This window comes from Lepus europaeus, chromosome 1, assembly GCF_033115175.1.
Source record: "Lepus europaeus isolate LE1 chromosome 1, mLepTim1.pri, whole genome shotgun sequence".
Classification (NCBI taxonomy): Eukaryota; Metazoa; Chordata; class Mammalia; order Lagomorpha; family Leporidae; genus Lepus; species Lepus europaeus.
Window position 1 is genome coordinate 130,212,232 of NC_084827.1, and position 144,179 is coordinate 130,356,410.

Here is a 144,179-nt window from a genome sequence, read left to right on the forward strand (position 1 = left end):
AAATAGGAAGTGTAGCCCAGCTACACTGAGACAAAATGTAATTAATATTTTAAGATGTAGAAGGAAATTCCCACTCAGGCAGTCAAAAACCGGAGAGCCATAGTGGAACTTCCAGGTAAGCAACGATGGCTGGGATGCCGCAGAGCTTATCCGGTTAGGAGACCCTGGCTTTTCGACCCGTTGCTGCCACATTAAGCGTTGAGATGATCATAATCAACGTGTCCCCTTCTTTTCTACCTGGGGGTCTGGTGGGGGGCGGGGATTTTTTTCCCCACTTTCTGCACATTTTCCCGCTGCCTGAATAGCGGCGGGGAGGGGTGGGGGCAGGTCGGAAGGTTCTCCAGTCCCCCAGAACGGCTCTGCTTGCTTGTTCGGCCGGCCTCGGAGGCCCCCCGAGTCGCAGCGCCCCGACCCCGCCGCGCTCTCGGGCCAACCCGGCGGCGGCGGGCGGGCGGGCGGCGCGGGGTTGCGGGTGCCCGGCTCGCCCCGCCCCAGCCCGCGCGTCACGTGCGCAGGAGGCGAAGCCGCCGCGGCCGCCGCCTCCGCCGCCTCCCGCTCGGCGTGAGGCTGTGCGCGCAGACGGCGCGAGGGGGAGCGAGCGAGCGGGCGCCGCCGGGAGCCCGCAACCCTGGCGCCCGCCGCAGCCCGGAGCCCCGCAATATGCCGCCGCGGCCCTCTGGCTCTCGGCCATGGCGAGGCTCTGCCGGCGCGTCCCTTGCACCCTGCTCCTCGGCCTGGCCGCGGTGCTGCTGAAGGCGCGGCTGGTCCCCGCGGCCGCCAGAGCCGAGCTCAGCCGCTCCGACCTCAGTCTAATCCAGCAGCAGCAGCAGCAGCAGCAAAGGCAGCGGGAGGAGGCTGAGGAGGAGAGGCCAGGGGTGCCCGGGGCAGCCTCTACCTTGACTGTTCCAGGTAGGTCCCGGCAGCCCGGCCCTGCCTTTCCATCTCGGCCATCGATGTCATCCTTCGCGCTGGCTTCTTCCTCATCCAGGTTGCTTCCCCGCGTCGTCCCTTCGCATCCTCATCCCTCCGTCTCCCCTGCCTGCCTGCCTGCCGGGTGTTGGGTCCTTGGCGCTGGGATCGGGGATCTGCCCTCCGGGTAACGAGCTTTCTGGGAAGCGCCGGCGCTGCAGTGGGCTGGAGAGGGGTCGAAGGGTGGGGGAGGGCGACTGCCTCGGTTGATCTTTCTCTTCCCCCTTCCTTCTTCCTGATTGCCTCCCTTTGCCCTGGGAGTGAAAACACACACAACACACACACACCCTCAAATCCTCTTAGCATTTCTGTATTTTTGTTCTTTATCCTTCTCATTCCTAGACACGGAGGAATCTTGACATAGACACCCACACACCCCGTTTCAACGTTTCTCCCCGCCTACTATATTTAAATTTAGACCTGGAGAAAGAAATCTTGGTTTTACAAAACCTAAGCCCACTTAACAGAAAGCCAGGAAGGGTTTAAGGCAATTTGCACCCCCCCACCCCCAAATAAAAGACAAAACACAAAAATGCCTTCGATACAATAAGATGGAATGAGACAAAATGAAGCCGGAGTTTGTAATTGGAGGGAAGGGAAAGGGAGCGGCGAGGGACAGTTGAGTGCAGTCTGGAGGGAAGGTGGTACTGCAGAGCCTGCCCCAAGAGAGGGAGAGCACCCTGCTTGCTCGAGAACTTGAAGGAGGCAGAGCTCTACACTGTGCAGAACACACCTGTGTTATATGTGGCTAAACAGTCCCCCCGGTCCTGCGTATTGTGCACCCCAGCCCCGCCAAAGCTTCCCTGGTAAGCAGAAAGCTGGATAAGCTATTTAAATAATGTCTCCCCACCTCCCTACCCAGTTGCCTTTCTTGTTGTAGATGCTGCCTATTATTTGGGAAGGGAAAAAAACAAAACAAAACAAAACAAAAAAACAAACAAAAAAACTACACCCATCAGTTTTCTGGCAGGTGGGCTTAGGTTTTGCAAAACCAGGGCATACTCTATTGTAACATTTGTTGGTGTTTTAAAATCCTGCCTAGTAACATTATACAGGGGGCTGAAGATGAGATTCTGAAGACTGGAATCAGCATCTTGTTTTGTATTGCTTGCTCATCATCAAAGAGCAGTACTCAGGCATGCCAGCTGTGATTCATGACACAGCCAGGCTGATTTAATTTATCAGAGTGCTTTGAGCATGGGGTGAATCACCAAAGTGTGCAGGAAAGCATGTGTTTCTGATACCCTCTTAAACCAATTAATAGCACTCAAGTATGGCCAGAAGTCCTGAAAGGTATGCGATGTGCGCTGGTTTTCCTACAGCTTCTAATAACTTAAAGTGACAGCAGCGTGGTTTGGGTGAGGCTATGGGTGGACATGCTGCTCACTGAACTTAAGAAAACTGGAGATGCAGCGATTGTGTTCAAATATGCAACTGAAGTCTTGGAGAGTGTTGGTAGGTTTTATGCTTTGCAATAAATGATTATTCAATTTAGCTTTCAGAAATATTAAATTGGTTTTGACTACTATGGTGTATGTTGGAATGAGGATTGTGAATAACTTCAATGATATGAAACCTTTTGTATTTAGTATGCAAATTACAATATTTTCTGAGTTTTTTGAGGGATTCTTTGAAAAGTAAGATTGTTTGGAAATCAGCAATTTTTGTTTTATTTACCTATTAGGTTGATTACATGAAGGAACTACTAAAGCCTGAAAAGTACAAAGATTCTTATTTCTTAAAAACTAATCAGTCAAGCCAGTGGCAAACAAGAAGTTCAGCTGACTGGTATTTTAGTTATTCAATTATCAATCCATATAATATAATGAAACCAGCCTGTAAGCAGATAAAGTTAAAATATTCCTCTGCATGCACTGTGATTTGTTAACATTGAACCAGTCTTCCTGTCTCATCCTTTGTTCTCCTAGTGTCCTCACACATATAGTAATTTTTTTTTTAAGAGATTGATTGATATATTTGAGAGAGTTACACAGAGAGAGGAAGAGAAAGAGGGGGAGGGAGGGAGGAAGGGAAGAAGGGAGAGAAAGAGAGATAGATTGATTTTCCATCTGTTAGTTCACTTCCCAAATCGCAGCCATGGCCAGGCCAGGCTGAAGCCAGGAGCCAGGAGCTTCCTCTGGGTCTCCCACGTGGGTGCAGGGGCCCAAGGACTTGATCATCCTCTGCTGCTTTCCCAGGCACATTAGCAGGGAGCTAAATGGAAAGTGGAGCACCTTGATCTTGAACTGGTGCCCATAGAGGATGCTGGTGTTCAGGCAGCTGCTTTACCCTGCCTGGCCACAACACTGGACCCAGGCAGTCTTTCAATAAAATATTATACAGGATCAGTTCTGCTCAGTCCTCCAGTGGCTCCCCATCTCTCTCACACTGGATGCCCACATCCTGAAAATGGCCCATGAGGGTGTAAGTCATTTGTATCATGCCCCTCCCTTCCATCTTGGTCCTTACCCTAACTCTGCTGTAGCTGCACTGGTGTTTTTTTAAGTCTGAAGTGGGTTCAGGTGCTGGGCCTTTGCACTTGCCACTTTTGTGCCTGGGATTCTGGAACTCCAAAGGCTTCAGGTTTATTGAAATGTCACTGTGATTGAGGGACTTTTTCCTGAGCAAATGTATTAAGTAGCAGTATCCACAGCTTTCTACCCTTAACCTGATTCATTCTCCATGGTACTTCTTATTTTCAGCCCTTTTGGTCAGTCTGTCTCCTTGTACTGAAATGTAAGCTCTAAGAGGGCATTTTTGTTCATTGCCATTTCTTTAGCATCCACAAGAATATCTGGTATGAGTGGACACTAAACCAGTTGTTGGATGAATGAATGAATGCATGAATGAATATGCTAGCATCAAGGATCACTTCCACTTTCTGAGCATTTGCCATTTGATATCTTGTGCAGTTCTTCATTGGAACTTAGCAGGATATGTATACAAATTTTAGATAAAGATTTCTAAGTAGAGGTTATAAAGTGTAAATTTTAGATCTTTAATTTTAGTGTTTATCTTATGTTGACTATAGAGGACTTACAGAAATACTTGAGTGAACTTACTAGGTTCTGTCGAGAATATTTTTACCTAACTGCACTTAACAATCCTCTTACGAGCTGGAAGGCTATTAACAAATTATATCTTTAAATAGCTGTGATTGAGCCTGAGGTCATTCTTTGTCTCTATGTAGCTTCTGATTCTTTGGACTTATGAGAAGAAAAAAACTTAGAAAACAAAGGCATGTTTGTTCAGTGACTGGTATGTGACCTAGTCTTATCAGTACATAGTGGAGAAATTGCCACTGACACCTTGGTTAAAATACCTTGAATTTTATTATGAATGTTTGTTCCTTTATATTGCTGAGAAATAAGAGAGATTTAAAAAAAAACTTTGATTTAAAAATCAAGATTTTAGAAAAAGCACATTTTCATTTTTCTTATTAACTTCTAAAAACACTGTCTTCTGGGAGTAGTGAGAATGAAGACAGACTAAGGTTTGGCTCTGTCAAATCAGTTGCTTTCCGCAGTGGACAGATCAGCTCTGATTTCTCTATCTGCACTGGTATTTGCTAGAAATAAATATTTGAGGGTCCAGAGGAGAATCACTTTGGAGTCTGGTGGTAGTGGAGACAACCCCATATTATATTTACCCTGTTGGCCCATTAGATGGGAGGTATGCTGGGGTGGGGACAGGGCAGCTGGAGAAGATAATGAGCCCATTTAAAATCTGCAACATGAAGCACAGATACAGGATCTCTGTGGATCTTGCGGAACCTCTTTTGGGTCCAGAGAAAGCTGATTGAGAGGGATTTTTTATGGTACGAAACATTTTGATGGTATATTTCAATGATATACCATCAAATATTTCAATGATTTTGGAAAATGTCAGATACATGGAGAGCAAACATGATAATGTAATGACAACATGTGCTCCTCACGTAGCTTTAACAATTATAAAAATTCTGCCATTACTCTTTCTCCCATGCTTCCACTCGTCTCTGCTATGTGGAATTTCTCTGTTTTAGCTCTGATTTTGAAGTATACTGTACAGGAGATGGAAGTGTGCATCCCTTAACTGCACTCCCCTTGACAAATGGATACATCACCTGTATGAAACTATCACCTGTATCAAGATTCAGCACATTTACATCCAGAGAAGTTTCCCTTACTCCCCTTTCCCAGGCAACTCTCCCCTTCACCTAGAAATAGCTGCTGTTTTGATAGCTTTCATTATTGCATTTGTAGAACTTCACAAAGTAGAGTCATGTCGTATGTACTATTGTGTATGACTTCTTTAGTGTAGTGTAATTTTCATAGTTGTGTGTGTGTGGTGGCACGTTCAGTGCGTTTCTTTTTACAGCTAAGTAGTCTTCCATTGTATGTACTATTACATTGCAGTTTCTTGCGTCTCCTGTTGCTGTTTGGATTGTTTCTAGTTCTAGCTATGGTGAGTGAAGCTGCTACATTCATGTCCATATCTTTGTGTGGACATGTTTTCTTGTTTCTTGAATAAAGAAAGGGTGAAAGAGTGTAATTTCTGGGCCAGAAGATACACTAACAAAAAAATTAATAAAAAGATTTATTTGAAAAAGTTAGAGAATGGAGGGGTGCGCTTCCATCAGTTGGTTCATTTCTCAAATGGCTAGGCCAAAGCCGGGAGCATTATACGGGTCTCCCACATGGGTGGCAGGGGCCCAGACATTTGGTCCATCTTCTGCTGCTTTTCCCTGGGCTATTGCAGAGAACTGTATCAAAAGTAGAGCAATTAGGACTTGAAATGGTTCCCATATGGGATGCCAGTGTCACAGGCAGTGAGTGGCTTTACCTGCTATGCCACAGTGCCAGCCTCAAGACATACTTTTGGAATTAAAAAGTAGATTGTTTCCCCCATATTCTATGTTTCTGGTGCCTGCCTTATTTAAAAAAATATTACTTAAAAATTGTGTAATTTTATAAATTATTACTGTATATGTCTTCCAAATTTATTTAAACTTTTATTCAGTTTTAAAAACTGTAATACATGATGTTTTCATGTTGTAACTAGTGAAATGGATACTTATAGTCAAGCTAATTTAACATAGGCATCTTCTCCTGTAGTTACTCTTTTTGTGTATAATGAGAGCACCAAAACCTGTCCTAGCAAATTTCTAGTATATAGTGAACAATATTACAAAGGTATTCCTCAGCCCCTCTGTCCTATAGCAATTTCCTCTTGCCTCTGGTAACCACTGTTTTATTCTCTGTTTAAATCTGTCCTTCATGAAAGCTTTACTTATTTACTTTTGTTTAAGGAATTTGCAAATTAATAGGAAAAGTGTGATTAGAAATTAACTGTGCTATCTAAAAGTACTCATGCTTTAACGGCCGTATTCCCAGATGGGGTAATTATGATTTCTTTCCAGGATTTTAATAGCTCCAAAGGAGCTATTTCTTGGTGTTGATTACAGGTTGAAAAACACATGTGTTTGTGTCAAATCTGAATACAATATTTTTAGTGGTGGTTTTACAGTGTTCTTAATGTGACTGAACAGAAATTGTACCAAATATCTCCCTGAAACAAAATTCTTCCCCCAAGTATATAAATATTTAACTTGATTCCTTTTCAAAGGTCTGTCTGACTAGGTTAGCTGCAGTTTTGTTGTCATTAATTTACTTGGCTTAGTGTAATGTTTCTTAATTTCCTTTTGTCCAAATTGCCTTAGCTAGGAAATGGATACACTATTTTCCATCTGCTCTTGGTAAAATATGTGCTTTGGGATACTTACCTGGAAGACTCTCAAACTGTGGAGGCTATGTATAATAGTGAAATATAAGCTTAAGAAAACAACTTGTATTTGCTTTGAATATTTTATTTGGAAGATGCTTCTTTTTTTTAACAAAAAATTATTTATTTACAAGGGAGGGAGAGACAAGCAGATCGAGAGACAGAGACAGAGATCTTCCATCTGCTGGTTCATTTCCAGATGTCCATGACAACGAAGCTGGGCCAGGCTGAAACTAGAAGCTGGGAATTCCATCTAGGTCTCCCATATGAGTGGCAGGAACCCAAGCATTTGAGTCATTACTGCTGCATCCCAGTATGTGTATTAGCAAGAAGAGGGAATCAGAAGTAGAGCTGGGACCTGAATCTGGGCACTCCAGTTTTGGATATGGGCATCCCAAGCAATGTCTTAACTACAGCAAATGTCCACCCATGGAGATGCCTATTTAATTGGCCTTTTGTGTAAACACAGTCTATCCAAGATAAGGAAGATTCTGTGCTTTTTGAATTATTTTTAATGAATGCTCTTTTCATAGCATCTAGGTCATTTTCTTAAAAACTTGTTGATGATGTCTGGCAATAAAGGCCAAATTCACTTGGTTCTAAAATGACCAAATGACTCTGAGTGCAATTTCTTGTGGGATAGTTGGTGTAAATGAAATGAAAGTCATTTTCCATCATTACTAATGTGTCAGATGCACCTCAGCAAACCAGGGCTGCACAGTGCCCTAGTGATGTACTGTGGCTCTTCAGACCTTTACTTGATAATGCTGAACCTCCAAATTAAGGTTCTATGTCTTGCCTAGAAGTTAATATTTAAAATGAATTTCATTTATAAAGGGGGAAAATTTTGTTTATATTTAATGTAATATTTTTTTCCTGAAGCAAATTTCTATATTACAACAACTTAGGGAATAATTTAATATGTAAACACTTTGCAGGGTTATCAGTTATTATACTTAGTTCAGTTTTGTCCCTGTTCAGTAAAGAAACATTGTTTATAAGCCATGCATTTTTAAGTCACTTGTTAGCTCTGTTGACATTTAGAACCCTCACTTGGCTAAGCAAAAGCAATCATATCTAAACCCAAATACTAGTTGGGCTTTAAGTGGCCCAGTTAACCAGTTGGAACCTGGTGGTTTGGTTCCATTTAAATTCAGGGCTGATGTAAAGTCCCCAGCTTATATCTGGCCTAAGTGCTCCAGGAATGTTGTGAAATTCCATATCCTTTTATCTTTCCAAGATAAAACCAGCATTCATGGTTTTATCCCCATCTACCTGGTTCTTGGTTCTTTTATAATAGAAATACGATACAAACAGGGTAGATATGTGATTTTTTTTTTTCTACAGTGTTAACTACAGCCAGGAGTTGTGCAGAGACTGCAGCGTTTCTAGATTTTTTTTTTTTTTTGGACAGGCAGAGTGGATAGTGAGAGAGAGAGAGACAGAGAGAAAGGTCTTCCTTTTTGCCATTGGTTCACCCTTCAATGACCGCTGCAGCCGGTGCATTGCGCTGATCCGAAGCCAGGAGCCAGGTGCTTCTCCTGGTCTCCCATGGGGTGCAGGGCCCAAGCACTTGGGCCATCCTCCACTGCCTTCCCCGGCCATAGCAGAGAGCTGGCCTGGAAGAGGGGCAACCGGGACTAGAACCCTGTGTGCCGGCGCCGCAAGGTGGAGGATTAGCCTGTTGAGCCACGGCGCCGGCCAAATTTTGTGACTCTGGATTTTATGAACCATTCTACCCTTGTCTGCTTCCCTAGGTTCTGGGAGAGAGTAAAAAATAAGCTAGAAAAAGAAGAAAGAAATAAGAAAAATTAAGCTGTCTAAATATGTCTCAGAATAGTTAAATGGATTGTGGTTCTTTAAAACTTTTAACATACTGCTACTGACCATTCATATTGGCATGAGTAGGGATATTTATAAATGGGTGACTTAGACAAGAATACCAAAAGAAAAGCAATTAACTATAAACATGAAATAGAAGGAGACAGTACTTTTGTGAGGGGAAACATGTCACCAGGAATAATAAGTGTAGTGAAATTTCTTTAACAATTTGATTTTAAAGATTTATTTATTTGAAAGGCAGAGTTACAGAGAGGCAGAGGCAATGAGAGGGGGAGAGAGAGGGAGAGGGAGAGAGAGAGGGAGAGAGAGAGAGAGAGAGAAAGGTGTCTTCTGTCTGCTGGTTCACTCCCCAAATGGCCACAACAGCTGGAGCTGGGCTGATCAGAAGCCAGGTGCTTGGAGCTTCTTCCAGGTCCTCCATGTCGGTGCAGGGGCCCAAGCACTTGAGCCATATTCTACTGCTTTTCTCAGGTCATAGCAGAGAGCTGGATCGAAAGTGGAGCAGCTGGGACTCAATGGGATGCCAGCCACTGCAAGTGCCAGCCCCTTTAAAATTTAACTCAATAAAATAAACCATGCGTAGATCAATGATAAGAATGAGTCATGAAACAAGCATTATGATTAATTCAGTTTGTGTGCATGAATCTAAAAATACATCCACTTATTTGTATTCCCCCCCCCCCCCCCCCAAAATTTATATAATGAGTACAAATTTCTCAAGTACAACTTTAGGAATATAGTGATTCTTCCCATCATACCCATCCTTCATGTAGGATATTTTTTGCCACAGTGTCTTGGCTTTCCATGCCTAAATTGCTCTCATGTGCCCATCTCTTAACTGGTTTTTTGTTTTGTTGTGGAGTTTTTTATCTCTTTACATATTCTGATTATTAATCCTTTACCAGTTACATTGTTTGCAAACAATTTCTTTCTGTCTGTTGCCTCTTTACTTTCCCGAATGTTTCTTTTGCAGTACAGAAGCTTCTCAATTTGATGTAATCCCATTTGTTGATTTTGGCTTTGGTTGCCTGTGCCTCTGGGGTCTTTTCCATGAACTCTTTGCCTATGCCAATGTCTTGCAGGGTTTCCCCAATGTTCTCTAGTGATTTGATGGTATCGGTTCATAGATTTGGAACTTTAATCCATTTTGAGTGGATTTTTGTGTAAGGTTTAAGGTAGTGGTCCTGCTTCATACTCCTGCATGTATAAACCAAGTTTTCCCAGCGCCATTTATTTAATAGACTGTCCTTGCTCCAGGAATTGGTTTTAGCGCTTTGGTCAGATATAAACTGGTATTAGATGCTTGGATTGATTTCTGGTGTTTCTTACGTTCCATTGGTCTATCCATCTGGTTTTGTACCAGTACCAGGCTGATTTTTTTTTAAAAGATTTATTTATTTACTTGATAGGCCTTTACACAGAGAGGGAAGGAGGGGCATAAAGGGGGAGAGGGAGAGAGAGAGAGAGAGAGAGAGAGAGACAGAGACAGAGACAGACAGAGACAGGTCTTCTCTCTGCTGGTTCACTCCCCAGCTGGCTGCAACAGCCAGAGCTGTGCTGATCCAGAGCCAAAAGCCAGGAGTTTCCTCCAGGTCTCCATATGGGTGCAGGGGCCCAAGGACTTGGATCATCTTCTACTGCTTTCCGAGGCAGCAACAGAGAGCTGGATGGGAAGTGCAGCACTGGGACTCAAACCAGCATCCGTATAGGATGCTGGCACTGCAGGTGGTGGCTTCACCTGCCATGCCACAGTGCTGGCCCTCAAGTTGTTTTGATTATAACTGCCTTGTAGTATGTCTTGAAATCAGGTATTGTGGTGCCTCTAGCTTTGTTTTTATTGTATAAGATTGATTTAGTGGGGCCGGCGCTGTGGTTCAGTAGGTTAGTCCTCTGCCTGCGGTGCCGGCATCCCATATGGGCGCCAGTTCTAGTCCTGGCTGCTCGTCTTCCATTCTAGCTCTCTGCTGTGGCCTGGGAAAGCAGTTGAGCATGGCCCAAGTCCTTGGGCCCCTGCACCCAAGTGGGAGACCCAGAGGAAGCACCTGGCTCCTGGCTTCTGATCGGCGCAGCTCTGATGGTTGCGACCATTGAGGAGTGAACCAACAGATGGAAGACCTTTCTGTTTCTCCCTCTCACTGTCTGTAACTCTACCTCTCAAAAAAAAAAAAAAAATTGATTTAGCTATTTGAGGTCTCCTGTGTTTCCGTATGATTTTCAGCTCATTTGTTTCTAGATCTGAGAAGAATGTCTTTGATATTTTGATTGGTATTGTATTGTATTAAATCTTTAGATTGCTTTTGTAAGAATGGACATTTTGATGATGTTGATTTTTCCAATCCATGAACATGGGAGATTTTTCCATTTTTTGTCATCTTTCTTTAATGTTTTGTAATTCTCATCATAGAGATCTTTGACATCCTTGGTTAATTTATTCCATAGTATTTGATTTTTTTTGTAGCTATTATGAATGGGATTGATCTTATCAGTTCTTTCTCAGCCTTGGAATTGTCTGTGTATACAAAGGCTGTTGATTTTTGTGTATTGATTTTATATCCTTTACCAAACTCTTCTATGAGTTCCAATAGTCTCTTGGTGGAGTCTTTTGGATTCCCTATATATAGAATCATGTCATCTGCATAGAGGGATAGTTTGACTTCTTCTCCCAATTTGAATTCCTTTTAATTTCTTGTTCTTGCCTAATGGCTCTGGCTAAAACTTCCAGGACTATATTTCATAGCAATGGTGAGAGTGGGCATCCTTGTCTGGTTCTGGATCTCAGTGGAATGCTTTTAACTTTTCCTCATTCAGTAGGATGCTGGCCAAGGGTTTGTCTTAAATTGCCTTGATTGTGTTGAGGAGTGTTCTTTCTATACCCAGTTTGCTTAAAATTTCATCACGAAAGGGTGTTGTATTTTATCAAATGCCATCTCTGCATCTACTGAGATAATCATATGGTTTTTGTTTTTCAGTTTGTTAATGTGATGTATCACACTGATTTGTGAATATTGAAGCATCTCTGCATACCAGGATAAATCCCACTTGGTCTGGGTGAATGATCTTTTTGATATTTTGTTGGATTCGATTGGCCAGAATTTTATTGAGGATTTTTGTGTTCTGTTTATCAGGGAAGTTGGTCTGTAGTTCTCTTTCTCTGTTATATCTTTTTTGAGTTTAGGAATTAAGGTGGTGCTGGCTTCATAGAAATAATTTGTGAGGAGTCCCTCTTTTCAATTCTTTTGAATAACTTGAAAATAAGTTGAGTTAGTTCTTTAAATGTCTGGTAGAATTCAGTAGTGAAGTTATCTGGTCCTAGGCTTTTCTTTCTTGAGAGGGGGTTTATTACTGATTTAATTATTGTCTTGATAATGTGTCTATTTAGGTTTTCTGTTTCTTCATGGCTCAATTTAGGTAGGTTGCATGTGTCCAGGAATCTGTGTACTTCTAGGTTTCCCAGTTTGTTGGCACACAGTTCTTTGTAGTGATTTCTGATGATTCTTTTTATTTCTGTGTTGTCTGTTGTTACATTTTCTATTTCATCTCTAGTTTTATTGATTTTGATCTTCTCCTTCCTCTTTTTGGTTAGTTGGGCCAATGGTGTGTGAATTTTATTTTTTTAAAAACCAGTTCTTTGTTTTGCTGATCTTTTGTATTTTTTTTTGTTTCAATTTTTTGATTATTTCTCTAATATTAATTATTTCTTTTCTCCTCCTTGTTTTGGATTTGGTTTGCTGTAGTTTTTCTAGATCCTTAAGATGCATTTATAGCTCATTTATTTGGTGCCTTTACAATTTCTTGATGCAGGCACCTATTGATATAAACTTTTCTCTTAACACTGCTTTTGCTGTATCCCATACATTTTATATCTTGTATTGTTATCTTCATTTGTTTCCAGAAACTTTTTGATTTCTGTATGATACCCTGTTCATTCAGGAACATGTTGTTCAGTTTCCATGTGTTTGTATATGTTCTAGAGATTCTTGAGTTGCTGATTTCCAGCTTCATTGCATTGTGGTTCAAGAAGTTGCATGGTATGTTTAGATTTTTTTGAATTTGCTGAGACTTGTTTTATGGCCTAGCATGTGGACCATAAAACCATGTACAGGTGAGAAGAATGTGTATTCTACAACTGTAGCTTGAAAAGTCTGTAGATATCTGTTAGGTCCATTTGGTCTATAGTGTCCATTAACTCTGCTGTTTCCTTGCTGACTTTCTGTCTGGTTGATCTGTCCATTGCTGAAGGTGGGGTATTGAATTCCCCCTTAGTATTGTATTTGAGTCTATGTCTTCTTTTAGATCCCTTAACATTTCTTTTATATAGCCAGGTGCCCTGTAATTAATTGCATATTCGTCTATAAGAGTCACCACTTCCTGTTGAATTGATTCCTTAATCATTACATAGTGTCCTTCTTTGTCTCTTTTAATAGTTTTTGTGTTAAAGTCTATTTTGTCTGATATTAGTATGGCTACACCAGCTCTTTTTTGGTTTCTCTTAGCATGGATTCTTTTTCTGTCCTTTCACTTTCAGTCTGTGTGCATCTTTGTTGGTGACTTGTAGTTCTTGTAGGCAGCAAATAGATGGGTTTTGCTTTTTAATCCATTCAGCCAGTCTGTATCTTTTAACTGGAGAGTTAAAGCCATTTACATTCAAAATGACTATTGGTAAGTAACAACTTTACTCTGCCAGTTTCCATAAATATTCCTATTTTTTTTTACTTTGGATTTCCTTTGTACTTTTCTGGGAATTTTCCTTCCTTTACCTTCTTCTGTGTTGATGACCATATTTCTGTGTTTTTGTGTGCAGCACTTCCTTAAGCATCTTCTGTAGGGCTGGATGGGTGGTCACAAATTCTTTCAGTTTCTGTTTGTTATGAAAGGTCTTTATTTCACCTTCATTCACAAATGAGAGCTTTGCAGGGTATAATATTCTGGGATAACAGTTTTTTTTCTCTTAAGACTTAGACTATATCTTGCTGTTCTCTCCTAGTCTGTAGGGTTTCTGATGAGAAGTCCGCTGTGAGTGTAATTGGAGATCCTCTGGAAGTAATCTGACGTTTCTCCTGTGCACAGTTTAGAATCTTTTCTTTATATTTTACTTTTTTTTTTTTTTTTTTTGGACAGGCCGAGTTAGACAGTGAGAGAGAGAGAGAAAGGTCTTCCTTCTGTTGGTTCACCCCCCAAACGGCTGCTACGGCCAGTGTGCTGTGCCGATCTGAAGGCAGGAGCCAGGTGCTTCCCCCTGGTCTCCCATGTGGGTGCAGGGCCCAAGCACCTGGATCATCCTCCACTGCCTTCCTGGGCCACAGCAGAGAGCTGGACTGGAAGAGGAGCAACTGGGACAGAATCTGTGGCCCCAAATGGGACTAGAACCTGTTGTGCTGGCGTCACAGGTGGAGGATTAGCCTAGTGAGCCCTGGTGCCGGCTGCTATATTTTACTTTTTAGACTTTGCTTACAATGTGTCGTGGTGAATATCTTTTCTGGTCATGTCTATTAGGAGTTCTTGTTGCTTACTGTACTTGGATGTCCCTTTCTTTCTTCAAATTGGGGAAATTTTCCATTATTATTTCACTAAAAATGCCTTCTAATCCTTTCTCTTTTCCCACACCTTCAGGAACACCTAGAACCCATATGTTGGGTCATTTGATAGTATCCCATGGATTCCCAACAGTGTATTTTAGTTTTCTAATTTCTTCTTATTGTGTTTGGTCTGACTGTATAATTTCTTGTGCTTTGTTTTCTGTGTTGGATATTCTTTCTTTTGCTTTACTGATTCTGTTGTTAAGACTCTCCACTGTATTTTTTATTTGTTCTACTGAATTTCATTTTGATTTTTCTTTAAGATCTCAGTTTTGTGGGAGAAGTTCTTACATGTTATATATGGATGTCATTAGTTTGTACATTTGCTTCTCATTACTTCTTTTTTTAATTTTTTAATTTTTTATTTTTTGACAGGCAGAGTGGACAGTGAGAGAGAGAGAGACAGAGAGAAAGGTGTTCCTTTGCCGTTGGTTCACCCTCCAATGACTGCTGCGGCCGGCATGCTGCGGCTGGCGCACCACGCTGATCCGAAGGCAGGAGCCAGGTGCTTCTCCTGGTCTCCCATGCGGGTGCAGGGCCCAAGCACTTGGGCCATCCTCCACTGCATTCCCGGGCCACAGCAGAGAGCTGGCCTGGAAGAGGGGCAACTGGGACAGAATCTGGCGCCCCGACCAGGACTAGAACCTAGTGTGCTGGCGCCGCTAGGCAGAGGATTAGCCTGTTGAGCCACGGCGCCGGCCTCATTACTTCTAAGTAATCCTATGATCAATTTTTTGAATTCCATTTCTGGCATTTCTCCAATCTCATCATCTTCTCACAATCTAGTATTGATATGTTGTGTTCTTTTAGGTTGCCATATGCTTGTTTCTTGCATTGGCACGTTTGTTATTTAGCATTTGTGGGGATACGCATTGGTTTCCTTTTTGATTTTTCCCTGTGGTGGCTTTTATTTTTGGACTATGTATGATTGGATTAGTGGAGTGTCTGGTTTCAGGGAATACCTGGAGGCCTGTGGTGGGAATGGCCAGGGAGCTTTGTTCAGTGCTCTAGGGCAAAGGGTGTATCTGAGGTGATACATCCAGATTTGGCATGGTAAATCTCCCCTCCTTTTTTTTTTTTTTTTTTTTTTTAATCAAAGGGGAGGTTTCTTGTAGACTCAGCTGGGCTCCTCTCTTTGAAAGAAACCAGTTCCTGGGTGCTATCCCCAATGAGTATATTATTCATCCACTCTGCCACAAGGACTGCACAAAGGATCTATGCAGTTCTCAGTATTAGCTCAGATTCCCCAGCAATGTCTCTTGCCCAGTAACCAGGGAGCCCTGAGTCCTCCCACGCATCCTCAGTGTTTTCACAGTCCCAGCACACAAGCCTCCTACAGTCATGAGCACCCAGCTCCCTGTCCATTCTTCCCACCAGACTTGGGAGTCCCTGCTTGGCTGGTTGCTGGACACATACACGAGCTGGCACAGCTTCTATGTATGTCCAAAATGATGCCTTCTCTCTGTCACCTTATTACAGGACGACCTTGCAGGATGACTGGGGAGAGAGAAAATGTGTTCCTCCTCTGTTTTTTTTTTTTCTCCTCTCTGCTAGTTTGGCAGGTGCACTATCACCTACAGGGCTTCAGGCCAGATTCCCTCTAGTCTCTTCCTCCAGCTTTTTCGCCAGTGGCTTGGGCTGCTGCAGTCTGTTCTCACCTTGGTCTCCAGTGCTGGGGTGGAGGCTCTTGGCTGGTGAGGTCATAAGTTGTGTGCATCTTTGCCCTCCACGTAGGTCCCCTGCATTCCTCCAGTTTACATAGAGTTTCCTCTGCTGTTTCCTCCTGAACTCTTTCCTGAGACTGCACTCTTTCCAATTTTTTTAGACTATCTTCTCCTAGACTCCAGCAGCAAGCTCCCTCCTTACTCTGCCATTTTAATCCTGTTGATATTCCTACTTATTTGTATTTAAATGAACTTGTTTTTATAAAGTATTTTCATTTATGTATTTGCAAGTAACTTTCTTTATAAAATATTTCCTAAATCATATTTTATAATACATTTATGATATTAGATTCTGGAGGTTTAGCTAAAGATCTGTGAGTTAATATTTTGATAATTTCATATCTTCATATTAATCAGTTTGACTCTTACAGTCACATGCAAGGAAACTTTTTATGGTGGTGTATGTAACAACAGATCTGATCTAATGGTGTTTACAATGAAGCAATGTATGTATACTATTGATTAAGATCTATCACCCTATTTATAAGATCAGAAGCGTTCCCTTCACAGATTATATGAGGTTCTATGCTTTTTTAAAAAAATAAGCCTTCTTAGAAACTTCTCATAGGTGCTTGGAGAACTGGAAGAGGTAGAGATGATCTTTTTGTAAGTGTTTTGCCCTGGCAGTGTTTGAGAGGTTATGATACAAGCTAGAGCACATCCTTCCTAGGAACTGTGGTACCACTTGGCAGAGACCGTGTCTGATAAAACTGCTTATGGTAATTGGATGACAGAGTGGGCTTTTTCATAATCTGAAGCTTTTGCTACCACTGATTCAAATTTGTGAATCAGAGGAGCCAAAAGAAGGTATATTTTTAAATGCTTCTATACCCTGGATTCAATGTAGAAGAGAATTCTGGTGAGTCAGTAAAACTTGGTGAATGTCGGACACAGAGGGGTCAGAAGTGAAGGCTCTGGAGGTTCAGAGGAAGAACGAGGTAACTGATTGCACTGTGGCCAGGATGGTAGGTGAGCTGTGACTCAGGAGTCCCTGATGGAGGAAGAATGCTTTACCCCTGTTTGTACAAGGAACTCACTTTCCCTTACCCCTTATAATACAAAGGTTCTAGGGCATATGGGCATCATGAGAACCTTAAAATTAATTATACAATCGGGAATTTTGTAGTGTTCAGTTGATCTGTGAGATTTTCAAAGAAACTGCTGGCTCTCAAGGTTAAGAAAACCTGCCATGGTTAATTAAATCTTTTCAAATGGACTCAAGAAGAGAACAAAGGTACATTCAGGCTCAAATACTATTTTTGTGTTTTCTTAGCATCTGAGATTTTTCTGTTGTTGTGTAGATGGGGTGGGTGAAATTAGTACGCATGACAGCAATATAACCAATCCTGCCGGGTTTTAACCCTTAAAAAAAGTGATTGTTTACTGTGGTTGTGGTTGTACATTGGTCAGTTTTTCTGCCTTTGACTTCTCCAATCTATTTATAGAATGGGTACTAAAATCGCATGTTTTTACAAATTTTATACAGTTTATTTGTTTAAGAGGCAGAGAGACTGGGAGAAATCTTCCATTTGTGGTTTCATTCCCCAGATGTCAACAGCCAGGATGGAGCGAGGCTGAAGCTGGAAGTTGGGACATTCATGGGTGGCAGAGACCCAGTTACTAGAGATACCATCTGCCACCTCCCAGATTAGCAGGATGGTGGATTGGGAGTGGAATGCAAACCCAGACACTCCCAAATGTGATACCTTGTCCCAAGAGGTGTTTAACTGCGGCAGTGAACATCTGCACCAGTCACAAGCTTTTGAATTGTTGCATATCTAGATCTCATATTAAGCTGGCAGGACATCTTATACCCCAAGACACCCTCTGTTCAGAATTCTTTGGTAGGTAACCCATGAACTCTCTGTGTTTTGACTAATCCATCGAAGGACATTGTGGATGAGATTAAGTTAGTGATCTAAATGTGGCCTGTGATGGCTTTTCCAGCCCTCCCTTCAGGCCTGTTGGTAAAGTGCAGTCAGTTTTTGCAGATGAGAGCCTCCTGTATTAATGATTCCCAAAGGACACATCTGTAAAAACCTAGGTTTCCCATCTACTGGTAACAAGTACTAATCTTGGGTCTTCAAAGTTTTTGGAGATTGAAATAGAATTTCAGCCTACAGAGGTTTAAATCTGTTTTCATCACCAAGGCTGTTCAGGCTTTTGGAATTAATATCTAAACTCAGTGTAGCCCATATTTTTCTTATTTTTATGATTCACACTTTTCCTAGTTTCACAAATAGCTGATTACATTGGAAAAGCTGGATGCTGTGAAGGGTGAATAATGGAGTGAAGATTTTTTTGTTTTGTTTTTGAGAACTAGCTCTACCCTGAGGAATTTTTATTTCGTTTAAAAATCCAAATGGAGACATTTTGTATTTCAGTACATTCTGGTGATCCAAAGATTAATACTAGCATGTGTTGAGACTTGGAAAGCTACAGCTTCAGAGAACAGCATAGGGTATAGGTATGAAGATAAAAAGGAAAATAGGCAGCCCTGACAAATCCAAGTCCTTGTGTGGCCATTGTGCCTCTTGTATATAAGACCTGTCTCAGAGGTCAGGCCTGTGGTGGGACTGTCTGTAGGGCCCATCATGGATCCTGTAGGTTGAAGATAGGTTTGACAAAGGCAGATGAAAATGTGTTGATCCAATTTATTCCCTTTTATTCATTATCAATATGTATTATCAAGCATATAAAGTCTGTAACTCTTGAATAATTTGCTGATAATTAAAAAAATTTTAAATGTTAATATTACAACCATAAAATGTTTGGTAATGTAATAGGTCATTAAAATTTTTTTATATTTTAAAGCATAAAAATTGACAAAATTTTTCTATTTAATATTCTCTGACTTCTCTTTTTCCTCTCACAAGATGATCTCATCCACTCCAGTTGCTTTAAATGGCATCTATGAGGGGTCTTGGAAAAGTTCATGGAAAACATGCATTCTCTTTTGATTTCATTATTCCATGATTTAAAAAATTTTTAAATTATTTACTTATATGAAAGGCAGAGTTACAGAGAGAAAGAGAGGGAGAAAAGAGAGAGAGACAGACAGACAGACACCGATAGACCTTCCTACCCCAGATGGCCCCAACAGACAGAGCTGGGTCAGGCTGAAGCCAGGAGGTTCTTCTGGGTCTCCTACATGGGTGCAGGGGCCCAAGCACTTAGGCCAACCTCTCTTTGCTTTCCCGGGCGCATTAGCAGGGTGCTGGATTGGAAGTGGAGCAGAGGGGTTTGAACTGGCACCCATATAGATTGCCAGTGCTTCAGGTGATGGCTTAACTCGCTAAGCCACAGTGCCAGCCCCATTCCATGATTTTTTTGAACTATCCTTATATATGTTAAAATTCCCCAGAGTTCTTTCCTGGGGCAATTATTCTGACATCTTTATGTGTAGATACCACAGGTCTATCTGTTAAAACAGGTCTAAAATTGGAGTCTTTACCATCATACCATCAAGAACAATGCATTTTCCTTCTTTGTTGTTCTTACAAGCCAGTAGAGTGACCTGCTGGCCAATGTCCCTAGCATCTGGGCTGCCTTTCTCCCTTCAGGGATGGGGAACCATTTTTTTCTACCAAGGGTATAACATCAACCTAAAAATTAGCCTGTTATAGACTTACTGGATTTGGCAGGGTCAGACCAAATTTTGTGAGCCCTAAATGGCCCGTGGACTGAACGTTTCCCACCCCTGAATCAGTCACTAAATTCCACCGAGGAGTCTGTGTACTTCCTAAATATTCTCCATCTTCACTCTCTCTGCTTTTGTGCAGGGTTACTCATACTATAGTTCAGGTTAGCATATCAACTGGCCTGCTTGTTGGGCTCTAAAATCCATACTCCCCAAAGAAGGCATGAGGATAGTTCTCCCCTGCTCTCTCATAGTGATAACTTAAAAAAAAAAATTATTTGGGGCCGGTGCCGTGGCTTAACAGGCTAATCCTCCGCCTTGCCGGGTTCTAGTCCCGGTCGGGGCACCAATCCTGTCCCGGTTGCCCCTCTTCCAGTCCAGCTCTCTGCTGTGGCCAGGGAGTGCAGTGGAGGATGGCCCAAGTCCTTGGGCCCTGCACCCCATGGGAGACTAGGATAAGCACCTGGCTCCTGCCATCGGAACAGCGCGGTGCGCCGGCCGCAGCGCGCCTACCGCGGCGGCCATTGGAGGGTGAACCAACGGCAAAAGGAAGACCTTTCTCTCTGTCTCCCTCTACTGTCCACTCTGCCTGTCAAAAAAAAATTATTTGAAAATCAGGGTTACAGAGAATGAGGGCAAGACAGAGAGATATTCTATCTACTGGTTCACTCCCTAGGTGGCCACAATAGCTGGAGCTGGGCCAGGCTGAAGCCAGGAACTTCTTTCAGGTCTCCTACATGGGTGCAGGGGCCCAAACATTCAGGCCATTTTCTGCTGCTTTTCCCAGGTTGTAGCACAGATTGAATTGGAAGTGGAGCAGCCGGGACTTGAACCGGCACCCCTAAAGGATGCTGGCATTGCAAATAGTGACTTTACCCACTATATCACAATGCCAGCCCCAATTACTTTTACTTCAAGTAAAAATCTGACCAGGCTTCCCATTACATTGAAAACGAAGCGAGAAGTCCTGACAAGATTTGCCACTCCAGTTTCAGCTGCTGTTTCTCTCTTGTGTCCTCACTGCTCCAGCTCTCTGTGTCTTGAGAAGGACAGGTTTTTGCATCTCAGGGAACTTCACAGGTGGTTTCCTTGCTTGCAGCTCTTCCTCTGTCCAGCATACATCCTTGACCCCATCACCTGGCTCATTGGATTCAAAGTTCAGACACTAGCTTAAATATCACTTCCTTCATAAAGATTTTCTTTGACTTTCCAGGCTGAGTGAGTTATGTGCTTTCTGTTGTGTGCTTTCATGAATACCCCCTCCTTGTTCAAGGTGTAGAATTAATCTGTGGCTAGGCACCTGCTCCATACTCCATTTTTGTCTTTTCCTCCGGATTGTAACCTGCAGTTCCATTTCAAGATGGAGAAGCCTTCTGTCCCACCAGGCTCCGGGGGTGAAGTGGCCCCTGCGCTGGCTGATGAATGGTCTCTGCCTCCGTTCCTGCAAGAGGCCTGCTCATGCCCCCCAAGGGGTCTGTGCTCCCAGGGCCTCCTGGTCCTCCCCCAGGTGCCCCCACCTGCTGCAGGTGTCCATCCCCCTGCACTAGTGATCCACTCTCAACATCAAGGGTCCACCCTCCAACCTTGGGGGTCCACATCCCAGTACCCGGTATCCACCCATCAGCCCCTTCAGTTCACCTCTAGCCTCCTGGGATCTACCTACCAACCTCTGGGATCCATCCTCAAGCACCGGGGATCCACCCTCAGCCTCCTGAAGTTCATCCTGCACCTAGCTTCTCTTCTTAACCCTTCAGGGATCCTGAATTTCAGTTCCACCCCCCACTATAAGGCAGAGATTGACTGAAATTGTTAATGATTGCAGGTGCAGTATCTAAATGGAGAGTTTAAATATATAAACTGCACATATCATTTGCCTGGTTTTCTGCTGTGTAGAATGGTTCATGAAAATTACTGAATATCAGAAATTGTGTGTATTCAGGTTAGCTAGAGATGTACTCATAGCAAGAGGCCACTTAGCTGGAAAGTATCTGAGCAAAATAAATGGTATCACCATAACTTTAAACTGTATATACCTATGCATGTGTTTTTGAGAGTACAACAAAGTTTGCTCTTACCACTTAGTGCATCCTGTCATGCAGTTTCTGTACTTTTAAAATTCCTGAAATTCTGTAAATCTTTCAAGCTGGGGGCTCTGAGACACTGAACAGGTGGCTTAGCAGGCGAAGCATATGGGCTGACTGTGGCTGTTCTCCCTCAGGCTCCAGCCCAGGGTTCTCAGGCTGGTGTGTTGTCTTTCTGAGCATTTGAAGACTAAGGGGGAGATTATATCAGACAGAACCCATCAGTGTATGAACTGTACAAGGGGGCTTAAAAAATTCATGGATTCATGGGAATGGAATTGAAAGTAAACTTACTTTAGTACAGAACATTTTGAAATTGAAGCAAGGTTTTTTTCATAATTCAGTGAAAGACACTGTATAAACCCAACAGAACTCCTTTGGACCTTATTCATTTCTGCTTATTCATAACTGCTCTCTAGTTAACCAGCTTGGAGAAGCTGGATTCTTCTCTCTGTTCAATTTTTTCCCTTTCCTTAAAGGATCCCATCAACAGTGTGTTTAGTATTTCCTGGCTGTTTTTCATGGCCACTTTCCCTGTCCAGGCCCCGACTCCATCCATTTGTACGACTACTGTACTCTCCTGTTGGGTCTTCCCATATTTCTTCCCTCTTACTCAGTCTATACCCTTGCTGCATACATTTTCCTGTGACACTGCTTTCCTACTTTCTCTTCTGAATTTTCATTGTATATCCATTAAAAATTTGAAGTCTTCCATCAGGTTTCTACATATCTTCAACTGTTTACAATGAGTGCTTTGAAATATATTGAAAAATCAAAATTGACTGATAGATACTCATGTATCCTCCACCAGGATATAACAGTTGTTGAAATTTGGTCAATTTTTTTTTTAACCTTTATTACTGTCTCGTCTTTACACATACACACACACACACACACTCTCTCAAATATTTGCATGTGGAATTTCAGCATAAATTGCAGCTTAGTTCTAGATATCCTGAGTTTTATCCCTGAAAGTTTCACCATGCCTCTCTGAAAGTCTGGGTAACTTTATGGATGGTTCCTACTTTTTATTTTGAAATAGAAACTATCATTAGAAACATCTTAATAACCTCTATGAAAATTCAATGAGGAAAAAGTATAAAGCTTTAATTAGCACATAAAAGAATCTTAGACACTAATTGTATGTGACACATTCTTAAAAGATTCAGTGTGATTGGTGTGCTCTGTTTGCACAAAGTTTTCTGTCATATGTCAGCTACATTATGGTAAGACTGAATTTGTTATAGCATATTAGCTCCTCTATTGTCATTTTGTCTTTTTGTTATTATTTTTTAGCAATCTGGGCTTTAGTCATTCCCAGGACTGACTAGATAATTGTTGTTCTCATGGTTTACTTGTGTAGCCTTTCCTGTATTCCATGAGTTGACCAATTCCCATTTTGCCTTAGCAGATTCTGCTCGTATTTCTGTCCCTTTCAACCAGAAAGTCTTCACTAGCTTTGTATGTTATTTCCTACACGAACTCCTAACTTCAAACAAATTTAAATCTGCACACATTTCTGTCCCTCTGGCACTATTCTCTGTCCTATTCCTAACTGCAGAGGAATCAGCTTAGCAGTGTTTTCTCTCTAAAGCTTTTGCAGTCCATAATTATCTTTATCCATGAGATCACTTATAATCTCTATTTGGTGATTCAGTTCTAGATAATATGTTGTATAAATTACTCTCATTATTTCTGGAGTGTTTATTTTGTTTCTTTCTTAGCTATTAAATTCCTTCAGAACATACCTGTTTTTATTCATTCACTGTATATCCCAGACTGACAATTAGTAAATGTAACATAAAAGCATTTTGATTCATAATATGTTTATATATTAAAAGAAATATCTAAGGAATTATGTATTTTTGTTACTTATGTATTTACTCCTGGAATGTTCAGGGAAATTTAAGCAGTATTTATCTAGGGTCGCTCTAGTTTTAAAATATACCATGCAGTTATCTAAGTGCATCATTATGAGATATGAGCTCTCATTGTACCTTTTCCTTTATACCCAAAGTGTGTCCCAAAGTATGTTTAAATGGCATTAATTAATCATTGCCTCCTTGTCGGAGTAAGGTCTCTTCAGCCAGGTCCTCATGCCTCTCACAGTGCCAGACTCATACAGACTCATGCCAGATTCTTAACTGAAAAAGTTGTGCTCTCAGATTTATGAGTTTGAGGCAAACGAGTTGGAAGATGCTGAATTGAATATGAGATGCTTTGAAATTGATAACTGCCAGTCGTGATATTAACACACCAAAGAGCAGTTCTGAAACCTGAAGTGCTTTTTAGACTCATTTTCTTTCCTTGTTCTATATTTTTGTTTCTTCCATCTCCACCTTCCTGTTTCTGTCTCATTAGCACTTAGTTTTGTCACTTTTTGGTGCATGATAACCTCCTGCCTTCCCACTCCTGCCCCCTTCTTGTTCTCACCTTCCTTTCTAGCCTCCTTACATCACACTACTCATTTAAATGTCCTTAGGACTTTTCTCTTCCAAATTAGTAGTCTTTATTTTCTCCTCAAAATACTGCCAAGGGTCTCTTTCTTCTAACAACACATTTCCAAATCTACATTGCAAGCAAGTACATTTAACCACTCCTCAATAATTAGCAAATAAAAGTTCTCATTACCACAAAAAGCATAACAAATGAGGGCAGTCTTTAAATCTTCTTGGCACTTGAAAAAGACTGTGTTACTGGTCTAGTACCAGTTTCTGGTTGTCATGCTGGGCAGGAAAGACCTTGGTGAATCTGAGACCTGAAGAAGATGGTGTGGCTGCCCTGGACAGTGAGGGGCAGAGTCCTGGGCTGGGGTTGGAGAGGGAGGCAGGCTCAGGTGTGGTAAGGGTGGATTGCAAACTTTTGTGGTTGATATAACCAGCAGAGGATATATCACAGGGTGCTGTGTCTGTGGCTAGGGCATGACCTCTGTGTTTGGGTGACTAGAGTCCAAAATTTGTTCTGTCCCTGTTAGCTGGATCTTGGGCAAGCTAAACATTCCCTGAGGTGCAGATAATGATACTTTACTTTGCAGAATAGAAAGCATTAGAGATGATGTATGCAGAATACCCAGAACTCAACAAATTTGTCAGTTGCTTTTATTATTAGAGATGAGTTTTGGTGAAATCAGTATTTCAGAAGTATAAATATTTTATTACTGATTTATATTCTGTTATATGATGTTAGTAAGGGTTGAATAGGTAGAGGGATGAGATAACACACCTGTTTTACAACTTTGTAGTCAAGGAAGCTGGATTTGTTTTTTGCTGTTTCTTTGTACTTCCTGTAAATTCTCTCTAAAAGTGTATACATCTTTCTGTAATAAAATGTATTAAAGCATATTGTGGAATCAAATTGCTGTCTTTCTTTTAAAACAACTTAGGAACAGAATTATCTTTGGCACATTTCCTCAAATAAGCCAGCAAGAAAAATATATTTGAAAGGCAGAAGTCAGTATGGTATTCGTTTGTGAGCCTCAAGTTTTCACTGTTGTATTGATTCTTTTTGTTTGCACAGAAGATAAATTGGCTCCTTAGAAGGGCTAAATTCAAATAGTAGTTTTTCTTATGCTTTATATCTGTCCAGAAAATCTCAACAGGAGCTAGAATATACTCAGCGTACAAATAAGCCAGCTAATATTGGCTGTTGTCCTTTGGAAAACTGCCTATTGAAAAAATAGTGTTTCTTCTTCATGGCAAAATAAGAATGTTTTATAATTTTCTTTTTTTCTTTGCTAGCACTGGCATTATGTATCACTTGTCCATTAAAATGGTGTGTCTTCCAACAGCCTCTTTAGAAAATAATCTGCAAGGCAGATGGAATATTTTTTTAAGATATGTACCTCAAAGGAATAGTAAATTATGTTCTTATTGTGTGTTGCAATTACTGCCTCTCAACAGAGAAGAGCATTAACATCCTAATGGAGGCAACTGATTGATTAATATATTGATTAGACCTAGAAGATTATCTTCTGTGAAATTCTAGGCTGACCCAATTCTCAAATTGGTATGGCAGTTGGATATGAATACTTAATTTTTTTTCTAATGTTAACAGTATTCACTAGTTTTTGTTTTTTAATCCTAAGCAAGTCAGACAGGATAAAGGATGGCACATTTATTTATTTGACAGTTACACAGTGAGAGAATGAGAGGCAGAGAGAGGTCTTCTATCCATGGGTTCACTCCCCAAATAGTTGCAACAGCCAGAGCTGCACCAATCCGAAGCCAGGAGCCTGGAGCTTCTTCCAGGTCTCCCACGTGGGTGCAGGAGTCTAGGGACTTGGGCCATCTTCTACTGCTTTCTCTGGCCATAGCAGAGAGCTGGATTGGAAGTGGAGCAGCTGGGACTTGAACTGGCACCCATATGGGATGCCAGCACTGTACGTAGTGGTTTTACCCGCCACACCACAGTGCTGGCCCCAACAGTATTTGCTATTAAAACAACATCTCACTCAATTTTTATCAAAAGCTGAGAAGAAAGAATAGAAGAAAATTAGAAACTACACATTTAGACAAAAGTATGCAAAGATTATTTGCTATGTATTCTTTATAAGTAGGAATCAGGAGAAAGTCATGAAAAAATGAAGATTTTTAGTCATTTGAGTAGTCTCAAAATTAAAGTGATAAATCAGATGGATATAGAAAGTTGGTGAGACAAAACAAATCTGAGCATTACTTAGGATTCATTTGTAGTTCCCTCTATATGTAACTGAAAACAAGGAATTTAGCTGTGTTAAATTGATCTTGTTCTCTCTACTTCCAGAGCCTACCGCATAACAGGAAGACAGAATGAACCCTGGACTTGTGTTAGGTTCCCAGGAACGGCTTCCTGAATACTTAGAGCAATGCATAAATGTTTGCTTCTTAATTGGTTAGGTGGAATTGATGGACAAATGTGGCAAAAGCTAATAAGGTAGCTTTGTCTCAGTTGATGACTAGCAAATGAAAGATTTGAGTTCTGTTATTCAGTTTGTGTTATTTTCTTGGGCTTTTTCCAAAAAGAAGGAATCAGAAAAATGTACTTTAGTACTGGTGGTTTCTTAAAGACTATAAAGTCCAATAATTAAAAGTAGACATGATACATTGAATTGCTAAGATGGAAAATTATTCAAACAGTGAAATAGAGAGGGGCATAGTTTATACTCAAGTTCAGTACTGCAAGTGCAGGTGAACATTTACTTGCACAGAATTTCTTTGGCTGTTTGAAAGTACTCTGAAGAGCTAGTTCTTTGCTCTCAAGGTACTTTTACAAGTAGAAAGAGTTAAGCATAAACACAGGATAAGATGTCCTATGTTCTATTAGCATTTCCAAGTGCTGTGGGCACATGGTGGGAGGAGAGACAAACATTCCCTCTCTTTTTAAAAATTATTTATTCATGTATTTGAAAGACAGACAGAGGTGTTCTATCTGCTGGTTTCTCTTTAAATGTGTGCACCAGCCAGGGCTGGGCCAGGCCAAAGCCAGGAGACTGAAACTCAATCAAGTCTCCTATGTGGGACTCAGGCTGGCACTCCTATATGGGATACAGTGTCTTAAGAGCTGCACAAAGGCTCACCCAGAAGACAACTTTCAGTTATTAAGACTTGATTCCTCAACTGGTTACTGCTTACTTTCCTGGATTTTGATCATTTCAGTTTTCATGGTTTGAAAGGAATATGGAGAATTTTTTTGCTGTTTGTCTCTAAATGGAAGGCTATCTGGCAGAACTTGAAGCAGAAAATAGAAATACAATTTTGGTTTGTATTTTTATATTTATTCACATTCACCATAGTAATGAATTATCCAATATTCAAGAGGCAGAGAGGCAGAGAGAGGGAGTGCTCCTATATGTTAGATCACTCCTCAGTTGCCTCCCAGTGGTGAGGGCTAGACTGAGCTAAATCCAAGTTTCCCACATTGGTGGCAGAAACCCAACCACTTGAATCTCTTAGGGTCTATATTGACTAGAAGCTGGAGCCTGGAATTGAATCCAGGTACCTCAGTATGGGATGTGGGCATCCTAATTGGTTTCTTATCTGCTAGGCCAAACACCTGCCCCTAAAATTTGTCTTATGAAAGATTCTAGACATAGCGATACATAGTCTATATAGTGGATACCCTTGTACTCAGCATTGTGATAAACCAGATGTTAGGCTTCATTGTTATTTGCTTCACATTTTTCTCTATCCATTTTAAGATATAAAAATTAAAGATAGGATCAGCCCAGAATTAGTCATTTTCCTGAAATTTATGTTATCTTCTGTTTAAAAAAATAACTGTAAATGAAAAATAAAAAAATAAAGGGATCTGGCATTTGGCATAGCAGTTAAATTGTTACTTGTGACACCTGCATCCCATGTTAGAGTGCGTGGGTTCCAGTACTGGCTCTGCTCTTGATTTCGTCTTGTTGCTAATGTGCATGCAGGGAGGCAGCAGGTGATGCCTCAAGTAGTTGGGACCCTGTCACCATGTAGGAGACCTGGATTGAGTTCCTGGCTGTTGGGTTTGACCTTGCTCAGTCTCAGCTGTTGTGGGCATTTGGAGAGTGAATGGAAGATCTCTCTTTCTGTGTATCTCCATCTATCCACCTTTCAAATAATTAAAAAGTAAAAAGAAAAAAAAACTGGAATAGATGTAAATACATATTATACATATTCCTTTGCTATTTGATTTTTTTCCCTCAGCATCACATTTGAGAGACTTTTGTTATTGATACAGTCACATCTCAATTCATTTTTATGAAAAATTTTTGTATTTGATAAGAAGACACACATGCCCAGACACAACACCTACACAGAAGGGCGGCAATGTGGCAGGGGAGGGACAGAGATGTCTTCCATCAGCTGGTTATTCCCTAGGGGTAAGCTAAGTCAGAGCCAGGAGACAGGAGCTCTATCCTGGGCTGCCACATGTGTGGCAGAGACTTTGAACTGTCATTTGCTGCCTCCCAGGATGCACAAGCAGGAAGCTGCATTGGCAGTGGAGTAGCTGGCAGCTGAACAGGCATTCTGATAAGGGATGCAAGTGTAAGTGCCTTAACTCTGTGTACCACAGCACCCACCCCTCATTAATTCATCTTAATTACTGCATAATATTGCATTACATAACTGAGCCACACTGATAGACAATTAGAATTTAACCCTTGTTTTTCTATTATGCAGAGTACAATGTTCAAACTTATGTTTCCATTTAGGTGTGTTATGAGAATTTATTTAGGGTTCTTACAAAGTCTTGGAATTGCTGAGTTATATGATATATATATTTTCAGAATTTCTAAGTCTGTCCAAATAGCTCTCTGAAGTAGTTGTACAATTTGCCTCTTCCTGGTTGTAGCTAAGTGACCAATATCTTTCTCATGTTTTTCCTTTTCCATGTTTCTTTTCTGAGAAATTGTCTCTTTATATACATTGCCAAGAAAAAGAGCATTTTTTTCTTACTGATTTTGTGGTACTTTATAGCTTTTGAATAATTTTGATAGTTTATATTTTTTGTAGATTCTGTTGTCTGGCTTGCCTTCTAATATTGTATTTGGAGGCCGGCACCATGGCTCACTTGGCTATTCCTCCGCCTGCGGCGCCGGCACTCCAGGTTCTAGTCCTGGTCGGGGCTCTGAGTTCTAGTCCCAGTTGCTCCTCTTCCAGTCCAGCTCTCTGCTGTGGCCCGGGAGGGCAGTGGAGGATGGCCCAGGTGCTTGGGCCCTGCACCCGCATGGGAGACCAGGAGGAAGTACCTAGCTCCTGGCTTCGGATCGGCGCAGCACCGGCCATGGCGGCCATTTGGGGGGTGAACCAACAGAAGGAAGACCTTTCTCTGTGTCTCTCTCTCTCACTGTCTAGCTCTGCCTGTCAAAAAAATAAAAAATATTATATTTGGAATCTTGTGGTAAAATTCTTTTTCACATTTTAATTGAGCAAAATTTATTATCACATTTATTAGGAATCCTTCCCCTATTCTGAAGTAATAACAAAACACCTGCATCTGATTCTGAAAGTTTTCTTTCTTCATTTTTCAGTATTTGATCCATCTGGGACTTATTTTTGTATGATATATGAGGTAGAGCCTTAAAAGAAATAATTTGAATCTTTAAAAATGCTTCAAATGTTCATATATTACTTTTTAAATTCTCAATTAACCTTAAGAAATATTTAAAACTTAAAATTACCTATATTTTAAAAATATTTATTTATTTGTTTGAAAGGCAGAATTATAGAGAGAAGGAAAGGGAGAGGGATGGGATGTGGGTGGGAGAAGAGAGAGCATCCACCTCTTGTTCACTTCCCAGATGGCCAGGGTTGGACCAGGTTGAAGTCAGGAGCCAGGAACTCCATCTGCATCTCCCAAGTTCATGCAGAGTCCCAAGCACTCAGGCCATCTTCCTCTGCTTTCCCAGGCGTGATAGCAGAGAACTGTGTCAGAAGTGGAGCAGCCAGGGCTCAAACTGGTGCTTATATGGGATGCTGGCATCGCAGGTGACAGCTTAACTCACTGTGCCACAATGCTGGCCTCACACTCATACTCATTATTCTTAAGTATTTATAGTTATTTATATTGGATCCTTCATTGTTTTTATTTAATTCTGTAGTCTCTTAAATTATTTGTGAATTAATATTACTTTCAAAGCATTTAAAGTGAAAATGATCTATAAGACAAATGATGTTGTATCCTATACAATGTTGATGTGAAGGATACAGTAATAGACTTGGAATAATATTAGCAAAATTATTTACTAATGTGGAAAATATTGTGCTTATATCTGAAACAACATGCTTGTGTTAAAGGATGAGACCACCATTTGATTCCTAAAACAAAAAGCAGAACTCTGAATGCATTGCTTTTGTAAGGATTGAGAGTTATTTGGTCGGACAGTCTTCTCAGCAGAGCAGGACACTGGCTTTCCATGGGGGTTTTGGGTGGAAGCATTGAGTTCTGGGATTTGAGGAATGTGGCTGGTGATGGTCTGACATTGGCAGTAGAAGCTGCCTGCTCAGGTGAGATTTTGTTGTTTGTGCTGACACACATCAGCAGCCAGTGGACTGCATCCATTTCTGGATGGCTGATGCTTTAGAGTGTTGGTGTCTGCTTGGTCGAGTTACAGACATGCATTTAATAAAGCACCTTGTCAGTGATTGATTAAATTAGCACTGTGGTTATAAGGCAATAGAACTGTCATTGGGTAAGCATATCTAAAAACTCTTTCTGGCTACCTGTTACCATGGTTTCAGTACAATCTGTTTTAGGAGTGTGAGAATTTTTTTATTCTTGCACATATAATTTGTTTTCAGAATTGACTGCTTTATAAATTGGGTTTTTATATAGCTTCTTTGGAGCAACTTGTATGCAGATTTGGTGGAAAAAGGCAGTATTCTGGGTTCTGTAATTTGCCCATATACAGTTTTTGGTATGATTTGAGATGGGAAAACAATTATGTAGAAGTCCATCTAATGTTCTTGTGTCTTTCTAATGGATAGTGTCACATGATTTCATGTACCTTTTTTGCTACTTGGTAAAGAAGGAATATTTTAAAAATTGCTTATTTGAAAGGCAGAATGACAGAAAGAGAAAGAATGCATGAGAGCTTCTATCTGCTGGTTGATTCCCTAAATGGCTGTAATGGCCTGGGCTGGATCAGGTTGAAGCCAAGGACCGGGAGCACCATTCAGGTCTCCCTCATGGGTGGCACAGACCAAAGTGCTTGGGTCATCTGCTGTTTTCTGTCACATTAGCAGGAAGCAGAGTAGCCAGAACTCAAACTGGTACTCTGATATGGGATCCTGGCATTTCTTATAGCATTGAAACATTGAGAGGTTACTTTGAATCCTGTTTGTCATTTTCAAATCAGAAGAAGAAAACCAAAAATGATGGTGAGACTTGAAATGAGCTAATGTGTACAAGATGGAACACTGTGACTCAGTAGGCAAAAATATTATCTATCCCACTGTCAATATTTCTTCTTCAGTAAATGTTTGTTGAATACCTAAAATTTCTTATTAGACTTCCCTTTATGTACAATGTATTCAAGACAAATTAAGTGAATATTTAAATGTGTGGTTAATTCTCTTGCTTAATAGAAGTAATAAAAACAAATCAAGTGTTCTAGTAACTCCCAAATGTGGACCATTTAGCAAAATTTGCTCTAAGACTTTTTAGTAAATATCAATATTTCTGTTCCATTATACCATATGAATTATCTTTCGTGCAAAATTATTTTATTGAGTTTTTAGTTTAGTTTTATACAAATAAATAGCCTCCAATAAACTGATTTAAACAGGAAGAAAAATTTCCAGATGAGCCAAATTATGCACACTAAATGTAGACACCTTTTCCTGAGGAAGTCTTCATAAAGTTAGAGCTTCCCTTCAATATCAGAGCAGGTTTAAGTTCAGATGGTAAAGGAGTCTTTACAAGTATGAAATATTAACACCATACTCTGGTAGTACTCACTTCAGGAGAAGGCATTATTCTGAGTTTGTAATCTGATTATGTCTTCACATAATCCCTTGGAAATTCTATGAGGTGTGTATGTCAGCAAACGCTGTCATTGCGCTCATTTCCTAGGTGAAATTCAGGCAGACAGGCTGTGTAAATTACACGATGACATGAGTGTATACACGAGATGGAGCTGCAGTTGGCATTTGGCTATTTAATTCTTATTGTGTACAAGGATACTATAAAATGTTTGTGGCAAGTGGATTAAGAAATACATTTATTTTGATGTGAAAAATTGAAATGCATGCATACAAGGAGCCTTCAAAAGGTTCATGGAAATGCGTATTATGAAAAATCTATGTGGGGTTATGTAATTTTTCTTTGTACTGAAAGAAACTTATCCTTTAATTCCGTTTCCCCATACCCTTTTTAGAGTCGCCTCCTACAGTGTAGCCTCTGTGGGAGAGTACCTCATCCTTACCCATTATGTCAGAACACAGTTTTTTAAATTAGCAATGTCTAAAATGACCATTCTCTTTTTAAAAAACTGGAAACAGAGTACATAATTAGGTCCTTAGCAGCATTTCAGAGCTTAATTTATGGGAATTCTTGAGCCTCATGAAATTTCATCCAGAATCTATGTGTATTTATTAGTATAGGCTTTTCAAAATTTTTTTGGTTGGGGAGAGAGTAAGGAGAGATTTGTAGGCTAATCAGATTCTCAGAGGGATTAAAGAAGCACTGCTCTGATATTGAGGGGAGAGGTGTTGTAAAGGAGAGGTATATCATAGTATTACCAGCCTGGGCCAACTTCGCAAGCTCACTTTGCAAGGTGTGAGGGATCTTGCATGATGTTTGTTTCTAGAAGGACCCGAGTAGTGAGTCTTTTGCAGTGTCAGATGTTGCCTTTACCTCTGTTTCCTTCTTGCCTTCCCTCCCCGGCCCTAGGCAGGCTTTCCTGTGTGCTGTGGCTGCCTTCTGTGGTCTCAGGTCTCAGTATCTTTGCTCACTGCCTAGAATTCTCTCTGATCTGGATAGACGTTAAGGTGATGAGAGACTTTCTGCTGTCAGCTTTCACTTCCCTCAGGAGCCACTGGGGGTCCTTCAGACTGGCTTGTGCCCTGTCAGGTTTCCACTGCACTGACTCACAGCCTCACAGAAGCACTCTTCCACTCAGCTGAAACAGCCTATTGATGTGTTTGCAGCCTCCTGCTGGTCTTCCTGGTCCATGGAGTGGGACTATCCATGTTTTGTTGTTCGGCTGATGGTCAGTGCCCATCAGCTTGATAGACAATTATTAGGCACTCAGTAAATAGTTGTGAAATAAATGGATATTATTTTTCTTCTCCTGGTTGTTCAAACTTAAGAATCTTGGCATCATTTGAAATTCTGCCCAATCTCAGTATTATGTCAGTTGCCAGGTGCTAAATATTTTTGTGTCTGGTCTTTGTCATGTCTTTATGTCGGCTCTAATTTTGACTTTGTTGATTTGGTCCCAAACTATTTTCAGGAGCTCCCTCCATTTTCTCATGAATAAAGCTCCCAGAAAAAGAGGTGTTTTTATACTTAAAGGGTCTTGTCACACGTTGCTTAGTCTTCGCCACATTGGCAGTCAGAAGAAATTCAGTTATCTCCCGTTGTTCTCAGACTCATTTTTTTTTTTTCAAATTTATTTTGTTGCTGCACCTGTATTACCTTAACACTGCACTATTCAATATATGGTAAGTTTTGCTGCCCTTTCTCATGCTATTTCTTCTGCTAGATGGGGCCTCACCCCAACTCTAAATTGTAAAATGTATCTACTCTTTCAAGTTCAATCTCATTTAATTCTCACTTGGAGATATCTGACATTCCCTCATTTAGAGTTCATGTTTCTAATACTTTGCATAACTTTTATATGCCTTTAGCACTCATTTTGTAACTACTTTAGGTTTGAAATTGGGAGATATTAAATATACAAATACATAAAGTTTTAATGTAGTTACTGGCACAAATTGAATAAATGGAAGCTGTTTTGATGTAGTGGCACTTCAAATATTTTATGGCAACTGGAATTAAAAGATGTTTGGGGTGGGTAGATGGTGTAGTGGTAAAGACACTGCTTGGGACGCCTGCGTCGCATATCTGAGTTCTTTGGATTCAAGTCCCAGCTCCGCTCCAGCTTCTAGCTTCCTGGTAATGTGCACACTGGGAGGCAGCAGGTGATGACTTAAGTGTTTGGGTTGCTGCCATCCATGTGGAGAGATCTAGATTGAGATCTGGGCTTGCAGCTCTGGCCTGGCTCAGCCATGGCTATTGTGGGCTTTTTGGGGATGAACCAGCAGTTGGGAGATCTCTCTGTTCTCTGCCTCTCAGTTAAATAAATGAAAGTATAAGAAATTGAAATCCATTCAGTTTTTTCATAATGCACATTTTCCATGAACATTTTGAAACACCCTCATGTATATGCCCACCAGACTTAGCACTTTTTGCCCAGCAAGTATTCAGTAAATGTCTACTGAAACAAACTTATTGATATCCTAATTTTTGAACATATTAAGATGCTACTTTTGGAGTTTTCTTTCATACAAAATGTGTACTGCATATGCATTGTGTCATACCTGTTTTGTCTTTTTTAAAGACACATTTTATTTATTTGAAAAGCAGAGAGACTAGCATTGTGGTGTAGTGTGTTAAGCCTCCGCCTTCAGTGCTGGCATCCCATATGGGTATTGATCCGAGTGCTCCACTTCTGATCCAGCTCCGTGCAGATGCTCCTGGGAAAGCAGTGGAAGATGTTGTAAGTTGTTGGGACCCTGCCACCCATGTGGGAAATGCTGATGAAGCTCCTGGCTTCTGCCTTCAGATTGTCCTAGCCCCGGCTTTTGCGACCATTTGAGGAGTGAACCAGTGAATGGAAGACCTCTCTCTCTCTCTTACTCTCTTGCTCTCTCTCTGTCTCTCTCTTTCCCTCTCTTTCTCCTTCTCCCTCTCCCTCTCCTCCTCCCTGACTGTTCTCTTTCTCTTTGTCACTCTGCCTTTTTCAAATTAAATAAATCTTAAAAAAAAGGCAGAGTGACAGAGAAAAGGAGATAGGGAGTGTGTGTGTGTGTGTGTGTGTGTGAGTGTGAGAAAGAGAGACAGACAGCAAGAGCGAGAGAGCACTTCCATCCAGTGCTTCATTCCTCAAATGGCTGCACTGGCTAGGTCTGGGCCAAGGTGAAGCCAGGAGCCAGGAACTCCATCTGAGTCTCCCACATGGGTGGCAGGGGCCCAAGCATTTGGACCATCTTCCACTGCTTTCCCAGGTGCATTAGAAGGGTGTTGGATCAGATGTGGAGTAACTAGCACTCAACCTGGTGCTCTGCTATGAGATGCTGGTGTAGCAGGCAGCAGGTTAACCCATTGTGCCACAAAGCCCTGTGCTGTGTCTTTTAAACTCTTTCACTTTAATATTTTTCATTAAAAATTAATGATTATTTTGTTCAAAGTTTCCAGGCTCGTCAGCTTGCTAATACTGTAGACTGCATGCCATTCATGCTGTAGCTTTCAGGCCGTGCTAATGCTTTAGGCATTAGGTTCTCCATAGCACCTCAATTCTGTGTACTGGTCACTATTCCTATTAGATGTGCATTTACAGGAAAAATGCTACATTTACTCAGATGCCAGGGAAACATTAGAAGGAATTCTGGGACTCATTCTGTTTAACCAATCTCCCAGCACAGTGGGTCTCACCTGCTTAAATGAAATGCTGACAGTAGGTTCCAAATCCTTTCTAAAAGCTGATGCCTGTGTCTGGCACTTTCTAAGTAAGATCCATTTTCTCCTCATTAATTTCAACATACTTCGCATGTAGACAGAACAAGTGAACAGAGAGCTTTCTGTAAATGAGAAAATGGATGTTTTATTAAGTCTCTTCTACTGTAGTTTACTGTGAATAAAGTCTGAGAATTCACCAGTGGAATCCCCAAACAACAGAGTGTCTGCTGCACTCCAGTTACTCCTCATTAGGCTATTGTTGGTCTATTTAATTTTCCTCAACTTATTAGGAGGGTATTGTGAAGGAAAAAAAACTAACAATGTTTGGAATACAAGGTAAATTAAAAGAAAATTGAATGATTTCAAGCTTTACTGAATATTCTTTTAATGTTAAGTCCCTGGAGAGACAGGAGACGTCACTTCCATTGTCAGCTAGAGTAAAATCAAATAGTAACATTCTCCTGTTTGCCTGAATTGGTATCATATTCTGGAAAGCAGTTTAGCAGTGCATGTCAAGAAGCTTTGAACAGTTCATTCCCTTGAATGATTATTTCTCTTCCCCAGGAAATAATTGAAAATTCAGACAAATAAATGTGAAAAATTAGAAATGATGAAACATACAGTAATATGAAAACTTAAATAAAAACCTCTAGATTTTATCTAATAATGTAATTTTGAAAATATTTAATACCATGGGCATTTGTTTATAGTGCAGTCTTAACTGGGGAACATAGCATATATTCACTATTGTCATATTTTTTCCCCTTCCTACCTGTAATAAATGCTCACTGTTCTGAGTCAGATCATATACATTGTAGCAAGTTGCATGGTATCCCCTTCCCACAGGACCCAGTTGTAATAGTCAATATTAACAATTGGGTGAGGTCTTTTCATACCTTACCTCAAGGTTGTTCAAACATAGACATGACATAGACATGAGTTATCACATAAACACAAATCATCTTAATTCTTTTTTTTTTTTAGTATGTTTGGATAGAAAACATGTTACCTCTGAGTTGGGATTAGGGAGTATTTTCATTTTCTTCTGTATTTTTCTATATTTTCCAGATTTTTTTTATCTATTATAATTAAAAGTATTGAGTAAATTCAAACCCCAACTAAGCCTTGTAGTAACTAACAATGATTGTCAGTAGATAAAGCAGTTATCAAGTTCAACTTTCATTTTTGTCAGTATTTGCATCTCTGATTGGAGTGCTTATACCTTGAGGAAGCAAAGGCTAGCCATGGAATATAAACAAAATCAGTGATAAGCAATTTGAATTCTTACTGTAACATTAAAAGAGAACAATTAAAGATGAACTGAAGAGAATGCTTTGGATTCTGTTTCTGCCCTCTTGGGATTTATTTATCATTTTGGGTCAGTGCTTCTTAACGTAGGCTGTGTCCTACCATCATATGGGACCTTTTAAAAATGTGATTCTCTGGACCCCGTATGCAGTGATTCTGACTTAATTGGACTATAGCAGAGGCAGCTGGGGATATAGCAAAAGTTCCCTAGTTGAGTCTAATATGTAGCCAAATTTGAGAACTGCTTAGGTCTTAGGTCAAGAGTTAAATATTCTAGAGAAAGCTTAAAATAGTAACACATTATACAAATTGATAATCTTGAGGTTTTGTAAGATTTTCTTTCAATATTTCATTTATGTATAAAAACAGTCATGCATTCAGAAAATATTAAGTAGACTGTATTTACCATATATTAACTTTTTTTACATAAAAAGTACACTTTCCAGAATGTTCTTATTAAGATAATAAAGTGAAGAGGCATTATTTAGAAAGATGTATATTAACAGTTCATATATGACTGACTTCTTTTTAAACACTTTAGTATTTTTAAATGATACATAATTACATTTATGGGGTATAATGTGAGTTTTGTTATATACATATCTTGTATAATTGTCGAGTCAGGATAATTAGTATATCCGCCACTTCAAAATTTATTATTTGTGATAAAAAAAATCCTTTCTTCTGCCTATTTTGACTATAGCCAACCCCCAACTCTAAGAGCTTGACTTTTTTAGATTCCAGAAATGATTGAGATCATGCACTGTTTTTCTTTCTATGCCTGGCTTATTTCACTTAATGTGATATCCTCCAGGTCCATCTATATTGTGGCAGATGACAGGATTTCATCTTCATTATGGCTGAATAGTACTCCATTGTGCATATATAGCACATTTGCTTTATCCATGCACCCACTGATGGAGGTTCAAGTTGATGTTACATCTTGGTAATTGTGAATAATGCTGTGATGAACATGGAAGTATCTCTTCCACATAGAGATTGCTTTTTGGAGGGTATATGTCCAGCTGTGGGATTGGTGGGTTGTATGGTAGTTCTGTTTTTAATTTTTTGAGATCTCCATACTGTTTTCCACAATGGCTATACTAATTTACTTTACCACTAACCATGTATAAGAGTTCCGTTTTCTCCACATTCTCTCTAGCACTTAGTTTTTTTTTTGTTTGTTTGTTTGTTTTTTTTTTGTAATAGCCATCAAAACTGGAATGAGATGAAATCTTTATTATGGTTTTAATTTGCATTTCCCTGATGAGAAGTGATATTGAGAGTTTTTTGTAAATATACCTGTTGCCTGTTGTCCATTTTATGCCTTCTTTTGAGAAATGCATTTATGACTGATTTCTTTGTTAAATATTATTAACTAAAAAGATTTAGTTGTATGATTCTCTGAACACCCAGTTTATTTGTACTTTTCTTAATACTATCACTCCAACTTTTTCATATATGTATTTTTTTTAAGATTTCTTTATTTGAAAGGCAGAATTAGAGAGTGAGATCTTCCATCCTCTGGCTCATTCCCCAAATGGCCAAAACAGCTGGGGCTGGGCCCTACTAAAGCTAGGATTTTTCTAAACCTAGATCTTCTTCTGGTCTCCCACGTGGGCTCAGGGGCCCAGAGACTTGGGCCATCTTCCACTGCTTTCCAAAGTGCATTATCAGGAAGCTGGATAGGAAGTGGAGTAGCTGGGTCTTGAAATGGTGCGCGCATGGGATACTGGCATTGCAGGTAGAGCCTTAACCTGCTATGCCACAATGCTAGTCCCTCATGTATGTTTTTAATGACAACTAATTTGTTTGAATCTCTCTCAGTGACTTTTTTTTTCCTTCAAGATTTATTTATTTATTTGAATGTCAGAGTAACAGAGGAGAGGCGGAGAGGCAGAGAGAGAGAGAGAGAGATCGATCTTCTGTCCAATGGTTCACTCTCCAATTGGCTGCAACGGCTGGAGCTGCGCCGTTCCGGAGCCAGGAGCCAGGAGCTGTTTCTGGGTCTCCCACACAGGTGCGAGGGCCCAAGGACTTGGGCCATCTTCTGCTGCTTTCCCAGGCCATAGCAGAGAGCTGGATCGGAAGTGGAGCAGCCGGAACTTGAACCAGTGCCCATATGGGACACTGGCACTGCAGGTGGCGGCTTTAACCCGCTATACCACAGCACCAGCCACTAGTGTGATATTTCAAATATCAGCTGCTTAATAAAAGTGTGTAGCATAAAGAATGCATAAACAAAGTCTCTTAAACGTCCTTTATTTATAGTCTCCTTAGTGTCTCAGCGAGTTTTTTGTTGATCAAACAACTTGTGATAACTCAGCAGGCATTTGAAAAATAAAAACATATTTGTTAATTACTGCATGGGATGCCTGTGCCTATTACACACAGCACAACTTTGCCAATCTTGTAATAAAATTGAATACTGCCACCGTCATATCTTTCTCTTTTAAAAATTTTATTTTCATTTTATTTGAAAGGCAGAGAGAGAGGAAGAGAGGAGGAAGGGAGGGAGAGTCAAAGAGAGAGCGTCCATTGCGGATTCACTCCTCAAATACCCACAACAGCTGGGGCTGGGCCAGGCTGCAGTCAGGTACCAGGAACTCAATTCAGGTCTTCCATGTGAGTGGCGGGGACCCAAGGACTTGAGCCATCATGTGCCACCCAGGGTATATAATAGCAGGAAGCTGAAATTGGAAGTGGAGTTGAGACTTGAACTCAGGGACCCTGAAATGGAATGCAGGCATCCCAAGCAGTGTCTTAACCTCTGTACTGAATGCTTGCCTTGAGCCATCCTTATTACTTGGTCACAGTTAACTTTAATGCAGTGTTTCCTTTCTACCAGAGCAGTCGCTGAAAATGCAGCTTCCTAAAGATGTCATATCATTGAATTGAGTGTCCTATGTTCTGTTGAAAGAGAAACTCTCTTGCTTTTGTGGTATCCAGCAAATGCTCATATTGTTCTTGTATGAAATCTTAAAATATTTTCTGATACCTCTGAGTTTGTTCTGTCACCCTTTGTGGCTTCAAGTGTAGTTTGAGAACTGTGCCTCCAAATCTCAGGCTTTTGAAATATTTGTTTTAGATACCACACAGGATTTAGTTACTTAGCTTTTCAGTCATGTCATTCAGTTGCTAAGCCTATACCTATATTCTATGAGAGAAGGCTGGTGACACTATTTCTTTATGGTATTAAGATATGGAAACAGTGGAAATAGGTGGGTTTTTTTTCTTTTTTTTTTTTTTAGAGCTTAACTACATTCAATGCATTGTGCTTATATGTACTTTATTTATTCTTTGAGATCAACATTTAATATTTTTGAAATTTGAATGCACCCTATACCAGTGATAAAGAAAATACTGTGTTGCGGTATAGGAAATTCTGGGTTCTGTGGCTGCATAGGCGTTAGTAATGATGGCCTTGGGTGGCTCTGATAGTTCCCTCGGCAGGAGGTAGAGGCCCTGGCCATCTCCCTGGGTGTTCACAGTTAATCCTGTGTTAGAGCCCTTTCTGTTGAAAGGCATTCACCTGGACTCCAGAAATTGATAATGTCTTCACAGTTGTTGACTCTTTGGGGCTACTACATCCTTTTTAGAAACTGAGGGAAAATTTTGGGGGGGGATAATTTCCTGGGGACCTTGTCAGTTTTAGAAGATAAATTCTTTTCAGGACATTAATTTTATAAATAGTATTATATTTTAAAATTATAAATAGCATTATAATAATTTTATAAATAAAGGACTCTGGAGATGACATAGTCCTTTCTAGATTTCATCCATCGATTATACGGAATTGGGAATACTTATGGACACTCAGTAACTCGGGAAGGAAACCAGAGTATTCTGCATGCAATTCAAATAGTCCACATTTGATTTAACCCCAAGAGGATATTGTCCCTTCACTAACAAATCTAACCTGATTTTCATTGGTGTATTCATGGGAGGGAGCATTCAGTAATTGTTGATTCCCCTAGGGCTTTGTGTCTCTCCCACATAGTATCATCAGTATGCTTGAAACCTCCAGAGCACCAACATGTGCTATCCAAAGATTCCTACAGGATGACTCTTCAATAGCAATTTACTAAACAACCTAATTCTGTGTGACATACGTTTTATCACAAGTCTATATTCAAAATTGATTTTCCTAAATGGGATACTTTCTCATATAATAAGTAGCTTTTTGTTTCCATCTCTCTTACTTGTTCTCGTTTTTATTGCCAACTTCAATTTTGTTTCCAGTATTTTTCCAATTAATTATTTAAAGTTAAGTAACAGATAATTGATACAACTCAATAATTTTTTTTTAAAGATTGTGTTTATGGGGCCTGTGCTGTTTTGTAGAGGTTAAAGCCTCTGCCTGCAGTGTTGGCATCCCATATGGGCACCAGTTCGAGACCTGGCCATTTCACTTCCAATTTCACTCTCTGCTATGGCCTGGGAAAGCAGTAGATGGCTGCCCAAGTGCATGAGCCCCTGTACCCACTTGAGGGACCAGGAAGAAGCTCCTGGCTCCTGGCTTCGGGATAGGCCCAGCTCCAGTTGTTGTGGCTATTTGGGAAGTGAACCAGCAAATGGAAGACCTCTCTCTCTCTCTCTCTCTCTCTCTCTTTAACTCTGTGTTAAATAAATCTTTGAAAAAAAGATTTTTTTAAATCATTTTTTTCAAAGATTTGTTTATTTATTTGAAAGTTAGAGTTACACAGAGAAAGAAGGGGCAGAGAGAGAGAGGTCTTCCATCTGCTGGTTCACTTCCCAATTGGCTGCAATGGCTGAAGCTGTGCTGATCCAAATCAGGAGCCAGGAGCTTCATTGGGGTTTCCCATGTGGGTGCAAGAGCTCAAGGACTTGGGCTACCTTCCACTGCTTTCCCAGGCCATAGCAGAGAGCTGGATCGGAAGTGGAGCAGCTGGGACTCGAACTGGCACCCATATGGGATGCTGGCAACTGCAGGTGGCGGCTTTATCTGCTATGTCACAGCGCTGGCCACAATCAAATAAATAAATCTTTTAAAAGGCAAAGTGACAGAGAAGAAGATCTTTCTTCTACTGGTTCACTCCCCAGATGACCTCAATGGCCGGGGCTGGGCCAGGCTAGCCAGGAGCCTGGCACTCCATCTGGGTCTTCAAGGTGGGTGCCACAGGCCAAGTGGCCACCGGCCAAGGCCATTTTCCACAGCTTTTCCAAGCATAGTAGCAGGGAGTGGAGCAGCTGGATCTTAAAATAGCAATAGAACTGGCCAGTGTTAAAGATGGTGGCTTACCCTGCGGCACCGAAATGCCACCTTATCTACGTTTGTTTTGCTAAGGGAAAACAATAGTGGCTGCCCCAATCTTATCTTTTGAACACTGTGAGATTTTACATGTTTGTTGAAGTTGCTGAAGGAAGAAATAAAATGTTAAAGAATCAAAGCATTTGTATTTGGCTTGAAGCACATAACTTACGAATATTCTATAATGATTGTTTACCCATCTTTTCTTAATCCCACCGTCTAATTCCAGGCTTGGCTTGTCTACCTCATTTCATTTCAAGTGCAGTCCCCCCCCCCCCAAGATTTACTTATTTATTTGAAAGGCAGAGTTACAGAGTGAGAGGGAGAGACACACAGAGATAGACTTCCATCTGTGGGTTCGCTTCCCAGATAGCCGCAATGGCAGGACTGTGCCAGGCAAGGCCAGAAGCCAGCAGCTTTATCTGAATCTCTCATATGAGTGGCACATGGGTGGCAGGGGCCCAAACACTTGGGTCATCTTCCACTGCTTTTCCCAGGCTATTATAAGGAGCTGGGTCAGAAGTAGAGCAACTGGGGGAACGGCACTGTGGCGTAGCGGGTAAAGCTGCTGACTGCAAGTGCCGGCATCCCATAGGGGCTCTGGTTCAAGTCCTGGCTGCTCCACTTCTGGTCCAGCTCTCTGCTATGGCCTGGGAAAGCAGTAGAAGATGGCCCAAGTTCTTGGGTCCCTGCACCCATGTGGGAGACCCGGAAGATGCTCCTGGCTTTGGATCTGCGAAGCTCCAGCCATTGTGGCCATCTGGGGAGTGAACCCCCCCTCCCCCCGCCTCTGCCTCTCTGTAATTCTGCCTTTCAAATAAAATAAATAAATCTTAAAAAAAAAAAGTAGAGCAACTAGGACACCACCAGTGCCCATATGGGATGCCAGCTTTGCATCTGGAGGCTTCACTTATCACATCACAGTGCTGGCCCCTATAGAGTTGTCTGGAACCAGTGCTTCCATCAGTAGTACCAGAACCAGAGTCAAGAATTCATTAAATCAGTTACATATTCACTCAAAAATAAGTATTGGTGTTTGAGATTACAGTAGTAAATTAAATGAAAAAGCACTTGAACTCATACAATTAATGTTCTGTTTGAGGATACAGAATATGAACATTATGAGCAAATTACATACGTATTAAGGTAAGATAGGAAAAGATTGTGGAAAAAATAGATCAGGGTGGGAGAAAAGTATGTACATAGCAGGTCTAGTTGTTCAGTCCTTGTGTTTCACGAAGCCTGGAACCCTGGTTGCCTTTGTCGTGCCCCTGGGAATGTGGCCTTCCGAGTGTTCTTTCTGTTACTGATTGGTAGTGATGTTTATATGCCTGGAGCAATGGGGCATGTTGTTCCAGCTTGTCATGGCTCCCCAGGACTGTTCCACAAGTTCATGATGTGTGCCTGTATTTATGCTATGGTCCTGTGTGTCTGCTACCATGGCTCGTTACGTTACAGAAGCGTGTCCGCGTGGCAGGTGCCTCTGTGACAGCCTTGGACTCTAAGACTCGAGTCACTTTCTCTGTGCAGAGACTTTTGGCATGTGTCCCTCAGCTCACAGAATCCGCGATCTGTGCAATTCCAGAAGGGGAAGGGCCCGGAATCCTGGGCTGACTTCTCTGGAGTTGGCCATTCGTATGTTTTTTCGTGGTTTTACTCTTAAGCCTTGGCTGAGAGTACAACCTGGCTTTGAGTCCTGTGAGTTTCGGGGAATTACTGAACTTGAGGGTGGTCTCAGGATGCCTGAAACACACACCAGGTAAGGGGGATTTGGAGGATAGGAGGCAGGAGAAGTGCCATTTGGACAAGGACCTGGATTATCTGCAAGAGAATTCTGGGAAGAAGGAAGAGCGTGTGCGAAGCTGGAGGTGGAAGCGTGCAGTGTAGTGAGGCTGCTGTGGACCCGAGAGGGAGGATGAGGGAGGGGATTGGAGCTCATAGGTGCAGTGAGCACGTGATCGGACAGGGGCGTCCCCGAGGGTCCAGGATGACGTCAGTGAGCAGGTGCCTGCTCGGTGAGCTGGTGAATTTCCGACTTTGCTCTAAGGAAGAATACCTGCTTCTCCCGTTGGCTCAGCTCAGTCACTTCTGTTTGTGACAGCATTCACGTGTTCTTCCCACATTCTCTGTTGTTTCCTCTTAATTTTTTGCTGACTTGCCTCAGAAGAAAAAAAGTCTCACTTTGTTCTCAGTCTCCTTTTCATGTGGGGTGCCAAACAGAACACCTATGTCAGGAGATCATGGTGTTTCAGCTGACTCCATCAGTTCAGAGGCAGGGGGACACCGCTTCTCCCAGCCCCGACCACCCCCATGGCCCTGTGGAAGTGATGGCTGGCTGAGCTGGGTCCTAGGGTTAAGTAAGGATCCCTGATTGAATTCCTGCAATGCTGCTTGCCCCTCCTTCACACCCTTTGTTCAAAACTCATTTGCTGTTTTGTCTCCAGGAAGGAGCCCTCTCCCACACTTTATTCTGACTAAGGTGCAGGACTGCCAAGGCAACAGTGACCAGTGCTTTTTGAGACACTGAAAGGAACAAATGACCTTCGCTTGTCCTCGTTGAGCTCCAGGCTCTTCTGTGGCTGCAGGTCTAGTGCCTTCACTAATAAATGCTTCCTGAATGCATTTGTGAGTGGGTGAATGAAGGAGTGGTTGTAAGTGATGCCAAGGCAGGATGAAAAATTGGAAATAAAAAACACCAGGACGATAAATGTCTGTGGTGTGAGCTTGAACAGCATTTTAGGAGCTTGAGTCAGATTTATTTACTTCCATGGAGGAATGGGGCCCTGTGGGTGGGCAAGAAGGATCTGAAACAAATACTAATGTCTCTGCCCTGCCATTTGCCGCCCTCTGAGTTGCCTGTTACGTGCTATTCTTGAGTTATAGAGGTGGTTCTTATGTTATCTGTTTCGTTAGTTTTGGTGAACCACACTCATTTAAGCCTTCAGTCCTCATGGAGAAAATGTGTATTTTCTTTGCTTCATAACCTTTTTCACCTTTGGAGATAAAATCCTCATTTTATCTCCTTAATGTCTTCTTAGCTGTGACATTTTCTTTGTAATGAATATTGGTTTACAGGTAATAAATTTGTGCTTCTAGCGTGCACTTTTTTTTCCTTTTGCTTTTAAATTTCAAAGCCAACAAACACTTTGGATCTGATGTGGGGCTTACCTAATGAAAAGGAGAATTTCTATTTTACTGAGTTTTTGTTTTTTTTTGTTTTTTTCCCCTTTATTTGGTGCCCTGTGTTCCTTCAAAAGGAGGCTGTGTGTCTGTATTTGAAATGCTGTAAAGATTAGACTGTTGAAGTTTTTTCCACTCTGCTTCACAGAATGGATAATAATACGGTCCTTTCTCTTCATAAGTGTCAGTGCTGTTCTGGGCTGTTTTCTAAAGGTTCAGCTTTCATTCCCACTAAGTTGGGAATTAAATTATATTAAATTGAAAAAGAAATTCTGCTAGCAGCCTGAGAGAAAGACTTGTCAAACCACTTTGTTGGTATTATTTTGTAATAGCAAAACTAAAAGTTTTAATTTAATCTTTGTGATATATTTGCCTTGTATTCATTTAGGAAGCATTTGATATGTATTCTTTAGTTAGAATTCCCAAGTTAAGTATTTTTATGAGCAAGAGGGAAAAGTTGTATTACTTCCCACAAGAAAGGGGATCTTAATGAATTTATTTGTTGTGTTTATTGTAGCAATGCAAAGCAGTTTTCACTGGCAACTGTGGTGCCAACTTCAAAACTTTTACATCTAATGGTTGGCTAGAAACCTGGCTATAATGAAAGCTGGCCTCTGCTGAAATCCTATAATCATTCATTCTCCAGGGCTTGGCCACTTCTGATCTCTATCCTCTCTCTTCAGTCCTCTGCCTCTCCTACTTCCTTTCTTCCCTCTCTTTCTCCTTACCCATCCTCTCTATTCAGCAAATATCTACCAGGCAGTGGGTCAGAGTTGGCCTGTAAGTTATTAAGCTCTAGTAAGATACAAGGCTGGGCTCGAAACAATATTGGCTGTCAAGACGCCTATTCATGCAAGAAGAAAAATACACGGAAAAGTAAAACACACACCTTGATATGTTATGTGCCATTAGACCCATCAGAACAGAAGTTGGGCTAAGAGCAAATTTGTTTGAATATAAAGGGCATTCAAAGTAAACTTTGAAGGATGGATTAGGATTTTGACTGGTAGAGATGGAAAAAAAGCATTTCAGATGAAAGCAAGAAACGAAAACTGATGTAGTAGCAAATTGGGTTGGTCTTGGATCATTATCAGTGATCCATTTATGTGACAGTTTATGATAGGATTCTTCAGGCTTTTTCTATGAAGTGTCACATAGTAAATATTTTAGTCTTTGTAGGCCGTATGACCTCTGACACAACCATCAACTTTTCTATTGTAGCAAAAGTGGGCATAGAAAACACATAAATGAATGGGCATGGTTGTGTTTCAGTGAAACTTTACAGAGTCAGGCAGTGGGTCAGGGTTGGCCTATAAGTTATGATCGCCAGTCTCTGATAGAAGAGTATGGTATGATTAGGGGGAAAGAGGGCTGGAGAGGGAGTTGTCATCAGATTTCAGAGGGTTTTGAATACCTGGCTGAAGAGTTGGGAATTAACTGGTACTCTCCTTAATGAAACTATGATTGTCATATCTCTGTGACTGAAAATTGTGTATAAAAATGGTATGTTGAATTTTTCTGTAATAGCATAGCCAAAATAAGAGCTTAAATTATAATTTCATAGCTAGATTTACTTCGCCATCAGCGAAGTAAACAGTAAGTAGAAAAAACCTCCCTTTCAGACCAAAGGGAAAGAAAGTTTTAAAGTGAATATAATTTTCCTCATGGGCATTGTCTACCTTAGAAAAACTACTACAGAACATGCCTGTGACTATAGACTTGTAGTTCAGGCCACCGAAGATTAGAGATGGGACTTGGGCACTTCCTTGACTTGCATCCTCTGGTCTGCTTTAACACAAACCAGGAGGAAAAGAAAGCTAGGCATCAGAAGCAATGGGTGGCAGGCCTATTAATGGCTGATCTGTACAGTGATCTGCCCTCAAGGAGACCCAACAGGCCAGTCCACTGCAGTGGCTTTCAATGTGGTAAGCCTGGGCTTCAGCAGAAGTCAACTTGTAAAGAGCCCTGGCAGCTCTGCCAAGAGTTGGATCACTGGAAATGGACCTGCCCTGGAGTCGAAGGATGCCCAGGTCAGAGCCACAGATCTTATTGGCTCTAAGCTGAAAAGCCCTTCACTCAGCCCAACTTCCAAAGTGACCACAGCAGCTGAAGGGGACGGCAAATTAGGATCAGCAACATTGCAGGCAGAACTATAAATTTCTTGTTAGAGAAGCCACCTGCCTTGACCTGGCCAGCTCTCCTCCCAGGCCAGCCAAGTAATGAAAGTCAACAGAGTGCCTTCCCCTAGGAGGTTGACACCTCCCTTAGGATGTACCCCATGTGAAGAGGTAGATAGGTCTGGGCCTCTTAACTTACAAGGCCTAAAGCCCACCAGATTATTATCAAGCCCCTTCTGTCAGGTTCTATTTGCCTCTCAATCAGAAAACTTAATTGTAGCTTAGACAGCACCTTTCTTAGCTCCTCTAAGAATGACTCTGTCCTTTGTTGTAGGCCCTGTCTAGCGCACTTGGGCCTCCTTTCTTTGTGATCATAGCCTCTACTCTACCACCAATGGCTCTACTCCCAACCTGTGTGTACTGATGGTCCTCTTCCCCACTTAATGCTGTATAATTGTTCAAAAGTTCTCTACAGACAAACCCCTCTACCTACAAAAGATGAGTGACTTTTCTCCCAGTCTTGGCTGGAATCAGCTTTCCGGTCTGTTGGGTGTTCCCCAATAAACCCTTTCCCTTAAAAAAAAAAAAAAAAGAAAAAGAGGGAGGTGCCTTTCTCTGAAGGGAGGAGAGAACTTCTACTTTGGCTATGACCTTGTCTAAATATGATCGGAGTCGGCGAACTCGGAAGGCTTCCATAGCCTTGGCAACTCATGACGGGAGCCTAGGGTGGTTACTGGTGCCATAAACTAGAGTGTCAATTTGTTGGGTCAACAACAGGAGTCACTATGCACTTGCTCCTTATGTGGGATCTCTGTCCTTCATGTGCTATACATTGTGATTTAATGCTATAACTAGTACTCAAACAGTATGTTTCACTTTGTGTTTCTGTGTGGGTGCAAACTGTTAAAATCTTTACTTAATATATACTAAACTTATCTTCTGTATATAAAGAGAATTGAAAATGAATCTTGATGTGAATGGAAGGGGAGAGGGAGCGGGAGAGGGGAGGGTTGCGGGTGGGAAGGAAGTTATGGGGGGGGAAAGCCATTGTAATCCATAAGCTGTACTTTGGAAATTTATATTCATTAAATAAAAGTTTAAAAAACATGGTATGTTGAGAGCAAACTAGATCTCTTAGAGTCCCTAGTAAAACCTGATTTAGATCATAAGCAGAAATTAGAAAGTCTCCAGAGAATGGACCAAAAAGTCAGATCATGGAAAACAGGAGCTTGTGCATGAACTGGCCCTTAGGATATCTGAACCAAAAATGTCAATGTTCATTCTGCTCAAAAAATGATAGTGTGAACCAACTCCAAAGTAGGTATTATATACATATTTTGGATACTAATGTGAATAGTTATTTTATTGAAAGCTCAGTCCAGGTCCCCAGTGCTAAGTCAGAAAGATGAGGATAGGTTTGAGGGTAAAGGAAAAAAAGCCAAGTTTAGTCTGCTGACAGATGCGGGAGCAGTAGACCTCCAAGTCTCAAGAAATATCCCTCAGCTGAATGCTTTGTGGTTTTTAAGGAGACTAAATGAAAGGGGGAGCTGGTCTGGCAGAATGATGGAGGAGCCACAAAATATAGCCTGACCAGGTTGTCTTTCTCTGTTTGCAAAAGAAGTTGAGGTTAGGAACAAGACAGTGTATGACTTAGGACATCGATGAGCAGGAAACCAGCAATCCAGCTCCGAAGTAAGAACAAACTGCTCTGCATAAGCTGCCTGCACAGTGTCACCTGGTTGGTTTGATGGCCACGTGGGCTTCAGTAAGCTTGTGGGCTATAGAAAGTGGTAGTTACTTCCTGGCCTAAACCAGACCCCTTGAGACAATACTGGCCAGTAAGGTGTTACCTACTGGAGAAGCAAATGACCTCACCAGTTTCATGATTAGAAACTTGTAGGGCCAATTGTACCACTACCCTAATTCAATGAGTTAACCCAAGGGAGCATGGGCCTGATGGTATCTAGCATCTGTATTCAACGCACTGTTTGAGGGCCCTGTTTCAGTTATTCATGTTCTAAATTATTTTCTGTATCCCTTCATGGATTATGTTAGATATTATAGAAAGTTTTTTTGTCTATTAGTTTTTCATTTGTATTTCGTTTATGGTAGAACCAAATTTTGCAAGACGTTTTTTCATGTTTCCCCTCAGAATAAACTTCCTCAAGGCAAGACTGTGTTCTATTAATGCTTATATCCCCAAATACCTATCTAGTGCAGCTCTGACAAAGCAGTCAGTAAGTCATTCAATGAATTGAAGTGGACATTTCTAATTGTTCCCATTTTATTCCACTGTGTTTTTGTCCTCTTCATTTCTTTGTGGTTCTCATTAGAGTACATTAATCTCAACCAAATATTTTAAATTCATTTCATTAAAATATTTAAAATAACAACCTATGATTTATTTATAAAAGGTTATATTTTGGCATTATGATCCTATATAGGAAACAAAGTTATAGTGCATTAAATAAAAATGTTGTAGCTGGCCCCAACATAATGGAAAAGAAATAGGCTATTTTTTTTGGCAGTGGAAAAATGTGCAAATAAGGTGGTTTTCCCATATGCATAATTGGTAATGTAATGGTGATAACATTAAAGGATAGTATCAGAAAAGAAGTGGGATTGTGATTTTATTAGCCCACTCCATGCATCTCATTAGCAGTATTTTTAGTCCCTTCTGGGCTTTGATTTACTTATCAGTATGCGCTGGCAAAACCATAATATAATGTTTATTCTAATATGTCTTTTGACATATATCTCTTAATATATATATATTTATTAATCTGAGATGTAATGATTCTAAGTACTTAATAGTGCTTCTGCTAATCATGTGATAGATAACAACCAGCCACCTCAGGACCTTGCTCATTGATATGTATTTTATTTTTACTTGTTTTTTCTCAACATTTAAATTACATGTTTTCTGAGGGTGCAGTTGAAATCATTTGGTCCATTTTAAACTCATGGTGACATCGTGAAAAGATGATTATGTGAACGAGACATAATAGTTATAATTAAGTGACAGAAAATAATACGTTCATAGAAAGCTGAAAAATACAACAGAGAAAGTAAGTAGATTATGTAGACAACTTTATGGTTGAAAACCACATATTTAATCATGGAATCTGCCCAGTCTAAATGCCAGAGTGTTTTTGTTGTAGGCAAGGACTGTGCATTGCTGTGGGTGTACTTTGCTTTGGGCTGCCAGTGCAGTTTGCTTGATCACAAGTAAACACCACAGAAGACAGAGGCATCCTGTCATGAGCAGATAATGCTCTGTAACTTTCCCTCCCCTGTGGGGGAAAAAAAGAGTTATTCATGGATCTTTAATTGCTTCGACCAGGCTTTCAGCCAGACCTATTCTTTTTTTTTTTTTTTTTTTTTAATGCTGTTTTTACTGTGCCTTGGGCCGGGGTGAGAGACAACACACGTTCACAGATGTGAGAGGGAGGCACAGAGAGTCAGCAAATGAGCATTTTCTTCTCAGCAATTGTTGGGAGCAAAAAAAAAGTCTGCTAGGAAGTGATGAAAGCAAATCCCTGAAACTTTTCAGTGCAAAGAGCATGGAATAAAGAGTGTGGGACTTAAGGAGCTTATTAGATATGAAACTATTTTTTAAAAAGATTTATTTATTTAAAAGGTAGAGTTACAAAGAGAAATCTTCCATCCGCTGGTTCACTCTCCAGATGGCTGCTATGTCCAGAGCTGGGCTAATCCAAAGCCAGAGCTTCTTCTGGGTCACGCACATGGGCACAGGGGCCCAAGGACTTGGGCCATCTTCTACTGCTTTCCCAGGCCATAGCAGAGAGCTGGATCGGAAGAGGAGCAGCTGAGACTTGAACTGGTGCCTTTTTGGGATGCCAGCACTGCAGGCAGCTCCAGCCCCTCCCTGTGAAATTTTAACCTCAGTTTCCTTACCTTAAATTTGGGTAATGTCTTGTATGTTTGTTAGGATACAATTGGACAATGTGTGTTAAGTTTCCAGCACTGAAATATTACACAAATTAATGTATATTATATATGTTTCATGGTGTCAGTTTTCACAGAATGGGATTGAAAAGAAAGCAGTTACAACAGTCTGTTAGTTTTTTTCAAATTGAGCTGGATTGGACCCTGCTTATCAAGTTTCCTTATATACTAAGTTTACTAAGTGATTTAAGGTATAGATATAGTGGATCTCATCAGAAAGGGAGACTTTGATTTTGATAGCCCAGATGTGGCCTGTGCAAACAGTTTTTTCTAATTGTGTTACTCATTTGCTCATCAAATTTGTATTACATGTGACAAAAATAAACATGTCCATTTTGGATTATAAGATGTCTTAGATATTTTGTGAATCAAACCCAGTTTCAGAATGTCAAGAGACTTTAGAATGAAGAGTTTAGACTCCAGAATTTCAAGAGTGTCTTACTTTGGCAAGTGTACTTTTACGAAGATGAAACAGATGGAATGTGTAGGTGTCTGTGCGTGTGTGTGTATGAATTTAGCTTAAGATCTTGTCACACATTGAGATTTGTCTATAAATCCAACAGCTCTGAGAATTTCTGAAACTGATATTTGGAGCAGATGAATTGACAAAAATTATCTATTGAATATACTGTTTATTACTGAATATGCTGTTGGAAGAGCCATGGCAGGTACATTTAGTTTCAGTAAGACCAAAGATCAAATTGTACTAGGGAATCCTAATTCCCTTTTCTTTTGGTTCTTTCCAGTCTCTTATGTGGTTGATGATGTCTTAACACATTTTTGGCACTTAACCTTTATTGTTCCTTCCTTCACTTCCTCTTATAAATGATACAGTGCCCTATTAAATAAAATAGCCTATATTTATAGTGGTACCCTATGTCATTTAAGGTACTTGGTTTAGGACTAAGCAATAGAAACTGACTCTGGCTCCGAGAAATAAAGGGATTTTGTAGGAAGGATTATGATGTGGTTTGCATTAGCAGAGGAGCTGCACTGCCCAGCTTTGGGAAGGAGAGGAATCAGGGAGGTGTTCGAAAGCACAGTGGGTAGCTGTAGCAGCCGTGGGCTTCTGTGTATCTTTAGGCACATTCTGAAGTCCTGATAAAATCTTTGTGGCCCGCTTTATGCCCGTGGCTCAGTCCATTTTGACCATTTGATGAGGGGCTGGGTGGCTGGGGGACTTTTTCTTTGAATTGAACAGCAGCTACTTGTTCTCTACATCTTTAAATAGCTTTTTGTATTAGATGGACCTGTTCAAGTACCTTTGGTTTAGAAGCTCATCATGTTCTATAGGTTACAATCTTTTATTTTTTTTATCCAAGTGTTAGATTTCCCATTTGAGTTTGAGACCATCCTTTAATGAGCCTCTTTGTCTACCCATAAACGTGCATTTCCTAACTTACAACAGTTTTCTATTGTTATTCAGATGTGCTGAATGATATCCTAAAGTGTAGTGACCCATAGATTCTGGGATCTAACACGCTGATCTTTCTGGCTTTTTTCACTTTCAGTGTCCATGTTTATGCTGAAAGTTCAAGTGAATGACATCATCAGTCGTCAGTACCTGAGTCAAGCAGTTGTAGAAGTATTTGTAAACTACACGAAGACAAATTCTACTGTAACTAAAAACAATGGAGCAGTGTTGATAAAAGTACCCTATAAATTAGGACTCAGCTTAACCATTATTGCTTACAAAGATGGTTACGTGTTGACGTCTCTGCCTTGGAAGACTGGAAGAATGCCAAGTAAGCACTTAAATGGGTTTTGCAGCCCCTAAATGTAAATGATTATTTTTTTCTCTGTTTATGATGCCTAAATGATGTGTTCAGAAGGACGTTAGCAGAACATGCCATTTTTAAGAAATCATTATCTTAATCTGGGCTTCTCAGACTGCCATAAACTCGGTAGCTTATAAACAACAGAAATTTATTTTTCATAGTTCTGGAGGCTGAGAAATGCAAGATCTAAGTACCAACAGATTCGCTGTCTGGTGAGAGCCTAATTTGTGGTTTCTAGATTACACCTTCTTCCTGGGGCTTTAATCCATGATAGAAGGGGCCAAGGAGTTCTCTGAAGCCTATTTATAAGGGCACTAATCCCATTCATGAGTGCTCTGCTCTCTTGACATAATCACTGCCCCAAAAGGCCCCACCTCTTGATACTATACCTTGGAAGTAAGGATTTCGATGTAAGGATTTTGGGGAAGAAACAAACCTTCTGACCATAGCAATCATGAAGGCATTTTTCCTTTGTAAAATTATTTATTTTCATCTTATTTTAGAAGCAGAGAGACAGATTTTTTGTCTACTAATTCATTTCTCAAATGTCCATAACAGCTGGGGGCTGGGCCAAGCCAAACCTAAGAGCCAGACCTGAATCTGAGTTTCCTATGGTGTGCATTAGCCGGCATACTGGAATTGGGAGTGAAGCCAGGACTCAAACCTAGGAGCTATGGATGCTAGTGTCCCAGCTGGCATCTTATTTGCTGCACCAAATGCCTGCCCAGGCCTTTTTCCTTCAAAAGAGACTGTTCTTCACTGCCTCTTAAAGAGTTCTGCTCTGGACAAAGCTTGTCTGCAGGTGGTGCTGCAGGGGCTGGGAACAAGGAATAGTGAGAGGCAGGGTGGGCCAGATGATGAAAGGGCATTCTTAGAAGGTTAAACCAACAGTTTAGATTGCTGTGCTAAATAATAAGGCAGTTATTATACATTGTTGAGCACAATGAGTGTAGGTTATATGGAAACTGGATTTGCTCAGTACGGTGTAATGAATAAGCCAGCAGCAGAGCTAAAGTGAGAACCTGAGTAGCGAACTATGGCAGTGCTCTTATCCAGTGACTTCAGCCTGAACCCAGAAAGGGAATGAGAAGGACAGGGTGAGTGTGAGAGACCTACTGAAGAAAGAATTGGTAGAACTTAGTGCAGCTCATTGGATATTGGGAAGGATACCAGAACACAAATTTGACTGGAATTATGATACTTTAGGTATTCAGTCTTTTAAAAAACTATGCTGGTTCTTATTAGGATTTAGATATTTTGTTTGCTTTCACACTGGAGACACTTGAATTCTTAAATAGTTATTTAAATTTAGAATGAGAAATAAGATGAAAAATAAAAACATTTACACAAAACTTTTAAGTCATAACTGGAAAAATCACAATAGGATTGCTTGAGGTGAATTCATAACTACTCATTCAATAAAGTTAGAAAAATAAAGAAGAAACCAAGTAAAATGGTAAAAAAAAAAGAGATAGGTAATAAAGATTAAACTGGATTGACATACATTGGAAAATACTAAGATAATTGAAAAAAGTCTTTTTTTTTAAAGATTAATTTATTTGAAAGGCAGTTACACATACACACACACACACAGAGAGAGAGAGAGAGAGAGAGAGAGATCTTCCATCCAATTGTTCACTCCCCAATTGGCCACAACGGCTGGTGCTGCACCTATCCAAAGCCAGGAGCCAGGAGCTTCTTCCGGTCTCCTGCGCAGGTTTGGGGGCCCAAGGACTTGGGCCATCTTCTACAGCTTTCACAGGCCATAGCAGAGAACTGGATTGGAAGTGGAGCAGCTGGGACTCGAACTGGCACTGATATGGGATGCCTGCACTGCAGGCAGCAGCCTTATCCACTACACCACAGTGCCGGCCCCAAGTCTAGTTTTGTGATATAAAAAAGTATACATACATTGGCTAATATAAATTAAGATGAGGGGAATAAGACAACAAACAGAAATACATAAAAACTTTTTAAAAAGTGAAAACTGGTCTACACCAGCGGCTGATGTTGTGGCATGACTAATTAAGCTGCTGCTTGTGACACTGGCATGATGTATCAGATCTATGGTTTGAGTCCAGGCTGCTCTGCTTCCAGTCCAGCTTCCTGCTAATGTACTTGGAAAAGCAGCAGAAGATGGCCCAAGTACTTGGGCCCGTGCTACCAATGTGAGAGCCCAGGATAGAGTTCCACGCTCGTGGCTTCAGGCCCTCCCAGAACTGGCAGTTGCATCCATTTGGGGAATGAACCAATGGATGGAAAATTCTGTGTGTGTGTGTGTGTGTGTGTGGCGCCAAATCTGATGGCAGTAATCTTAAAATGTTCACTAAAATGAATAGTTTTTTGATATATAAAAGACCTTTGATTTCAGATGACCTAGACCTATAACTGTTGGCTAGAATGTTCTAGGTACAAAAACTTGATTAAATGTTATAAAGAAGTACTACAAATCTAGTGTAGCCTTGATTTTATATTATATTAGTAGAACAAATTACAACTGTTATGTAATAATAATTGTCCGAAAGGCATTTTATAAACTCACTATTCAAGCCTGATTAAGAAAAAACTCTAACACTTGAGGTCAACAAAAACATCTCTGACATGGTAAGTATCTTACAATCATAATACTTTATTATAAAATGGTAAAGGTGATATTAAAACAAGCTAAACTCAAGTGTCATTATTTTACATTGTAAATGATTCCAACAGAGCAAAAAATATTAATAGACAAAACAGGGGATTGCTATTTGAAAGGAAGATCAAAATGGTTAATTTGTGATATATCTTACCCCTGGAAAACTACAGAGAATCAATCTTAAAATTCTTAAACAGGTTTTCAGCAGAGTTACTGGTTCAGAGTTAGCATTGGTATAAATCAGTGCGTGTTCTAACATGCCAGCGGTAGTAACCAGTTAGGAAAAATAATGAAAATAAATTGATCTCAGAGCAGTAAGAACAAACAAAAAAATTAGGAAAAATCTACCAAAAATAAAAAAAACAATTCTGTGTGTGGTGAAATTAAAAATACCAAATATTACTAATAGATTTTAAAAAACCAAATAAACTAAAATCCTGTATAACTAGAAAGTTATTTTTACTATGCCTGAATTTTCTGAAGAATTAAATTCTTTCCAAATTATTTATAGATTTAATTCACGTTTTAAAGACATTTTATTAATTTGAAAGGCAGAGTGACAGAGCGAGGTCTTCCACCCAATGTTTTATTTCCAAAAGGGCTATGATGTTTAGAGCTGGTCTAGGTGGAAGCCAGGAACCTAGAACTCCATCCAGGTCTCCCACAGTGGAGGCAGAACCCCAAATATGTGGACCCTCATCTGCTGCTTTCCCAGGAGCAATTGCAGGGAGCCTGATCAGAAATGGAACAGCCTGGAATTGAACTAATGCTCTGCTATGGAATGCTGGGTGTTTTGGGTGGTATGTTAACATGTTATACCATAGCCCTGGCCTCTAATTCACTTTTTTTTATAAGTTGGCAAGATAATCTATCTGATCTTTGAATTACGATGGTATGTTTAAACATTAAAGCAATAAGGTATGTTATAAAAGATAGATATGACCATTTAAAAAACTCCCAGGGGCCAGCATTGTGGCATACCTGCTGCCTTCAGTCCCAGCATCCCATACAGGCACTGGTTCAGCTCCCTCCTAACATGCCTGGGAATGCAATGGAAGATGGTCAAAGTCCCTGGGCCCCTGCAATCTTGTAGACCTGGATGAAGCTCCTGGCTCCTGGCTTTGGCCTGGCCCAGCCCTGGCCATTGCAGCCATCTGTGGGGAGTGAACCAGCAGATGGAAGATCTCTTTCCCTCTCTCTCTCTGTTACTCTATCTTTCAAATAAAATAAATACATATTTTTAAAAAAAATTTTTGACAGGCAGAGTTAGACAGTGAGAAAGAGACAGAAAGATCTTCCTTCCGTTGGTTCACCCCCAAATTGGCCACTATGGCCGTGCTGTGCCGATCCGAAGCCAGGAGCCAGGTGCTTCCTGCTGGTCTCCCATGCGGGTGCAGGGCCCAAGCACCTGGGCCATCCTCCACTGCCTTCCTGGGCCACAGCAGAGAGCTGGACTGGAAGAGGAGCAACCGGGACAGAATCCGGTGCCCCAATTGGGACTAGAACCCAGGGTGCCAGCACTGCAGGTGGAGGATTAGCCAAGTGAGCCACGGCGCCGGCCATAAATACATCTTAAAAAAAAAAAACAAAAAACAAACAAACAAAAAGACCAACACCTGTAGCTCAAAAGAGCAACTGAGGATGGAGAAAAATAACAAGTGGTATCTTCAATATAAAAAGAATTCATACAAATTAGTAAGAAAATTCCAATGTTCTACCTAAATAAGGTAAATGATCAAAATCATGACTTGTGAATTTTTGTTAAAGGAAATGCAAATAATTAGGAAATGTGACTTTTTTAGATTTAATTATTTATTTGAAAGGCAGAATTACTGAGAGAGAAAGAGAGAGACAGATTTTCCATCCGCTGGTTCACTCCCCAAATGGCCACAGTGGCCGGAGCTGGGCAAACCTGGAAGGAGCTTCTCCCAGGTCTCCCACATGGGTGCCCAAGAATTTGGGCCATCTTCTGCTGCTTTTCCAGGCCATTAGCAGGGAGGTGGGTTGAAAGTGGAGCAGCTGGGTCTCCAACCAGTGCCCATATGGGATGCTGGCACTGTAGATGGTAGCTTACCACACTGTGCACAGCGCCAATCCCACATGACATATTGTATCTCCCTAGTAATCCAATATTTATATACAGAAGAAATATACACACTGAAGAAATATACACTTAGGTTTTCACCTTTAAAATGTTTGATAAGGGATTGTCTTCAATATTGATAAGTTGGGGCCAGCATTGTGTCACAGCAGGTTAAGCTGTAGTCTGGCGTTGACATCCCATATGAGCACTGGTTGGAGTCCTGGCTGCTCCACTTCTGATCTAGCTGCTGCAATAGTGCCTGGAAAATGGCTTAAGTGGTTGGGCCTTGGCCTGGCCTGCCCCAGCTCCTGCAGCCATTTGGGGAGTAAACCAGTGGATGCAAGAATTCTCTGTTTCTTCTTCGGTCTGTAACTCTGCCTTCATTCTCAAACATTGATAGGAGTTCAAATTGGCAAAACTATCTGGGTAACAATTGAAATACGTGTGTCCAAGTCTTCAACTTCTTCATAAATGTTAACCCCAGCATCCGCTAATAGTAATCTGTTTAAAAGACAAACATACAAATAAAGTGAATCGACATTTGTGCACCTGGATGTTGATCCCATATTTTTTTTAAGTATGAAATGGTAATAGTCTAAATCTATAATATTATGGTACTGCTTAAGTAAATCTTGCTACTTTATTTTTAAAAAGATAGATTTATTTATTTGAAATAGTGAAAGAGAGGGAAGGGGAGAGAGAAAGAGATCTTCCATCTGCTGTTTCACTCTCCAGATGGCTACAATGACCTGATCTGGGCTAGGACAAAGCCAGGAGCTAGGAGCCTCTTCTGGGTCTCCCATGTGGGTGGCAGGGGCCCAAGTATATGGGTCATCTTCCGTTGCCAGGCCATTAGTTTGGAGCTGGATCAGAAGTGGAGCAGCTGGGACATGAACCAGGGCCTGTAAGGAATGTGGCATCACAGTCAATGGCTTTACTTGATATGCCACAGTGTTGGCCCCAAATGAAATATGTGTCCTTAAAATGTTATGAAGAGTTTCTAATGAGAAGCATATTTTTAAAAATGTAAAAATCACTATACAGTCATACTCTGTGTTTTTAAAAATCATTGGCTATTTAAATTAAAATATTAATGGTTGGTGATATTGTGAAAATCATTTTTTTATTCTTTTCTGTATCTCAGCTTTTTCCAAGTTAACATTGTATCTTTTCTATAATTAGAAAAAATGCTAAGTAATAAGAAATCTGAATGTTTTATTGAGGTTCCAAAAGATTTTCCTAGGTTTTAATTGTCTGATAAAGCTATCTGGCTGTTGTTGAAAGTCCAAATATGAAATAATGCCCTACTTGTAATCATCCTGAGGTCCATGCTAAGATCCCACCACTGTCTCTCCAATTGAATATATTAATTAGTCTAAATGTTAATGTATTCTGAAAGTGAAATTACATTTTAATTTGGTAATTATTTTTTCCCTTGGAAACAAGAAGTATGCTTTACTTCCAGTCATTGCATGCTTTTTGTATGTACTCTTTCTCCTATTTTCTTTAAAGGTCTTTGAAATATCTCAAATTATTAAAGATATTTCCATGCAAATGTGCTTTTTTTCCCCCATAAGAGGTTTGAAGATACTATGCTATTTCTGTTCAGTTTAAATATTTACATATCATAGAGGAGAAATATGAGAACTCATGCTTTAGGCAACTCCCCAAAATTATTTTTCTTTTGTAGGATTGGTAAATTGATTTGATTAGTTCCTCAGTTATAAAACCATCTTTTTCCTAGCTTCTTGATTAGGATCTTGAAATGATTAGCCATCTTTCAAATGATCTGTTCTTATTCTACCAGTTATTTTATGTGCCTGTTCTTGTTGACAGGTTCAGCCTCACTCTGTGTCACTACTAAAGGTTGTGGTGCATTGCTCTTTGTGGTATACTCTTTCTTCCTCTGCCAGCTCTGAGTCCACTTGGGAAATCACGTCATGTGTAGAAGGGCACTGTGCTCTTATATAGGAAATTAAAAAGTGAAGAGTGGATGTAGTTCATCTAGATAACCTTGGATCGTAGAGCTGAGAAACTTAAACTTCAGAAGTGAATAACAAGTAACAATTAAGTAAAGAATGAGCAGAAGTTTATTCAAGCATTTAACTTAATATTTATATCTGGGGTTAGTAATGGAACATAATTAGTCATGTTGGTACAAACTACCATTTGAAGTAGAAAATATTAATCTTTCTTTCCATATTTTTATGTGGTGTCTTCAAACAGAATGGAAATGCATTTTATGAGAAAACTATGCATACATTTCAAAATTTTTGCATCAAAATATTTATTCTGATTGAGAAATCTTGAAGTCCCTTCATGATCATTATTCTCTTGTTTTGAATGATTTTTGCCATCAAGTTTTCCACTTCTCAGGATTTGCTGTGAAAGAACTGTATTTGTCCTATTTATTTCCTTGTATTGCATATACTAATTGTGCTATGTTTCACAGTATATTCATCAGTTACACTTTCACTGTTCCCGCAAAGTCAAGCAAATATATGGCTATTTGAAGACACTGTTTTAATTACTGGAAAATTAGCAGGTAAGTGCAGTATTTCTTACTCGGTAAATAACTGCTACTTGTCCTAATGATCTTGGATAGATCCTTATGAGCTGCAAGTAGGTGTGCGAAAGTGTTGTCACTTGACAGAGCTTGCATCTCTCTTTACCTTTTTTCTATGTTACTGTACTTTTTCACTAAGGAACTAATGTTGATTATGAGCTGGGAGATACCTAAATTTATCATTATTAGTATTGACTACAAGTTGATCAGAACCACTTTTTATCTTACTATCAAGCGAAGAATTTATATGTAGTGGGAATTATTTTCTCCTTTGCTCTTTTTGTCCCTCACATAGGAGTTTTAAAATGCTTTTATTTGAAATGTGGAGAGAGGGAGATCTTCCATTTGCTGGTTCACATCCTAAATGCCTGCAACAGCCAGGGCTGGGCCAGATCAAGCCAGGAGCCTAGAACTTGAACTGGACCTCCCACATGTGTGGCAGGGACCCAAGCACTTGAGCCATCACCTGCAGCCTCCCAGGGTGCACACTGGGAAGAAGCTGAGATTGGAAGTGGAGTCAGGACTCAAACCCAGCACTTGATACGAGATGTGGGCATCACAGCTGCAGTTTACCTGCTGAGCCCGATGTCCATGAACCACCCTCTCTCCCCACCCGCCAAGCAGGAAATTCCGACTGTGGAAAGTACTGGAAAAACTTCTGTCTGTCCTTCCAACATCTGAGCTGTCACTGGGGCTTCAGTGGTTGGTGAAATTGGGAAAAGGACAACATAGATTGCTTAGAACCTTGGGGTTCTTTAATTGCATGTCTTTCCCTGGTTACTTGTTACATTAATCTCACTGCCTGTGTGGGAGAGGCCCGAGATTTTGCTGGGTAAGGATCTGCTTGTGGGACATGCTTTTCCCTGATTGCATACACTTCCTAAGGAACTTAGCGCAGAAAGCCTTGTTCTGGGTGTTGGTTCAAGCTGGGTCTTCCAGTGTCATGTTACCAACCATGAAGATGGTAATTGCATTTCTAACTCACCTATACCCACACCATAATTTGTGCCTAGGAGGAACACCAGTATTCTGTGACTCCTTAAGATTTAGTGACAACAGTTTACTTTTGTTTGTTTTACATTGGTAAATTTTGTTAGATTTAAATCAATGCAAATGACTGGTAAAAGGAAATCCTCAAGATAGTCTAGTAAGACGGGCATAGTAAAAAGAACAGTTTATGAGAATTCTTTTCAATTTTATAAGCTGTTCTATTTGTTCCTAAAATATTGAAACAAAAAACTTTAATGCATGGCCCTTGTGGCCCATCATATTAATGTGGATTAATCAGGATGTTTGCATCCCCTACCAGAGTACTGGTTTGAGACCAGTTGCTCCGCTTCTGATCCAGTTCCCTGCTGATGCACCTGGGAAGCATCCGATGATGGCTAAAGTACCTGAGTTCCTGGTTCCAGGCTATCTCCTAGACCAGCCCTAGCTGTTGTGGCTATTTGGGGAGTGACCCCTTGGATAGAAGATTCTCATTCATTCATATTCTCATTCTCTCTTCTCTCTCTCAAATAAATTAAAGAAAATTACCTATGGCTTGATTAATCTTACAGTAATCTACTGAGTGAAGCTGTAGAATGTCTTACTCTGAAATGCCTTGGTAAAATTCGAGGCACTTCTTTTGCTTATCTGTGGCAAAATGGCGGATATGCAATAGTGTGTAGAAGAATGTGAAATGCTAGGAACCACATGTCTGCAGAGAGAGACACATTTGATGTTGCTGGGGCTTTAATGAAATTAGATTTTTCCACTGCTCTTCTTTAGTTTTTTATTTGTTCTGACACATCCGTATCGCTGACCAGCCTCTTCAAACCCCACAGAAAATCCTAGTTTCTGCTTAAATGCATGCATGGGTCAGTGTGAACATGCCCTGGACCACTCCTTTGCCATTGTACCAAGCAGTGGTGAGTGCACATTGGGCTAGACAGTACTGACCATGCCTTGGGATGTCCCCGTGAGAATCCTGAGTCCTCCTGACTTTTCAGGACATTTGTACTGCATTGTTTCTCTCTGCGGTGACTCTCTGGTAAGGCCATGTGGGTGAAGATGACATATCTGATGATGAGGAATCTTTCCACAGAAGGGTACATCCTCACTTCCACAAAATATTTGATTAAAAGAAACTCAGTTTGTACAGTGAAAATGTGTTAGGCCTGGGTGTGGACGTATTTGTGATCATAGTAGTAGAGGAAACTGGAAATGTTAGGAATGTGTAAGCCCATACAGAAGTTCACACAGAAGTTCAGCTAGCAAATAAACTCTGGCAGAATTAAGCAGTCTTCAGTACAAAGGTGCCTTGTGTGATCTAAAGGAAGGGAACTTTCTTATTTAGTTATGAATTTAAAATATTATATGAGGAAATGTTTGTCATTTGGAAATTTTTAAAATAATTATAACTGCTTGCTTTTGCTTAGTATGCATTTGTTTTGTCAGTTTGCTAATGTGGTTTCCTTTTTTCAGATGCCAAATCTCAACCAAGTGTTCAGTTTTCAAAAGCCTTAATTAAACTTCCTGATAACCATCATATTAGCAATGTTACTGGCTATCTTACAGTTCTACAGCAGTTTCTAAAAGTGGATAATTTTCTGTACTCAACTGGAATTACTCTCAGTAAACCAGGTATCATCTAATTTTACATAATCTAATCAAATTTGTAAGCAGTAGTATATAAATCTTTAGATGGGTAGTTATTTAAGTTTTGGAGAATAAATGCCACTTTTGAAATACAAATCTGGTTATTAAGAGTTTATAAGCAAGTCCTCCTTGTGTAGTGATACATTATTTTAAAGTAATGGAAATTTCATTTTACTTAAATTAATAAATCCCCTTTGATCCAAAGCAGGTAAGCATGGTATAGAAAACGTTGGTTAAATAAAATTTCCATATATAAAGGTAAAGAAGCTTATATACTTTAATAATCTGAGTTATTGATTCTTATAAGTGGCAATGATTGAGATAAAAATTATTAATTTTATAGATTTGGATAAAATACTATGTTATCTTTTTTAAAATGATTTATTTGAGTTGCACAGAGTGAGAAGGAGAGGCAGAGAGAGAGGTCTTCCATCCGCTGGTTCATTTCCCAATTGGCCACAACAGCGCCAATCTGAAGCCAGGTCCGGTCTCCCACATGGGTGCAGGGGCCCAAGGACTTGGGCTTTACCACTATGCCACAGTGCTGGCCCCATGTTTTTATTTTGATATATAGTTGATATTTTCTGAGTAAAAACTTAATATATCTTTCATAATCAACAGCTCTAATATGTTTATATAAAACTCATTACTTAGAAGTTAAGGGAATGAAGGGACTTTGCATTTATTCAAGAGTACACGTAGAATAAAAATGTCCTATGTTCACTTAGTACATCTACAGTTGCTTCACCATTTCTACCACTTGTTACAGTATAACTAAAGTTACACTATTTAAAAATCGCCTTGGACAATGTATAATTTTATAATGTATAATTTTGATAGTTTCAGTTGTGTCTAATTTTTTATTCATTTTATTTGCAGAATAGCCAGAAATGAGAGTAGTAAATATATATTTGGTAAGATACTGTTTTTTTTTTTTTTTTGACAGGCAGTGTTAGAGAGACAGAGAGAAAAGTCTTCCTTTTTCTGTTGGTTGACCCCCCCAAGTGGCTGCTATGGCCAGCGCGCTGCGCCGATCTGAAGCCAGGAGCTAGGTGCTTCCTCCTGGTCTCCCGTGCAGGTGCAGGGCCCAAGGACCTGGGGCATCCTCCACTGCACTCCCGGGCCACAGCAGAGAGCCGGACTGGAAGAGGAGTGACCAGGACAGAATCCTGCGTCACAACCGGGACTAGAACCTGGTGTGGCGGCGCCGCAGGCGGAGGAGTAGCCTAGTGAACCATGGTGCCGGCCTAGATACTGTTTTTTAACCTGCAGTGGCTGATGCTGTCAGCCATATGGTCCTTGTTCTTTTGTTAGAAACAGGTGTTTCCTACTGCTCACATCTTTGACTGCCTGAGGGCATTCCCTGGTAGGTTTGGCTCTTACATGGTACAAGCCTTCGTCCAGTAACAGTCAAGGTTGGTCCATAGATTCCTTTCTTTGGCTTCAAACCTGAGCCAGCTTCTCTCCTCCATGGCACTGGATTGGAGTTGCTACAGTGAATCCCTTAGTAGAAATTGCTTCCTGAGCTTGCCTCCCAAATAACATGTACTCTAATTCTCTCAGAGTCTGCTTCTTGAGGGAGCTAATCTAGAATGCCTACTAGGATCTTCCAGATATAACTTACAGGATGTTCAAAACAGAAACAAAAGAATGGTGCTAATGTTTGCATTCATAAATGAAGCACATGTTACGCTGCAGGACGTTCATGGATAAGACTTGTTAGATTGAGTGGGAATGGGTCACAAGAAGCTCTGTCCTTTCCCCAACATTCTACAAACCACACAGCTTTGAGACTGTTCATTAAAATTTTTGATTATCCAGAGAATGCTACTATCTTTTAACAAGTTCTAGAGCAGTACTGCCAAATGGGAATGTTCTGTCCAGTATGCTATCCACTAGCCACATGGGATCCTGGAGCTCTTGAAATATGACTGGTACATTGAGGAGCTTGATGAAAGCTAAATTTTAATAGCCACATGCAGCTTGTGGCCTTTCTGTTGGATTTCATATTTCATAGTCCTGGAGTTGTGTGAGAGTGTTTTTTTAGGAACATTTTCCCATCCTCCTCATTGTATTGGCCATTTCTTTTTCTCCTTCTTTGTGCTTTATCTAAAATGATGGGTTATCAGTCTGCAGTTTGTGAAGCCATAAACTTCCTAGAGCTGAGGGGGGAGATGGAAGGAGGCACTTGGGGAAGCTAGATGCTGGGCTTTACCAAATAGTTTGATATATCGTAGGTATTTAGCAGACTATGTAAAAATTTGTGCTTACACTGGATTACTTACTGGTGTATTTGTCTACAAAATATGACATTAATCTGTTCATTTGATATTAGTATCTAAGGAGTTTCCCAGCTGGTTCTCAAAGTGGACATTGTCTGTTAGCCAGTAGTTGCCCAGATAACTGAAAACATATGCCGAATGACAGTGCTAGTGATAACAGGAACTCCTTTTCTACACTGCCACCTCCCTGCCTCTCTGCATCTGCCAGGATCACTCCTTCCCTTCCCTCCTTTCTCTTTCCTGCATTCCTTTATTTATTTGAAAGTCAGAGTTAGAGGGGGAGAGAGAGGTATCTTCCATCTGCTTATTCACTCCTCAGATTTTTATGAGGGCTGAGCCAGGCCAAAGCCAGGAGCTTTTTCTGGTCTCCTGCTTGAGTGGTTCAGGCACTTGAGCCATCTTCACTGTTTTCTCAGGCCATTAGCAGGGAGCTGGATTGGAGGTGGAACAGCCAGGACATGAACTGGTGCCCATAAGGGATTCCGACATTGCAGGCCATGGGTGGCTTTACCTGCTACATCACAATGCCAGCCTCCCAGGATCACTCTTGATGTGGGGTCTTTGAACTTATTCTCCCATCTGGAAAGTTCTTTTGAGGTCTTTGCACAGATGGTTCCTTTGCATTTGGCTGCAGCTCAAATGTTCCTTTCTCCAAGAGGAGGCCTTCTTTGTTTTTCTAGATTATCAATACCTACACACACCCTCTCCACCTGAATGTAAGTACATGGCAATGTGTAAAGAAATGGGGGGAAGGGCTAAGGAGTTAGGATTTTTGAGAATCAGTGAGGACTACAGAAAAAAATACTGCAGACAATATAAGAGATCATGTACTTATTGTATTTTAGGAGCCTATATGATTACATTGGGTCAGTTAGGACTTTAAAATATGTTAAATGATTGACTAGCACTATAGCTTTGAGGACAAAAGCTTCAAGATTTGGACAAGAAGCAAATTATGTATACAAAGTATACTTTCTCCAACTGTAATATGTTAGTAAATTACTCTTAAAATCTAAAACTATGAAATTACTCCTAGAAATCAATATTATAATTTAAATATCTATAGCTACATTTTATTGTAAATATTCTGGTACATATAACTTTGCTTGGAATTGATAATATTTCAAAAATAAGAAAAGCATCTACTGTTTTTTTAAATAACAAATCTCTAACTCCTGATATTTAAGGAAGCAAAATATAAATTATATGATCAAATCTTTAAAATCTTAGGCAAAACAGTATAATTTTTTCTAGTAATCTTTTCTCCTATTTTTCAAGCTTTGAAGTCTAATATAGTGATATTAATATTTGAAGTCTTTTTTTCAATTATATTGTGTTTATCAAATAATGATATTACATAATGATTTTATTTCATTTAATTGCCAAGCCTATATGTTAAACTGTACTGGTGATAATGATACCAATTAAGAAGCAGGTCTTCTATAACAAGTACCTGGGTTCAATACCTGGCTTCAGTTCCTGGATCCAGTTCCCTGCTGATGCAGATCCTTAGAGGCAGCAGTGATGGCTCAAGTGATTGGGTCCCTGCCAGGCACCTGAGAGAACTTGAGTTCCTGTTTTACAGTGCAGTTCGGCCCATCTTGATTAATGTAGGCATTTGGGGAGTGACTGAGTGGTAGCCCTGTATGATAAACCATTTCTTTTAAATTGCACTTTGATTTGGAATGCTTCTTACAGAAGACATACAGCTAGTGTTGGTTCCAGCACTCATTGAAGTGAGTGATCTTGGGTGAAAGAGGGCCAGATGTAGCAGATCTGTGTCTGCATTGATATGATACTACTGAGATATGGGTTTTTTTTGATTGTTGGTTTTTAGATTTTTAAACATTGAATTAAATTCTGGTGCTCTTAAGACTGACAGCATTAGATAAATTATGCTCAAATTTATTTGTCGATGTTTCATAGTAGAGCTCATAATTAAGAAACACTTAATATGGGGCCAGTGCTGCCGTGTAGTGAGTAAAGCCAGTGCCTGTAGTGCCAGCTTCCTATATGGGTGCTATTTCAAGACCTGGCTGCTCCACTTACAATCCATCTCTCTGCTCTGACCTGAGGAAGCAGTAGAGGATGGTACAAGTGCTTGGGCCCCTGCACCCAAGTGGGAGATATGGAAGAAGCTCCTGGATTTTGGCCATTGCAGCCATTTGGGAAGTGAACCAGTGGATAGAGGATCTCTCTCTGCCTCTCTGTAACTCTGCCTTTCAAATAAATAAAGCTTTAAAGGTTTTTTTTTTAAAAAAATACTTAATATGGATCCAGTAACTACTTGATATTAAAATGGATAACCATAGGTTAAATACTTGTAGAACTAGATATTGCAAACCCATTATTATGAAATTATAATCTTGGTTTACATTTTATAATAAACTGACCTCTTTATTAGGTTTTGAAAACATTGAATTGACTCCTCTTGCTGCGATATGTGTGAAAATATATTCTGGAGGAAAAGAATTAAAGGTGGATGGCTCTATTCAGATTTCTCTTCCACTTCTACATACAAATGATATAAGTGTGGGGGATCGCATACCTGCTTGGACATTGGATATGAACACAGGTAAGTTAAATAGGTGAAAGTGTTTTGTTTGAATGTTTGGATATTTGATCTAAGAGTATGTTGCAGCTACAGTTTTTCAGTAATGTTAAAATATTATGTATTTTGTTAGTGACAAAATTGTGTTCATTTTGATGAATACAACTATGGAGAAAAATTAATACCAATTCATATGTTTTTTTAAAAGTAGCACTTGAGCCAGGGCCGGCATTGTGGGTAAAGCTGATACCTGCAATGCTGGCATCCCATATGGGTGCCACTTTCTGTCCTGACTGTTCCATTTCCTATCCAGCTCCCTGCTAATGGCCTGGGAAAAGTAGCAGCAGATGTCCCAAGTGCCTGGGTCCTTGCTGCCCATCCTGGCTCTTGGCTTTGACCTGACCCAGCCATCTGGGAAGTGAACAAGTGGATGGAAGATCTCTGTGTCTCTTCTTCCCTCTTTGTAACTCTAACTTTCAAATAAATAAATAGATCTTTTTTAGAAAGATAATATCACTGCTACTTATTGGCAAGGGAATGCAATCTAATATTATTGCTGTTGTAAATCATTAGATTAAGAGCATGGTCTGTTTACAGAAGTAAGGTTTTGAGCAAGTTGTTTAAATTACCTGGACTTCAGCTTCCCAATTTGTTGAATGACAGAGATTTTTCACAGCATTTTAAGGAGAATAGCTGCTGTTTTGAGTTCTGGTTTCTGATTGTTCCTCCTGGCAAGCACCTTTGAATGTAACTTTCAGTGATAATATTTTTGAATTGGCTTATCACATTTACAGTATTTTAATTTTAAAGTGACTGTACTCACACATTGTTTAACAGTGGAGGTTCAGTCTGAACACATCATTAGGTAACTTTGTCATTGTGTACATTTAACGTAAAGTAAGTAACTATGATGTAAGCAGGTGATATAATCCAAGGGGAGCACAGTTGTAAATGTGGTCTGTGTTTGACCAAAATGTTGTATGGCACATTTAAAAGCAGTAGAGTGAATTATTACCATCATGTCAAATTCTCCACCTTACTAAAAATACTGTTTTACATATTGTAGATAATTGACCATTACAAATCAATAAGCCAGAATACAAACATATACAATAAGGCTGTGAGCAGCTTTGTTATGCTATTTATACATAAAATTTCATATATGGTATGGGTTTTACTGAATAATTCTTTCCATAGATGGAAAAATTTTATTGGTTTAGATAGCATTTTCTGAAAGTTTAAAAATATTTAGGCCCAAAACAACTATACCAATAGTACTAGAGTAGTGTTTGACAAATAAAAAAAAAATTAATAAGATTTTTAAATATGATTATAAAACATACTGTGAGAGTTTAATCAAAATCTCAGAACAACCAGTATGAGTTGGGATTTTACTACTTACACCCTTAAATGTTTATACATGGAGCCTGCACTGTGATATAGTCTGCCTGTGATGCCAGAATCCCATATAGGGACCAGTTCATGTCCTGGTTGCTCCTTTTCTAATCCAGCTCCCTACTGTGGCCTGAAAAAGCAGAGGAAGATGGCCCAAGTGCTTAGGCCCCTGCACCCACATAGGAGACCTGGAAAAAGCTCTTGGCTTCGGATTGGCCGCTCTCCAGCCGTCACAAGCCATTTGGGAAGTGAACCAGAGGGTGGAAAACCTCTTTGTAACTCTACCTCTCAAACAAATAAAAAGAAGATGTTTAAATAATTTAAACTTTATTTCCTTTGGTCATAAATAATTATCCTATTTTTTTATCTTATATATATATTTGTATAATATATCATATTTGTCAGGGGGCTTCCAATTGAACATTTTGAAGCATCCTTATTTATTATCCCATGATAATGTGTTGCCATGGTTTTTGTAGTTGGAAAAAAGTCCTGTAAAGTATTCTTCATAAGACTATAAGCAAAATCCTATAAGTGATAAAGATATAATAGCTAGTTTTGTTTTTTTTTTTTTTTAACTTACATTCCTTTTTAGGTGCTTGGGTAAATCATGGCCGGGGGATGGTCAAAGAACATAACAATCATTTAGTTTGGACATATGACGCACCACATTTGGGCTACTGGATAGCAGCTCCACTTCCTGGATCTAGAGGTATTATAAATATAAAACAAATTAGTTTTTAAAAAGTTAAGTAGACTGGAATTAATATTAGCAGACCTGAGTTTTAATCTAAGTGCTTTTACTTACCTGCTATGGAAAAGCATTTAATCTTTCGATCTCTACTTTTTTTGTTTTTCATGTGTATATGAAAAAGTTAAGCTTCATGAACTCTGAGTTCTCTTAGGTATAAGAGATGCATCTGTGAAGAATGAAGTTTGTTCAGATCAAACATTTTCTTTACTCTTTCACTAATAAATTCTACACAGATCAGGTAGAGTTGCAAGCAATAGCAATAGGAATAGATTTTGGATAATTGAAAAACATTTTTTGGAAGGATCTGGGAAAAAGGCAGGAATGCCTGCAGTGCCAGAAGACCCAGTGAGCAGCCAGGTTGCTGCTGTGTGGTGGCTGGCTCCACCTTTTGCAGTCCTTTCATCACACTGTTCCTGATGACCTTGTGGGTAGAGAATATGACCCACCCTTGGGTCATATGCATACCCCTTGTAGTGAAGAGGGGAGAAGAGGATGGACTCTTGTTTCCAAGAGAAGACAGGTGATATTCTAAATGGAAATTGACCTGACATTTTGAACAGAAGGTGGATGGGGGCTTGTGCCAAGAAACCAAGAATAGTCCACTAGGAATGATGTACGTGTGTTCTAGGAGAGGTGAATCTTTCATTTTCTTGGATTTAAGTGTCAGATAATCTAGATGATTGGTACCAAAGGAAACACCACCTTCATCTCACAATATTCAAATATTGTATATCTTAACCTTTAACTTTTCTAGAAAAAAAGAAAACAGTCCTGTAACTGCTGTAGTCTAGATCAGTTGTACTGTTGACTTGTTACCACTTTCTGGGTCTTTGGAGTGTTTGCTGGCATAAACTGAGTTGCTTCTTGGCTTTCCCTGCTGCCAGCTTTGCTCAGTCAGTTCTGGCCTCCAGCATTTTTGTTGCTGTTGCCTGTTATCTTGGTTTCATTGGTCCTTGTAGGTTTATGAATGTACAGAATTGAAACAAGGCAGAACTTTTCGTGTTATTTCAGTGAGGATTTGGTAGTGGAGTTTCATGCAGTATTGCGTCTCACCCTCAGTCATGTGTCAGGGATGATTGTTTGGGTTTATCAAGTGTTGGGCTCCCGGCTGAGAGGCAGCTGCTTCCTGGCTATTTCATGCTGGTCAAGAATCATCCCGATACACACCCTGATCCAGGATGTGAACGATATTTTACACACATTTCTCTGTAGTATGCCATCATCTAGCTTTACACAGGTTCTTCAAAAAGTTCATAGAATTCTGTATTATGAAAAAAACTGCATGGATTTCAAAAATTTTTTTTGCACCAAAATAAACTCAGTTTTAAGCTCCTTTGTATTATAACTATTATTTTGAAGGCTCTCAGTTTTTCCTGAACTTTTATTTTAGTTATTTTAGTGCAGTTTGGGCTTTATGTTCATTTTGTGTTGACAGCATTTGGACTTGAAGCCTGAAAGATAAGACTTTCTTCAGTGAAGCCAAAATTTATTGTTCTAATAGATAAACATGAGCCTTTATTGCCATATGTGATCAAGAGGGAATTTTTTTTGTTTCTATTTGAAGTTAGTGTGTATGAGATTATTTATTAAAAAACCAGAGGGTGGTTGTTTTTGTTCTTTATGATGCAAAAATATCATGCAGTCTTGCCAGCTGTCTGGCCTTATCCCATTTTTAGATTTGCAACTGTAATGAAATACTGATAAAAAGAACAATTAATAATTTACTACTTCAACTAAATCCAGATTATTTCATTGTTTAACAAAAACAACATAAGGAGCATTTGTATTTTGTTGGAAAATGTACTTATGCTAAAAACATACGTGAAACAACCAATTTACATAAGGTAGCTTTATGAATTATAAAAACCAAGATCGTTGTCTAAAATAAGTGGAATTTCTGTTATAGATCAGAGGACTGAAATAGAAACATCGGATTCTTGTTTAATTTGATTTAGATACTGCCTACTGATGCTTTGAAAAAAATCTATTCTGCAAGCATATTAAAGTTAAAGGAACAAGATATTACTACTGTATGGATAACTTGTGTCCCAGCTGCTCCACTTCCAATCCAGCTCCCTACCTAGGAAAAGCAGTGGAAGATGGCCCAACTATTTGGGCCTCTGCCACTCATATGGGAACGCCAGGATGAAGGTCCTGGCCCAGCCATGGCCATTGCGGCCAGCTGGGGAGTGAATCATCAGATGGGAGATCTCTAAGTCTCAAATAAATAAATCTTCTTTAAAAAGTGATGTTGAAGATAAGCATACATCTCTATCAATCTTAATAGCCTCTGCTGATCATCTTAGTGTGTCAGCTTTTACAGCAGTAAAGCATATCACAGCAGCATTTGTATGTAAGGACACTTCAAAGAGTTCATGGGAAAATAGAATTGGAAAATAAGTTTATTTTTGTGCAAAAATTTTAAGGCCATGCATAATTCTTCATAAAATGAATCTTCCATAAATTTGATTACCCCTCATATGCATGGGTTTCAAAACCTGTCTTTGAATTCATTTTTCCATGAATGTTTTAAAGTCCTCTCATAACAGGAGGTAATGGGCCAGCTGTGCCTAGAGCTCAGGTGGAAGCAGTCACAACTTTTAATCCTTCAAGTCCCAGCATTTTTAGATTGTTACTTTTCTTTATAGCTCTGCTTGCTTGCTTTGCAGATTCTTTCCTTGGAATTTAAAGTTTCTTTTAAAATCAAATGCAGCTGATAAATCAACACTCATTACCAGCATTCTGTCTCAAAACTTCTTTACAAATTAGTCAAATATTTTCTCCTGGTTTATTTTACCAAATGTTCTGCTGCTATATGGTTTGGGTCACAATTTCTGCTACCAGCTAAAACAGTTTCCTCCTCATTTGTTTCCTGGTCTCTCCAGAAGCCACCATCATGTATTGTTGGTTTTAGTTATAGCAGCCTCTCAGCAGCATCTGCATGGCAATTTCCCCAGCTGTTGGCCACTGCTGCAGTAACAAACAAAGCTGTGGTCTCAGGGCTCACAATAGTAAGCATCTACTCGCTACTTAGATTTCATGGGTGTTTTGGGTTGGGCTTGCTTCAGTACGATGTGTTCTCTCATTCTAGATCCTGGAGGGAAGGAGTAGTGATACTCTGGGATATGCTCTTCATATCCGAGTATTAGGATGCCCTAGTGATTGGCCAGAGCTAGAACGTGCAACCTCAGTTAAACTGCACACATCTAATGAGAAGGTGTACATCTTTTACAGAGAAGTCTGCCATGGGGGTGGGCTGGGGTCAGAGCAAACAGAAGTGTGTACACATTTTCAGTCTGTCTTACCTAAGATGTGACATAGTTAAAATTTTGATCTAAAATATATTCTCTTTATCTTGAACCATGTAGGCTCAGGTGCAAATGAAGATTCCAAGGACATAACTGCCTACCACACAGTGTTTCTTACAGCCATATTAGGAGGAACAATAGTCATTGTCATTGGATTTTTTGTTGTGCTGCTTTGTTATTGCAGGTGAGAACATTAATGAATATAAACACAGACCCATCAAAATATCATTTTAGTATATTCTGTATATTCCAAATTATATTTGTAGGAATAACGTATTTGACCTTCAAAATACATAATTAAAAATAAAGTTATATTATACAGTAGCATTGCTTATGTGATACCCATAGAGCAGGGTGATTTTTAAGAATGAACTTTTTTGATCATAACTTTTAAATATTTTTTTGCCTTCTCTCTAGGGGTAAGTGTGGTACTCCACAGAAGAGGGAAAGAAATATCACTAAACTTGAGGTCCTCAAGAGAGACCAGACAACTTCAACAACACACATAAATCACATCAGTTCTGTCAAAGTTGCATTAAAAGCTGAGGAAAAGTCACAGCTATTCAATGCCCAAACCTCCACATATAGCCCTCAAAAGAAGGAGCCAGCAAATGCAGACCCAGAAGAAAGAGTTTCAATGGTGAAAACTCGGGACAATTTTAAAATCTACAACGAAGATGTTTCGTTTCTGTCAGTCAATCAGAACACTTACTCACGAAACCCAACACAGTCTTTGGAGCCCAAGGTAGGGTCCAGACAGCCTAACCACATTAACAACAATGTGTCTTCGTCATTAGGTGATGCTCAAGAGGAAAAGAGGTACCTCACAGGTAATGAGGGGGTACACGGGCGTTCCCACATTCCTGAACAGCTTATGCATATCTATAGCCAGCCCATTGCCATCCTTCAGACATCCGACCTTTTCTCTACTCCAGAGCAGTTACACGCTGCCAAGTCAGCTACTTTGCCAAGAAAGGGACAGCTAGTCTATGGCCAACGGATGGAACCAGTACACAGAGAGAACTTTACCCAGACATTGCCCAAAATGCCGATGCATACTCACGCACAGCCTCCAGATGCCAGAGAAGAGGACATGGTACTCGAAGGCCAACAGAGCTTGCCGTCCCAGGCTTCAGATTGGAGCCGATACTCCAGCAGCTTACTGGAATCAGTCTCTGTTCCTGGGACACTAAACGAAACTGTTGTAATGACTCCGTTTTCATCAGAGCTTCAAGGTATTTCAGAACAGACCCTCCTGGAGCTGTCCAAAGGAAAGCCCTCGCCCCATCCCAGAGCCTGGTTTGTGTCTCTTGATGGAAAGCCAGTCGCACAAGTGAGACACTCCTTCATAGACCTGAAAAAGGGCAAGAGAGCTCAGAGCAATGACACGAGCCTGGACTCTGGGGTGGATATGAATGAGCTTCACTCAAGTCGAAAGCTGGAGAGGGAGAAAACATTTATCAAAAGCATGCATCAGCCCAAGATCCTTTACTTAGAAGACTTAGACCTCAGCAGCAGTGAGAGTGGAACCACCGTCTGCTCCCCCGAGGACCCAGCTTTAAGGCACATCCTGGATGGAGGGGGTGGAGTCATCATGGAGCACCCTGGGGAAGAATCCCTAGGAAGAAAAAGTACTGTTGAAGATTTTGAAGCCAATACGTCCCCCACTAGAAAAAGGGGCAGACCGCCGCTAGCCAAAAGAGACAGCAAGACCAATATCTGGAAGAAACGAGAGGAACGCCCACTGATTCCCATCAATTAATTCCAATAGTGGTTGTGTTTCTGCTGTCTTGTGCTGTTCTTGCTTCTTGTTGTCAGTTACAGTATGAACTAAGAAGTGAGACTGAGCAATCTTAGGGTCCATTGGCAGTCTCAAGCAGAGTAGATAGTAAAATGGTAATTCAGTAATCCGAGAGAAAGATACTGAGGAATGCTTTTTCTGGCCTATTTCTTTCATTTATTTTGGGTATTAATTTGAAATATCCAAGTTTTCAAAATGTAAAGTAGCGTAAGGTGTTAGTTATCTGAAAACATTACTTAGCCAGATGGGCCTTGATTCTTTAGAATAACAATGAAATGAGTACTCCTAAAGTTGCTTCCAAAAATAGAAATGAAACTGTCTTCTTCAGGCTTCGAATTCCTGCCTACACTTGAAAATAGCTAGATAAATGTTCTGGATTGATGTCATTCTAGAGTTAAAGAGCAAACAACATTTTTTAATTGATAGAAACAGCATGCATATTGTATCATCCCGAAACTGGTTGTCAGGGAGAGAGATACCCAATAAGATCTTAGTTAGAAATTTGAGAGATCCAAGTTTTATTTTCATTTTTTTTCCCTCTCTCAAAAATAAATGAGCTTAATTGTCCAGGAAAACTTTTTCCAAACTGAAAAAAAAAAAAAGTTTAAGGCTCACTGATACATGTTACCAATTTAAATGTATTTCTTCTATTCTAAAACAAACTTAGTCACTTAAATGGCTATCAAACTTGTTTTAAAAAAATCAATGACGTAGAAGTTTCTTATGAACATCAAAACATTAAAATATGTGAGATAAAGGATATAGACATTTCACCCTTTTTTCTGAAATGTTAATGAACAGGAAAAAAAGGCCATTTTCCAGAGGCTCAAAAACAATTTCAGGGATCAGCATTGTGGCTCATCAAGTTACGCCCCCACTTAGATTGCCAGCATCCCATATCAGAGCACCAGTGCCAGTCCCAGCTGCTGCTCTTCTGATTCAGCTTCCTGCTAATGTGCCTGGGAAGGCAGTGGAAGATGGCCCAGGTGCTTGGGCCTCTGTCATCCGTATGGGATACCTGATGGAGTTCTTGGCTGCAGCTTGGTCCAGCCTGGCCATATGGGGAGTGAACTAGTGGATGGAAGATCTGTCTCTCCTTCTAACTCTTTCAAATAAGTAAATCTTAAAAAAATAACTTCAGAATAGTATCTGGGTATTTAGATGGTGGCATTCATGAAACATGTTTGAAGAAAACACTTTCCATTTCAGGAGAAAAGTAAAAGTTTTTGTTTAATCATTTATGGTCCAACATTTTTTGGAAATAATTTAGTACAGAATTCAGTGTGAACACATTCAAGAGCTGTTTTTAATTATGTTTTTAACTCTGAATAATAATTCAGGTGTTCTGAAAATAAAAAGTCTTTGTTAATTAAAGTCAACCCACCCCATTTTTTTTTTCTGAAAATTTCCATGAAGGCAAATGTGTGAAGCACCTCTCCTTTTCCTTTTAAGGGATAAATAAAACTAAAACTGCTTTAATTCTCATCCTTGGACATTCAACATGGGAGCAACTTAGATACCTAAGCAACATAAACAAGTTGAAAGAACCAAAATAGTCACATTAGCTTTAGTAAGACTGTAGATACATGTACAATGAACTACAACGTTTTAGATTCAGCCATTTTTTTTTTTCTGTAACCACTTCTAAAACATTTGTCCTTTCAGGTAAATCACCTACCTTTATGTATTAACCCAAAGAATGTAAAGACCCTGGCAAATGTTTGTGATAGATTACCCCAATCCATGGAAAAGATAAATGTTTTGGGTAGTACCTTGTTTTTTTTTTTTTTTTTTTTTTTTTTTGAGTAGCGATACGGCTCATATTTGGAGGAGGCTTCTTATTGGTCTTACACAGAAAGATAAAAGCAGCATGAATGAAAATAATTTGGAAAGGGTTAATGGATAGTGCTCTGCTGAAGTGCCTTTGATATAGAACTGCATTATTAGAAGGATATAACATCTTTTGTAATTGTACATTTTCTGTTAGCCAAGTTAAACAGATGTGCAGTTTTTTATTAATTTAAAAAACATAGACCTAGTGTTTCATGTTGGAACAATGAACTTTGCATGTAAGTAACATTTATCTCCTCCTTTTGTGGGTTTAATTTTTTTTAAACTAGTATATATTGATAAATGTTTATGTTGGAGTGAATTTAGAAACTGTATAGCAAAATGTTGCATTTCCTCAACATTTTAAGTATTTTTCTCACCTTCAAGTAAAAATATTTCATCTCCACTTGGTAATAGAATACATATAATGTTATAAGGTTGCACCATTCAGTTATGTCACTTTGTTTTTGTGGAAGGGAAATGAAACTGTATTCTAAGGGCTTTTCTAGAACTACTTACTTGGTTTATGCTTTTTTACACTGCACATGCTGTTTTCAATTGGGAATTTGAGGCAATTTATCTTTTTCTAATGATCAGAAGAGTGTGGCTCCTTATTTGTGAGTAGTTCAAAGATTTCCTGTTAAAAATCGAAGCCATCTACTTTTTCTTAACCCAAGTGACAGTAAACCAACAATATTCATTACTTTCTTAAATTTTTAAATTGAAAGCCAACAGGTTTTCTGCAAATGTAAGCCTAGATAATTTTGGCCATAAATTGTTAACATTTGTGGATCCTTTTTACATACTTCGGATATATCTTGAAGGCAAAACTTCCCTCAATTAACTGATGGGTTCATTTACTAAAAAGCACAGCTATATGAAACTTTTGAATACATAATGATCTTTTGAGAATTTATAAAAATCAATTTTTATGACTTTATGCAGTTGTATAGGGATTATGCCCTTTTATAGTAGTATACCACAAAGATCACAAATGTTGAGGAATGAAAGCACTTCTTTGCTTTGGCAATCGTTTTCAGATTACTTGCTGTGTTTGAATTCTCTGGTATCAATGCATATTATAGGTTTTTAGAGATCTGTATGTCAAATGATGTCCCTCCAAACTTCACAAAGAGGTGAAGCTCAAGGTAACACATTGATTTGTAAAATAGGAGTTCCTTATTTCCCCATGCACCAGCATCATGAGGGATTTGTCTGTATTAATTTCCATTTCAGATCTAGAATTGACATTTGGCCTTCTTGTTTCCAACTGTTTTTATGTTTTGTATTCTTTTCAGAGAAATCTCACAATTAGTGTATTTATTGCCATTACTACCACATTTACTGCTGAAAACTGTAATAATCTGAAGATTTGTAAAATGTTAAACAGTTCATTAAACATAAAATAAACCTAAAATTTTATTTGGTGCATTGTTTAATTCTAGGTAAACTATGAAGCACACTCATTTAATCAATAAACATTCAGTTGATTTTACTTTTTGTTCATTACACTCCCTACAGTAAAATCAACCCTTGGTTTATATAATGAACTTGATATCTCTTTATACTTCATGTCTCCAAAGTTCACATTTAAAGACAGATTTCATATAGTCAGAATATTTAATCTGATAGAATATAAAATAAATTACAGTCTACAAAACAGCAGTGAGGAAATGATTCAATATCCCTTTCACCTTTTAAAATATTTCTTGGACTTTCAACTTCAGAGTAAATGATAACAAAGAATCTAAACAATGTTAGATCCCCAACAGCCCTTCTGCTTAGCCAACGATATTAAGTTTAAGAGGTTTGTATTTGGGAACTGTACAATACTTTTGAAAATCCTGGCAGCCATGTTTTTAGACATTTCATTATATATATATATATATATATATATATATATGTATATATACATATACATATACATATACACACACATAAATACCTTTGGTTACTTCGGGAACTGGGCTCTAAATCCATTCATAAAAAACAAGGTACCTGGGGCTGGCCTTGTAGCACAGTGCATAAAGCCACTCCCAATCCAGCTCCCTGCCAATGCACTTGGAGAGGCAGTGGAAGAGAGCCCAAGTGCATGGGCCCCTGCTACCGACGTGGGAGACCTGGAGGAAGTTTCTGGCTGTTGGGGCCATCTGGGGAGTAAACCAACAGGTAGAAGATTATTTCTCTGACATTCAAATAAATATATCTTTAAAAAAGAAAACATGATACCACAGAGCCTATGACCCTTAACACTAGCATTGTGTTAAAGACTTCAGTTGGAGCCCTCCAAGTGCCAGCTAGGCTGTGGCTACCTTTATTCCAAGGCCTGATCTCTATGTGATCTTAGAGACTTATCAGAAATGATGCAAACCCTGGAGGAGTCATGGAGGATCCAAACTACACAGAATCGGTTTATAATCAAAAACATTTCTTAGATCCTAATCATGTGATTTCTGAAATCACTGTTCATGAACTGGTCATAATATTGTCTTCTCAGGAAAAAAAAACTAGTGAGACTGAAAAATAAGAACTGTAGGAAAGGATGTTGAATGGAGGTCATAGATTTTTAAATCAGTTAAAAGTTTTTTACCTCTTAGTACTTAATAATTGTGATAGTCAAGAGCACGTCCCTTGAATCACGTGTTGGGAAAATGTTAAACACCACAATATTTAGGATCTAAAATTCACTTTTTGATCTTGTATAGATTTGTTTTTCATGATACGTGGTGAGAGCTTAATTCTATGAATTAGTTCTCTGAATCAGATTGGGGGTTAATTTCTGAGGTAACTACCTCATTGCTTTAGATTTGGATTTGTTTGTTCCATCAAGGAAATTTACCGTGTTTTCTTTATTTTAAGCCTCAGTTTAGGTTGGTACTGTAGAATTCTGTTAAGATTTTTTAATACTTTTAAGAAGTGGCGTTCTTTTGCAACAGATTAAACTGTCATTTGTGACAACCACATCCCACATACTGAGTACAGGTTTGCGTCCCAGCTACTCTGCCTCCAATCCATCTTCCTGCTAAAGTGCCTGGGCCCTGCCACCTAGGTGGGAGACCCGGATGTAGTTCATAGGTTTTGGCCTTGGCCTTGCCAGGCGACAGCTTTTTAGTCATTTGGAGTGACCAGCACATGGAAAATCTCTCAAATGAATATTTAGAAAAATAAAAATGTACATTCAGACAGCATCTAAGAAAAACACTAAAAATCAGCCATGGGGCCAGTACTGTGGTGTATAGGGTTAACTGATGCCTGTAATGCTGGTATCCCATTTGGGTGCTGGTTGGTGTCCTGGCTGCTCTACTTCTGACCAGATCCCTGCTAACAGGCTAGGCAAAGAAGCAAAAGATGGCCAAAGTTGTTTGGGCCCCTGCCAGCCACATGAAGACCCAGATGAAGCCCCTGGCTCAACCCTGCCATTGTAGCAATTTGAGTAATAAACCAGTGGATGAAAGATCTTTTTATCTCACCTCCTCTCTCTTTCAAGTAAGTAAATCTAAAAAAAACGTCAATTTATAGCGTTAGGGGCACAAGATGTTATAAACTAAAAAAATGGTAAAATGTTTTCATTTTAAGGAAAAAACCCAATCACACTTTACTCAGTCTGTTAGCTATAGATGAACACCTTCCTATTTCTGTTGGGAAAGTTCACATGTTGAAAAGCATATGCTATTTTTTCCTTAGGTGACAAACCATTCTTAGTTTTACTGTGTATGTCCTGGTTTTCAGTCATACACTTGATATAGCTGTGAATAATATTCCACAGTGTTGTAGGAATACCCCGATTTCCCACATGACTTGGTCTTTTTCTTCTATTCTCCAAGTTGACTAGAGGTTTCATAATTTATCTGTTGACTGGTTCTAATCCTTGTAGACCTTATTAAAACCCTAGACTTAACTGCAGACAGTGTGATTCAAAACAAACCAGATAATTACATTCCCAAGAGACTTTGGGCCTATTACACATGAACAACTTAGATAAAAACCTTTCCTAAATGATATTATAAAAAGCACAATTGTGGCTAGTAAGTGTTATGGAATAAATATCTTGAAATGATTTTATCGAATATATTTCTACATTTTAGTCCAGAAAATATAATACTATTTTACATACAAAGTAGTTCCTAAAGTGTTTCAATTTAAATTTATGTCCAATAGGCAGAATTTTATAAGTACTATTTTGAAACTGATTTGTAATTTAGATAACTTATGCAAGACTTTTGTCCATTAAAAAGTAGAATAGTTTAATATGTATTTTTCTATTTTCTCATTGTTACTATTTTTTACATTTAGTGTTTATGATTTAAAAAATGAATTACTTCTGGCTGGCACCGTGGCTCAATAGGCTAATCCTCCGCCTTGCAGCACCGTCACCCCGGGTTCTAGTCCCAGTCGGGGCGCCGGATTCTGTTCTGGTTGCCACTCTTCCAGGCCAGCTCTCTGCTGTGGCCAGGGAGTGCAGTGGAGGATGGCCCAAGTCCTTGTGCCCTGCACCCCATGGGAGACCAGGAGAAGCACCTGGCTCCTGCCTTCAGATCAGCGTGGTTCGCCTACCGCGGCGGCCATTGGAGGGTGAACCATCGGAAAAGGAAGACCTTTCTCTCTCTCTCTCTCTCTCTGTCTCTCTCACTGTCCACTCTGCCTGTCAAAAATAAATGAATTACTTCTTATTCTATGGATTATTTAACAAAAACATTATTGATCTGATATTGGTCATTAAAGAGGATGTTAATGACAAGTAGATGAGGTTTATAATTCGAGTTTATCAGCTGTTTCTATAGAGTGCTTAATATTTATAAAATAAAAGGGAAAAGAAACCAGAATAATTACTTCTCTGGCAGATGATTCTGCTTTTCTTAATGTATAGATTAAATGGAAAAAAAGGACCATGAAGATGAATTTATGTTAAAGGCCTTTAGCACGTGCTAGTTTTCTGAAAGCCTGGTTTCTCAAAAAGTCATTCTAATGGTCTATCATTTACTTTTTCCATGATGCAACATAAGCTATAATGAATTAGCTAACAAGAGAATTGTACTTTTTTTCCTTTGTATTGGGACTTGTATATTCCTGCTTCATCTAGAAGTCAAGATGAAATTTGACACTATTAAATGTAGCCTTAGTAAAGCAATTTGAATCTGAATCAGAAAATTTCTAAAATTACGTCTGCCACTGGATGGACTCTTCAATTCAGTTCTAAAAATATAAAATTTGTTGATTATGTAAGGATTGCCTTATGACATGTACTAAATTTTTATATTGAATGGTATTTATATCATTTATTTTTGTCTCCTTAGATCGTTAGATTCTATGGGAGGGAGTATGCTTTATAATTCACCTGAGTCCCAACAATATGTTTAAATAGTATACATGCAGTAAATATTAAGAAGTTACATATTGAATGGATAATGGATTTTTTTCAATGGAGAAGGAAGGAGAGTGAAGTCACCAAGATGGTAGGAAAAAAAACTCCCATATCTGTATTCCTGTATTAACCATAATTTAGCAGTTATCCACAGACAAAAGCACCTTTGTGGGAGATGTGGGATCCAGATAGGAGATTGTGAAGCCCTGATAGTGTCCAAGGCCTAGGAGTGCTATTTTGAGAAGGTATTACCATGCTCAGTAAGCAGGATGGTAGACTGTTGTCCATAGTCTATAACTAGAAAAGGCCCTGACCTCAAGGAATTCAACTAGCCCTGTTTGGCTTGGGTGTTGCTACCAGAACCATCCACCAAGGATCTAAGAGGAGCTAAACCCACTTATGCCTGATGTGAAAGGTCTGCTGATCTTTTTCTTGGCTGTAGATCCCCAAGTGACCCAGAGACTCTGCTCCAGTCCCTTTTAGCTGAAGGGTAAAAGAAGACCTACTCCCAGTGAGATACCTGGTGGTGGTGCTGATAGTGTTATGTTTGAGTCCCCAGGGACAGACCCAAAGAACTTGATTTTGGGGCCAGCGCTGTGGTACAGTGGGTTAACGCCCTGGCCTGAAGCACTGGCATCCCATATGGACACCGGTTCTAGTCCCGGCTGCTCCTCTTCTGATCCAGCTCTTTGCTATGGCCTGGGATAGCAGTAGAAGATGGCCCAAGTCCTTGGGCCCCTGCATCCTTGTGGGAGACCCAGAGGAAGTTCCTGGCTCCTGGCTTCAGATCAGCACAGCTACTGGAGGGATCAACAGTCGTCCCAGGCTTGGACCAATTAAAGCAAGTTACCAGGAATATACACAGCTTTGTCACTCCCCACCTCTGGAACATAGGCTGTAGCAGTTGGCTGTCATTTTGAGAGAGGTGTCACTGTCAGAATCTATCCTGCCCTAAGGAACATATCCTCCATATCCCCATCACTGGGGCCCCACAGACATTCTATCACACTAGCAAAAAACAAAACAAAAAAAACAAACAAACAAACAAAAAAAAAAACCAAAAACTGCATCCTCAAGTCGACCTCACAAAGTAAACCAAGTCATACTTGCCCATACAGCACTCTGTATCACAAGAAAAAGGGAATTCAAAAATAGATGGGGAATTCTGTTTCAAAGTCTCTGCAAGAAAAGGCTGTTTCCTCTTGAGACTTGGGACCCTACTCCCTGCTCTACCACATTTGCCTTCTACCTGGGGGCAGTGCTTGCCACCACTGGGATCAACAACATGCACCAGGATTGCCAACAAAAGATCTCCAACATCTGCCCCAGTCCTGATGGCTGCTGATGGGACTGTATATCCACCCAAATATTTTTTTTGACAGGCAGAGTGGACACTGAGAGAGACAGAGAGAAAGGTCTTCCTTTTGCCATTGGTTCACCCTCCAATGGCCGCCGCGGTTGGCGTGCTGCGGTCGGCGCACCGCGCTGATCCGATGGCAGGAGCCAGGTGCTTATCCTGGTGTCCCATGGGGTGCAGGACCCAAGCACTTGGGCCATCCTCCACTGCACTCCCTGGCCACAGCAGAGAGCTGGCCTGGAAGAGGGGCAACCGGGACAGAATCCGGAGCCCCGACTGGGACTAGAACCTGGTGTGCCGGCGCCGCAAGGCGGAGGATTAACCTAGTGAGCCGTGGCGCCGGCCTCCACCCAAATAATTTGACAGTAGAGTTTCCTGACCCTGCAACCATTGTATCTGGCCATGAAAAGGACATAGTGACTCATCATTGAGGTGTGTTGGTGCTCCCTTGACCAAGCACATATTTGGTGAATGGGTGAATGATAGGACTGGAAAGCACATCGGGACCTAGGACCTAGCTCCATAAATGCAGGTCACTGCCTAGACTTACATGACATTACCAGGATTATGGGCCTGTGCACCCCTGTCCCTAACTCTGCCACAATCTGCAGGACATAGGCAACCCCAAAAGGATTTAGGAGCATTCCCCCCAACCCCTGCCACTGCTGCCATTGATTATAACAGCAGGTACAAGACTACAATAATGTGTACAAATGTAACTAAAGTGAAAGTAGCCTACTACACTGACAGTTGAAGATACATTTTTGGAAAAAGTCTTTTAGTACAAACCCCACTAGGCCGGCGCTACGGCTCACTTGGCTAATCCTCCGCCTGCAGTGCCAGCACCCTGGGTTCTAGTCCCGGTTGGGGCACCGGGTTCTAGTCCCAGCTGCTCCTCTTCCAGTCCAGCTCTCTGCCGTGGCCTTGGAAGGCAGTGGAGGATGGCCCAAGTGCTTGGGCCCTGCACCCACATGGGAGACCAGGAGGAAGCACCTGGCTCCTGGCTTCGGATCAACATAGCGTGCCGGCCATAGCGGCCATTTTGGGGGTGAACCAACAGAAAGGAAGACCTTTCTCTGTCTCTCTCTAACTCTGCCTGTAAAAAAAAAAAAGTGAAAGAGACAACTGATATGCCACTTGCATTTATATCAACATAGAAACTCAAGAAGTATGAAAAAGCAAAGCAATAAGAAACCTTAGAGAACACAACAACACATTAGTACAGACTCAAACACAAAGGACAATGATAAAATGCCTAATAAAGGACTCAAAAGAATGAGAATGAAGATATTCAAAGAGATACAAGAGAATTCAGACAGAATAAGGAAAACAGTGCATAATAGAAATGAAAAATTCAGCAAAGAGATGGAGATATTGAAAAAGAACAAACTGAAAATTTTAGAAATGAAAAACAAAATAAGTCAAATAAAATACAGCTGTAAGACTCAACAACAGAGTAGATCAAGCAGAAGAAAGAAAATCTGAGGCGGAAAGCACTGGTATTGGTGCAGCAATTGTTACGACACTGCTTGGTAGTTTGTACCCCATCTCAGGGTGCCTGGGTTTGAGTTCCAGCTCTGCTTCTGATTCTAGTGTCCTGGGAGGCAACATATGATGGCCAAGTGCTTAGGTCCCTGCCATCCATGTGAGATTTTTAAAAATGAAGGCAAACTTTGAGATCTTTTGGACACCATCAAACCATAAACAACCTGAATATTGGGGAAACCTGAAGGATGAGAAATAAAGGCATATAAATAATTTCAAGAAATCAATATTTAAAAAAATCTCCAAATATTGACAAAGATTTGCATAGTCAAGCACAGGAGGCCCATATGAGCCCAAATGTATGCAAACAGAAAAGATCACCACTGTGACAGATTATAAACTCCCAATACAACTGAAAGAAAATTCTAAAATCTGCAAGAGAAAAGTACCAGTTCACACTGAAGAGGATTCCCATTAAACTAAGGCTTTTCAGCAGAAATTCTACAAGCCAGGAAGGAATAGAATATGTATTCTGGGTTCTGAAAAATAAAAATAAAAAAGTTCCCATAGACTATATATGGAATATATATATATATATTAATAGAATATATACATTATACTTCTTATACATACTATATATATGTAATATATATATTCCATAGAATATACCCAGCAAAGCTATCTTTCATAAATGAAAGAGAAATAAAGATGTTCCAAAAAACTTAAGGAACTTACCACCCCCCGATTTGTCTTACAAAAGATACTTAGAGGGGTCCTACATAAAGAAACAAAAGGATAATTACTACTGTGAAATCATGTTGAGGTACAAAGCTCACCAGAAAAGCAGATATGTGAAATGGAAATAGAAATAAGAAAATATTATCAACAGAGTAAATTGCCACACTCAAAAGAAGAACAAGAAAAGAGGAAGAACAGAAGATATTCAAAATAAGAATAAGGGAAATTTACAGTAAGAGATATTCCAAGATGGAGAATAGGGAGGAAGTTTATTTCTTTAGTCTAGGAGAAGATAGTTTAAAAAAACTCCTCAGTTAAAAGGCTCATACTGGCCGAATGGATTAAAAAACAAAACCCATCTATTTGCTGCATACCTTTCCAACAAAGGTGTATGCAGATTAAAAGTCAAAGATTGGATAAAAGATATTCCATGCTAACAGAAACCAAAAAAAGAGCTGGCATAGCCATCTTAATATCAAACAAAATAGACTTTAACACACAAACTGTTAAAAGAGACAAAGAAAGTCACTATATAATGATTAAGGGATCAATTCAACAGGAAGATTAACTATTATAAACATATATGTACCTAATTACAAGGCACCTGGCTATTTAAAACAAATGTTAAGGGATTTAAAGGGAGACTTAGACACCAATACAATACTATTGGGAGACTTCAATACTCCACTCTCAGCAATGGACAGATCAACCAGACAGAAAATCAACAAGGAAACAGCAGATATAATCAATACTATAGGCCAAAAATACCTATATAACTTTTCATCCTACAGTTTCAGAATACATATTCTTCTCACCTGTGCATGGAACTTTCTCTAGAATTGACCATATTGACTGGGCCATAAAGCAAGTCTCAGCAAATTCAAAAAAATCAAATTATACCATACATCTTCTCAGATCACAATGCAATGAAGCCAGAAATCAGCAATTCAGGAATCTCTGGAAATATATGCAAATATGTAGAGACTGAACAGCATGCTCCTGAATGAACAGTGGGTCATAGAAGAAATCAAAAGAGAAATCAAAAACTTTCTGGAAACAAATGAAGATAACAACACAACATATAAAAACTTATGGGATACAGTAAAAGCAGTGTTAAGAGGAAAGTATAGCAATAGGTGCCTACATCAAGAAATTGAAAAGGCACCAAGTAAATGATCAATGCTTCTCAAGGATCTAGAAAAACTACAGTAAACCAACCCCAAAACAAGTAGGAGAAGAGAAATAATTAAAATTAGAGAAGAAATCAACAAAGTTGAATCCAAAAGAACATTACAAAAGATCAGCAAAATGAAGAGCTGGATTTTGAAAAAATAAACAAAATCGACACACCATTGGTCCAACTAACAAAAAAAAAAAAAAGATGACTCAAATCAATAAAATTAGACATGAAATAGGAAGTATAGCAACAGGTAGCACAGAAATAAAAAAAATTGTCAGAAATTATAATGAAGAGTTGTATGTTAACAAATAGGGAAACCTATAAGAAGTATATAGATTCCTGGATGCGTACAACCTACCTAAAATGAACTATGAAGACATAGAAAACCTAAACAGACCAATGATGAAAACAGAAATTGAATCAGTAATAAAGACCCTCCCAACAAAGGAAAGCTCAGGACTGGATGGCTTCACTGCTGAATTCTACCAGACATAGAAAAAACCAGGGTGCTGGGTTCTAGTCACGTTTGCTCCTCTTCAAGTCCAGCTCTCTGCTGTGGCCCGGGAAGACAGTGGAGGATGGCCCAAGTGCTTGGGCCCCTGCACCTGCATGGGAGACCAGGAGGAAGCTCCTGGATCCTGGCTTCAGATTGGCTCAGTACTGGCCGTAGCAGCCATTTGGGGGTGAACCAACGGAAGGAAGACCTTTCTCTCTGTTTCTCTCTCTCACTAACTCTATCTGTCAAATAAATAATAAAAAAACTAACTCCAATTCTTCTCAAGCTATTCAAAACAATTGAAAGTGAGGAGATCCTCCCAAACCCCTTCTATGAAGCCATTTTAAACTTAATTCCCAAACCTGAAAAAGAGACAACAGAGAAAGAGAACTACAGACTAATTTTCCTGATGAATATAGGTGCATAAATCCTCAACAAAATGCTAGCTAATCAAATCCAGCAACATCATAAAGATCATTTATCTGGACCAAGTGGGATTAATCCTTGGTATGCAGGGATGCTTCAATACTCACAAATCAATATGGTGCTTCACATAAACAAACTGAATAAAAACCATATGATTATCTCAATAGATGTAGAGAAAGTATTTGATAAAATATAACATTCTTTCATGATGAAAACTTTAAGCAAACTGGATATGGAAGAATATTCCTTTACACAATAAAAACAATTTATGACAAACTGACAGACACATCCTATTGAAGGGGGGAAAAGTTGGAAGCATTCCCACTAAGATCCAGAACCAGACAAGAATGCCCACTTTCACCATTGCTATTGAATACAGACCTAGAAGTTTTAGGCAGAGCCATTAGGCAAGAAAAAGAAATCAAAGGGATACAAATTGGGAAGGAGGAAGTCAAACTATCCTTATTTGCACATGACATAATTCTATATACAGGGGATCCAAAAGACTACACTAAGAGACTATTGTAACTCATAAAAGAGTTTGATAACAGGGCAGAATATAAAATCAACACCCAAAAATCAATAGCCTTTGTATATACAGACAATGCCATGGCTGAGAAAGAACTTTTAAGATCAATCCTATTCACAACAAAAAAAAATTGAATACCTTGGAATAAGTTTAACCAACGTCAATGTTCTCTGAGAATTGCAAAACATTCCAGAAAGAAATAGAAGATATCAAAAAATGGAAAAATCTTCCATATTCATGGACTGGAAGAATCTATAGCAAAATACTACTGAAATCCACTTATAGATCCGATGTGATTCCATGATACCAATCAAAACATCAAGGACATCCTTCTCAGATCTAGAAAAAATGATGCTGAAATACATATGGAATCACAGGAGATCCTGAATAGCTAAAGTAATCTTATACAACAAAAACAAAGCTAGAGGCATCATAATACTAGATTTCAAGACATGCTACAGGGTAGTTATAATCAAAACAGCCTAGTACTGGTACAAAAACAGAGTGTGTAGAGCAATGGAACAGAATAGATACACCAGAAATCAATACAACCACCTACAACCAACTTATATTTGATGAAGGAGCTAAAACTAATTCCTGGATTAAGGACTGTCTCTATAACAAAGGTTGCTGGGGAACCTGGATCTCCTTGTGCAGAAGTATGAAACTAGATCCCTACCTTACACAAAAATCCACTCAAAATGGATTAAAGATCTAAATCTATGACCTGATATCATCAAATTACTAGAGAACATTGGGGAAACCCTGCAAGACATTGGCACAAAGTGTTCTTTGAAAAGACCCCAGGGCCCCAGGCAATCAAAGCCAAGATCAACAAATGAGATTACATCAAATTGAGAAGCTTCTATATTGCAAAAGAAACACTCAGTAAAGTGAAGAGGCAACCAACTGAATGGGGGAAATTTACAAACTATGCAACTGATAAAAGATTAATTTCCAGAATATACTAAGAGCTCAAGAAACTCAACAAGAAAATAAACAATTTGTAAAGAAATGGGCAAAGAACTTAGCAACTTTTCAAAAGAGGAAATACAAATGGCCAATGGACACATGGAAAAATGCTTGGGATCACTAGCCATTAGAGAAATGCAAATCAAAATCACAATGAGGTTTCACCTCACCCCAGTTAGAATGGCTTTCATACAGAAATCAACATACAACAAATGCTGGTGAGGATTTTGGGGAAAAAGGTAACCTAATCCACTGTTAGTGGGAATGTAAACTGGGATAGCCACTGTGGAAGACAGTACAGAGATAGAAATCTGAATATAGACCTACAATATGACCCAGTAATCATGCTCCTGGGAATTTACCCAAGGGAAATTAAATCAGCATGTGAAGGATACATTTGTACCGCCCCATGTTTGTTGCAGCTCAATTTACAATAGCTAAGACATGGAATCAACCCAAATATCTATCAACTGAAGACTGGATAATGAAATTATGGGATGTGTACATCATGGAATACTGCACAGCATTAAAAATCAAAATAAATCCTGTCATTTGCAACAAAATGGATGCAACTAGAAAGCATTATACTTAGTTAAATAAGCCAGTCAAAATGGAGAAGTATCATATATTTGTGTTAAAATTTCTTTTTCTATTTATTTCTGGTTTTCTTCTATTATTTTCCAAACACATACATGATATAATTCTCATTTTTTATTGTTGAGATTTGTTTTGTGATCTAATATATAGTCAGAGAATTTTTCAAATGCTGATCAAAAGAATATATATATATATATTCTTATGCTGTTATTGAGCAGAATGTTCTGCAGGATCATTTTGTTTTATATAGTTTAACTCTGAGGTTTGTTGATTTTTGTGGGACACTGGATGACCTGTCCATTGATGAAACTGAGGTGTTGAAGTCTCCTGCAATTATTGTATTGTAGCTTCTCCCTCTTTTTAGATCTAATAATGTTGGTTTTATAAAATTTGATGGTGCTGCATTAGCTTCATTATTAATTTAAAATAAATATATCTTCTTGGTAAATTGATCCCTTGATCATTATGCTTGGATATTCTTTGTGTCTTTTAAAAATTTTTGCCTGGAATAATTTTCATAACAAGAATAGTTATTGTTACTTATTTTTAATTTCTATTAGTGTAGAACATCCTTTTCTATTCTTTTACTTTCAATCTGCACGTGATTTCACTGGTGAAGCAATTTCTTGCAGCCAAAATATTGTTGAGCCTTGTTTTTTAAATCTTTTCATCCAATTTGTATCTTTTAATTGGGAGATTTAGTGCATTTAAATTGAAAGCAATTATTGATAAATAATGACTTTTTCTTGTCATTTAAAATTTTCCTTATTCTTTTGTTTTATATATTTAAATATTAATAGTCATGCATATTTTTCTAAGTGGTTGTATAAATTTACATTCCTTTCAGCAGTGTATAAGAGTTCCTGCTTCCTGCTGGTTCCCATCCTTATCAACACTTGGTATTGTCAGGCTTTTTATTTTTGCTAAATATAGTAAATTCCATTTGTTCTTTTTTTAACCTTTTATTTATGGTATACAAGCTTCATAGATTTCATAAATACAAATTCAGGAACATAGTGATTCTTCCCACCCTCCCCCTGCACTCCAACCCTTCTTCCTCCTCCCTCTCCTATCCCCATTCTTATTTTTTACTAAGATCTACTTTCAAATAACTATTTTAAGAAGTTTTTATTTATTTGAGAGGTAGAGTTATAAACAGTGAGAGGGAGAGACAGAGAAAGGTCTTCCTTCCGTTTGTTCACTCCCCAAATGGCTACAATGTCCAGAGCTGTGCTGAACTGAAGCCAGGAGCTTCTTCCTAGTTTTCCATGTGGGTGCAGGGGCCTAAGCATTTGGGCCATCTTCTACTGCTTTCCCAGGCCACAACAGAGAGCTGGATTGAAAGAATAGCAGCTGGACTCGAACTGGTGCCCATATGCTCTTTGTTCTAGAATATTAGTGGGGGCAAGATACCCACCTAACTCTGTGAATAGAGATCACATTGCCTGCTTCCCATACTCCCAACAAGGGCTTCCACAGACAACCAGGAAGGAGGCACCATTTTGATAAATGAGTAGAGGTAGCTGAGTTCCTGTGCTTGCAAATAGGGGATTTTATCTGAGGGATACATCTGTGGTCCCTACTGACATTGAGTCTTGCCTGGAGGGTTGGCAGATGGCAGGGGCCCACTTAAGCCTGTGAGGAAAAATCCTCCCCAATTCCAAGAAGGAACACTGACAGCAGCTCTAGGAATGCCTTGGCTGTCTCCACGGATGGAGCAGTCTCATGAGACTTAGAGTGGAGTCCCTGCTCCCTATGGCTCTGGGAGCCCTGCATACTTTGACTGTGGGAATTCTATGACTGCACAATACGGTGTGGGTTGTAACTGGGTCTCTGGGCAATCACTGTGTTTGGCTTCAGAGGCTCAGAATTCTCTGAGTGCTTGTGGTAGGTCATTGCAGAGGTTTCTGTGCACACACTGAGGACTACATGGATCTCTTGTGTGGTTCATGTGCATGTATGAGTGGGGTGTGAGGCCACTGTGTGTTTCATGCAGGTGTTGATCATCTTGGCAGAGAGAAGTTGAGGCAGTGATCACACCAGCTGATGTTATTATATCATCCACTGCTGCTGACATTAGAGGAGACCTACCAAATATTCAGAGGGCCATAGACCCCAGATTCATGGCACTCAAAGAATATCAAGCAACATTGAGCCAAAGAAGAACAGTCATATTACAATTGAATTGTCAAAATTTAAAGACAAAGGAGGAATATTGAGAGCTGCAAGAGTAACTTGTCACATGTCGAGAAATGAAGGAAAATATTACTGGAATTTCCAATGCAAGTCTAGCAAGACAGGATGGAATGGGATGACATATTCAAGCTGCTAAAAAAAAAAAACCTATCAGAAATGAATCTATACCAAGAAAATCTGTCTCTTCAGGAATAAAGGACAGGTACATTCTCAGACAAAAGCTGAGAGAGTTCAGCCACTAGATATGCCTAACAAGAAATAGAAAAGGTAGACCTACAAGTTGAAACAAAAGGCCAACAATAAGCTGAAACATCACAACATGTCAATATGTAATATGTAAATGTCAATATGTAAATCTAGAATAAATACTATATTGATGTGACTCACAGAGTGGCTGGGACTTTGAGCAGTCTCAGTGGGAGACTCCGGAAGCTTGAGGGTTCCTGGTTACCTGGTAGAGACATTTCTGGGGAATCTGAACTTACACTGAGGCATAGATTCTTTGTGTGGTCCTTCAGACAGAAGAGATGAACATTATACCCACTGGGACTAGTGCTCAGGCACTGATTTCCATTGAGGAGAGGAGCTCAGCTGAGCAGAATAAACCTCTCTTCTGATAAAAAAAAAAAAGAGAAGATTTACCATGCCAAACCTGGGTGTGTCACCTTAGGCATGCCCTTAACCCTGGAGAACTGAACAGCTCTCTGGCCACACCCACTACAAACCGCTACGGCTTCACTGAAACACATTCTACCTATCTACAGAGCCATAGCACAACGATAAAAGCCACCACAGCAAAAACAGACAAACAACCAAAAAAAAAAACCAAACAAACAAACAAACAAAAAACCAATGAGCATCTTCACAAATGCCGAACAACAAACGTGACAATCCAAGAAACAAGAATAAGGAAGACAACATGATGCCCCCTAAATAACATGGCACTTCAGTACTAGATTGTTAAGACGATGAGATAGAAGAAATTCAAGAAATGGAACTCAAAAAATTTATCATAAGATTACATAGATGTAATCAAAAGCAGGAGAGCTGGCCAGGTAAAGGCAGGTGGCATCTCTAACAAGAAATTTACAGTTCTGCCTGCAATGTTGCTGACCCTACTTGACCTCACCCTCAGCTGCAGTGGTCACTTTGGAAGTTGGGCTAAGTGAAGGGCTTTTCAGCTTAGAGCCAATAAGATCTGTGGCTCTGACCTGGGCATCCTTCGACTCCAGGGCAGGTCCATTTCCAGTGATCCAACTCTTGGCAGAGCTGCCAGGGCTCTTCACAAGCTGACTTCTGCTGAAGCCCAGGCTTACCTCATTGAAAGCCACTGCAGTGGACTGGCCGGTTGGGTCTCCTTGAGGGCAGATCACTGTACAGATCAGCCATTAATAGGCCTGCCACCCATTGCTTCTGATGCCTAGCTTTCTTTTCCTCCTGGTTTGTGTTAAAGCAGACCAGAGGATGCAAGTCAACGGAGTGCCCGTGTCCCATCTCTAATCTTCGGTGGCCTGAACTACAAGTCTATAGTCACAGGCATGTTCTGTAGTAGTTTTTCTAAGGTAGACAATGCCCATGAGGAAAATTCTCACTTTAAAACTTTCTTTCCCTTTGGTCTGAAAGGGAGGAATGGGAAAGAAAGAGAAGGGATAGTGGGGGAGTATGGGCAGGAGGGAGGGTAGAGTGGGAATTATCACAATGCTTCTAAATCTGTATATATAAACTATATGAAATTTGTTCACCTTTAAAAAATAATAATTTAAGAAGAATTTTTAAAAACCAGATCATGCCATCTGCAAACAAACAAAAACAAAGTCAGGCATTATTATCCCCTTGTCAAAATTAAGACAGCTAAAGTTGAGAGAAATTTAAAAACCCAAATAAAGACACTGAGTAAGTAGAGAGACCAGACTGTTTATCTCCTAACAGTGCAATGCTACAAACATGAAATCTATAGATTTTAGGGCTGGTATTGTAGTGCAGGGGATAAAGCTGCCACCTGTGATTCAGGAATCCCTTATGAGCACTAATTTGAGTCCTGGATGCTCCACTTCAGATCCAGCTCCCTGCTAATGGCCTGGGAAAGCAGCAGAGGATGGCCAAGTGCTTGGGCCCCTGAACCCACATAGGAGACCTGGAAGAAGCTCCTGGCTCCGGGTTGGAGCCCTGGCCATTGCGACCATTTGGGAAGTGAACCAGCTTGTGGAAGACTATGGAAGACTATCTCTCCCTGTCTCTCTGTGTGTGTATACACACACACATATGTACACACACACACATATATATATAAAAGCAAATGCACAAACTACTGAAATCCGTTCAGGACATGAAAGAAAAATTCTCCCATGAAATTGAGATCTTAAAGAGAAACTAAAATGAAATAAAGAATTCAATAGAATAAAATGCCTTAACAACAGAATTGGTAAAACAGAAGAAAGAGTTTTGGACTTAGAAGACAACGCACAGGAAAGTATACAGTCAAACCAAGGACAAGAAGAGGAAATTAGAAAACTAAAAAACACTATTGGGAATCTACAGGATACTATTTAAAAAAACCCAACATTTGGATTATAGGAGTTCCTGAATGCATAGAGAAAGAGAAAGAGAAAGGATTAGAAGGCCTTTTTGGTGAAATAATAGCATAAAACTTCCATTGTTTGGAGAAAGAAAAAGATGTCCAAGTACAGGAAGCACATAGAACTCCCAAAAGACATGAACAAAAAAGATCCTTGCCAAGATACACTGTAATCAAATTCACCACAGTAAAACAAAGAGAAGATTCTAAAATGTGCATGAGAAAAACGTTAGATTACTTTCAAAGGATCTCCAATTAGACTCACAGCAGACCTCTCATCAGAAACCCTACAGTCTAGGAGAGAATTGTGACAGATAGTCCAAGTCTTAAGAAAAAAAACTGTCAATCCAGATTATACCCTGCAAAGCTCTGATTTGAGAATGAAGGTGAAATAAAGACCTTCCATAACAAAGAGAAACTGAAAAAATTTGTCACCATCCGTCCAGCCCTACAAAAGATGCTTAAGAATGCATTGCACACTGAAACCTGTTCATTACTATGAAAGAAGGTAAAGAAAGAAAATCTCTCAGTAAAAGATCAAAGGAAGTTCAAAGTATAAATTAGGAATATCTTTGGAAAAATGGCAAGGCAGAGTCATTATTTATTAACAGTGACCTTGAATATAAATGGCCTCAACCCCCCAGTTAAAAGACAAAGACTGGCTGAATGAATTAAAAAACAAACAAACATGTATTTGCTGCCTACAAAAAACATAACTCACCAAAAAAGATGCACATAGACTGAAAGTGAAAGAATGGAAAAAGCTATCTCATGCCAACAGAAACCAAAAAAGGGCTTATGTAGCCTTCATAATATCAGACAAAATAGACTAACACAAAAACTGAAAAAGAGACAAAGAAGGGCACTATATAATGATTAAAGGATCAATTCAATAGGAAGATGTAACTATTATAAACATATATGTACCTAATTACAGAGGACATGGCTATTTAAAACAAATGTTAAAGGATTTAAAAGGAGACTTAGATTCCAATACAGTAGTATTGGGGGACTTCTATACTCCACTTTCAGCAATGGACAGAACAACCAGACAGAAAATCAATAAGGAAACAGCAGATTTAATCAACACTATAGACCAAATGGAACTAACAGATCTACCGAGCCTTAAACCCTACAGTTGCAGAATAAAAAGTTCTTCTCACCTGTGCATAAAACTTTCTTTAGGATTGACCACATACAAGGCCATAAAGCAAGTCTAGCAATTTTTAAAAAATCAAAATCATACCATGCATCTTCTCAAACCATAATGCAATGAAGCTGGAAAAATCAGCAACCCAGGAATCACCATAACATACACAAGCACAAAGAGGCTGAACAATATGCTCCTGAATGAACAGGGAGTCACAAAAGAAATCAAAAGAAATAAAAAAAAAAAAACAAATGAAAGAAAAACAAATGAAGAAAATACAACATACCAAAACTTATGGGATACAGCAAAGGCAGTGCTAAGAGGAAAGTTTATGGCAATTGGTGCCTACTTCAAGAAACTGGAAAGGCGCCAAATAAATGAACTAACAATGCACATCAAGGAACAGAAAAACAACAAACCAAACTCAAAACTAGTAGGAGAAAAGAAATAATTAAAATTAGGGAAGAAATCAATAAAATTTAATGCAAATCAACATAAAAGATCAGCAAAATGAAGAGCTGGTTTTTGAAAAAATAAACAAAATTGACACATCATTGGCCCAACTAACCAAAAAAAGAGAAGACCTAAATCAATAAAATTAGAGATGAAAAAGGAAATGTAACAACAGACACCATGAAATAAAAAGAATCATCAGAAATTATGCCAGCAAACTGGGAAACCTAGAAGAAATGGATAGATTCCTGGATACATACAACCTACCTAAATTGAGCCGTGAAGACAAAGAAAACCTAAATAGACCCATAACCAAGGCAGAAATTGAATAATTTATAAAGGCTCTCCCAAGGAAGAAAATCCTAGGAAAAGATGGCTTCACTGCTGAATTCTACTAGAAATTTAAAGAAGAAATATAACCAATTCTTCTCAAGTTGTTTATTATTCAAAATAATTGAAAGAGAGGGAATTCTCCCAAATTCTAAGAAGCCAGCATCACCTTAATTGCTAACCCTGAAAAAGATGCAACAAAGAGAATTATAAAACAATTTCCCTGATGAAAATAGATGCAAAAATCCTCAACAAAATCCTAGCCATGAGAAACATCATCCACCCAGACCAAACGGGATTTATCCTTGGTATGCAGGGATGCTTAATTATTCACCAATCAATGTGATACATCACATTAACAAACTGCTGAACAAAAACCATATGATTATCACATTATATGAGGAGACAATACCCTTTCATGATGAAACTCTAAGCAAACTGGGTATGGAAAAAACATTCCTCAACACAATGAAGGCAATTTATGACAAACCCACAGCCAGCATCATATAGAATGGGGAAAAGTTGGAAGCATACCCACTGTGATCTGGTGCTAGACAGGAATGCCCATTATCACCTTTGCTATTCAATATAGTACTGGAAGTTTTAGCCAGAGACATTAGGCAAGAAAAAAAAAACAAAGGGATACAAATTGGGAAGGAGGAAGTCAAAATATCCCTATTTGCAGATGACATGATTCTTTATGTAGGGGATCCAAAAGACTTCACTAAGAGACTATTGGAACTCGTAGAAGAGTTTGGTAAAGTAGCAGGATATAAAATCAATACACAAAACCAACAGCCTTTGTATACACAGACAATGCCATGGCTGAGAAAGAACTTCTATGATCAATCCCATTCACAATAGCTACAAAAAAATCAAATACCTTGGAATAAAGTTAACCAGGTATGTCAAAGATCTCTATGATGAGAATTACAAAACATTAAAGAAAGAAATAGAAGATACCAAAACATGGAAAAATCTTTCATGTTCATGAATCAGAAGAATCAGTATCATCAAAATGTCCATTCTTCCAAAGGCGATTTACAGATTCAGTGTGATACCAATCAAAATACCAATACATTCTTCTCAGATCTAGAAAAAAATGATGGTTAAATTCACATGGAAACACAGGAGACCTCAAGTAGCTAAAGCAATTTTATACAACAACAAAAAAAGCCAGAGGCATAACAACACCAGTTTTCAAGAAATACTACAGGGCAGTTATAATCAAAACAGCCTGGTACTGGTACAGAAACAGATGGATAGACCAATGGAACAGAATAGAAACACCAGAAATCAATCCAAACATCTACAGCCAACTTATATTTGATCAAGGATCCAAAACCAATCCCTGGAGCAAGGACAATCTATTCAATAAATGGTGCTAGGAAAACTGGATTTCCACATGCAGAAGCACGAAGCAAGACCCCTATATTACACCTTACACAAAAATCCACTCAACATGGATTAAAGACCTAAATCTATGACCCAACACCATCAAATTAATAAAGAATATTGGGGAAACCCTGCAAGACATTGGCATAGGCAAAGAATTCCTAGAAAAGATCCCAGAGGCACAGGCAGCCAAAGCCAAAATTAACAACTGGGATTACATCAAATTGATAAGTTTCTGTACCTCAAAAGAAATATTCCAGAAAATGAAGAGGCAACTGACGGAATGGGAGAAATTATTTGCAAACTATGCAACTGATAAATGATTAATGATGAGAATCTACAAAGAGATGAAGAAACCCCATAACAGCAAGACAAAGATCTCAGTCAAGAAATGGGCCAAGGACCTCAATAGACATTTTTCAAAAGAGGAAATCCAAATGGCCAACAGACACTTGAAAATAGGTTCAGGATAACTAGCTGTCAGGGAAATGTAAATCAAAATCCAATAATGTTTCACCTCACCCCGGTTAGAATGGCTTTCATATAGAAATCAACAAACAACAAATGTTGACAAGGATGTGGGGGAAAAGGTACCCTAATCCACTGTTGCTGGGAATACAAACTGGTAAAGCCACTATGGAAGACAGTTTGGAGATATCTCAGAAATCTGAATACAGTCCTACCACATGACTCAGCCATTCCACTCCTCAGAATTTACCCAAGTGAAATGAAATAGACATTGCCATGTTTATTGCAGCTCAATTCACAATAGCTAAGACATGGAATCAACCAAAATGCCCTTCATGAAGAGTAGATAAAGAAATTATTGGATATGTAATCTATGGAATACTACACAATGGTAAAAAAAATGAAACCTAGTCATTTGCAAGAAAAATGGATGAATCTAGAAAACATCATATTTAGTGAAATAAGCCAATTCCAAAGGAACAAATATCATATGTTCTACCTGTTTGGTGACAACTGAGCACCTAAAAATAAACCTGTAGAAGTGAAATTGACACATTGAGAAGCAATGACTTGATCAGCCCTTGTCCTGACTGTAGAGGAACAGTTTATTATTTTATTCTTTTTAGTATTTTCTTTTTCTATTTACTACCATTGGTTGAACTCTTTACTTAACATAGAATTATTCATAGGTGTTTAAATCCAATTGAAAACTGATCCCTGTAAAAAAATAAGAGTGGGAATAAGAGAGGGAGGAGATGTACAGTTCATCAACTACTAGAAATACTAGAAATACTACAAGAGTGGTGTGGTGGTAGGGAGAAGTGTAGTCTTATATCCTATCTTATATCCCATTTAACTTATATAGTCATCAGCTTAACATGGAATGTTTTAACTATAAAATATTTCATTAAATCCAATGATAATTGTGAAAAATATTAGTACATACATAAGAGATAAAGACCAAAACATCAAAGCATACCACTGAAGAGTTTAGTAAATGACAGAGAAGAGAGAAATATTGTAATAAAAGAACAAAGGAGGGGCCAGTACTGTGTGATGCAACAGGTTAAGCCACCATATGCAGGGCTGGCATGCCATATGGGCGCTGGTTCAAGCCTTGGCTGCTCCACTTTCAATCCAGCTCCATGCTAATGTGCCTGAGAAAACAGCAGATGGCCCAAGTGCTTGGGCCCCTGAACCTGTGCGGGAGACCTGGATGAAGCTCCTGGATCATAAGTCCTAGCATTGCCCTGGCCCAGCCTTGGCTGTTGCAGCCATTTGGGGAGTGAACTGGGAGTTGGAAGATCTTTCTCCTCCTTCCTGTAACACTTTCATATAAAGAAATTAGAAATTTCATAAAAAGGAACTAAAGAGTAACAACAATTCAGCAACAACAAGGTAGTCGTATTTTTTTAAGGTTATAAAGATGTTAGAAGGCTTTTATTTAATGAATACAAATTTCATATGTACAGCTATTGGGAAAAGAAGGATGCACTTTTCTCTGAAGGGAGGAGAGAACTTCCACTTTGCTTATGGCACCGTCTAAATACTGAAGGAATCCGTGGACTCAAAAGGCTTCCATAGCCATGCCAACTCATGTCAATAGCCTCAGGTGATCACTGACATAGAAAATAAGAAGTGTTATTTGTTAAATCAACAACCAGAATCACTGTGCACTTACTCCCCATGTCTTACCTCTGTCCTAATGAGTTATACTGTGAGAATTAATGGTAAAACTATCATTACTTTTAATGTAAAACATATAATGTAAATTTAAAATGTTATCTCAAAAATGAAAAATGAAACGGAGAAGAAAGGAGGGTGAGAGAGACAAAGGGGGAAGGAGAAAGGAAGAAAGAGGATATCATTACATTCTTAGAATTGTATCTAAAAACCATATTGAATCTGGTAAAAACTAATAAAAAATCTGTAGGGGCTGGCTAATCCTGTCTTCGGTGCTGACATTCCATATGGATGCTGGTTCATAGCTGCTCCTCTTTTGATTCAACTCTCTGCTATGTCCTGGGAAGAAGTGGCAGGTGACTCAAATGTGTGGGTCCCTGCACCAGTGTGATAGACCCTGAAGAAGCCCCAGGCTTCGAATTGGCTCATCTCTGGCTGTTGTGGCCATTTGGAGAGTGAAAAAACAGATGGAAGATCTTTCTGTCTGTATCTTCCTCTCTCTCTGTCTGTGACTCTACCTCTCAAATAAATAAATGAAATCTTAAAAAAAAAAAAAAGCTGTAAAGCATAAATAGAGGAGCTGAGTGGTTGAAAACTGAAGCTGGGGATTTCAAGATAGTTGAATAGGAAAAAGATGTGCTGCTTTTGAATGGGAGAAAATAGCAGAAGAAAAGCAGAGGAAGTGCATATACAGGGTAGAGTAGGAGGGAAGTTTGCGGTGGAAATTCTACAGAAGGAAGAGGGATGCTGTGGGGCAGCATAAAAAGTGCAGAGGTGCAGGATCAAGATAGGAAAACACACACCACCCTGCAGCCAGGAGCTGCAGCTTTGGACAGTGAGGTGAGAGCAACAGCCTGTGACGGTGGTGATATTGCTGGGGGTGGTGATATTGCCTTGCAGACCAGACTGTCTTTGAGTCCAGCCTGCAGCCCTAACGGGGCACAGGGTATCTTCTCAAAACAGCAAAAGAAAAGCACATTTCTTCCTCCCTAACCCCCCAACAAGGGTTCCAGGCAACTGGTGGGAAGTTGCCATTTTGACACCAGTAGAGGCTGCAGTGGCTCTTACATGTGCTTGTGACCAAGGGATTTTACCAGAGGGAAAAAGCCACATGCACCACTTTGAGTCTGGCTGGGAGTGTTGATAGGACACTGAGCACCCACATAGGCTTGTGAGGTACTCCCATCCTCTCAACCTATCACAGGTTCCAGGGCTCAAACTGTCAAAGCAAAGCACTTACAGGCCACTGATGCTGGGAATGTGTTTGCTGTCTCCATGGATGGGGCAGTCTTGTGGGACTGAGTGGAACCTCTGTACTTTGTGATGGTGGACACCCTGAATGCTGTGACTGTGGAAACTCAGACTGCGTGATAGGGTTTGGGGTGTAGCTGCATCTCTGGGCAATCACTTTGGCATCAGAGACACAGAGAGCCCTGATGGCCTGGGGTGGGTCAGTGCAGAGGGTTACTTGCTCACACTGAGGACCACATGGATCCTTTGTGTGGTTCATGTGCCAGCATGGATGGAGTTGTACTCACTGTGGGATAACCCTAGTTGCTGATCACCTTGGAAGAGTGGATATGAGGCTGTGATTATGCCAAGAGGCATGAACATACCCTCTCCCCTGATGACAATAGAAGGGATGCACCATGCATAATTCAGGTGTCACCCTGGATCCTCACCCCACTCTGGAGCACTGACCAGAGTTCCCAGACCACATTGAGTACATGTTTCTGGATATTCAACTCCACTAAGCCCCAGAGGCATAATCCAAAGATAAACCCAGCAGAGGGGAAAGCCAGCAAGTATTTACACAACTACTTAAAAATAAATGAAGAAATTAAACAATAAGGAAGATGTCATCATCATGCCCCCAAAGCAACACAACTTCAATATTAGAATGTGAAGATGAAGAGACTGGTGAAATGCCTGAAAAGGAATTCAAAAGAATGGTCATGGGATTTCTCAGAAGCAATGAGAAGAAAAATCATGTATTAAAGAAACCCACACTTGACATTGAGGAAATATTTTCTTGTGAGATTGAGATTTTAAAGAGAAATAAAACGGAAATACTAGAAATGAATTCAATAGATCAAATAAAAATACATGGAAAGCCTTAACAGAGTTGGTGAGGCAGAAGAAAGAACATCCAAGGTAGAAGACAAACCTTTGGAACTATCTCAGTCAGACCAAAACAAAAGAAAGAAAAAGTAGAAAAAATTTTAAAAAGTGTTGGAGATTTATGTGATACTATCAAATTATGGGTCTAGGAGTTCCTGAAGTTGTGGAAAGAGAATGGATTAGAAGGCCTAGGTAGTGCAATAATTACAGAAAACTTCTCCAATTAGGAGAAAGAAAAGCTTGTTCAAGTACAGGAAGCACATGGAACTGCTAACAGACATGGCCAGAAAAGATATTCACCATGACACATTGTAGTCAAATTTTCCACAGTAAAACAACAACAACAAAAAGATTCTAAAATGTGCAGGAGAAAAACAGCAGACTACTTTCAGAGGCTCACCAATTAGACTTACAGCTGACTTCTCATCAGAAACTCTACAGGCTAGAATAGAATGAAAGATAGTCCAGGTATTAAGATTGAAAAATTGTCAACCCATTGTGGTTTTGATTTGCATTTCCCTGATTGCTAGTGGTCCTGAACATTTTTTCATGTGTCTGTGGGCCATTTGGATTTCCTCTTTTGAAAAATGTCTACTGAGGCCGGCGCCGTGGCTCAACAGGCTAATCCTCCGCCTTGCGGCGCCGGCACACCGGGTTCTAGTCCCGGTCGGGGCACCGATCCTGTCCCGGTTGCCCCTCTTCCAGGCCAGCTCTCTGCTGTGGCCGGGGAGTGAAGTGGAGGATGGCCCAAGTGTTTGGGCTCTGCACCCCAGGGGAGACCAGGATAAGCACCTGGCTCCTGCCATCGGAACAGCGCGGTGCGCCGGCCGCAGCGCGCTACCGTGGCGGCCATTGGAGGGTGAACCAACGGCAAAAGGAAGACCTTTCTCTCTGTCTCTCCATCTCACTGTCCACTCTGTCAAAAAAAAAAAAAAAAAAGAAAAATGTCTATTGAGGTCTTTGGCACATCTCTTGAGTGGGTTGTTTGATTTGTTGTTTTGGAGTTTCTTGATCTCTTTGTAGATTCTGTTTATTAACCCTTTATCTGTAGCACAGTTTGCAAATATTTTTTCCCATTCTGTTGGTTGCCTCTTCACCTTCCTTACTATTTCTTTTGCAATACAGAAACTTCTCACTTTGATGTAATCCCAGTTGTTAATTTTTGGCTTTGGCTGCCTGTGCCTCTGGAGTCTTTTCCAAGAAGTTTTTGCCTGTGTCTATATCTTGCAGGGTTTCTCTGATGTTCTCTAATAATTTGATGGTGTCGGGTCATAGATTTAGATCTTTAATCCATGTTGAGTGTATTTTTGTGTAAGGTGTAATATAGGGGTCTTGCTTCATGCTTCTGCACGTGGAAATCCAGTTTTCCCAGCACCATTTATTGAATAGATTGTACTTGCTCCAGGGATTGGTTTTGGATCCTTGATCAAATATAAGTTGGCTGTAGATGTTTGGATTGATTCTGGTGTTTCTATTCTGTTCCATTGGTCTATCCATCTGTTTCTGTACCAGTACCAGGCTGTTTTGATAACAACTACCCTGTAGTATGTCCTGAAATCTGGTATTGTGCTGCCTCTGGCTTTGTTTTTGTTGTGAAAGATTGCTTTAGCTATTCGAGGTCTCCTGTGTCTCCAATGAGGTTTCACCTCACCCCGGTCAGAAAGGCTCACATACAGAAATCTACCAACAACAGATGCTGGTGAGGATGTGGAGAAAAAGGGACACTAACCCACTGTTGGTGGGAATGCAAACTGGTTAAGCCACTATAGAAGTCAGTCTGGAGATTTCTCAGAAACCTAAATATAACACTACCATTCAACCCAGCCATCCCACTCCTTGGAATTTACCCAAAGGAAATTAAATTGGCAAACAAAAAAGCTGTCTGTACCTTAATGTTTTTTGCAGCTCAATTCACAATAGCTAAGACCTGGAATCAACCCAAATGCCCATCAACAGTAGACTGGATAAAGAAATTACGAGATATGTACTCTATAGAATGCTATACAGCAGTAAAAAAAACAATGAAATCTGGTCATTTGCAACAAAATGGAGGAATCTGGAGCACATCATGCTGAGTGAATTAAGCCAGTCCCAAAGGGACAAATATCATATGTGCTCCTTGATTGGTGACAACTAACCAAGCATCAAAAAGGAAACCTGTTGAAATGGACACTATGAGAAACAGTGACTTGATCAGCCCTTGTCCTGTTGATGTACAACTTAATACTTTATCCCTTTTAGTATTTTTTTGATCTACTTAATATTATTGGTTGAACTCTGTAATTAACACACAATTATTCTTAGGTGTTTAAATTTAACTGAAAATTGATCTCTGTTAATTATAAGAATGGGAATAAGAGAGGGAGGAAATGTATAATTGGGGACATGCTGAATCGGACTTGCCCCAAACGGTAGAGTTAGAAATGTGCCAGGGGATTCCAATACAATCCCATCAAGGTGGCATGTACCAATGCCATCTCACTAGTCCAAGTGATCAATTTCAGTTCACAATTGATCACGCTGATAGGCCTAAGAGTCAAAGGGATCACATAAACAAGATTAGTGTATGCTAAACTAACTGATAGAATAAAAAAGGGAGAGAACAATCCATCATGGGAAACAGGATACACAGAGGACTTATAGAATGGCAGATGTCCTAAACAGCACTCTGGCCTCAGAACTAGCCCTTAAGGCATTCGGATCTGGCTGAAGAGCCCATGAGAGTATTTTAGGCATGGGAAGCCAAGACACTATGGCAAAAAAAAGAGGACCTAAATGAAAGATCTCTGGGAGTGAGATCCCAGTAGAAAGAACGGGCTATCAAAGAAGGAGGTATCTTTCTCTGACTAGAGGAGTGAACCTCCACTTTGACCATGACCTTGTCTAAATAAGATCAAAGTCAGCAAACTCAAAAGGCTTCCATAGCCTTGGCATCTCATGACAAGAGTCGAGAGTGATTACTGATGCCATAAACAAGAGTGTCAATTTGTTAAGTCAACAACAGGAGTCACTGTGTACTTACTTCTCATGTAGGATCTCTGTCCTTAATGTGTTGTTCAATGTGAATTAATGCTATAACTAGTACTCAAACAGTGTTTTACACTTTATGTTCTGTGTGGGTGCAAACTGTTGAAATCTTTACTTAATATATATTAAATTGATCTTCTGTATATAAAGATAATTGAAAATGAATCTTGATGTGATTCAAATGGGAGAGGGAGTGGGAGGGTTGCAGGTGTGAGGGGAGTTATGGGGGGGGGGAAAGCCATTGTAATCCAAAAGCTGTACTTTGGAAATTTATATTTGCTAAAGAAGTTTAAAACAAAACAAAAACAAAAAAAATCACCTATTAAAAACTTCACTGATAAAAAAAAAATTGTCAACCAGACTAACGTACCCTGCAAAGCTCTCATTTATGAATGAAGGTGAAGTAAAGACTTTCCATAACAAACTGAAATTGAAAAAATTTGTCATAACTCATCCAGTCTCCTAAAAGATACTTAAGGATGTGTCACACACACAAACACAGGAAGATAGACATCGTTATGAAAGAATGGGAAGGCAAAAATCTAGTAAAAGCACAAAATAAATCCAAAGCAAACAATAGGAAAATTTATTGAAAAGTAGCTGGGCCATATTATTCCTTATCAATAGTCACCTTGAATGTAAATGACCTAAATTCTCCAATGAAAAGAAACAGACTGGCTGAATGGATTATAAACATAAGACCCGTCTATTTGCTGCCTACAATTCAACAGGAAGATGTGACTATAATAAATGTATATGCGCCTAATGCCTGGGCACCTGGCTATTTAAAAAATTTTAATGGTTCTAGAGGGGGACATAGACTCTAATACAATAGTAATGGATAACTTCGACACCCCACTTTCATCCATGTATAGATCAACTAGAAAGAAAGTGAGTAAAGAAACAACAGAGCTAATCTATACTGTCGTCCAAATGGACTTATCTGATATTTGCAGAAGTTTTCATCCCACAGTTGCAGAATACACGTTATTCTCACCAGTGCATGGAATTTTCTCTAGATTTTACCATATTCTAGGCTGTAAAGCAAGTCTCAACAAATTCAAAACATAGAAATAATTACATGTATTGTTTCTGACCACAAAGGGATGAAGCTGGAAATTAACAACTTAAGAAATTCCAGAAAATATGCAAACACATGGTGATTGAACAAAATGCTTCAGAATGAACAGTGGCTCATAGAAGAAATCAAAAGAGAAATCAAAAAAATTCCTGGACATGAATAAATAACACAACATATTGAAATTTATGAAATGCAGCAATAGCAATATTAAGAGGGAAGTTTACAGCAACTAGTGTCAGATCAAGAAATTGGAAAGGCTTCAAATAAATGAACTATAAATGCATCTCAAGTTCCTAGAAAAACAACAGATAACCAAACTCAAAATTAGTAGGAGGAAAGAAATAATTAAGATTAGAGAAGAAATAAAATTGAAATAAAATAATACAAAAGAACAGTGAAACAAAGAGCTAGGTTTTTGAAAAAAATAAAATTGATACATCATGGGCACAACTGACAAAAAAAGAGGGAGAAGCCCCAAATTAACAAAACAGAGATGAAAACTGAGACATAATAACAGATATCACAGAAATAAAAAGATCAACAGGAATACAAAGAGCTAGATACCAACAAATTGGAAAATCTAGAAGAAATGGATAGATTCCTAGATACAATTTACAAAAATTGAGTCATGAAGACACAGGAAACCTAAACAAACCAATAACCAAGATGAAGTGTGAGTCAGTAATAAAGTACCTCCCCACAAAGAAAAGCCCAGGACCAGATGACCATACTGCTGAATTCTAAAAGACTTCTAAAAAAAACTCAGTTTCAATTCTTATAAGACTAAAATCTTCAATAAAATACTAGGTTATCAAACCCAAAAACACATCAGAAAGATGATTTACCTGGACTAAGTGGGATTTATCCCTGTTTATGCAGGGATGGCTGAACATATGCAAATCAAAAAGTGTGATACATCATAATAATAAATAGAAGAATATAAACCACATGATTGCCTGTAGATGCATAGAAAGCATTTGATAAAATGCAACATCTTTTCATGATGAAAACCTTAAGCAAACTGGGAAGAGAAGGAACATTTCAGCCAGCGCATTTTGGAAAGAATAGGAAATTAGAGGGATACAAATTGGAAAGGAGGAAGTCAAATTATCCCTGTTCGCAGATGACAAGATTCTGTATATAGGGGAAATGAAAGACTCTACTATAAGACTACTGACTCATAAGAGAGTTTAGTAAAGTTGTGAGATATAAAATTAACATAAAAAATCAACATCACTTTGTATATACAGACAATGCCACAGCTGAGAAAAAATTTAGATCAGTCCATTCACAATAGCTACAAAAATTTTATGCCTTGGAATAAAATTATCCAAGGAAGTGAAAGATCTTTACAATGCAAATTAAAAACATTAAAGAAAGAAACCAAAGAAGACATTAAAAAAACGATGGGATGGTGGATTAGGGAATGACATACTGCACTAGGCTAGGGAAAATAGTGGAAGAAAAGTATAGGAAGTGTAGTCTCCCAACAAGAGATTTGCCATGCCCAACTTAGGTGTTACCCTGGATACTCAACCCACCCTGGTGCACTGACCAGAGCTCCCTGGCCACACCCACCACACACATGTTAGTATTCACTGAAAGTGCAGACATTCAACTAAGCCACAGAGTAATAGCTCAAAGATAAAAGCCATCAGAAGAAAAAAACAATTAACACCACAAATGCAATTTACAGATTCAATGCAATACCAATGTAATTTATAGATTAAATTCAATCCCAATCAAAATACCAATTCCATTCTTCTCAGATCTAGATAAAACTATGCTAAAATTCATATGGAAACACAAGGGGACCCAAACAGCTAAAGCAACCTTAAATAACAAAAACAAAGCTGGAGGCATCACAATATGAGATTTCAACACATATTATAGGGCAGTTGTAATCAAAACAGCCTCATACTTCCACAAAAGTAGATATGTAGTCCAATGACACACAATGGAAACTCCAGAAATCAATCCGCATATCTACAACCACTAATGTTTACAAATGGTGCTGGATAATTGGATCTCTGCGTCATATATGAAGCAAGACCCTTACCTTACCCCTTACATAAAAATCAACTCAAGATGAATGAAGGTTCTAAATCTATGGCTGATACCATCAAATTACTAGAGAAGAACATGGGGGAAGCTCTACAAGATATTGGCATAGGCAATAACTTCTTGAAAAAAAAAAACAAAAATAAATCAGCATATGAAATAGTGCTGTCTACCCCCACGTTTATTGCAGAACTGAAAAGCAAAAGAACACATATGAAACAACTTTGTCTTAAGAGTATCTGTATCTGCGTGCTTATTTGTAATGGAAAAATCTATCCTACAGCATATGGATGAGGGATCTGTAACTCTGTTTATTTCAGCTCAATTCACAATATCTAAGATATGGAATCAACACGAATGTCCATCAACTGAAGACTGGATAAAGAAATTATGGTTTATGTACACTATGGAATACTACACAGTGGTAAGAAAATGAATTTGTTGTTTGCAATAAAATAGATACAATTGGAAACCATTATACTCAGTGAAATAAGCCAGTCCCAAAAAGAAAAATACCATATGTTTTCCCTGATCTATGGTAACTAATAGAGTACCTAAAATATAATCTATAGGAGTGAAATTGATACTTTAAGATTTGATGATTTTATATCCATTGTCTCAATTTGTTGAGGAACAGTGTTTTTTCTTCATACTAGTTGTTGAACTCTTTACTTAGCATAGGGTTAATCTTATCAGTATGAAGTTAACTGAAAATAGATCTTTGTGAAAATTGCGAATAGGAATAGGAGATGAAGTAGGAAGAAGGGTGGGAGTATGGGCAGGAGGGAGGGTAGGATGGAAAGTATTACTATGTTCCTGAATCTGTGTATAGGAAATACATGAAATTTGTATACCTTAAATAAAATTTATTTTTTTAAATTTATTTGACAGAGTTTTATACAGTGAGAGAGAGAGAGAGAGAAAGAGAAAGGTCTTCCTTCTGTTGATTCACTCCCCAAATGGCCACCACAGCTGGTAAGGTGCTGATGTGAAGCCAAGAGCCAGGTGCTTCCTCCTGGTCTCCCACATGGATGCAGGGGCCCAAGTACTTGGGCCATCCTTCACTGCCTTCCCGGGCCACAGTAGAGAGCTGGACTGGAAGAGGAGCAGCCGGGACCAGAACCCGGTGCCCACATGGGATGCCGGTGCCACAGGCGGAGGATTAACCAAGTAAGCCATGGCGCCAGTCCCTACCTATAAAATTTAAAAACCACACTTCACCAATATAGATATATACTGACTGAAAGAATGAAAAATAAATTCTGTGCAAATGGAAATAAAAATTGAGAAGTAGCTATTCTCACAGCAGACAAAATAATCTTTTAAACAAAATCTATTAAGAGGTAAGCTCTTAATGTAGTGATTAAGGGATCAATTCAACAGGAATATGTGACAATATAAATGTATATACACCCACTGCTGGGGCACCCAGCTTCATTAAAGAGAGCCAGGGAGTGCAGTGGAGGATGGCCCAAGTGTTTGGGCTCTGCACCCCATGGGAGACCAGGATAAGCACCTGGCTCCTGCCATCGGAACAGCGCGGTGCGCCGGCCGCAGCACGCTACCGCGGCGGCCATTGGAGGGTGAACCAACGGCAAAAGGAAGACCTTTCTCTCTGTCTCTCTCTCACTGTCCACTCTGCCTGTCAATAAAATAAAAAAAGAAAAAAAAAAAAAGAAAAAAAAAAAAAGAAAAGAAAAAAAGAGAGACCTAAACTCTTATAGAATAATATGGGGGACTTAAACACTTTACACTCATCAGTGGATAGATCAACCAATCAATAAAGAAATAATATAAATAATCTACACTATAGACCAAATTGTCCTAGATGTCTATAGACATATTCCATCCCACAGGCGGCAGAATGGAAATTTTTTTCCTCAGTGCATGGAATTTTCTTTAGCAAAGACTAGGTCATAAATAAGGCTCAACAAATTTAAAAAATTGAAATAATATCATGTATATTTTGACCACAATGGAATGAAGCTAGAAATTAACAAAAGAAACTCTAGAAAATATGCAACATGTGGAGACTGAGCAACATGAGCCTGAGTGAACAGTGGGTCATAAAGAAGTCAAAAGTAAAATAAAAAAATTCCTCAAAATGAATGAAAGTAAAAATATAACATATCAAAACCTATGTGCTATAGCAAAAGCTGGGTTAAGAAGAAAATGTGTAAGAATATGTGTCTACATCAAAGAATTGGAAAAAAAGATACAAAATAAATAATGTAACAGTGCACCTCAAGGACCTACAAAAATAAGAACAGACCAAACCCAAACTTAGTAGAGGAAAGAAATAATAAAATTAGAGAAGAAATTAAAAAGAAAATTATATAAAAGATTAATGAATAGACGCTTTTAAAAATACTTATTTATTTGAAAGTTAGTTACAGAGAGGGAGGGAGGGAGGGAGAGAGAGAGAGAGAGAGAGAGAGAGAGATTGATCTTTTATCTGCTGCTTCACTCCCCAGATGGCTGCAACAACCAGACAGGACTGGGCCAGGCTGAAGCAAGGAGCCACAGGATTCATCCAGGTATCTTACGTGGGTGGCAGGGGCCCAAACACTTTGACTATCTTCTTCTTTTCCTAGGCAATTAGCAGAGAGCTGTATTGAAAGTGCAGCAACTGGGACTCAAACTGGTGCCCATATAAGAATCTGGCATCACAGGTGGTGGCTTTAACTGCTTTATCAAAATGTTGACCCTGAAAAGCTGGTTTTTCAAAAATAGAAACAAAAAAAAAATGATAAAATAGGGCTCAACTAATCAGAAGAGGGAAAAAGACCAACTAACAAAATAAGAAATGAAAAAAAGAGATGTTACAAGTGATACCACATAAATTCAAACAATAATGGAAATCATTATAAAAAACTATAGAGCAACATATTGAAAAATGTTGAAGAAATAGATTTCTAGACACATATTTACCAAATTTGAAGCACAAAATAGAAAACCTACACAGACAAATAGCCAAGACTGAGATTGAATCAATGATAAAAAAGCCTTCCAATAACGAAAATCTCAGGAGCAAATGGCTTCATTGCTGAGTCCTACCAAACTTTTAGGGAAGAAATAATCTGAATTCTTCCTAAATTATTCAAAGCATTTGACTCTCACTTCCTTGCTCCTCCCAACCCCTCCTCCCTCTCCCATCTCTACATCAGATTTTGTAATGGTATTATTTTAATCTACAAGCTTAATTCACCACTAATCATAATATCCAATAAGTAAAAAGTAGGAAGACCACAGTTCCACAGGAATATAAACAATGGTAAAGAATGATAATCATATCACACAAATGGCCATTTCACTTCATTACATTTTTGTATTCTATATTAACTACCACATATCAGAGAAAGCATATGATATTTGTATTTTTGGGACTGGCTTATTTCACTAAGCATAGTGGTTTCTAGTTGAATCCTTTTTGTTGCAAAGAACAGGATTTCATTCTTTTTTAAGCTGAGTAAGTAGTCTGTGGGGCATGATCGCAGCCATGGCGTGGCCAGGCCAGGCCCGGGGGCTCCACATGCTCAGGTGCCCCTGGGTGCCCCCGCCCGAGCTGCGCGGAATGGAGCCGCATGGAGCCAAGTAAGATGGCGCCCAGAGGAAGTAAGATGGGTGGAATCCAAAGTTGTTTACCACTAAAACTAATTGGCTGCGCAACATCAGGGGAGGTAACAAAACTAGTAACAAGTATATAGACATAGGGCTAGTCCTATAGAAATCCCCCCATAAGGTGATTTTTTAAGTGATTGGTTGGTCCTTAGCCCTGCCCCAATGACTCTGCAATTTTGTGCTATAAAAGGTACTATTATGCAAAATGTAAATGCGTCCTTGCTACTAGACTTGGCTCCCCGCTGCCTTTGATTGTCTCTGGGATCGGGAGGCTGGGGAACGGGCGAGCGGCGCACTTACCTTTCCTTGGACCCAGTCCATCCTGTACGGGTGGACTAAGACCCTGCAGTAGTCCATAGTTTATATACCATATTTTCTTGATTTAGTCATCAGAGGATAGACATTTAATTCGATTCCATATCTGAGGTATTGTGAATTGAAGTGCCAAAAACATAGGGGTAAAAATAACTCCGTTACATGCTGATTTCATTTTATTTGGTTAGATTCCCTTTAGTGGGATGGTTCGGTCATATAGGAGGTCTATATTCAGATTTCTGTGGTATCTCCATACTGTCTTCCACAGTGGCTGCACCAGTTTACATTCTTACCAACAGTAGATTTCCCCTACATCCTAACCAGCATTTATTGTTTGTTGATTTTGGATGACAGCCATTCTAATGGGAGTGAGGTGAAACCTCATGGTGGTTTTTATTTACGTTTCATGATGGCTAGTGACCCTGAGCATTTTTTCATGGGTCTGTTGGCCATTTGAATTTTTTTTATTTTTTTATTTTTTTATTTAGTGAATATAAATTTCCAAAGTACAGCTTATGAATTACAAAGGCTTCCCCCACCACGACTTCCCCCCCACCCGCAACCCTCCCCTTTCCCACTTGCTCTCCCCTTCCATTCCCATCAAGATTCATTTTCAATTCTCTTTATATACAGAAAATCAGTTTAGTATATATAAAGATTTCAACAGTTTGCCCTCACATAGCAACACAAAGTAAAAAAATACTGTTGGAGTACTAGTTATAGCATTAAATAACAGTGTACATCACATTAATGACAGAGATTCTGCAAGATATTTTTTTTAAAAAAAGATTGATTATTTTTCTATGTAATTTCCAATTTAAAACCAAGGGTTTTTTTTTTTTCATTTTCAATTATCTTTATATACAGAAGATCACTTTAGTATATACTAAGTAAAGATTTCATCAGTTTGCACCCACACATAACCACAAAGTGTAAAAATACTGTTTCAGTACTAGCTATATCATTACTTCACCTTCGACAACCTATTAAGGACAGATCCCACATGGGACGTAAGTACACAGTGAGTCCTGATGTTGATTTAACAATTTAACACTCTTGTTTATGGCGTCAGTAATCTCCCTAGGCTCTAGTCATGAGTTGCCAAGGCTATGGAAGCCTTTAGGGTTCGCCGACTTCGATCCTATTCTGACAAGGCCATAGTCAAAGTGGAAGTTCTCTCCTCCCTTCAGAGAAAGGTACCTCCTACTTTGATGCCCCCATTCTTTCCATTGGGATCACACTCGCTGAGATCCTTCATTTAGGTCGTCTTCTTCTTCTTCATCTTTTTTTTTTTTTCTAGAGTGTCTTGGCTTTTCATGCCTGAAATACTCTCATAGGCTCTTCAGCCAGATCCAAATGCCTTAAGGGCTGATTCTGAGGCCAGAGTGTTGTTTAGGACATCTGTCATTCTATGAGTCTGCTGTGTCTCCCCCTTCCCATGTTGGATCCTTCTCTCTCTCTTTTTTTTTATCAGTTAGTATTAGCAGACATTAATCTTGTTTGTGTGATCCCTTTGACTCTTAGGCCTATCGGTGTGATCAGTTGTGAACTGAAATTGATCACTTGGACTAGTGAGATGGCATTGGTACATGCCACCTTGATGGGATTGTATTGGAATCCCCTGGCACTTTTCTAACTCCATCATTTGGGGCAAATCCAATTGAGCATGTCCCCTATTGTACATCTCCTCCCTCTCTTTTTCTCATTCTTGTATTTAACCGGGATCACTTTTCAGTTAAGATTTAGACACCTCAGAATAATTGTGTGTTAATTACAGAGTTCATAAGAAAAATACTAAAATGGATAAAGTGTTACATTGTACATCAACAGTCAGCACCATAGCTGATCAAGTCACTATTTCTCATAGTGTCCATTACACTTCCACAGGTTAACCTTTGGTGCTCAGTTAGTTGTCGCCGATCAGGGAAAACAAATGACATTTGTTTCTTTGGGACTGGCTTAATTCACTTAGCATGATGCTTTCCAGATTGCTCCATCTTGTTGCAAATGACTGGGTTTCATTGTTTTTGACTGCTGTATAGTATTCCATAGAGTACATGTCCCATAATTTCTTTATCCAGTCTACTGTTGATGGGCATTTGGGTTGGTTCCAGGTCTTAGCTATTGTGAATTGAGCTGCAATAAACATTAATGTGCAGATGGCTTTTTTGTTTGCCAATTTAATTTCTTTTGGGTAAATCCCAAGGAGTGGGATGGCTGGGTTGAATGGTAGGGTTATATTTTGGTTTCTGAGGAATCTCCAGACTGACTTCCATAGTGGCTTAACCAGTTTACATTCCCACCAACAGTGGGTTAGTGTCCCTTTTTCCCCACATCCTCTCCAGCATCTATTGTTGGTTGATTTCTGAATGTGGGCCATTCTAACCAGGGTGAGGTGAAACCTCATTGTGGTTTTGATTTGCATTTCCCTGATTGCTGGTGATCTTGAACATTTTTTCATGTGTCTGTTGGCCATTTGGATTTCCTCTTTGGAAAGATGTCTGTTGAGGTCTTTGGCCCATCTCTTAAGTGGATTGTTTGTTTTGATGTTGTGGAGTTTCTTGATTTCTTTGTAGATTCTGGTTATCAACCCTTTATCTGTTGCATAGTTTGCAAATATTTTTTCCCATTCTGTCGGTTTCCTATTCACTTTCCTGACTGTTTCTTTTGCAGTACAGAAACTTCTCAGTTTGATGCAATCCCAATAGTTAATTTTGGCTTTGACTGCCTGTGCTCCTGGGGTATTTTCCAAGAAGTCTTTACCTGTGCCTTTGAAAAATGCCTGTTTATGTACTTTGCTCATTTCTTCACTAGATTGTATGTTTTGTTGTTAAGTTTCTTGAGCTCTCTATAGGTCCTAGATATTAATCCTTTACCAGTTGCATATTTTGCAAATATTTCCTCCCATTCTGTCAGTTGCCTCTTCACATTTTTGTGTGTCTTTTGCAGTGCAGAAATTTCTTAACTTAATGTAATCTTTTTTGTCTATTTCTGCTTTGATTGTATCCCTGGGGCCTTATCCAAAAAGTCTTTACCTATGCCAATGTCAGACAGAATGTCCTTGATGTTTTTCTCTATTAATTTGATGGTATCAGGTCATAGATTTATTGATCTATTTAGGGTTGATTTTTGTAAAAGATGCAAGTCAGGGATGTTGTTTCATACTTCTGAACATGAAGATCTGATTTTCCCAGCAATATTTCTTTAAGAGACTGTCTTTTCTCTGGTGATTTATTTTAGCTCACCTGTGAAAGATTAGCTGATTTTAGATGCATTGATTAATTTATGGGGTTTCTATTCTGTTCCATTGGTCTACATGTCAATTTTTGTGTCAATAACAGGCTGTTTTGATTTTTTGTGTCAATACCAGCCTTATTGTATGTCTTGAAATCTGGCATTGTGATTCCTCCAGCTTTGTTTCTGTTGTTTAAGATTGCTTTAGCTATTTGTGGTCTCTTGCATTTTTATGAATTTTAGCATAGCTTTTCCAGATATGAGAAGAATGTCATTGGTATTTTGCTTGGGGTCACACTGAATTTGTAAATTAGTTTTGGTAGTATGGACATCTTGATATTAATTCTTCCAATCCATGAATGTGGAAGATTTTTCCATTTTTTGTGTCTTCTTCTATTTCTTTCTTCAATGTTTTATGATTTTCATTATAGAGATCTTTCACATCCTTGGTTAAAGTGATTCCAAGGTATTTAAGTTTTTTTTTGTAGCTTTGGTGAATGGTACTGATCTTCCCAATTCTTTCTCAGTTATGGCATTGTCTGTATATATAAAGGCTATTGATTTATGTGTGTTGTTTATATACTGCAAATTTGCCAAACCCTCTAATGCATTCCAATAGTTTTTTAGTGGACTCTTTGGTTTCTCAATATGTAGGATCATGTCACCTGCCAGCAGAGATATTTGATTTCCTGTTTTCTACTTTGTATCTCTTTGATTATTTCTTTCTTCTGCCTAGTAGCTCTTGTTAAAAGTCCAAGAACTTATTTATAGCAATGGCCAAAGTAGGCATCCTTGTCTGGTTCTGGATCTTAGTGGAAACACTTCCAACTTTCCCTGGCTGTGGTTTTGTCATAAATTGCCTTGATTTTGTTGAGGAATGTTTCTTCTATACTCAATTTGCTTAATGTTTTTTTTTTATCATGAAAGGATGTCGTATTTTATCAAATGCTGTCTCTGCATCTATTTAGATAAACATGGTTTTAGTCTTCAATTTGTTATTGTGACATATCATATTTATTGATTTGCATATGTTGTACCATACCTGCATACCAGGGATAAATCCCATTTGGTCTGGGTAAGTGATTTTCTGATATATTGTTGGATTCAATTAATTAGTATTTTGTTGAGGATTTTTGCTTCTGTGTTCACCAGGGATTTAGTTTATAGTTTTCTTTCTTTGTTGTATCTTTTTCTGATATTGGATTTAAGATGATGCTTGCCTCACTGAAGGAATTTTGGAGGATTTCTATCCCTTTAAACTGTTTTGAATAGTTTTAGAGGAATCTAAATACCTTTGGATAAACATAACCAAGTAGGTGAAAGATGTTTACAACGATAATTACAAAACGTTAATGATAAAAATAGGAGAGGGCATAACAAAATAGAAAAATCTCTTATGATCATGGATTGGAAAAGTTGACATAATCAAAATGTCCATACCACCCAAAGCAATCCAAATATCAGGACTTTTTTATAGACCTACAAAAATCAATTCTAAAATTCATATGGAATCACACAAGACCCTGAATAGCCCAAATAATCTTAATAAAAATGAAACTGGAGGCATCACATTATAAGATATTAAGATGCACTTCCGTCCTGTTATCAAACCAGCCAGGTATTGGCATAAATATAGACATGTAGACTACTAGATTAAAATAGAAAATTGAGATTAATCCACACATATACAACCCACTAATCTCTGACAAATGAGCTAAAATCATTCCCTGGAGAAAGGACAGTCTCTTCAACAATGGTGTTGGAAAAACTGTATTTCTACATACAGATATTTGAAACAAGACCCCTACCTTACACCTTATACAAATATTGATTCATAGTGAGTGAAGGATACCTGAAGCTAACAAATTACTAGAGGAAATTGTAGGGAAAATACTGCAAGAAACTGGCCTATGCAAAGATTTCTAGATAAGATCCCAGAAGCACAGGAAGTGAAAGAAAAAAAATGCACAAATATGATTACATCAAGCTTAGAAGCTCCTGCACAAGAAGAGAAAGAATCAACACAGGAAAGAGGCAAAAAACAAAATGGGAGAAATTATTTGCAAACTATGCATCTGGTAAAATATTTATATCGAGAATATATAAGAAGCTCAAGTAACTCAACTACAAACAAACAAGAAACTCAGTTAGGAAATGGGCAAATATGAACAGGCATTTTTCAAATGTGGAAATACAAATGGCCAAAAAGACACATGAAAAAAATGCTCAAAATTACTAGTCATCAGGGAAATGCAAATAAAAACCACAATGAAGTTTTCCCTCACCCCAGTTAGAGTGTCTATCACTGAGAAGTTAAAAATAACAAAATCTGGCAGAGATATGGAGAAAAAGAACCCTTATACACTTTTGTTTGGAATGTAAACTGGTGAAACTATTCTGAAAGACAAGATGACAATTTCACAGAAAGCTAAGAACCAGCTATCCCATTCATGGGAATATATCCAAAGAGAATAAAAGCATCATATGAAAGAGCTACCTTCAGCCCTATGTTTATGTCAGTTAAATTTCCAATAATATATGGAACCAATGAAGATGTTCATCAACTGATAAATGGATAAAGAAAATGAGGTATGTATACATGATAGAATATTACTTAATACAAAGAATGAAATCCTGGATTTTGCAACAAAATAAATGCAATTTGAGGTCATTATGCTAACTGAAATAAGGCAGATCCCTCCCCAACACAAGTTTTCTCTTATTTGTTGTGGTTAATATACATAGATATACGGCAGGAGCCCAAGCACTTGGGCCTTCTGTTGCTTTCCTAGATGCATTTGCAGGGAGCTGGATCAGAAATGGATCAGCTGAGAAATGAAGCAGTGCCCATATGGGATGCTGGCATCACAGGTGGCAGCTCAACTGGCTGTATCACAATGACTGCCCCTTGATTATTATTGTCTTGCCTATATTGCTGCTGAACTATAATATTTTTACTTGTTACCTGTCGAAGTCTTCATTTAGTGGAGCATTCTCTTTTAACATAATGTAAATTAAAAATATGCCATCTCAAAATTATAGAGTGAATGAGTGAACAAAGGAACAAAGAAAGGTAAAGGAATGGAGAGAAGTATTATTATATTATTAGAATTATATTTATGAATTATATTGCATCTTATTTTGTTCTAAGGTCACTTTAACATGAGGGTTTATAAGGGAAAAAAATAAAATCAATGAATCAAAAAATTAAAAAAGCCCAAAAATTTAGCTTACCTAAGTGAAAAAGAGATGACTTATATAAATGAAATCTTAACTGATGAAGGTGACGTACCATTGAAGCCACAGATTTTAAAAATTTATAAAATACTACTATGAGCAAATATGTCAGTTATTTAGACTTTTAGTACTAAAATTTACCAAAGACTTAAAGCATTGGTGCCATTTCTTTTCAAACTTTTCCAAAAACCCAAAGAGATATTTCTTAATTTTATGAAGCCAGCTTCACCAGAATACAAAAAGGTAGACAGGGAAACTACCAAAAATGCCAACTACAGGCTAATATCCTTGATAACACAGATGTGAAATTCTAAACAAGATAGTAGTAAATGGAATTCAATAACACATTAAAAGTATCATTGACCATAATCCAGTGGAATTGATCTCAGGTATGCAAGAATGGCTCAACATGGGCAAATCAACAACTATGGTACCTTATGTTAACAGAATTAAAAAATTACATGATCTTTTCAGCAGATGCAGAAAAAGCATTTGACAAAATTAACCACCCTTTTGTAACCAAATCTCAAATTAGTTATCAAGGGATATACATCTTCTAAATAAAGGCTGAAAATTTGTACAACAAACCCATGGCTAACATCATACTGAATGGTGAATATGTGAAAACGTTGCCTCTAAAATCAGGAAAAAGACAAGGATTCCTATTCTACTCTATTCATCATAATTTTGGCTACACTATTAAGTGCAATTAGAGGAAAGAAAAATAAAAAGGCACCCAAATCACAATAGAAATAATTGCCTTTATTTGCAAATGACAGAATCTTATACATAGAGAACCCTAAGGCTCTACCAAAAATGCTGTGGTGATAGAGAAATTTAATAAAATTTTAGGACACAAAATCAGCAAGTAAAAATCAGTTGCAGGGCTGGTGTGGTGTGGTGTGGTGTGTTAAGCCACCACCTGTGATGTTGGCATCCCTTATGGATGCCAGGTTGTGTCCTGTCTGCTCTACTTCTCATCCTTGCTAATGCATCTGGGAAGGCAGCAGAAGATGGATCAAGTACTCGGCTCCCTGCCATCCTCACAGGAGGCCTAGATGAAGCTCCTGGCTCCTGGTTTTGGCCTAGCCCAGTTATGGCCCTTTAGGCTGTTGTGGCCATTTCAGAAGTGAACCAGAGGTAGAAAATCTGTCTCTTACTTTCTCTGTATCTCAAATAAATGAATGAAGTTTTAGGAAAAAATAAATTGCTTATTCACTAAAAACATATTGTAAAAAAAAAATCAGTGAAAACCATAATTCCCATAGCTGTAAAGAAAATAATTTTTACTTTATTTTTTAATTTTTGAGATAATATGTTTTTAAATTCACATTATAGTCAAAGGGTTAGCGCTCTACTAAATAAAGAGTTCAACAAATGAAAAGCAAAAAGACCATAGTTCAACAGGAATATAGAAAGGTTATAAACAGTCAAGTGAAAAGATGTCCATTTTGTTCATACACAGTAAAATAAAAATAATCACAGCCTATAAAACCATAGTAGTACATCACTGGGAACACTTTGACAAAAATTTAAAACAAGTTTGTCAAAACACTGTATTTTCATAAAAACTGATACACACAGGCATTTCTTGGTTTTATTTTTAAAAATTTAGTTACCGTATATGAAGGAAAACGTGGAGTTTGTCATTCTGTATATGACTTATTTCACTCAACATTTCCTCTAGTTTCAACCATTTTGATGAAAATGACAAATTTTCATTTTCCATAGCTGAATATTTCATTGGGTGTGAAATATCTACTCATCTGATGACATACACCTTGGTTGATCCCATATTATGGCTATTGTGAATAGTGTTGTTATAAATATGGTGATGCAGGTGTCTGACACAATGTGTTCATGTCTTTTGGGCATATAACCAGTAGTAGCATTGGTGGATCATGTAGAAAATCTTTCTAGTTTTTAAAGAAATCTCTGTACCATTTTCACAGTGTCTGCACTGATTTACATTCCCACCAACAGTGTAGAAGTGTTCCACTTTCTCTACATCCTCAATAGCATTTGTTATTCTGTGTTTTAGATTTTAGACATTCTGACAGGGGTGAGGAGATATCTCCCTGTGGTTTTGATTTACATGTCCTTGATGGCTAGTGATGGTGAGCATGTTTTTCACATATTTGTTGGCCATTTGCATTTCTTCCTTTGAGAACTGTCTATTGAGAGCCTTTGCCCATTTCTAAAATGGATTGGGCACCAGCATTATGGTGTAGTGGGTAGATACATCACCTGTGATGCCAGCATTCAGTATGGGCACTGATTTGACTACTCTACTTCTGATCTAACTCCCTGCTAATGTGCCTGGGAAAGAAGCAGGGAATGGGCCAAGTGCTTTGTCTCCTGTCTCCTGGTTTTGGCGTGGCCCTGCCCTTGCCATTGCAGCCATTTGGGAAGTGAATCAGCAGATGGAAGACTTCTCTGTCTCTTACCCTTTCTATCTGTAACTCTTTTGAATAAATAATATTTTTGGAAAAAGAAAAAACTGGATTTCTGTTGTTGAGTATTTTAAATTGCTGGTATATGCTGAATAGTAATCCATTGTCAGATATGTAACTCATAAATATTTTTTTCCCATTCTGGTGGATGTCTCTTTACTCTATAGACTATCTCCTTTGCTGTGCAGAAGCTTCATAGGCTGATAGAATCCCTTTTTTCAACTTTGCTTTTGTTGTCTGTGCTTTGCAAGTTCTATACATGAAGCCCTAATCTATACCAAAGTCTTAGAATGTTTTCCCTACATTTTCTTTCAGCAACTTCAGTGTTCCAGGTCTTCAATTTAGATCTTTGATCAATCTTGAGTTATTTTGTATGTGATGACAGGTAGGGATCTAATTTCACTCCTCTACATATACACATTCAATTGTGCCAGCACTACTTATTGAATAGATTATCTTTTAACCAGTGTAATGTTTGTGCACTTTTGTTCAGAATAAGTTGGCTGGATGTGGATTAATTTCTGGGCTCTGTATTCTGTTCCACTGATTTATGTGCCAATTTTTATGCCAGTATCATGCAGTTTTAATTATTATAGCTTTGTAGTATGCTTTGAAATCAGGTATTGTGATGCCTCCAGCTTGATTTTATTTTTTTGGTTCAGGATCGCTTTGGCTATTCTGGGTCTTTTCTGACTCCTATAAACCTTAGGATTGTTTTGTTTTGTTTTTTTTTCAAATTCTGTAAAGAGTGTCATTGATATTTTGATAGGGATTGAATTGAATCTGTAGATTGATTTAGGTAGTATAGACATTTTAATGATATCAATTATTCTATCCTTGAGCAGAGTATCTTTATGTACTTGATGGTATTTTAATGAAAGTTTTGTAATTTTCATTGTAGAGATCTTTTACTGCAATGGTTAAATTTAAATTAGTGGTTAAGTTAAATTTGGTTAAATTTCACCCTAAATGTTTGATTTTGGGGGCTATTGCTAATGGGATTTGATTCTCAATTCATCACTGCTGTATTTAAAAGCTACCTTTTTTGTATGTTTATTTGTAACTTGTAACTTTATAAAACTGGTTTGTCAGTTTTAACAGCTTTTTGGTGAGGTGTTTAGGTTTTTCCATGTGCAACATCATGTCATCTGCTAACATGGATGTTTTGCTTCTCCTTTCCAGTTTTGATGCCCTTTATTTCTTTGTCCTCCCTAATTGCTCTTGCTAATGCTTCCAATACTATATTGATGAAAAGTAGTGGGAGTAGACATCCTTGGCTTGTTCTAGATATGAAGGGAAATGCTTTTAGCTTTTTTTCCACCACTCAATGATATTGGCTATTGGTTTGTCATATATAGCATTTACAATTTTTGAGGTATATTTTTTTCTAGACCCAATATCTAAAAAAGATTTATTTTTTGAAAGAGTTACAGAGAGAGAGAGAGAGAGAGAGAGAGAGAGAGAGAGAGTGAGAGTGAGGAGAGAGAGAGAATCTTCCATGCTCTGGTTCATTCCCCAAATGGCCACAATGTCTGTGGCTGGGCCAGGCTGAAGGCAGCAGCCAGGAGTTTCATCTGAGTCTTTCACATGGGTGCAGGTGTCCAAGAACTTGGGCCATCTTCCGCTGCTTTCCCAGATGCATTAGCAGGGAGGTGGATATGAAATGGAGCAGCTGGGACTGTCACTTCTCCACTGTAAATTTCTCTGAATCAATCCCCTTGGGAATGGTTGTTCCCTTGTTTTCTGGTATCTTTCTATAGCTGAGGTCAATGTGACTTCTCCCTATTCCACCATCTTGAATACACCCAAAGTTTTGGAGGCTTAAGTGTAAGATCAGGTGGTCCAGACCCAGCCATTGTGGCCAAATAGGGAGTGAGACAGCAGGGGGAAGATCTCTCTCTCACTGTATCTCTGCCTTTCAAATAATTTTTTTAAAAAGAAAAAAAAACAGCTTTTGAACTCTATGGGATACCATCAAATGACCAAATATATGTATCCTAGAATTTACTTAGGGTATGGAAAAACAGAATGGCTCAGAATACAGATTCAGTAAAATATCAGCAAAAATTTTCCTTAATTAGGAGAATGATATGAACATCCAAGTACAGGAAACACATAGAACTCCTAATACACATGATCAGAAAAGATCTTCACCATGCCATTATAATCAAACTTTCAAAATAAAACATTAAGAAAAGGTCTTGAAATATGCAAGAGAGAAATACCAGATGACCTTTGAAGGATCTCCAATTAGAAATCTTCATCAGAATTCCTACAGTGTAGGAAGCATGAAAGATATAGTACAAGTCCTAATAGTAAAACTGTCAACCCAGAATACTATACCCAGTGAAGCTCTCATTTAAAGTTGAAATGAAGACCTTCCAGCACAAGAAGAAATTGAATAATTTGTCACCAGCTAGCCAGCCTTAAAAATGATACTTAAGAACGTGCCACATACTGAAACAGAAAAAGACAATCAGCACCATGAAAGAACGTGAGGCAGAAAATCTGGTAAAAGTACAAAGGAAATTCAAAAAATGATATATGTTTACAGTATAGTAGCAGGACCAAGTTATTACTTATCATTAAAAACATTGAATATACATGGCCTAAATTTTCCAATTAAAAGATATAGACTGGGTAAATGAATTAAAAAACAAGACCAATCTATATGTTGCCTACAAGAAACAAACCTCACCAACAAAAATACATGCAGATGAAAGTATGGAAAAAGACAACCCACACCAACAGAAACCAAAAATGAGCAAGAGTAGCCCTCATGATATCAAACAAAATAGACATCAAGATAAAATAGACTTCAAGTGAAAAGAGCCAAAGAAAGGCATTATGTAAAAATTAAGGAATCAACTCAACAGGAAGATGTGACTATATTAGATATATATGCACCCAATGATAGGATGCCTAGCTATTTAAAACAAATGTTAATGGATCTAAAAGGTGAAATATGTTACGATACAATAATAATGGGAGATTTAAACTGCCAGCCGTGGAGCAGGGAAGCCAAACTGCTTCTTCTCTTCCTCTATTCCTGAAGAGTGTCATACTCAGCAGTGAAAAGTTGGCAGTGCTCCTCTGTTCTGCTCCTATGAATATCAAAATCAGCACCAGGAGGCGATACCATCTTCTTATAGAAACCAGAAGAAACTACAGCAGCCAGTGTCATTGGTGATATTGCCTGAGAGACAACCTTATGTACCATATGGACTTTGAGTGTGGACTGGAGTACTAGTGGTGGGGCAGGGTGCCCTCCTAAACTGTGAAGCAAGAGCACATTGTGTGCTTCCTCTCCCAACAAGGGCTCCCAGTAAATATTAGGGAAGACCATTTTAAAAGGTGAGTACAGGATGCCGTAGCACATGTACATGTCACTAGAGCAGCATCACATCTGAGGGATAAATCCATGGTCTCACTTTGAGTCTGGCCTAGAGAGTTGGCAGAGGGCAGGGTGCCCAGTTATACCTGTGAGGCACTTCTCTCCCCTTTATATCACTGGTACCTGTACTCACATTGCCAAGGCTGAGAGTAGATCCCATGCTCCATGTGACTGTGGCAGCCCTGCATACTATATGGAAATTCTTTGACTGCATGATAAGGTGTAGATCTCTGCTAGGTCTCCAGACAATAACCATGTCTGGCTTCAGAGGCTCAGATTTCCCTGAGAGTCTAGGGTTGTCATTACAGAGGGTTCTATGGTCATAATGATGATTACGCGGAACCTTTGTGTGGTTCTTATGAATGTGTGTGAAGAGTATATAGCTCCTGTGAGCTCCTCCTGGGCATTGATCACCTTGGCAGAGAGGAGAAAGGTGAAACAGAGATCATATCAGCCAATGTGATCATACCCTACTCTCCTGATGACAATAGAGATCTAACACACCCAAATTGAGTGTCATCCTGGACTCTTGTACCATATCCATACACTGACTAGAGTTCCCTAGACTCACATAGCACATCCCTGAGTATACACAGAAGGAACAGACAATCCAATAAGCCACAGATATATTTCAAAGATAAAATCATCAGAAGAGAAAACCAGTAAGTAGTTCTACAAGTGGTTAAAAGTAAATGTAGAACATGAGAAACATGAACAAGAAGATAATATGTTCCCTCAAAGGAGCATAACAACACTTAAAAAATAGAATATGGAAATGAAGAGATTGATGAAATGCTTGAAAAGGATTTCAAAAGAATGATTGTAGAATTACTCAGAAGCAATGAGAAGCAAATTAATGAGTTAAAAAGAAATCTATACATGACATGTATGAAATATTTTCCCACGAGATTGAGATTTTTAGGAAAAATCAGCTGAAATATTAAAATGAAGACTACAGTATTCAAATAAAAATACAGTATAAAGCCTTAACAGATTTGTGAGGCAGAAGAAAGAATATTTGAGCTAGAAGATAAATCTTTGAAAATATCTCAGACTACAAAATGAAGAGAAATTAAAAAAATAAAAACAGTGCTTGAGATTTATGGGCTACTATCAAATGACTTAACATATAGATATTAGGAATTGATACAGGTATAGAAAGAGAATGGATTAGGAGGCCTAATCAGTGAAATAGTAATAGTTTCTCCTTAATTTGGAGAAACAGAGATGTCAAAGTACACAAAGCACATAGAACTCCTAAAATACATGACCAGAAAAGATCTTCACCATGACACATTGTAGTCAAACTTTCTAAAGTAAACATAAAGAAAAGATTCTAAAATGTACACAAGAGAAATGCCATATTACCTTCAGAGGATCTCCAATTAGACTCACAGCTGATTTCTCATCAGAAATCTTACAGGACAGAAAAGAATGAAGAGACATAGTCTAAGTCTTGAAAGGAAAAAACTGTCAACCCAGGATACTATACCTGGCAAAGCTCTTATTTCTGAATGAATGTGAAACAAAGACCTTCTGAAAGAAACAAAAATTGAAAGAATTCATCACCACTCATATAGCTTTCCATATCATGCTTAATAATGTGTTACATACAGAAACACAAAGATAGTTAGCATTATGAAGGAATATGAAGGCAGAAAATTTTCTAGTAGAAGTACACAGGAAACACAATGCAAAAAATAGAACTATTTATGGAAAAATGGCAGGACAAAGTTGTTACCTATCAATAGTAAACTTGAGTGTAAATGGCCTAAATTTTGCTGTTAAAAGATACAGATTGACTGAATGGTTTGTAAAACAAGGCCCATCTATTTGCTGCCTACAAGAAACACACATCACCAACACAGATAAATGCATACTGAAAGTGAAAGGATGGAAAAAGCTACTCTATGCTAACATAAAGAAAAAAAGATCAGATATCCTGATATCAGACAAAAATAGACACTTACACAAAAACTGTTATAAGAGACATGAAGGTAATTATATAATGACTAAGGGATCAATCCAACAGGAAGATATAATTAATATATATGGACCAAATACCAGGGTGCCTGGCTATTTAACAGCAATGTTAATTGATATAAAAGGAGACATAGGCTACAATACAAAAATAAGAACTTCAATGCCCCAATTTCATCAATGGATAGATGAACTAGGTAAAAATTTGGCAAAGAAACAACAGCTAATTTACATTATAGACCAAATGGGCCTAACTGGTATCTTCAGAACATTTCATCCTACAATTAAAGAACACACATTCTTTTCATCAGTACATGGAACTTTCTTTAGGATAGACCATATACTAAGCCATAAAGCAAGTCTCTACAAGAAAATTGAAATAATAACATTTCTGCATCTTTTCTGACCCCAGTGGAATGAAATTGGAAATTATCAACTTATAAAACTCCAAAAAATATACAAAACATGGAAACTGGGCAAAATGTTCCTGAATGAACAGTGAGTCATAGAATAAATCAAAAGGGAAATTTAAAAAATTATTGAAATGAATGAAGATAACAATACAATATGTCAAAACTTCTGAGATACAGCAAAAGAATTGTTAAGAGGGCAGTGTTAGTAATTAGTGGCTAATCAAGAAATTGGAATGGCAACAAATAAATGACTGATGCATTTTAAGGACCTAGAAAAACAAGCCAAATTCAAAGTTAGTAGGAGGGATTAATAAGATTAGAGGATAAACAAACAAAACTGAAACCAAAGAAACAATGCAAAAGATGAGTGGAATGAAGTGTTTTTTTAAAAAGTAAATAAAATTGATTGAAAATTTGTGAAACAAATCAAAAAAGAAAGGGAGAAGACCAAAGTCAATAAAGTCAGACATTGAAAAGAAGATGTAGGGCTAGCACTGTAGAGTAGCTGATGGGTGGGCTGCCACCTGTTGTGCCGGCATCCCATGTGAGCACCAGTTTGAATATCAGCTGATCCACTTCTGTTCTAGCTTTCTGCTGTGGCCTGGGAAAGCAAAAGAAGATGGCCCAAGTCTTTGGGTCCCTACACTCATGTTAGAGACCCAGCAAAGGATCCTGGATCCTGGCTTCAGAATGACCCAGCTCCAGCTGCTGTGGCCATTTAGGGAGTGAAACAGCAGATGAAAAACTCCTCTCTCTCTCTCTCTCTCTCTCTCTCTCTGCTGTTCTCTTTATCTCTCTCTCCCCCTCTCTGCCTCTGCCTCTCTGTGGCTCTGCCTTTAAAGTAAATAATTTTTTTAATTTATTTTTTATTTAGTAAATATAAATTTCCAAAGTACAGTTTATGGATTACAATGGCTTCCCCCCCCATAATTTCCCTCCCACTCACACCCCTCCCATCACCCACTCCCTCTCCCATTCCATTTACATCAAGATTCATTTTCAATTATCTTTATATACAGAAGATCGATTCAGTATATATTAAGTAAAGATTTCATCAGTTTGAACCCACACAGAAACACAAAGTGTAAAATACTGTTTCAGTACTAGTTATGGCATTACTTCACATTGGACAACACTTTAAGGACAGATCCCACATGAGAAGTAAGTACACACTCCTGTTGTTGACTTAACAATTTGACACTCTTGTTTATGGCGTCAGTAATCTCCCTAGGCTCTAGTCATGAGTTGCCAAGGCTATGGAAGACTTTTGAGTTCACTGACTTCGATCTTGTTCCGACAGGGTCATAGTCAAAGTGGAAGTTCTCTCCTCCCTTCAGAGAAAGGTACCTCCTTCTTTGATGGCCCCGTTCTTTCCACTGGGATCTCACTCACAGAGATCTTTCATTTAGGTCCTCTTTTTTTTGCCATAGTGTCTTGGCTTCCCATGCCTAAAATACTCTCATGGGCTCTTCAGCCAGATCTCAATGCCTTAAGGGCTGATTCTGAGGCCAGAGTGCTGTTTAGGACATCTGCCATTCTATGAGTCTGCTGTGTATCCTGCTTCCCATGTTGGATCGTTCTCTCCCTTTTTGATTCTATCAGTTAGTATTAGCAGACACTAGTCTTATTTGTGTGATCCCTTTGACTCTTAGACCTATCAGTGTGATCAATTGTGAACTGAAATTGATCACTTGGACTAGTGAGATGGCATTGGTACATGCCACCCTGATGGGATTATATTGGAATCCCTTGGCACAATTCTATCTCCACCATTTGGGGCAAGTCCAATTGAGCATGTCCCAAATCGTTCTTCTCCTCCCTCTTTTTTTCCCCACTGTTATATTTAACAGGGAACACTTTTCAATTAAAATTTAAACACCCAAGAATAATTGTGTGTTAATTACAGAGTTCAACCAATAGTACTAGAACAAAACAGAGAAAAAATACTAAAATGGATAAAGTATTACATTGTACATCAGCAGACAGGACAAGAGCTGCTCAAGTCACTGTTTCTCATAGTGTCCATTTCACTTCAACAGATTTCCCCTTTGGTGCTCAGTTAGTTGTCGCCGATCAGGGAGAATATGTGATATTTGTCCCTTTGGGACTGGCTTAATTCACTCAGCATAATGTTTTCCAGATCCTTCCAAATAATTTTTTTAAAAGAGATATAGCCAAGGGTACCAAAAAAATAAAAAAAATTCAGGAACTATAACAAAGAGCTATATGCCAACATACTATATGCCAAAATATTAGAAAATCTAGAGGAAATGAATAGATTTTTGGACACTGACAATAAACCAAAATTGAATCATGAAGGCACATAAAACTAAAACAAACCAATTATCAAGACTGAGAATGAATCAGCATTAAAGTCCCCCTCCCTAAACAAAAAGCCCAGGACCTGATGTCTTCACTGCTGACTTCTACCAAACTTTTAGGAAGAACTAATTCCAGTTATTCACAAACTATTCAAAATAATTGAAAGGGAGGGAATCCTCCAAAACTCCTTCTATAAAACCTATATCATTTTTATTCCTAAGCCAGGAAAAGATACAACAGAGAAAGGGAACTATAGAACTATATCCCTGATGAATATGCAAAAATACTCAATAAAATACTGGTTAATCAAATCCAACAATGTATCAGAGACATCATTCACCAAAACCAAGTGGGATTTACCCCCTGGAATTAAGGGATAGTTCAAAATTTGCATATCAATAAAGGTGACACATCACACTAACAAACTGAAGAATAAAAACCATATGATTATCTCAAAGGATGCAGAGAAAGCATTTGATAAACTACAACATCCTTTCATGATTAAAATCTTAAGGAAATTGGGTACAGTAGAAACATTCTTTGATACAATCAAGGCAATTTATGAGAAACACACAGCCAACATCTTACTGAATGGGAAAAATTTGTAAGATCCAGAACCACAGATGTCTATTCTCACCATTGCTATTCAATATAGCTCTTGAAGTTTTAGCCAGAGCTATTAGGCAAGAAAAAGAAATCAAAAGGATCCAATTTGGAAAGTAGGAAGTCAAACTATCCCTATTTGCAGATGCTATGATACCATATGTATGGGAACCAAAAGAATACACTGAGAGACTATTGGAACTCAAAAAAGAGTTTGGTAAAGTTGCAGTATATAAAATCAATACAGGCCGGCGCCGCGGCTCACTAGGCTAATCCTCCGCCTTGCGGCGCCGGCATACCGCGTTCTAGTCCCGGTCGGGGCACCGATCCTGTCCCGGTTGCCCCTCTTCCAGGCCAGCTCTCTGCTGTGGCCAGGGAGTGCAGTGGAGGATGGCCCAAGTCCTTGGGCCCTGCACCCCATGGGAGACCAGGAGAAGTACCTGGCTCCTGCCATCGGATCAGCGCGGTGCGCCGGCCGCAGCGCGCTACCGCGGTGGCCATTGGAGGGTGAACCAACGGCAAAAGGAAGACCTTTCTCTCTGTCTCTCTCTCACTGTCCACTCTGCCTGTCAAAAAATAAAAATAAAAAAAAAAATAAAAATAAAATCAATACAGAAATATCCACAGCATTTCTATAGACAACTAATGTCATGACAAAGAACTTGTAAGATCATTTTCATTCACAGCAACTACAAAAAATTAAATACCTTATAATAAATTTAACCAAGAAAATGAAAGATTGCTATAATGAAAATTAAAAAAACATTAAGGAAAGTAATAGAAGAACACACACACATATAAACAAAAATGGAAAAATCTTCCATGTCATAGATTGGAAGAATTACGATCATCAAAATGTCCATATTTCCAAAAGCAACTTACAGATTCAATGCAATCACAATCAAAATACCAAAGACATTTCCAGGGGTCTGACAGATGGAAATTTTTTATAAAGAAGTGACCAGAAAGCAATGAAGACTCTGTGGCACAAGAGAGAAGACAGATACTTCTGCAGCCAGCTGCATGGTGCAGTCAGCTGCCAGCTATATGCCACCAGGAAAAAATTGCTGTATGCCTACTACCTACAATTTTAGTTGAGAGAAAATTTCACAGTAACTCACTGACTTTTACTATAACCTGGAGAGCCAATTTTGGTCTAGGAAACTGCTGGACTTGGAGCAGGGAAGCTGTCTTGCTTCCTTTTTCTCCCCTATTCCCACAAGTGATATACTTGGCAGCAGAAAGTCACATAGCATGTCTCTATTCTAATACCAGCATTGTAGTCAGAGTCAGAGAAATGTGTGGGGCAAAGGACAGACTCCTGCATCTGTAATTGTGGGATATTTTAGGCATTAGCCTCAAAGCTATGCTCACATCCTCTACGTGAGAAAGGGGGATTCACCTTAGCTTCTGGGGACTACCAGCAGGAACAGTCAATAAAAAAAACTTGCTCCCACCTGGGAGATCTGGGTAATAACTACATTATACCCTGTAACACTAGGACTATAACAAGTCATTCTAAATTTCCCAGTGTCTATAGAATCTGCTCAGTGGACATACCTGCATTCCACCAAATGGAGACAATACAACATAACCAAAATTTGTGGGATACAGCAAAAGCAGTGTTAAGAGGAAAGTTTATAGCAATTGGTCCCTACATCAAGAAACTGGAAAGGCACCAAATAAATGAACTATCCATGTACCTCAAGGATCTAGAGGAAAAACAGCAAACTATACCCAAAATTAGTAGAAGGAAAGAAATGATTAAAATTAGAGAAGAAATCATCAAAATTGAAACAAAAAAATGAATACAGATGAAAAGCAAAATGAAAAGCTGGATTTTTGAAAAAATAAAAAAAATTGACACCATTGGCCCAACTAACCAAGGATAGAAAATACTCCAATCAATAAAATTAGATATGAAAAAGCAAATGAAACAGACACCACAGAAATAAAAAGAATCATCAGAAATTACTACAAAGAGCTGTATGCCAACAAACTGGGAAATCTAGAAGAAATGGACAGATTCCTGGAGACATACAATCTTCCTAAATTGAGCCATGAAGACATAGAAAAACCTCAATAGACCCATAACTGAGATACCCCCCCCCAATAGCCCAGGACCAGAGGACTTCACTGCTGAATTCTAGCTGACATTTAAAGAACTAACTCAAATTGTTCTCAAGCTATTCAAAACAACTGAAAGAAAGGGAATCCTCTAAAATTATTTCTATGAAGCCAGCATCACCTTAATCCATAAATCTAGAAAAGATGCAACAGAGGAAGAAAACTATAGAGCAATTTCCCTGATGAACACAGACACAAAAATCCTCAACAAAAATCTGGCCAATAATGCTGGCCAATAGATTTCAACATCAGGAAGATCATTCACCTGGAATGAGTGGGATTAATCCCTGGTATGCAGGGATGGTTCAACATTCACAAATCAATGATACATCACATTAATGAATCAAAGAACAAAAACCATATGATTATCTCAATAGATGTAGAGAAAGCATTTGATAAAATACAACACCCTTTCATGATGAAAACTCTAAGCAAATTGGGTCTAGAAGGAACATTATTCAACATAATCAAGGCAAGCTATGACAAACCCACAGCCAGCATCCTATTGAATGAAGAAAAGCTGGAAGTTTTCCCACTGAAATCTGGAACTAGACAAGGATGCCCGTTTTCTCCACTGCTATTCAACATAAACCTGGAAGTTTCAGCCACAGCCATCAGGCAAGAAAAAAACTAAAAGTGATTCAGATCAGTAAGGATGAAGTCAAAATATCCTTATTTGCAAATGATATGATTTTATATGTAGGGGACCCAAAAGACTCCACTACAGAAGATCAACAAGGAAACAGCAGATTTAATCTACATTATAGCCCGAAATGAATCTAACAGATATCTACAGAAATTTTCATCCAACACTTGAAGAATTTACATTCTAAGCAGTACATGGAACCTACTCTAGGATTGACCACATACTAGGCCATAAAGCAAGTCTCAGCAAATTCAAAAGAATTAGAATCATACCATGCAGCTTCTCAGATCACAGTGGAATGAAGTTCTAAATTAGCAACTCAGGAATCCCTAGAGCATATACAAACACATGGAGACTGAACAACATGCTTCTGAATGAACACTGGGTCATAGAAGAAGAAATCGAAAGAGAAATCAAAAATTTTCTGGAAGTAACTGAGGATAACAGCAGAACATATCAAAACTTATGGGATACAGCAAAAGCAGTGTTGAGAGGAAAGTTTATAGCAATAGGTGCCTACATCAAGAAATTGGAAAGGCACCAAATAAATGAGCTTTCAATGCATCTCAAGGATCTAGAAAAACTGCAGCAAACCAGACCCAAAACTAGTAGGAGAAGAGAAATAATTAAAATCAGAGAAGAAATCAACAGGATTGAATCCAAAATAACATAACAAAAGATGAGCAAAATGAAGACCTGGTTTTTTGAAAAAAAAAAAAAAAAATAAACAAAATTGACACACCATTGGCCCGACTTAAAAAAAAAAGACCCAAATCAATAAATCAAATATGATGGGCTCTTAAGAGTTTTTGTGTTAAAGTTTATTTTTTCTGACATTAATATGGCTACACCTGCTTTTTTTTGGTTTCTGTTGACATGGAATATCTTTTTCCAAACTTCCACTTTCAGCCTGCATTCATCTTTATTGGAAAGATGTGTTTTGTAAGCAGAAAATAGATGGGTTTTGTTCCTTAATCCATTCAGCCAGTCTGTATCTTTTAACTGGAGAGTTGAGGCCATTTACATTCAATGTGACTATTGATAAGTAGTAACTTTGCCCTGCCATTTGCCAAAGATATTTTCTAGCATATGTTTTGAGCTTCCTGTGATCTTTTACTGGGAGGTTTTCTTCCTTTACCATCTTTCATATTGATTGCCGTGTTTCTGTGTGTAGCACATCTTTAAGCATTTTTTTTGCAGGGCTGGACGAGTGGCAATGAATTCTTTCAATTTCTATTTGCTATGAAAGGTCTTTATTTCACCTTCACTCACAAATGAGAGCTTTGCAGGATATAATATTCTGGGCTGGCAGTTTTTCTCTTAGTACCTGGGCTATATCTCGCCATTCCCTCCTAGCTTGTAGGGTTTCTGATGAGAAGTCAGCTGTGAGTCTACTTGGAAATCCTCTGAGAGTAATCTGATGTTTCTTTCTTGCACATTTTAGGATCTTTTGTGTTTCACTTTGGTGAGTTTAATTACAATGTGACGTGGTGAGGATCTCCTTTGGTCATGTTTATTAGGGGTTCTATGAGCTTCCTGTACTAGGATGTCTCTGTCCTTCTCCAAACCTGGGAAGTTTTCTGCTATTACCTCACTAAAAAGGCCTTCTAATCCTTTCTCTCTCCATGCCTTCAGGATCTCCTAGAACCCGAATGTTGGGTTTTTTAATGGTATCCTGTAGATTCCCAATAATATTTTTTAGATTTCTAATTTCCTTTTTTTTCTTTGGTTTGACTGTATACTTTCCTGTGCTCTGTCTTCTAAGTCCAATATTCTCTCTTATGCTTCACTGATTCTGTTTTTAAGGCTCTCTAATGTGTTTGTCATTTGATATATTGAATTTTTCATTTCATTATGATTTCTCTTCACTATCACAGCTTCATGTTCTACTAGTTGCTTCACTTCATTTTGTGAAAATGAAATATTAAGGAGGAATCAGAGATTTTTCTATCCTGTCCAGTAAGGATTTCTGTAGCTCAAGAATTTGTTTTTGAGAACTTCTTAATGTTCTTATAAATTTTTTGAGATCCGTTTCTTGCATTTCTTCTATCTCATCATCTTCATAATCTTGAATTGGGGTGTCTTGTTCATTTGGGTGCATCATAGTGTCTTTCTTGTTTCCTTGGTTTCTGCATTTGTTGCTTGGCATGGTGGAGATATTCTTTGGTTTCTTCGCTGTAGTGGTTTTTCTCGTTATACCATGACTCTAGATTAAGTGGACTGTCTGCTTTTGATAGATCCTTAGAGGCTTGTAATGGGTGTGGCCAGAGAGCTCTGTTTGTTTCTTCAGGGTTAAGGGTATGCCAAAGGTGACACACCTAGGTTGTGTTCTCTCTCTCTAATTCAGAAGGGAAGTAATTCCACACAGCTGAGTGGAATTGAAGGTAGTCAATGTCTGAAATCTGGCCCCTGTGAGTGTATTATTCGTCTGCTCTGCCCCAAGGACCACACAAAGGATCTATGCAGTCCTCAGTGTAAGCTCAAATTTCTCTGCAGTCTCCCACCAGGTTTCCAAGGTTACTGAGTTTGTGTACTCTCCCGAGAGTACTCATGTCTCCGTGAGTTCTCTCTCACACCTTCAGTTTTTCACAGTCTCAATTCATTAGCTCCACACATTCACTAGGTCCTAACCTCTTGTTATTTCTCCCCATCAGAATCAGGTTTTTCTGCTTGGCTGATGGCAGGCATTACTTTTACATATGTCCAAAATGGTGCCTGCTCTTTATCTTGCTTGCCTTTGTAAGGAGTGTAGAGAGTGACTTGTGTCTGTGCCGATCCCTTTTATTTATTTATTTTTTTCTCTCCTCTGGTTAGCCTGGTGAACTTTCCCCAGAGGGGCTTCAAGCCTTGTACCCTCTAGGCTCTTCCTGCTGCTTCCCTGCCAATGCTCTGGCTACTGAGGTTTTGTCTCACCTCCTTTTCTAGCACTGGTGCGTAGACTCCATGGCTGGGTTCCTGAGCTGTGGGTGCCCTTGCCCTCCATGTAGGTCTACAATGCCCCACTAGTTCCAGAAGAGTTTCCTCTGCCATTTTTTCCCCGAACCTTTCCCTCAAACTACTGTATCCCCACTTTTATTGAATTATCCTTTCCCAGACTATCAGTGTGTACCCTCACTATTCTGCCATCTTGGCTTCCCTCCTCAACCAACTTACCTTTGACAAAGGAGCAAAAACCAATCCCTGGAGCAATGATAGTGTCTTCAACAAATGTTCTGGGAAAACTGGATGTCCTTGTACAGAAGTGTGAAACTAGACTCCTACCTTACACTTTACACAAAAATCCACTAAAAATAGATCAAAGACCTAAATCTATCACCTGATAACTCAAATTACTAAGTACACTGGGAAAATCCTGCAAGATATTTGCATAGGCAGAGAATTAATGGAAAAGAACCCAAAACCACAGGAAATCAAAGCCCAAACCATCAAACGGAATTACATCAAGCTGAGGAGCTTCCACACTGCAAAAGATATACTCAGCAAAGTGAGGAGGCAACTGACAAAATGTGAGAAAATATTTGCAAACTACACAATGTATAAAGGGTTAACATCCAGAATCTGTAAAGAGCTCAAGAAATTCAACAACAACACAACAAATAATCTAGTTAAGAAATGGGCAAAAAGACTTGAACAGGCATTTTTCAAGGGTGAAATTGAAATGGCCAATAGACATTTAAAAATGCTCAGGATCACTCGCCAGCAGGAAAATGCAAATCAAAACCACTATGGGGTTTCACTTCACTCCAGTTAGAATGGCTATCATACACAAATCAATAAACCACAAAAACTGGCAAGGATGTTGGGAAAAAGGTATGCTGGTCCACTGTTGATGGGAACATAAACTGGTGAAGCCACTGTGGAAGACACTATGGAGATTCCTGAATGTAGTTCTACCATATGATCCTGCCATCAAACTCCTGGGAATTTACCTAAACCAAAAGAAATCAGTATCTGAAAGAATTACCTGTACACCTATGTTCATTTCAGTATAATTCACAATAGCTAAGATATGGAATCAACCCAGATGCCCATCAACTGTTGACTGCATAAAGAAATTATGGTGTATGTACTCTATGGAGTACTATGCAATAGTAAAAAAAATCCTGTCTTTTGCAACAATATGGACACAACCAGAAACTATTATACTTAGTGAAATAAGCTATCCCAAAAATACTGATACCATATGTTTTCCCTGAATCAAGGTAACTAATAGAGTACCTAAAATATAATGTGTTTGAGTGAAAAGGATATTTTGAGATTCAGTGATTATTTACAGCCTTTGTCTCTTCTTTTGAGGAACAGTGTTTTCTTCTTCATACCATATGCTGAACTTTTTTACTTAGTGTTGGGTTAACCTACAATCATTAAGTAATCTGAAAATAGATCTTTGTAAAAATTAAGGATTGGAGAGGGAAGAGGAAGAAGGTTTGTAGCATGGATGGGAGGGAGGTTATGGTGGGAAGTATCACTATGTTCCTGAATCTATATATATGAAATACATGAAACTTATATAACTTAGATAAAATTTTAAATAAAAAATGTGAATGAGAAATTTTCCATATAAGCAAAAAGTGAGAGAATTCACCACCACCAGAGCAGCCTTACAAGAATTCTGCAAGGTTTCTGCTTTCTAAGTAAACATTGTAAAAACACATGACACCACCAGATTCAATAACAGAGCAGGTAGAATCATTATCCAATCAACATAATGACAGGTCTTAATGCTTATCTATATACATTAACCAGGACTGTAAACGGATTAAATTCATCAACCAAAAGGCATATCATATATATATGTAAATATGTATATATATATACACACACACACATATAAAATGCATTCAACATAAGACCACCCATATATAGATAAAAAAAAAATCTTAGTCTGAAAAAAATGATAACTCCAATTCAAAATTAGTGGGTGACTTCAACACCCCATTCTCTTCAATGGACAGATCATTCAGACAGAAAATCAATAAAGACACATCAAAACGGGTTAAAGCCCAAGCCTACAGTGCCAGCATCCCATATAGGCACTGGCTAAAGTCCCTACTGCTTCATTTCCAATCCAGCTTTCTGTTATGGCCTGGGAAAGCTGTAGAAGATGGCCCAAGTCATTGGGTCCCTGCACCTGAGTTGGAGACCCGGAGGAGGCTCCTGGCTTCAGATAAGTTCAGCTCTGGCCATTGCGGTCATTTAGGGTGTGAACCAGCAGATGGAAGACCTCTCCCTGGCTCTACCTCTCTAACTCTTTCAAATAAAACAAATCTTTAAAAAAAACCCACACACTGTTGAGTTGAGAAAATGGTCCTAACAGACATTTATGGGACATTTCACCCAATTACTACAAAATATATATCCTTATCTATACATGGAACAAGACCATATATAGTACACCACTAATCAAGTCTCAACAAATTTAAAAAGATTGAAATCATACCATTTATCTTATCTGAGAATAAAGGAATAAAACTAGAAACCAAGTACAAGAAGAACAATAGAATGCTCATAAACACTTGGAAATCAAACAACCTGCTACTGAATGATCATTGGGCTATTGAAGAAACTAAAAAAGATAAAAATGTTCATTAAATGAATTTGAAAACACAGCTCATCAAAACCTGTGGGAAACAGCAAAAGCAGTACTAAGATGGAAGTTTACAGCATTAAGTGCTTTCATTAAAATGAGAGAAATGTCTCAAAGATCTAATGATGCATCTTGAAGACATACATAAGCAGTAAAAACCAAATCTCAAATCAGCAGGAGGCAAGAAATAAGGATCAGAGCAGAAATACATGAAATTAAATAGAATGATCATCTCAAATGCAGAGAAAGCGTTTAATGAAATTGAACATCTATTTTTGGTAAACATTGATCAAATTTGTTATAGAGGTAACATGATTTAGTATAATAAGGGATATGAAAACTCATTGTCAACATCATATTTAAAGAGGAAACCTGAAAGCATTTTTTCTAATAGCTGGAACTAAACAAATATGTACACTCTCACTGCTTTTATTCAATACACCACTGGAAGTTTTTTTATTTTTAAAAATTTACTTATTTATTTGAAAGACAGAGTGAAAGAGAGAGAGGGAGAGAGACAGAGGGAGACAGAAAGAGATCTTCCATCCTCTGGCTCACTTCCAAATGGCTGCAATGGCTGGAGCTGTGACAATCTGAACCCAGCAACCAGAAGCTTTTTCCTGGTCTCCCGCATGGGTGCAGGGGACCAAGTACTTGGGTAATCAGCTGCTACTTTCCCTGGCACATTAGCACAGAGCTGGATTGGAAGTGGCGCAACTGGGACTCAAACAGATGCCCATATGCGATGCCAGTGCTTTAAATGGTGGCTTTACCAGGTACAGCGTGGTGCCAGCCTCACCAATGGAAGTTTTAATTACAGCAATTAAAAATAAAAATTGGAAAGAAAAATCAAAATATTTTTCATATGACATGATTCTATTTATAAAAAAATTTAAATACTTCACCAAAAAAATAAAGAACTGATAAACCCAGTTGCATTCCAGGGTAAAATATCAATATACAAAATCAATAGCAGTTTAATATACTAATAATTAAACTAATTTAGACTCTGCCATTCATCTCCCCACAGAAGTATCATTTGAACAGAAATCCACATGTCACATCACCTGCACAAGTGCTACAAAAGCCAGAGGAAGAGTCCAAGTTCATAATTTTAAGTATAATAAGAAAATATGCACTGAAGAAAGCAGAAAGGAAAGAATTGCCTGTGTCACATCTACTTCAGCTCCAAAGAGCTCAGCATGTAGATACCTTTCCTCCTTCTTGGGAGAGAAAGGGGAATTAAGTCCAGACCTTAGAAGTAAAACTTAGGACAAGGATCACCATAGTAAACACCAGTACCAGAGACTGTTCCATAGTCCTGAACTGAGCCACTGAGCTAATATCTCTAGATTGGGATTATTCTTTTAAAAAAGAGATTTATTTTGAAAGAGTTACAGAGAGAGACAGACAGACAGACAGAAACAGAGTGAAACAAAGATCTTCCACCCACTATTCACTTCCCAGCAGGCCACCGACAGCCAGTGTGGGGCCAGGCCAAAACTAGGGTCCAGGGGCTTCATCCAGATCTCCCATGTAGGTGGCAGGGGCTGACAAGACTTGAGTCATCTTCCAATGCTTTTACTGGGATATTAGCAGGCTGCTGGATTGAATGTAGAGCAGCTGGGACTCAAACTGGTGCCCATATGTGATGGCAGCATCGCAGGAAGTGGCTTTACCTACTATGCCACAATGCCAGCCCTCAGGCTGAATCTTTTGACCCTGCTTAGCTATATGTTAAGGTTCTGTCTCCATTAGCCCTCCCTCAACTTCCAGCAGACTGCAGAGCTACCTACTAGCCTCTAGAGAGCAGGGCAGGAAAGAGAATTTAGCATCATCACTTTGATATCAGAGTTGGGTCTAACAGGATGAGATTGTATACATTATGAAGATCAAAAAAACTTCTATGCCCTGGTGAGTACTTGCAGATAGAGATTCTGGATTTGCCCTGGAATCAAGTACAGATCTGTTCCCTGGAGGGAGAGATTCATTTTGGCATGTATCATTAGCTTCACATGGGCGTGGCATGTACTTCCAAGATGTGCAGAGCTAGTGCCTGAGACATAGGTGTGACTCAGTTACAGCCGGCTTGTGTGGCCAAGGGGACACTTTTGTCACCTTTACCCCCACCTTGTGCAGATAGCAAGAAACCATAGGACTGTGTCTTGGAATTTCAGTGCTAGGCTGGCAAAACCCAACATTGAGCAGATCCTAATGATCCCTGTCTCCAGGTCAGTACTTGCAGAAGGAGTCTCTACATACATCCATTGCCAAGTGCACTCCCATGGCTCCAGCTAGCTGGATCTTGTATCAGTGGCAGAGTCACCTTTGCTGGTTGGTTATAGTGGCCTCAGCTTATGGATCTGCTTCAGCAGCGAGAGGCCACAGCAGTGTGGGCTTGTGTCTGATACCCATGCTGTGCTGGTCTTGGTGGGATACGTGATCAAGTATTACAAGATTAGTGTCCATTACCCTTTCTAGAATTTCTCCAATCCATTCTGAACATAGCAAATATGGATTTAGGACAAATTTGAGTTTCAGGCATCCTCTAGGACTAAAACAGTAACAATAGTAACAGGGTGGTATTAAAAAATGCCCATTTTAAGGAAAATCAATGAACTTCAAGAGAAGAGAGAAGTGATCTAATAGTCTAACAGAAATTTGATAGATGGAAGTAATTTTTAAAAAACAAATCCCTCAACCAGAAAGTATACAAAACAGAGTACAAATGAGGTAGAAGACAATAGAATAGCAGAATAGAACAATCACAAAAAATAATGCATTAATGTGAATACAGCCTTTTTGAAAATACACAGTATGAAGAGAGAAAAGAATGAAGAATAAAGATCAGGGGCTAGAACTGTGGTGTAGTGGGAAAAGCCACCACCTGCAGTACCAGCATCCCATATGGGCACCAGTTCATTCCCGGCTGTTCCTCTTCTGATCCAGCTCCCTGCTAGTGGCCTGGGAAAGCAGTGGAAGATGGCCCAAGTGCTTGGGCCCCTGCACCCACATTTGAGACCTGGAGTTGACTCCTTGATCCTGGCTTTGGGTTGGCCAAGATCCCACCAGGTGGCCATTTGGGGAGTAAGCCAGTATCTGGGGAATGAGCCGGTGGATGGAGAACCTGTCTCTCAAGTACATAAATCTTTAAAAAATATTATATACACACACACACACACACACACACACACACACACACACATATATATATATATGAAATGCTTTAGGACATTGGAATTGGTGAGGGTTTTTTGGATCAGATCCCCTAATTATAGTAAACAAAAGCAAATATAGGTAAATGGGATTTCATCAAACTAAAGGGTATCTGCACAGAAAAGGAAATGATCAAACATTAAAGAGGGCTGGCTGGCATTGTAGTTCAGTGGGCTAAACCATTGACTGCTATGCCAGCATACTGTATCAGAGTTGTAGTTCAAGTCCCAACTGTTCATATCCTATCCAGCTTCCTGCTAAAGAGCCTGGGAAAGCACAGAGGACAGCCAAGTACTTGGACCCCACCTCTCATGTGGGAGACCAATATGGTGTTCTTGGCTCCTGGCTTTTGCCTGGCCCAGACCTGGCTATTGTGGCCCTTTGGAGAATGAGCCTATTTCTCCATCTCCCTGTTACTGTCTTTCAAATCGATCAGTCACTTTAAAAACAAAGGAAAGTTTAGAGGTTTGGGGAGGTAGATTTTTTTAAACCCCGATTGGACTGAAAATCAAGAAAGGTTGGATAAGAGGTTCCAAAACATAGAATTTGTTCTAGGGTCCACAGCACAGTGGTACAGCGTAGTTCTTAACAATGTGTTATATACTGTATTTAAAAAATGCAGAATGGAGCTGGAAGACACCAGAGAGAGAAAAGGAAATGGAAATGTTAATTGCCTGAGTTGAGTAGTTTGTGCTATATAAATGTGTTGAATATTTCATGACAACTCAGAAAACTATACAAGTATCATACACCAAAATTTTTAGAGAAAAGTGGAAAAAATGTAGATTATTATGAGAAGGTCATAAAATATTGATTTAAACAGCAGCTCTGCTCTTTCTCATTGTGTAACAAAGCTGCCTCAAAAAAACATGATTTACCCTGGGGAGAAAAAAAAAAGAACTAATAGAAGACAGTGAGGAAATCTCCAAGGCGTTGATCTAGGGAATGATTTTTTCAACATGACTCCAAAACTCAGAAAAAAACAGCAAAATTATGGAACTGGCATTGTGACACAATACGTTGAGCCACTGACTGTGACGCAGGCATCCCATATGAGTGCCAGTTCAAGTCCCTTCACTGTCAATCCAACTCTCTACAAATGTGCCAGGGAAGCAGCAGAAGACTGCCCATAGTGCTTGCACCCCTGCCCCTCATGTGGAAGACCTGCATGAAGTTCCTTGTTTTGGCCTGGCCCTGCCCTTGCTGTTGCATCTTTTATTTTATTTCCTTCTCTGTCACTCTGCCTCCCAAATAAGAAAATAAATCCTTAAAAAAGCAAAATTAAACAAATAGGATTTCATTAAATGAAAAAGCTTCTGCACAGTTAATAGAAGAATAAAGAAATAACTTATAGGGGCTGGTCTTATGTAATAAAAGTTTAAGCTGCAGCTTGTGATGTTGACATCCACATGGAAATGCTGGTCCCAATCCCAGCTCCTTTGCTTCCAATTCAGATTCTTGCTAATACACTTGGAAAGGCAATGCTTGGTGGGTGAAGTGCTCAGTCCCCTGTCACTGATGTGGGAGACTACGATGGAGTCACTGGCAACTGGCTTCAGTCTGTCTTACCTTTGCTGTTATAGCCATTTGGGGAGGGAACCAGTGGATGGAAGATCTGTCTCTCCCTCTCTGTTGTCTGGCAAAAGTTAATATTGAAATATAAAGGACACAAATAAATGAAATTTAGAAATTAGCAAAGGATCTTAAAAGACATTTCTGAAAGCAAGATATATTAATGGCCCACAGTAATGTAAAAAATGCTTGGCCGGTGCCGTGGCTTAACAGGTTAATCCTCCACCTTGCAGCGCCGGCACACTGGGTTCTAGTCCCGGTTGGGGCACCGGATTCTATCCCGGTTGCCCCTCTTCCAGGCCAGCTCTCTGCTATGGCCCCGAAAGGCAGTGGAGGATGGCCCAAGTGCTTGGGCCCTGCACCCACATGGGAGATCAGGAGAAGCACCTGGCTCCTGGCTTCAGATCAGCGCGATGCGCCGGCCGCAGCGGCCGTTGGAGGGTGAACCAACGGCAAAAAGGAAGACCTTTCTCTCTCTCTCTCTCTCTCTCTCTCTCTCTCTCTCTCACTATCCACTCTGCCTGTCAAAAAAAAAAAATGCTCAACATCAGTAATCACTAGGGAAATGTAA

At 39.1% G+C, this 144,179-nt stretch overlaps 1 protein-coding gene across 1 annotated transcript; it reads left to right on the forward strand.

The window, feature by feature from the left end:
* Nucleotides 1-689: 689 nt before the first annotated feature.
* On the forward strand, nucleotides 690-78,551 carry FAM171B (family with sequence similarity 171 member B). Its single transcript, XM_062188894.1, has 8 exons — nucleotides 690-909; nucleotides 53,095-53,328; nucleotides 60,532-60,624; nucleotides 63,112-63,270; nucleotides 67,972-68,142; nucleotides 70,109-70,225; nucleotides 73,636-73,759; nucleotides 73,993-78,551. The coding sequence occupies exons 1-8, from the start codon at nucleotides 690-692 to the stop codon at nucleotides 75,335-75,337; spliced, it is 2,463 nt and encodes an 820-aa protein (XP_062044878.1). The 3' UTR covers nucleotides 75,338-78,551.
* The last annotated feature ends 65,628 nt before the right edge of the window (nucleotides 78,552-144,179 follow it).

What these genes read in the sequence shown, in the direction of transcription:
- FAM171B (XM_062188894.1), top strand. Translation starts at nt 690, where the DNA reads ATGGCGAGGCTCTGCCGGCGCGTCCCTTGCACCCTGCTCCTCGGCCTG. An exon ending in CTCTACCTTGACTGTTCCAG is followed by an intron (nt 910 to 53,094) that starts GTAGGTCCCGGC and finishes TTTCACTTTCAG; the next exon opens with TGTCCATGTTTATGCTGAAA. An exon ending in GAAGACTGGAAGAATGCCAA is followed by an intron (nt 53,329 to 60,531) that starts GTAAGCACTTAA and finishes TATGTTTCACAG; the next exon opens with TATATTCATCAGTTACACTT.